This window comes from Pholcus phalangioides, unplaced genomic scaffold (assembly GCF_987345545.1).
Source record: "Pholcus phalangioides strain wild (caught in Gottingen) unplaced genomic scaffold, Ppha-v1.0 ptg000017l_1, whole genome shotgun sequence".
Lineage (NCBI taxonomy): Eukaryota > Metazoa > Arthropoda > Arachnida > Araneae > Pholcidae > Pholcus > Pholcus phalangioides.
Genome location: NW_028301610.1, coordinates 26,117,181 through 26,223,440, shown reverse-complemented (window position 1 = coordinate 26,223,440; position 106,260 = coordinate 26,117,181). Strand labels below are relative to the sequence as shown.

The window sequence follows — 106,260 nt, the reverse complement described above, 5'->3', positions numbered from 1 at the left end:
TAAATTTTTTTCCTCCTCAGGCCCTAGAACATAACTTAGCCAAGGGCCAGTGCCGTCTTAAAGCACGGGCTCACCCGGATGTGGACCGGGGGCATCGAGTAAAAGAGGGGAGGGCCTCATGACAATGAGAACTGGTTAAAATTTTCGACATTAAGCATCTAAATTGTTAACAGTTGTTGCCTGTTGTTGCAGGCACGTTCAGTCAGTTAGGGGATCCTCAGAAAAATTACTTTCTGGGGGGAGGGGGGAGCTCTTAAGAAGGTCATGCCCAGGGCTCCAAGATTTTGGGACGGTCCTGCATAGAACCCATACAACAGGAACTCACTTGATTCCAGCCGAGGGGTCCGGAATTTATTTATAAAACTTTTCACAAGAATTTATTCAAAAACTCTTTAAACTTGTGATTTAATACGTGTAGAGAGGATCTTGCTCCCGGATGAAAGTGGGGGCCACAGATATGACAAATGGGGGGTCCACGAGAAGAAAATATGGTCCAAAGGGGGACATAGGCAAAAAAGGTTAAGAAACTGCTCCAAGTCACTCAGTTGGTCATTCACGTGCTTGCTCACTGTTTTTGTCGCTCAGATACTTGTACATTGTTTTGGTTGGTTCCTTGCTCTCTAGGTCACTCTTTCGCTCATTCCCATGCTCACACACTTTTTTAGGTCGCTCTTTCGCTCATTCACATGCTTGCACACTGTCTTAATCACTCGCATACTTGCACACGCTCTATCGTAATAAATGTGTGTAATCAAAAATTGGCTGATCTCTGTCTTTTTGGCTTTGTCACGTGATTACACAAAATTATTTAATTTATTAGTAGTATTGCGTTTCCCAGACGTTTCCACACTTTTAATTCATCGTGTTTTTTTTGGTTTGTCTTTTCCTGTTGATGGAAGGAAAATTCGGCAGGGTTCAATAAGAATCTGAATTGCTTCCTTATATATTGGAACTCATTATTACATCCTTTTCCTGGTTTTACAAATAAGAGGAAAAGACAGTAACATTTAATGGATGACTAACAACAATACAGCTACTATGTGTGTGTGTGTGGTGTATATGCAAGATTATAGGCTATATGTCAGTGTTACATTATAGTATAAAAAATTTCCCGTTATAAGAGTTTAGAGAAATTTAGGGCAATTTTTTTATTGTTCTCGTGTACGAAAATACGTGTGGTCTCAAAGTCTCTAGACTCACATGAAAAGTAAGGAATCTTGTCGCTTACAAAACGAAATAAGTTAAAACGTATGAAACGGCGTAGGTTTATCTAGAAATGTCTTTTAGACACAGTCGCGCACAGAGGCGTGTTTGTGGTTTTGAAGCCTATGAGTTTTTTTCGCGAATTTTGCCACCTTTTCTCCCATTCTAGTCTAATTTTCCTGACCACTCATTCCGCGAGTTCACCGCCCTGTGCTATAACCCGCTTGCCCAGACCCCTGTAAATACACTTGTGCCTCTAAAACTCTTCTGTAGCCACTCACATGCTCAAATACTCTCAAAGTCAGTGTTTCTCAACCTGGGGTCATATGGCCCCCTTGTGGTACTGGGATATTCTGGGTAGGGGGGGGGGGTCACGAGAAAAAATCGAGTGGAAGGAGAACCGTGACAGGTGATAAAGGGACCACAGGTTCAAGTGGGGGCACCAGATATGACAAACCTTTTTTTCCCATGGCCCCCTTTCAACCATTTCTCATTCCTGTGGCCCCCTTGCGACCATGCTTAATTTCCTACCCCCTCCCTCCCGTTTTCCCGTTAAAAGACAACTATTCAAATATTGTTTGAAGTATATAAATGTGTTTGAATTTAATTAATTTTTAATTTATGAAAATAACCGAAAAGCAAAATAAACATAATACAACACAGTAATAAAAAAATATATAATAAACTGTTTTCAATCAATGTAAACTTTGCACTTGAAGACGGTATAATGTCATCATGTTACTATACAGGATGAAGTTTGAATTATTTACAAATTAGTTTTTCTTTGGTAAATTTGAATTTGGGTAAATCAGAATTTCAAACTAATTAGAAATTATAAATAATCAGATTTCGAATAAGAAAATTATTGGTTTATTGATTATAATTTTTCGATACAGTGAGACTTACATTCATCGTGATATTCTGACGTCTCGTTGGATGACAAGCTATCTCCAAGTGGCTTTTTTGGTTCATAATGTGGCCTCTGTCTCGCAGGCGAACGAAGCAACGTTATGCCAGATGTCATTCGTGTTGCAAGGGGTTGTGTGGTTTGTTTGTTTCTAGTTATTAAAATAAAAAATGTTAACTTTTTATACGAACACACTGTGCTCAAAAGCCCCGTTAGAAAGTTGTAAGCCCTGTCTCTTCTGTTGCCAACGAAAAAAAAAATTCCACGTTTCTTAGTGCAATATTCACTGAGATATTCGAATTCGAAAAATGAAGGAAATATGGGAGAGAAAAAAAACAGCTTTAAATGCGGATAAAACGGTTTATCCGCCTTTAAAGCTGTTTCCCCAACTTTCCTCCGTTTTTCGAATTGGAATATCTCAGCGAATATTGCACTAAGAAACGTAGAATTTTTTGTGTTGGCATCAAGAGAGACAGGTCAACAACTTTCTAATTGGGTTTTTGGGGCACAATTAAATGTTCTCTTGACTTCTCGGCATGGCAAGTGGACGTCAAAGAGGGGTGTATAATTGGTAGGGTTCGGATTTTAATGCTCTAAAGATGAAACATCGTTGCTGATAGGTTAAAAAACCTCAATTTACCGATCAGCAACGACTTTTCATCTTCAGGGGCATAAAAATCCGAGCCCTAATAATTAGTTACTCAAAACATTTTTCCGACTCTCGTGGGGCTTCTTGAAACAAATGCAAGACGTATTCGTTGGAATTCAAAGAAATGAAGTCCCACGGTAACCAATAACTCGACGCTGCAACGTCTTCCCAGTTTTGGATCCTCGCATTCTCCTTCGAAGGGTCTAGACATCCACTTTCGTTCTTGTTTGCGGATCTACACTGACAGTTTAATTCCGATTCAAGTGTTGGGTTTGCACTTCAAGTTCCGTACTCGCATTGCTAGCGCTACTGGTCTACTGCCGCGACAACTTCAAATCAACGCAACTCATGTGCTTTCCTGCAATCTCTTTAGTGAGATTCTGCCCCATAACTAGTTTCGAAGTTCGTATCATGGTCTATTCTGATTGCCTCTCCTTCACCCCCTTCATAGTGGCCGAGAAACAAAAATGAAAGGCATATTTGTGTAAATTTAAAGAAACGAAGCCCCACGTTAACCACTAATTCGCAGCAACAGCGGAACTCCACTTTGTTTGCGATTCGCGTTTGAAGAGTCTGAATAACTACTTGCGTTCTTTGCGAGTTTGGACAGCAATTTCCTTTCTCAGGCCTGGACGGTTACTGACTGTTGTTGTTTGTGGCCCTGGACGACCATTTTCGTTGTTATTGTGGGCCTAGACTGCCACTTTCGTTCTGAATCGTGGAATTGTTAGCATAAGTTCAACAGCGGCCTTTCATTTACTGCCCCGACAACTTCAAATCGCTTAGCGCAGATTCATGCTTTCTTGCACTCGTCTTTAGCGACATTCTGCCCAGTAATTAGTTTCGAAGTCCGTGTCATGATCCATTCTAATTCTGTCTCTCCTCCACCATCCCTCTTCCTTAGTTGCCGAAAAGACACACACACAAACTTCGGCTTCTCGAAACAAATGTAAGTCGTATTCGTTTAAGGAACCGAAGCCCCACAGTAACCAATAATTTGCTGCAAAAACAGCATGCCAGTTAGTTTATGGTCTCTGAACGCCGCATCCTAGTTTAAAGGTCCTGGACTGTTACGTGCTTTCTTGTGGACCTGAACGGCCGCGTTCGTTCCAATACTTAGAAGTATTGGCTCGCACTTCCAGTTCAGTACGCAAATTGTTAGCACAAGTCTAGGTGGCTACTAGTCTGTGATGACAACTTCAAATCAGCTGGAGCAATTTCATGTGCTCCCTCGTACTCCTTGGCATTCTGCGCCGTAACCAGTGGCGAATTGAAGTCGGTTGAGGCCCCGGGCACAAAGGAAAATATTGGGCCCCTTAAATTAGAGACAGTTTGGGTTTTTCGGGGCCACCTGCAGAAATCGGGGCCCCCGGACGCGTCCGCAGTTAAATCCGCCTTTGCCCGCAACTAGTTTCAAAGTTCGTATTATGATCCATTCTAATTCTGTCTCTCTTCCACCATGCCCTTTTTTAGTTGCCGAGTAGACTTCACATTAATCTTCATGTTGTAGGGGTCGAAACAAATTTATGGCATATTCGTTCCAAAAGCCGAAGCCCATGGTAACCCATAATTAGCAGCAACAACGCATTCCCAGTTTGCGGTTTTGGAACGCCGCATTATAGTTTAAAGGGCCTGGACTACCACTTCCTTACTTGCGGACCTCGACGGCCACTTTCGTTCCAATTCATAGAAGTATAGGCTTGCACTTAAAGTTCAGTACGCAAATTGTTAGCGCAAGTCTCGCAGCGGCTACTAGTCTACTACCATGACAACTTCAAATCGGTTAGAGCAATTTCATGTGCTCCGTTGTACTCACTGACACTCTGCCCCCGTAATTAGTTTCGAAGTTTGTATTATAATCCATTCTTAATATCAGGTCTAAGTTCATTCATCGCGGTATCACAAATTCATCGTAATATTTTAGATTTTATCTTATTAAATAATGATTTATTTTCATTTATCACGCAGCGTGTATGCAACCCTGGCTCGTACCAATCAAGGTCAAAGGTCTAAAACAGTGTTTCTCAACCGCCGGGCCGCGGTCCATACTGGGCCCTGATATCAGTCAAACCGGGCCGTGAATGATTCAGTTTCATTTTTCCGCCTTTATTTCCAAGTCGTGTGTATGATCGGGCCTTCCACTCACAAAAAAGTAATCAACCGGGCCGCGCGCTTTCAAAGGTTGAGAACCACTGGTCTCTAAAATACAGTATTTTTTTAGATTCTGCGAGAAAAAAAATATTAAATTACAATAATCTTCGGAAGATGGAGGGCACAATTATATTGTTACGGAAAATTTCGATTAATCAGTCGATTGATTATGCGTTTTTGAATTTTAACCAGTTAAAAGTTTTAATCAGTTTTCAGAACTTGATTGGGAGAACGTTCTCGTAGTCTTCTTAGACGTTTACTCTCGTGACCCCTTTCAAAGTGGTAGTCACCAAAACGTAGACTTTCTAGATATTGATTTTCGTTGTCTTGAAAAACAAATTTGTGAGCTACTCACTAGAAAATTTATTCAAATAATCACGCAACTAGATCATTGTCTTGGGGCTTGATTACCGTGGTCTTCCAGAAACTCTCCAGAACATAATCCTTTCTTCCTTTATCACGGTTCCCATGGTCTTCCTAGAACGTGATTCTCATAGCATTTTGAGGTAAAGGCCTTTCAAACTGGAATGCGTTCCAAAACCACATACTAACTGGAATTCCGATGTTGCTACTAATTATTGGTTACCGTGGGGCTTGGGTTCTTCGAACGAATATGCCTTAAATTTGTTTCGAGAAGCCATGAAGATTGATCTGAAGTTTTCTCCGCAACTAAGAGGGATGGTAGAGAAAAGGCAGGGAATGAGAATGGATCGTGGTACAAACTTTGAAACTTGTTATGAAGCTTAGTTACGAAGAAACTATGCAAAAGTCAAATAGGAAGGAATGAAAGAAACCACATTAAATTACGCTAAGCATATTTGAAGTTGTAGCTGCAGTAAATAAGTGGCTGCTGTTTTGAACTTGCGCTAACAATGTGCGTACTGAAGCGAGAGCCCAACACTTCCAAGGTTCAGAACGAAAGTAACCACCCAGACTCACAAAGAACGGAAGTGGCTGTCCAGATCCTTCTTACTAGCTTGCGGTAAATCAAAACCACCAGCAACCTAGGATTTAGCCGTTTCTGCAAATTCTTGGTTACCGTGGAGCTTCGTTTCTTTGAATTTAAACGAATATGCCTTAAATTTTTGTTTCTTGGCTACTATGGAGGGGGGATGTTGGAGGAGAGATAGAATCAAAATGAATTATTATACTAACTTCGAAAACTAGTCATGGGGCAGAATGTCGCTAAATAGAGTTTCAGAAAGCACATGAATTGTGCTAAGCGATTTGAAGTCACAGTAGCCGCTGCACATAGACGCGCTAACAACGAGAGTGCTGTACTTGAAGTGTAGACCAACTTCTATACATCGGAGCAAAAGTGGCCGTCTAGACCCGCTAACAGGAACGAGTGTGTCTAGGCCCTTCAAGCTAGCACCGCAGCCAAAACCGCAAACAAGCTGTAAGACAAGATACATACAAACTGGTAAGGCAGCTTCAAATTACTGGTTACCGTGGAGCTTCGTTTTTTGAATTTATACGAATATGCCTTGCATGTTTCAAGAAGCTCCACGTGAGTCGGAAAAACGTTTTGAGTAACTAAACTCTTCAATGTCCGCTTGACCATGCCTAGAAGGAACATTGAATTTTTATTCTGAATAAGCCCCACGGGAATCAGAATAAATAAATAGCTCACTGCTGGCTAAATACTATTTCGGTTCCCGTGGGGCTTTGTATCATCGAGTTTCAAGATATGTTCGTGTTTGGAAAAAATAAAAGGTTACCTTTAGTCGTATCAACTTGCTTAAATTAATTTTATTGCATGAAAATATGTCACGATTAGCTCTAAATTCATTCAGGAATCAAAATTTTCCACGGAAAGATCACGACGAGCACGTTCCAAACACTTCACAGACGCCCCTGTCGTTTCCAGAAAATTCTCATAGTTTTCCAATAGCGGTTTTCCCGTGGTGCGAAAGCATGATTTACGGGGTATTTACTGGAACCACTGACGTTGGAAGTTTTTGGAAATTGTGGGTGCTCGTTTTAATCTTCACTTATATATGAAATTGTGATTTCTGAATCAATTTAGGGTGCTCGGACCCATGCCATAAATTACCATGCAGCACCGACGCCGCTGATAGGAACACACACACACACACAATCTTTTGCCGATACTGTCATAAATCACTATTTTCGATTACATCAATATTTTTCTCATAGTAATAGAGAGGGACGATAGAGCTGGGCCATATTAAACAAACTTCACGCAAACACACTCCGAAATTTCATTCAAAAGTAGTCAGTGGATAAAATATACTGTGTTCAAATTATGTTCGTCTAGTGAACATAATTTGAACCAAAGTTACAAGGGCACGGTATCCCAGGTCGATAAGATACTCGCCTAAAGTACTCAAAGGATGTTTAGAGGTGTCGCGAGTTCGATACCTGGTTCGTCCTTGTCAGAAAACTTTTCTGACACAGGGGTACAACAGAAACGGCGACATGGCCGCAGGAAAAATTGCTACCGCAGGGAGTCCCCCATCTAGGGGTTAGCGCACCAATCTCTCGATGAGTATAAAAAACAAGCCTGCCGTTCGGAATCGGCAATAAATTGTAAGTCCCGGTCTAATTAGCCCTCGCGTGCAGAAAATGACCGTGGTGCGACAAAAATGATCAAAGTTACAAATTATGGTGTCCAAACAGGGGTTTTTGTGCAATACAACGAAGGATGAAAATGGTTCCGTGACCGTATTTGAGGTTGACCGTTAAGCGGGGGTTCGAAATATATTATTTAAATAGACTTTTTTGCATGGAAATTTATATTTGGCCGCGTAAAACAAGGGTGACCGTTGAGAAGGGTTTTACTGTAGGTTTTAAACAAGGGTGACCATTGAGAAGGGGTTTACTTCACATTTACGCTGAGAGAAGGCCACGCAACAATCATCAAAGTCTACGTTAGTATTATCACTTATGGGCCGCTTTTTATCGTTTTGTCGTCTCTTTATTAGTCAGTCTATGAGATTTTTTGGATCGCGTGATATTTTTTCCCCTTTGGGCAAAAGTTTGAGGGACATACAAACTGTGTCCAAGGTATAACCAACATGGCCGCGACTTCCTCGGAAGCTCGTAGAGGAAACAAATCTAGATTAAAGAAATGTAGGGACAAGGTAGATTTTTTTTTTCATGATGGGTGCTAGGTATTTCAATTTTTTTTTCAAGTCCAAGGTATCAGTCTATCCACTTTCAAGTCGAAAAGTGCTTCATTTAAACCCGCACAAAATTTCTTCAATATTATCTATGAGAGCTGTTATGAATATTAAACAATCCTAAACTATTTGCTGCCGTTCGGAATCGTCAATAAATTGTAGGTCCCGATCTAATTAGTCCTCGTGTGCAGAAAATGACCGGCGCGACACGAAAATGATCAGATTCTAGACTATGTGAATTGATGCAGTTGAATATTAACACACTGATAGAGATAAATAAATTTTCATTTTCATATTTGATAAATAAATTGTTGAAATCAATGTTAATGCATGTGTATCCAACTCAAAAGTAGGCCCGACTTATTATTTAATATTTAATTTTATCGGCCTCTATTACATCTAAACAAACTAAAGATTTCAAAAATTAAGAATTCAATTTAATTTTTAAAATTATCCAAGAGACGAAAAACCCCACTAAATTTCCACATTTCTACAGTGAAATCTGCACTTTTAACATTGATTTCTATAAGGAACATCGCGTGTCCCCGTTCCTCAAAATGATGCTTATTATGACGTGTATGTGAAAAGCATTATTGGTTAATCTGGCTACTTTTCTCACTTGTTTTTTTCTCTCGATGAACTTGAACTAAATATACATTTAGAGTCATCATTTATCTTACTACTTTTTTTTCACGCATGAATCTTACGCTCTGATTACCTATTCCGGTATTAGAAAGTGAGTTTCGTCACGTTGCTCTGGCATCATCGACTGAAACATAATCGTTTGAACCAGAAACGTAATGCGAGCGTGTTTCCTAAAAACACTTACCTTTTTTATTGATATCGTGGTCGACTGGAGTAAGCTAGTTACCACGTGGTTTCCATATAGTCAACTGAGGGGAAAAAACTGATTTTTATGGAACATTAACTTTTTTGATATTTAACTTAATCTAAATTTTATAATATCTAATGGTTTGAGAAAAAAAATGAAGAAAGTGTTTCAGAGTGTACTCAACTATACAGCATATGGCTGTGAAACGTTTTCTCTAACCTAATTGACCTGGAATTAGTATATAGGCCTATATTTACTCTTTACAATTTTATTTTTTTGGCCTTCAATACCTTTACGAGCAACGATTTTCGTCAGAGACTGAATGTGCACAGCTGCTTATTTTTGTTCGATTTCTATGTAGTCACGGCACCTTTGACATAACTACTAGATTTCATTGCTTACCGGTCTGGGATTGTGAAGTTTGCAGAGCGATAACCACGAGAATATCCCGAATGAAACATGTTATTGTTGCTGAATATTTACTATATATAGTTTCGATTGTGACACTGGCCAAAGAAATATTTTTCGAGTGTTTTGATCTGCATTAGTAACACCTACAGTTAGAGATACATTATAGAACGTTACTGTCTTTATTTTTTTTAGTAGATTTCTTTCTAAGATTTTAGACAAACATGACCCTAAACACCAAATATCACAAAGATCATTTCGTACAACTCATGCGCACAAGAGTCTAATCTGAGATAGCTATAATATATAATCTTCTATGAAGAAAAATGAGGAAACCTTGTACAAGGACATAAAAGGGCAAAATTAAATAATCCCTTCACGTTACAAATAATCAAAGCACGCCGAACAAAATGACGCTTTTGAAATATAAACAGTTGTAATGTGTGTGCGTTCTTTTATTAACAACGGCTGTAACGCGCATGCGTTTGACTAAAAGCCCGCGTCATCTCGCCTTGATGAGTATTTGCTAGTTGAGAAGCTATAAAGATCAGAAAAGATGGCGAGAAGACATAGTGAGGCGCCGCCTGTGTGCACGTATTACATATACTGCATATGAAAACACAATGAGCACAGAGCACTACAGGCATCAAACGTCTCCACAGCTACTGTACAAGATTTCAATCTAAGCTGGGTTTTTTTACTCAGCCATCCGAAATCGTAACGAAGTTGTAATCCTTGGTTCAAAAAGAGCTTTCGTGCATCGAAAATGGCCTTGGTACGACAAAGTGCGCCGGAAGGAAATTAAGTAAAAAAACACATTAATGGTGATTTAATGACTTTCCAATTGCGAAATAAAAGAAACCATCGATCTAATTTCGAGTAGAGAAGAAATTATCTGCGTACATTCTAGTTTGATTGATACCAACAATAAAATTACAATCTAGGTAAATAACAATTCTAAAAGGAATCTATGATTCTTTTCAAACGCACTTTTTTATTCAATAACAATTAATTCCGGTCATGAACGTTTTAATCAAAAGACTGATTTTAATGATTTCATATGACCCACTCCTGAACATGTCCAGACTGAAATATTTCGCACAGTCATCCAAGTATTACTGGTTCATTAAATCAGTTTTTAAAACCTTGTGCATATTTGCCTCATCAAGTACAGGGTGATTCATAAAGAAGTATAGTTTTTTCAGATGCTGTTAAAGAGTAACAGTTGCAGACACCACACAGACAACAACGGCGATCTTTTATGTAGATGTTAGCATTAAGTTAGTGTCCCGACCTTTACTGAGGGAAGTGACGTAGGTTATTAGGTATTAGTGCGTATGTCACGCGACTAGCCTGTTCTAAGACGCCTTCATATAGGGGTTCTAGCCTGTTCTATTGCTGTGTCCATAAACAAAGTGTATAGCGTTTCTTTTTTCACTTTTCACTAGAAAACTGTCTGGGGAGAGTCTTTTCTATATATGTTAAGTCTGGTCGATGCTACAATTGCAGGACGACGGTGGTAACTTTATTCTCCAACTGGATTGGAAATGTCGTCACCCAATAGTTACGGATTCTCTTTTGCTCAATTCAAGAACACAAAACGCCTTCTCAGCTCCCGACGTCAGCAATTTTCGACTGACTAGTCACGTGACATATGCACTATCAACTAGGCCACTGGTTTGCAAAGTTTGCGTCGCAACTCCTATAAGGGCGTCGCCGTGAGCTAATTATATTCGTATGGGAATGTTAGGTGCTTTGAAGTGACCTTTTTTCTGGCTATTCTGGGGAGCTATGGATGATCATTGACTAGGGCAAGGGAGCCGCTGGTGAGGGAAGTTTGGGAGTCACTGACCGCTTCGCTCAGTAGCGGGGCACAGACTTTATGAATACATCCACCTAATGGATTGCAGTTGTGTGTGTTTCGCGGCTTGAATTGTTACTGTTTTACAGTATTTGGAAACTGTATATAGCAAGGGTGCTCAACTTTTTCGAAAGTGCGGGCCACTTTTTTTGGTTTAGTAAAGTGTTGCTGGCGACTTAAGTAATCTAGGGATGTGCCGCGTGCCACTTAAGCAATCTAGATTTGTGCCACGAGGTACTTGATCGGGCCAAGTGATCTAGAAATATGCTGTGGGCAGCTTTGGTGATCTGAAAATGTACCACGGGCCACTTGACCGATTTGGAAATGTGCCACGTACAATTTGGAATAACTAATGTTTAACCAAACTCTCACTTGTATATGTTACTGCCAAAGCCCGAAATTAAGAAATTCCCGACGGGCCCTGCCACTTCGCGAATTGGCCAATTCCGTTAAACATTGAAACGGCCAACGTCCGAAATTCAGACATTGGCCGGCCAGTTAGCAAAGTGGCCGGTGATCCTGAGCCAAAGTACGATATCAAAAGTCATGATTCGGGATCATCATCAAGTTGGCGTATTTCCTCGTGATAATTACGTCCATGTTAGTTATGGCAACCCATCAAACCGCAATCACGATGCGGCAATCATTTTCTCTCCAATATTTGAAAGAAAAAAAACTATATGTTTATATAATTATTATTATATATAGTTTTTCCCCTCAAATTTCACTTTCTTTTTTTCCTCGTCACATGGAGCTAATCCAATACAAATGCTATATGTAGACATGTATCACACGTTGGCGATAAATAAAATGGATTTGGCTCATACCGGGCAGTTTTACATCAGCACATCGAGCTTTGGCTAGGTAAATTCAGAATTAACGGAAGAAATAATTCCAGAATATTAATGAAAACCCAGAGTTGATGAAAAAAATAATTACAGAATTGATGAAAATTTAGAGTTAATGAAATTAACAATTCCGCTACTGATGAAAGTTCAGAATTAACCGTATTAAAATACTCCAAAATTAATGCAAGAAATAATTTAAAAACTGGTGAAAGAAAGGCTCCAGTAATATTCTCATCGTGAGTGCGGGGTCTCACAAAGTGCGAGGCACGGTGCGACCGAACCTGTCACACACCCCTACGGGCGGCTCTGTCAGGATGTTATACAAGGTGTCCTGTAAGTGCTAATCCGGCCTTTATCTTACCAACTGTAAGTCGTAGAGGTATGACTCCGATTTAAAAAATGCTCAAAAGGCGTTCAAAAATTACCATGTACCAGTTTTGAGAGTGAAAATACAGTGTGTCACAAAAAAATAAATCTTAATTTTTATTCGGTCTCCTTGTCCTCTAACTTCCAATTAGAATGTTGTTGCCCTGTATCTCCTGAGGCCAACAGAAAAAAATTCCGTGTTTTTAAGTGCAGCATTCGCTAAGATATTTGAACTCAAAAATCGGAGAAAAGTTATGAAAGAACAGCAAAAACTAACAGACAACGCTCCTTTCCCTCATTTATTGTTGCCCCCCCCTGGATTCGCGCCTGAGTGAAGGTCGACATCTTCAGCTGCGAATGGAGTGCAGCCAGACAAATCAGATTCGAATGGAGCGAAGGCAAACATCTTCACTGCGAATAGAGTGGAGAAAAACATGTTCAACTGTGAATAGTGCGGATGCAGTCGGATAAAGAGCGATGTGTCGGAGAAGCGACTTATTCTGTAGGTGCATGAATGGGCGGAGATACGGGGAGGCATTGCTCCCCCCCCCCCCCAGCGTCAAAGGTGGAGTCGACTGATCTAATGCATATGTGTATATATGAACTAACATCATCATCATCTTGCCCCTCCCCCAGACTTTCAAGTCTATTTCCGCCTATGGGTGCATGGGATCATCCCGTATTTTACATTTTACGGGACTAACAAATTCTCCCCATATTATTCGTATCTTGGGAAGGGCGATGGTACCCCTTCTTTATCCGCGCTTGGGTTCGACCAAGAACGTCAATAATCCCAAAAGGCTTGGGAGATGTAAAAACAAGGAATACACTGTATTTAACACATTTTATGAGTAACTTCGTTATCTCAACAGTAAAGTTATTGCTCTATCTTGCATGAAGACAAAACCTCTTTAAACATCCTCGTTTTTTGCAAGACGAAAACTACATGCGGTGGAAGAGTATGATAATAATATAAGAGTATGCACTTGTTACGGTACAACTCACTAGACCTTGAGGTGTCTCCTCTTCAAACAAAAATGGGCCGAGAATGGAATTCGATTTTGAATGACTGGCATTTTCTAAAAGGCTGCCGAATTAATAGGTAAGATGAATTTTCCCTTAACTGACTTCAGATTGTTGCTATTTGAGCGCCATATCGCCTCGCGAAAAAATGCTGCCATGGTGCACTTCAGACGGCCCTGCTTTAACCCCTTTACGATCAGAGACGTAATATTGCGTTCAAACGTCAGTGGAATAAATTCAATCCCTCTGACTGTTTTTACGAATTCATTTTCCCTCATAGCGAAATTTTATTGTAACCATATGAAAAAAAGTTGTGTGTGTTTTACCTCTCTCTGTTCGCTCACCACCACCGTGATATCTAAACGAGATAACGATCAACTGAGGAAACGATGGTGTTGGTTTTGCTTAGCTTTTTCTCCCTCCTCCTTTTCCACGGCATCTTCCCACCCCACATATGTATCTTCCTCAGAACTAATCCTTCTATTTTATACTGCACATAGAAGTGAGAAATAGAACAAGTAAAAAAAAACTACAAAACAAGTTTGTAGGTGAGGGTGAAAAAGATATATAGGCTTGTACCAATACTCTCTTATACAATCGTCTCTGTACTGTTCCTCCCCACCTCTTGTTTCTTTTTTTCTTTCTTTCCTTTTCTTAATTTTTATAACGTGGAACAAGGCTACCACATTTATCGCCTATGCGTCTAATATAGATCAATCAAATTTATCTCCAGCATCTTGTAAACGAAGGGATTAAAAAAATAGCTAAATGAAATGGCTCACAGTTACCTCAGAGTTAGTTTGAGATGTTGTAAACATTTGACAGTAAATTATTCATGTTAAGCTATGGACAGAAACTAAGTTTAGGCAGTTTCACAGTTAAAAATAAATGATAAATAACTTAAAATTCAAAGTTTCATTCAGGACTGAGGAGGTTAAGGTTAATCTCAACTTGGTGATTTTCAATAAAACGAGACTATGACGCCATAGCTCAGGGGTTTCAATATATGAAACTTCTCGCGGAACCCCAACAAATTTTTGAATATTTTTCCAAAAAAAGTGTGTCCCTACTGCAGTCTTATCAGTATCATAGCCCCAGAGCTAACTGAAAGAAGGCTAAGGAACTACTCTTAATTTACATATTTACTGTCACAAATAGATCCCGGATTATATGCAAATGCATAAGTGCATATGCAATTGCATATTTTAGCACTTTTTATAGTTAGTGCACGTAAATGCATAAAATCACCAAAAGTTTAGAATAAGTGCATATTTTTAGCATTTCTTCTATTTTTTTTTAATCGTATTGTACTAATGTTTTCAAGATTATTTTCAACGTTTTATTCCTTAAATTTCTTCAATTTTTGGAAGGAAATATTTCATTATTGAGTATTGTTTATTTTTAGGCATCTTAAATACATATTTATACATTTCTAAATGCATATGCTTTTCCTTTTTCAACATATTTTTTTAGTTTAACTGCTTCTTTTTCTTCTTAGGTTAGGCCAAACTTCAGTGCATTTAATATGGATATTTTTTTCCTTTTTGTGCCTATTTTTCATTTTTAGTGAAGCTTCAGCATTTTTAAATGCATGGTTTTTTTTTTCATTTCACGTTTATTCTTCAGAAATCTTATACATGCCCTATAAGGCATATTGTAGAATTTTAAGGCATATTTTTCTATTTTATGCATATTTCGGTATTTTTAAATGAATAATGTTCGTAATTTTCATGAATTTTTATTATAATTTTTCGACACTTTCAAATGCATACTTTTTCATTTTTGCATATACTTTTAATTTTTATTGCCGCATTTCGGCATATGATATTAGATGAATTTGTTTTCATTTTTCGCACATATTTTTGATTTCATGCTATATCTTGTTAGGTTTCAGTGCATACATATTTCAGCATTTTTAGTGCATATTTCAGCGTTTTTTAAGTGCATATAATCCGGGCTCTAGTCATAAATTATTGTGATAGATCTTATCAAGTCCCTATGCCAGTGGTTCTCAAACTTCTGCCACCCGTGGCTAACTTGCCCAATTCATGTCTCATCTATGGCTCCCTAAAAAATTAATATTTCGGTGGAAAAATTCAAATATCGAAAGAAAATACCATTTATATGCTATATTAACCAATTTCTGTTAACTTAAATGGTTTTTGAAGGGTGGTAACTCAAAATTACTAGGGAAATTTTTTATGCCCCCTCCGACGGTCGGTCCTACGTACGCCCCAGAGTCAGGGCCGTAGCATGCCCTCTCGGGGCGACGGTACAGACTTTTTCTTGGGGGGGGGGGGCTTGAAAGGGTTATTATGCCAAATGAAGAAAAATTTCTTGTAGGGCGGCATTTGGCTTGGAGCCCCAGTCTAGATACAGGCCTGAAACCCATGCCATAGCGTCCGTCGGTGAACACAGACTACCATATCTGTACATTAAACGATATGTAAATGCCGAAACACACTACATACTGACGTGAATCACGTACGTCAGTGTAGTGTGTTTCAGCCTTAAGGTCTTCAAATGCTATTCCACTTGCTATAGCATTGGAAGTTATTAGAATAGTTTTTAAATATTTGGTGACGAGAGTTTATAATTCACACGCACGGTTTTCCTCTTTCTACCGAATTCAACGAAACCTCGAAAAAGGGTAAAAAGGAAAAGTTTCTTTCACAGACGCATTAAAAAAAATAAATAATTTACTTTTTTTTGTATTTTGGCGCATGTGTACGCTCCAAACAAAAGCAAAGCGGTCAGTGGAACCAAGGCCGATTGGTTTTTTCCCCCTTTGGTGACAAAAGGAACAAGGCCGGGTCATAAAATCAAAAACTTCTTTGTCTCTTATGGTTGCAAGAAAGCTTGGCTCACAACAACAACGAGTTTCGTGTTGCGAAAAAGCGCCAAAAACATTTACTTGCGTATTTTCTTCTTTTGCCGTCATTAGATACTAAATTGATGACTATCGGAGAATTACTTTCTCTTTGGAAAGTATTTTGTTAGACCTTGAAAACGTATGGAGTACCGATGACCTTGTTTGAAGTCAGTGACCATCAGATCGTTGAAGAAGCTAGTTTTGAAATTTGTAGTTTTGATGTTGTGTGTGAATGTCCTGAACCTTTTATGCTTGAGATCATGAACTTTGTACGTCTCAGTTTAAATACCTTACAGTAGCGTGATTTGTACTTCTTCAATTCACAAAAATACCTAAACATTACCTAAAATATTGAAATCTAATGGTTTCATAAATTAATCGAATTTCAATTCAATAATTTTTTCAAATCAATTCAATTTTTTCAAAGGAATTCAATTTTTTCAAATCAATTCAATTTTTTCAAATCAATTCAATTTTTTCAAATCAATTCAATTTTTTCAAATCAATTCGATTTTTTTCTATTCAATTCCTCACATAAACAAACTTTACATTATACACCTAAAGGATCGTTGTTGACCCATACTAGTGGACACAATTATTGTTGAGTTAATCTTCAAAACACGAATACAGTAAATTTAAAATTAAGGTATCCGACCACCTTTCCTGTCACTTTTCTATAGAATGGCACTGGAGTGAACTTCAATAATATTTTTTGACAGAGGGGCGCGGTAGCCCGGTCGATAAGATACTCGCCTAAAGTATCAAGGGATGTTTAGAGGTGTCGCGAGTTCGATACCCGGTTCGTCCTTGTCAGAAAACTTTCCTGACACAGGGATACAACAAAAACGGCGACTTGACCGCAGCGAAAAATTGCTACCGCAGGGGGCCCCCATCGAGGGATTAGCGTACCAACCTCTCGATGAGTATAAGAAACAAGCCTGCCGTTCGGAATCGGCAATAAATTGTAGGTCCCGGTCTAATTAGCCCTCGTGTGCAGAAAATGACCGTGGTGCGACAAAAATGATCAAATTTTTTGATAGAAAGTGTTCCAAAATGGTGAAAACAGTAATAAATTTTGGACTGCCTATGTCATTTTCTGTGAAAAAGTCATTTTCATGTCAAATTTTAAGCAAAATTCATGTAATATTCCGAACATAATTGCAAAAAAAGTCAAGGAATGGAATGTTTTGTTATTTTCACAGTACATTTAGGTAATAATGGTATAGGTTATGATCGAAAATTTAAAGGATTGTATGGTATGCTCACATAAGTTAATGTTACTTTGATAAATCGAGAAGCTATCCACACACATACTTAGATGAGACAACCATAATTTTTTACGGGCAGTATATTCATATTTTATTATAATTGTTGGTTTTTTATCGCTCTTATTGGGTTGCTGCATTTTTGATATAGTTTGGATATACATATAGTATATTCGACATCCATATTTTTTATGGGCATCTTTTCAGCTGCCTAGTTGGGCATCTTGTCTGTTGGGGCCTTTGCATTTTCATGTTGCACTTAAATCTGTTAACGTACGCATTGGCGTACGCAAAGGGAAGGGGGGTTTGGGGTTCTAACCCCCCTCAAGCCGAGATTATAGTGTTATTTTACAGGAAAAAACGTAAAACCCCCTTGAGAGGGAAAAAAATTGAACCCCCCCCCCCCCCTTGAGAAAATTCTGCTTACGCCTATGGACGTACGTATGAGTTTTTTGAAATTTCATTCCACATATCGTGTGTAATACACTGTAATTAGACAACTACATGTGATGGACCTTGGATTTTAGTTCGTACCATTAATAGTATATAGCAAAATATTATATTAAAATTTCATAATGATATAATGAATCGATTTTTATAAATCTTGTTTCAAACTCATTTAAATGACAAAAATAGCATTCTTCGTAGAACGCGTTTAAAGTTTTTATTCACCTTGTATGTGTAAAAACGAAACACTGAAGTGGACGTAACTTCAGTTCTAAGCGTCATATAAACAAAAAATCGCCTGTTTGGTAATTACAAAAAATAGGGCTTTGGGACCGTTCAAGTATTACGTCAGCAAATTTTTAGCCATTTTTGACCCCGGTCAGCAAAATTTCGTCAGCTCTGCCTCCTACCGCGTATTGGTGAGATCAGAGACGTACACATGTGTGTGTGTGTGTGTGGGGGGGGGGGAATAGGAGGACTCGTGGGCCCCCCCCCCCCAGACGATCAGAAATGTATTTTTTTTAATGCTAAAAGTATTTTAAAAAAAAATTACAATTTCAAAAGAAAATACCTTTATATATGTTATTATAATCAATTTCTGTTCATTTCAATGCTATTTGGAGGTTAAGAACTCAAAATTTCTTTTTGAGAAATTCATCGCAGCCCACCCTCTAAGTCATATATGGTAAACCTTTGTCCACTGACCAAATGTGGCCCTAGAGGTTATCTGATGTGGCCTGCCCCCTCAAACTTAATTTTGTAAAAATGAACTAAGTGGCACATTTTTACAGGTCGCTTAAATGACCCGTGGCACAATTCCAGAGCATTTAAGTAGCCCGTGGCACATTTTCAGATCAATCAAGTAGGCCCGTGGCACATTTGCAGATCACTTAAGTGACCCATGACACAGTTCCAGAACACTTAAGCGATCCGTGGCACATTTAGAGATCCCTTCAGTGACATGTGGCTCAGTTTTCATCACTTAAGCGGCCCCCCAGAGTGCGGTTCTACATCACTCAAGATACCCGCGGCACACATTCCCAGATTACTTAAGTGATCCGCGGAATAGTTACGGATAACTTGAGTAATTCGTGTCACAGTTCCAGAGCACTTTAGTGGCCCGGACACATTTCCAGATGACTTGAATCCGCAGAACATTTAGAGATCACTAAATTGGCTCTGTAGGGCACTTATCAATAGGAAGAATGTTAGTTCAGGTGCATGAAGGCGTCGTGTGAAGTTATCCCATGCATTACAGCTGTTAGGGCGGTTTTGCAAGCTGGAATAAACTTCATAGGGCTAGTTTCCGCGCCTTTTATTCTCTGGGACGCAGATTTTTTCATACGGGTTCTTCTTCTTCCCCAGGTTACATTTGCATGCATGGGGTGTTCTTTTTCTCCCGATAAATTTCAACAGGAATGCCGTTTTAACGTTTGCGGAGGGGCCGTTTCGAAACGCGCTTGCGCGTTTGCGTTTCATGTTAGACCATGCATTCTTTGATGACAATTGTTTGCATTGGGGTGCACTATCACCTCTTAAAGTTTTTCCCATCTTTTCTGAATCACCCTGTATACGTACCAAGTTTCAATGAAATACGTCCACCACAACGAGCGCTACATAGGACGGAGTAGTGTCCGTTGAATTATACTGACACCACTTCCACCTATGTAGCGCCCGTTGTGGTGGACATATTTCATTGAAACTTGGTATATACGTTATTTGGACCACGGGAAAAAGATAGTGTGATGAAAAAAAAAGAGCCACTTTTCCACCTGGTCTGGTGGCAAAAAATTTAACTATTTGTCAGGGGCAGCTTAAGCGAGCATGCAAGGGGTGCGGTGCACCCGAGAGGCAGCGCAGACTCCAAAATTCTTAAAATTTTCATATAGTGAAAATTCACTTGCGACATCACGCTTTTGAGTCATATCACGACAACGGAGATGTTGAGAAAACTTGAGGGAATACGGGGCCTACACTGGCTCCCTACGTAGGGAGACACGATCATTCTGCACTGTAAACAATGGTGCTTTCCTCTGAAAAAAAATCAGGTATATCTAGAGGTCCTCTTGACTGAAGCCCTGCCAGCCTCCCACGAGGGTCGCCTTTAGGGGCGGCAAGTAAGCTCGAGCCGCCCCTGCTATTTTTTTTATTGAATCTTTCTTCCCCCCCCCCCGGGTCCATATACAGGGTGTCGCATCAAGATCATCCAAACTCTGCACAGCCAGATTCCTCACTTGGAATACATAAAAAATGCCCAGAGAACTGTACCTGTACGACACATTGTTTTCGAGAGTATGACATTATATCGGGTGCAGGGAAAAAAAATACTTTCCACGTCATTCTACGGCACGCTCATGCATGTCTCGATACGCGCGGTGAATATATTTTGAACATCTTCCTATGTAAACATATGCAAATACCGATGTTCATGTTTCCAATAAAGTTTTTTCCCCTTGCACACCGGATATGACGTCATACTTTTCTTTCGCATTTTTCTCGAAAACTATGGGTCACACAGATACAGTTCTCTGGGCATTTTTTTTGTATTCCAAGTGAGGAATCTGGCTGTGCAGAGTTTGGGTGGTCTCACCACTGTATACTTATACCAAGTTTCATCAAAATACCTCCATTAAAATGGGCGCCACATACGTCTGAGTAGGGTCAGTTCATTTATAACCACCCTGTATAATGAGCGAGTGTGTGCAGGACCGTCTTAAGATCATCATAGGCCCCCGGGCAAAAGTGCTTTTTCTGAGGTTCCTGGTTATAAGTTTGCGCTTTCCAATTTTGCATGCTCGCAGTCGAAAATTTTAGCCAGATCTAATTCTCACTTGGCCACTCTGTACTTAGGCCACCCGAGCCATATCCTGCCCATGCGTTTAGATTGCATTGATCATGTCAACATATGTGATCATCATATCTGTTAGTTTTCACGATGAATTCGCATATTTTTACATGACGATCGTATTTTTATTGTTTTCAATTCATTCACAATGAATCAACGTAATTCCAAAAGCATTTGCGAAGTGATAACTTTTCCGAATAACTGAACTATAATCTATGAGGTGACACTTAAAAATGATAAGATAATGAACGTGTGACTACTCAAATGTTTATCTTTGTTAGTTAGCCTGAAATTACGTTTTTGTTTCTAAAATGCGCACCGACACTCATTTCAAAAAATACGTTTCTAACAGAAAACTTGATATACAGTGTAAAAATACTATTTCCGATGTCATTCTTATCGGACACAAACTTGATGGCACGAACAAACAATAGAAATCTGAAATAAAAACTATCTTTTTGATCTCTTTTCATGATTTTTTATTATCAACCTATCAGTGACCAACAATCAATTTTAAAATAAAAAATCGCCAAAAAAACACACCAATTATGCTTAAAAATTCCTATTTCCTATATCATTAAGTGAAAAAAATAGTGAATTGCTAAAATAGAGGACAATAAAAAATGAAATTAGCACATTTCAATTCACAGCTGAATGAATGAACGCCAGGGTCTCTGCCACCGGACTTATCCCGTTGCCGAGATCTCTTTCAGCCCAGCTTCGTGGCAGAGTCTGGAACAAAGTGAGTGTGTACTCCTAACAGTCTGAGTGTGTAGCTAGTGTTGTGTATGATATTTCAGTGCTGCCATCTATACTTCAAATTGTGAGTGAAGTGTAATGATTGAATATTTGTAACGTTGTAGGCCTGTTGCTCTCTGTGGCGAGACTTTTAACGGGGAGATCGGCTCGCATTCGCGCCTTGAAGTTGGGAACCACAGAAAACCAACTTCAGCCGACCACCACTGTGGGGTTCGAACCCGGATCCTCGCATCGCGAGTCCGTCACTATAACCACTCGACCACCACAGCGGCTGTGTACAAGTAACGGCTGATATAAAGTCCATGTGTTGGGGGGAGGGGTCCTCATACCTTCTACTAACGTGGGCAAAAAGCGTAAAATAAATATGCTCTAGTAGAAATTTATTTTCATTGAAAATGTTATAAAATATTGATTTATTTCAAATTTATTACACGTATTTTCGATTGTATACGTTATTTTATAACGACACCATTATCCCGGATAATCGAGCCCAAACACCACGCCTTGGGTGGCTCGTACATTTTCAAATTACTCAAGTGGCTGACGGCGCATTTCGAGATCGCGTCAGTGGCTCACAGCTTACAGATCACTTAAGCGGCCCACGACACATTTATATTTGTAGTTATCATTTTAATGGCTCTGGTCACATTTCGAGAACACTTAAGTGACTCGAAACGCATTTCCAGAGCATTTAAATTGACGGCGGCACATTACTTGAAGATCACTCAAGCCAGCCAACGGCACATTTCCAGATCACTTGAGTGACTTCCGGTACATTTCCAGATAACTTGAGTGACTCGCGATACATTTCCAGATAACTCAAGCTCCAAACCAATGAAGTAGCCCACATTCCCCAAAAGGTTGAGCACCCTTGTCTTAAGGCAGTGATTCTCAAACTTTTGTCAGTCACGACTCCCTTGCAAAATTCATGGCTCGTCTGCGGCTCCCCAGAATTGTTTAGTACATATTTTAACTTATAAAATAACCATTTCGAAGCATCAATAGGCACTCAAATCAGTATCCCCAGCTCGCTGCGTTGCTCCCGACAAAGGTAGGCGTCGCCCCTAGGAGACGCGACGCACACTTTGAGAAACACTGCCTCAAGGGGCCTCATACATTTTAACATAGTAAATAACTATACTCTAATAAAAAATATCATTAAAAATACTATTTAACCATTGATTTAGTTCAAACTTCTTGCATATGTTCTTGACCGCATGCGCTAGCCTATGCTGGTATAAAGTTTTACACATCTTCTCTACTCAATTTTTTAGCATTAAAAACAACTTGCGCACATGATAAAATACCATGACATGAATGTAACTGAATAAAAATCAATTAAAAAAAATGAAACTTTATTTTATGAAATGAAACAAAAAGAATTAGATTTCATTAGCTCAATCTAATTTAAAATTAAATTTTAAAAATGCAATTTCAAATTTAAAATTAAATTTTAAAAATGCAATTTCAAATTTAAAATTAAATTTTAAAAATGCAATTTCAAATTTAAAATTAAATTTTAAAAATGCAATTTCAAATTTAAAATTAAATTTTAAAAATGCAATTTCAAATTTAAAATTAAATTTTAAAAATGCAATTTCAAATTTAAAATTAAATTTTAAAAATGCAATTTCAAATTTAAAATTAAATTTTAAAAATGCAATTTCAAATTTAAAAAAATTTTAATTTAAAATTTAATTTAGTCAATGAAATCTCAAACTTTTGTTCCATTTCATAACGTGAACTGTTTCTTTTATATATTTTGAGCCAATTTTTATTCAATTACATTGACGTCATGGCATTTTTATCATGCGCGCAAGCTGTTTCCAATGCATTTTTTTTGAAAACTTACAAAAAATTAAGTATCCACGATAAGTAAAATTTTATACCAACATACGATAGCGCATGCAATCAAGAACATATGTAAGAACTTCGAATTAAATCAATGGTTAAATAGTATTTTTAATGATATTTTCATTAGAGCACAGTTTTTCACCATGTTAAAAGGTATGAGACCCCTTAAACCTATATTTTGAGTAAAATCTCTAAAAATTCATTTCAGATTTTTTTGACAAAAAAAGGCAAGTAAACTTTCGTAAAAATAACGAAAATAATAAAAAAAAAAATTAGCTCAGGCTGTGTCATGCCTCGAGCAAGCTTATTAGATTGAGAAACATTGTCCATCTCCAGGGGGTAAGCGACCTCTTATTACTTTCACTGATGGCATTTACCTTTTAGCGTACGCGCGTACGCGTTTTTGTTTGGCGATAACACGGAGTTTGAATTCGCGCCAAGACTAGAAATGGGGTTACTTCAGAGAACTTGTAATTACAGGTAAAAAACGAAAGAAAAGAGAGAGAAATCTAGAAGAAAAAAAAGAAAAGTGAAAGTTTTATGGCTTTCCATAAAACGGAAATGGCGTGTTTACGGGACTATCATTTCAGTGATGGGTGTTTTGCAGGAAACATCGATTGACGGGCGGCCCGATCGAGTGGACGAATTGAAGGAGGGGGACGTGGTCATCACCCCCGGAGTGGACGCATCTGTGTTGGAAACGCCACCGTGGTTGGATAAAGAAAAATTTTACAAGGCCCGTCAAGTTTATAAGAAATATTTTGGAGGGTAAGAGAGGCTTTTTTTACATTAATTTTCGTGTATTGTTGTGATATACAGTGGAACCTCCCATACCAGACACCTTCCTGATCCCCCGTCCCGTGGAATAGGGCTTTAATGTACAGTCGAATCCAGTTATAACGAACTCCAAGAGACTGGAGGAATCATTTCGTTGAAACGAAATTTCGTTGTAAAGGAATTCCAGGTTACCTAGCATTGTTCTTGTGTAAACTTATTTGGGGGGATTAAAAAAAGTGCTCGTTTTAAAACGAGATTTTTTCGCTATAACGGTATTCGACTGTATTTCATTCTCCGTTAGCGGACAGTAAAATCCGGCAAACTGTAATTTTTTTCCCAAACTCTAATTTATTAATTTTCGGTCACAAATCGAGAATTTATCATATTCAACTAATATTATGTTTAATCCCGTGTTGGTGAATGTGATAAATCGTCAATTAATTAATTTACTTAATTAATTAAACATATTTATGTCCCCGGATGGGGAATCCGAATGGTAATGTTGGTTTTGTTAGTTGATAACATATGAAGAAAGTCAACATTACAAGACTGATTGTTATGAATGTTCTTATCTTCTTCACACTTATTCTAATTTAATTTAATTTTTGTTGCAAAATATTTGTAGTAACACCTGCAGTGAACGTATCATATACAGGTAAAAATAATTAATTGGTTTAATGAAGGGAAGGAAGATTATAAATTTTTTCCACGTTTATCAGGCTTTCCAAATCTATTTGGGAATTATGCATACTCGCCGGTGAAAGTGATATATAGAGGAAATTTAATCAAACTTTCTTTATTGAGACGATTGGTGATTATGCACGGTGTATCACCTTTACTCACACAGTAATTAGTAGGAACAAATTTCGACCAAAGTTTAAACGTCGTATAAATGACAAAGTCGCATAAACGAGGCTCCACTGTATATCGTACTGCAGCTCCCATCAGCGGACACTCCCCCGTACCGGATAAAAATTTTTGGTCCCATGGGTGTCCGTTATCGAGAGGTTCTACTGTAATATTACTTTGTTTTTATTTAGTTTTTAACCCTGGGGTCTCTTCAACCTCTCAGACATTGCATGCAAAATTCAACTTCCACGAAGCCCACGAACCACACTGTCATAATACCGTGGTATTCTCGGTAATTAAACATGGTTCTCCAAATTATTGAATAGTTTCTTTTAATCTGAATTTATATCTTTCGTTAAATTTGAATTGCTATTCATTTAGAAATAACTTCCTTTAATTAATTAATTTATTATTATTTTAATCTCTCAATTATTTCTTCCATTATATATATATATATATATATAAATCCGAAAATTTCCCCGATAATTCTAAATCTGTTTTTCCATTAATTTTAAAATTTCATTAACTATCAACTTATTTCTTTCAAAAAATTTCAATTTTTTTTCATGAATTACTAATTTTAACATTTCTAAAATTACTCCCGACAATTCTGAAAATTATTCTCAATAATTATAAAATTATTTCTATATTCGTAGTTCTAAAATTATTACTTTCAATAAGGTGTTATTGAGCGTTTCTATAAATTCTGTAATTATGTATAAATTTTTGATGCCGAATTTGGCATCTCAAAATATGTTGCCTATATAAAATCGTAGGACTCAAAAACTGTTTTGACTCACGGTCCCCCGACGACCCTTTTGATGTGTCAAATGCACAGCATTACTTTTAAATCATGTTTTCACATTCATGTTTCTGTCAAAGGAAGCGGTATTAAATAGCGGATAGATGCGTGAAATGAATAGAATATATGTTTTTATAGCATCAGTTAACATTACATAGTTACAAACCATGCGTTTGCTATGAATGAAGAGCATTTTAAAATATTCGATTAATTGATTAAAATTTTTTGATTAACCAATTTGATATTTTAATCCATTTCCAGCCCTAGTAAATATACAGTCCGTCTCAAAAGTTTAGGCAGTATAGGTTTTTAACTGCACGGATACCGTTTCAAATTTTGATTTTTTTTTATCAGAATGCAAAAATCTACTTTAAGCTTCGGTCATTGTTAAGGAAAGTAAGTTATGGATTTTTTTAAATTCAAAATTTTGAAAAATAGCTGTCACAAACGTTTATTAAAAACTTCCGATTATATGTAAATTTCGAAGATTGCGGCTATATGGCGTATCAGAGACGAAATATAGTATAAAAGTGGAAAGCTATCGGATTGGTTTTCATTAAAAAAAAAATTGCCGAAGTCGTCTCATATTTTGTACGATGAGGTACATTCGAATACTTCATTTGAAAGCAGAAAGGCTTGACCCAACGTGTGTCCCAAAAACCAAAACCTAGTTGTGATAGGCAACTTAGTACCAGTGCCGTCTTAACGCATGGGCTCACCCGGGCACGGCCCGGGGGCCTAAGGAGAAGAGGGGCCTCACAAAAATGAGATCCGATTGAAATTTTCTAGAATTTGCCACTTGGCCCGGGGGGCCCATGGTGCTCTTAAGACGGCCCTGCTTAGTACATGTTTATGCGAAAATAAAACAGTTGGAAGATTGGCTTCAACGCACGCAAAAAATTACCTTGCATGAAATTATGAAAATCCTTCGGTGAAAATTTCAACACACACAGTTCGTAGACAGATCAGAGAAACTTGTATTTGATTCATAAAAGAGTGGTTAGGAAATCGCCTGTCACATGGAAGAACCAAAGAGAGGTGGAGAAGAGAGACTGTGAACTTGGCCCGAAATCATGTGTTTTATGGAGACAAATAGCTTGGTATCATATTTAGTGATACAAAAAAAAATGGAACGCGCATGTTTCAGACGGATGTTTTCAGCAGGCAGTAAGGTGGAGCTTCGATAATGGTATGAGCAGCATTTGCTTCTAATGGTCAAGCTTCCTTGACGTTTGAAATTGGTTGTCAAAACTCTGATGCTCAAAGGAGATCCTCGAGAACAATTTGCTACTGATTGAAGAAAATTTAAGAGGACCAAACTCGACATTTCAACATTATAATGTGTCTATTCAAAGATCTTCTGCCTCAAAAAAGCTCTTTAATCGCGAAAATATATCGGTTTTAGACTGGCCATCGATGAGTCCTGACTTGAATTCTATTAGGAATGTATGGGGCACGTACTTACGATAATTTTGTTTGCAAATGAAATACAGTATTCGACTTTTGATGACTTGAAGAGCTCTATCGAGGAAACATGTTACAGTCAGTGCCGTGTTAAGGCATGGGCCCACCCGGGCACGGCCCGGGGGCCTCAAGAGAAAAGGGGACTCACAAAAATGATACTTGGTTGAAATTTTCAAGAATTTGCCAGGTAGGACCTCTGAAATATCACTCGGCCCGGGGGCCCCATGATGCTCTTAAGACGGCCCTGGGTACAGTTTTGATGTTGAAACCGTACAGATTTTAATTAGATCCATGGAGGATAGTGTGTTTGAGGTTGTTAGAAAAAAATGAAAAGTCTATTAGCATAGGCGCCAGAACCTAAGGACTGAGGCCATTTTAGCCCCCCCCCCCCAATAAACTTTGTAAGGGGGCTGAGCCCTCCCAATAATTTCTAAAAAAACAACGCAATGTGCGTCGTGTGTAACTTATGGAAACAGTTCCAGGATACCGGATCCATCGAGAGAAAGCTTGGGCAAGGTCGTCCAAGAGCCACGACGGCCAGAGAAGATCGCCATTTGTCGATTATAGCGAGGCGTAACAGGAGTGCTACAGCTTCTCAGCTCTCTCGTGACTTGTATGCAGCCACAGGAACCCGTGTATCAAGGGTGACTGTTTCCAAAAGACTTCACGAGAGAGGGTTGTTTGCAAGAAGACCTGCTGTTTGCGTCCCGCTCACTTCTACGGACAGGAGAATCCGTTTATCATGGTGCAGAGAGCATAGAGATTGGAGTGTGGATCAATGGGCGACCGTTCTCTTCACTGATGAGTCCCGGTTCAGCCTAAGCACCGATTCTCGCCGTACGTTCATATGGAGAGAACCAGGGACCCGCTACCTACCCTCCAATGTCCGCGAAATCGACCATTATGGCGGAGGAGGTTTAATGGTCTGGGCAGGCATCATGTTGGATGACCGCACACCTCTCCATGTCTTTGAAAGAGGCACTGTGACTGGTGTGAGGTATAGGGATGAGGTCTTGGAGCCCTATGTTCGCCTTTTCAGGGGTGCAGTTGGCCCTGAGTTCATTTTAATGGACGATAACGCGAGGCCACATAGAGCTCTTCTGCTCGACGATTTTCTAGAGAGTGAGGGTATTCGCGCCAGATGGATTGGCCAGCCAGATCTCCAGACCTTAACCCTATGGAGCATGTCTGGGACGCTCTGGGGAGGGCAATTGCAACTCGCAACCCCCCCTCCGGGAACCAACCAGGGAATGAAAACAGCGTTGCTGAACGAGTGGGACCAATTGCCACAGGAAATGATAAACTGCCTTATTTCAAGTATGAAATCACGCTGCGAGACCTGTATATCTGTAAGAGGGGACCATACCCCCTATTAACCCATCTATTAACCCATTGTTTTGTTTATTCTGCAACCGCTGTTTCATACCTTCCGACTCCAACGAGTGTTACGCACGATCATGCGTGTGTATTACAATTATTGAATGATCATTTGTTTTGTATTGTATCAATGTATGTACATATCAAATTTCATTAAAATCGGTACAGTAGTTCTAGAGATAATCGACCAAGTCTGCAAATTCTCTTAATTTCTTACACCAGTGTATGTGCGATGAATATTTATGGTCATATTTATGCATATTAAGCATATAACACAATTTTTAAATTATGCAAACTACCTTCATTCTTGATTTTAGTAAAGATTAGAGAAATTGTGTGGGCGGGGTGCATGTGTGGTGTAGCAGTAGTAGGTAGGGCCTCCAAAAAAAATGGCTCGGGGATCCATGATGTTCTTAAGTCAGCCACCTCGTTGGGCAATTTGCCTGTTGTGGCGTTGTATTTGTATTTGTATAAAAATTTTCTAGAAGTAATAAAAACATTTTCTAGAATTAATGAAAGAAATAATATCACAGAAACAATGAAAAACCATATTTATGAAAAAAAATAATTTTAGAATATTAATGAGAGAAATGATTACACACATATATATATATACTATATTATACAATACTATATATAGTTATTAAAAAAAAATTATTCTATCCTTAAATACATGCTTTGCATATGCGCAAAGGGTTTTTAAAGCGTTCATTACTGCAGCCAGTTTGAAGACAAAAATTCAGATTTGCTTTTGCACATAAGGTGTGAGGTCATATTATTTCGATTTTATATTTTGAATTTGATGGTAGATGTCCCAGTCACCGACAAAACTTTTTGTTTGTTGCAGAGCATGTGTTACCGTGATTTCGCCAATTTATTAAAATGTTTTATTTACGTTTCTTTAACTTGAAGTTTGCAACTCGAATTTTTTTTCTTGCTGCAGGATGATTCTAAATCCATGGGACAAACTTTAAGAGGTAATATAAGACACCTAAAACCAAACATTTTTGGTCGTAGAATGAGTGGTCGAATCGCAATAGCAAAAGCAGTAGAGGGTGTTTTTAGAAAGTGCACAGTAGCGCTTCACCAAAAGCAAATAGGCCTACGTATCATATTTTTTTGACGGATTTGCTGCTACAAGTGCAAACAACCATTCGAGGGTGCAGGGTATTGTAATGTGGTAAGCAAGGTGCAACTTGCTTTACGCAAATTCTACTGCAAGTCGTTAGACCGCTTGGTCCTTCTTTGGCGCAGTATAACCTTGATGGTCCTTGCACCAATAAAAAATAAATTCCAATGCAATCCGAAGGTGCATATGCACCCTCGAATGGTTGAAAGCACATATCGCAGCAAATCCGTCGAAAAAATATTAATTTTTCTTGGTAAAGTGCTGTTGAGCACTCTAAAAACACCCTCTACCGCCTTTGCTATTGCGATTCGACCACACATTGTATGACCAAAAATCCTTGTTTAAGAATCTTATATCACCTCTTAAATTTTGCCCCATAAATTTAGAATCACCCTGCGTAATTTGAATTACAATGACGATAGCTATATGTTTGGAAAGTAATATTACTTTTCAATAAATTTATTTTAAACGCGATTTTTGAGGCTCTGTACGTCGTCTTTAAAGTGCTATATAAGCAGTACAATTCGAAATAGATTTTTTTAAATGATTTTTCCGGTTTTCTATATGTGTCATACATGAAAAAAAAATCATGCATTCAAGGGTTAACCCTTTCACCTTTCACTCCCACTGGGACATATATGTCATGTACAGGTTCTAAAATCTGTAGTTAAAAAGAATGAGGGAAAAAGTGTTTCACAATTCATATGTGAAACTCAGAATAAATCAACACGATGTTCGACGGGTTTCTATATGCGAGAAAATCATCAGATTTGAGTGCAACATGTTTTAGTAAACATCAGAGATCTTGCGGCGTATGCCATCTTTCAGCTCAGACGAGGTTTGAAGCCCATCCGCCTTGTCTGAACTGAAAGATATTCGTCGCAAGATCTCTGCTATCCACTACGACATGCTGTGTATGCAAGTGTAAATAATTTTCTCACATGATGTTTTGGAGGATTTTCCTCACATATGATAGTAGACACATCGGATATATTTAACTTGTTTTTACATTCTCAAGTAAAAACAAATGCTTTGCTGCATAATCTAGATGCATTTCATGTATTTTGTTAACGTGATAGAATTTTAATTACTCCTATTGTAGTGTCAAAAAAATTCTACTCTTTGGCATGTCTAAGAGAACAAACCGCATCCCTTTACGTCAATTTGTTGATTTTTTTAATGATTTTTTTTTAATCCTTACAAATGGGACAGCCTGTATTTAACTGTGAAACTTGTTTTTTTTTTTTTCAGCATCAATTTCAGTCATCTATGTGGACTCCTGCTATCGTTTTATTTCACAAAAAATATAGATACATTGAAGTCCACTGGCATGTCCAACACGACAAAGAATCTCTTCCATCGTTATTTAGCTACTGTTCGATACGTACAAGCGTGGTATGAAGGAGACGTCTGGAACCCTAAGGACAAAGCGCACAAGATACTCACAACGGTTCGCTCCATGCACGCTAAAGTAGCTAAGAAAATGGCTTCTAAGAAAGATGGAATCGTTTATGTATCACAGTGGGACATGGCAACTACTCAGTGGGCATTCATTGGTCCCATAATTCTCTTCCCATCTTTTGTGGGAATACATGATTGTACGGATGAAGAATTCGACTCCCTAATACATTTCTGGAGGGGAATAGGCTACCTACTTGGCATTGAAGACCGGTATAATCTTTGTCATGGAAGCTATAATGAAGTTTTTAAGACGTGCGAGGAAGTATTAAAAAGAGAATATGCAGTGAAAGTATCTGAGGCCGATCCGGCTTCTGTTTCGATGTGCAGAGAAGTTACAGAAGCCTTCTTAAAAATAGATGGTACACTTACATGGGGTTTTATGTCAAATTACATACACGAAATGATTCAAAAGCCATGCCCGATTCCGATGAGTTTTTACGACAAGTTCTGTTACTGGTTCGCAAAATTTATGATAAGCATAAGTAAATTCACTATAGTGAGGTTATTTCTGAATCAGTTGTCCAGGTGGCGCTTAGATACAGCTGAAAGTGATCAGGGTCCTTATGGAAAAGTTAAAATTTATCAATTTAATGATAGCTCAAACGCCAAAGCTGCATAATCTCACAGCCAAGTTCGTGTTCCCGTAACGGACATCAACAAAGTTTATATGGGTGCCACCGGCAAGGAATTTATGCACTTGCAGCAACCTCTGGTTCGGACTCCAAAAACATGCTTTCAATCTACTATGTATCTAATTAACAATTATGAGAGAGTCGCTTAGCTTTCGGTTAGAAATCCGTGTTGCAATAGTTATTATATGATAGAATGTCCTTGCATCATGTTCTTTTGGTTGTACACACTAATATCTTTCCACTAGAAAACTTTTCTTAGCAATTTGAAAATATTCCTGTATCGTTTATTCGATTGCATAGTTGTGTATTATGACACAAAATTTAATGTACTATTTGTAGTGGGTGGAATGAAGTATTTGTTACTCTTGACCTCTTTCCGGATCATTTGCTCATCTCAAATTGCAAGAGCTGTCAGAGCAGATACATAATATTTCTCCGTCAATGGGCATTGCAATGGAGATATTGAACTACTGTATCTTTGATAATTTCTTCGAAACATTCATGATTTGTTGTTTTATTGTTACTGCTTGTTACATTATTTTTGTTTTTTAATCGTTATACGTAATTATTTCACCGAAGTGAGTTTCTAGGACTTGGAAGATTATAATCCACTGACTTTGAAGTTACTCGCTCACACAAAGTTAACAACAGTATATTCTTAAACAGACGTACCACCAAGTGTCTTATTGCTTATTTTTCTTGGTCTATTTGAAGAAGAGGGAGGAATAGTGATACTTTATTATGAATAAGGATAAAAATAATGCACAATCTCATGCTCGTATTAAACGCTACTGATTACCGTGTTGTTTCAGTTTATACGAACTATCAACGGACGTTGTATTATTGTCTTAATACACTGAAGCGCCAAAAGTCATGGGATACCTCTTAATATTGGTTCACTTCGCCGGGTAAAAGGAGGTCCCACACTATATTAAGAGGTATCGCATGACTTTTGACACTTCAGTGTACATTCAGTTATCACATTTATTTGTAAATAAAAATTTCATCCATTGTTTTTTGTGGTTTACTTAGCATTTAAGACTCATAATTAATTTTAACCCTTACAGCGGCGAGAGATATCTCGTCAAACTTGATCTGCTTTTTTTCGGTCACTCCGAAATATCTCGGGTTCTTAACACGCTTTTATTTTGCCAATGTGACAGTTATAATGCGGATCAGGCAAATTTTAAAAACCGCTTAAAGGGTCAGATGAATCCCCAATTGTACAAAATTGTATTTCGATATTGCACGCGACTATATAAGCTTATACAACAGGCCAGGGTCATAACTTTTGATTTTTGCCACCCGGGGAAAACATGATTTTGGCACCTCCACAACTTCAAAATTCGATTTTTCTAACGGTGTTCTTTGTTCCACCTAAAACTACCGTCCCCTAAATTTTTTCCACCCGAGGCAGTCACCCTCGCCTTCTCCAGTTCCGGCCTTACAACAGATCATATACAGTAATAAAAGATTTAATTCAATTTAGGGACACATACATACTATTTTGTTGCTGGTCTCAGTACTGTTCACACCATAAACCTCAGTTTATTTGCATAAATATATTCACATCCAGGGCCGCAACTAGGGGGAGCAGGCGGTTCTGATGCCCCGGGCGTTGTACCAGGGCGGGGGGGGGGGCAAATTTCACCCTTTAACCTCTTTTCCAACATTACAAGGGGGTCGCGAAAATGCGCTCTTGACCCGGCTGATCAAGCAACTAGTTGCGGCCCTGTTCACATCCTATGAACGTTAAAAGATACGTTCTTCTCCAGCTCTGGAGCCCTGGAAAATTACCATCATTTTTTGTTTCTTCATGTTATAAATTCACTATAGAAGGGCCAGTGAAAAGTCTGGCTTTGGGGTCAGGTCAACACCAGGTCTTGAAAATGCCTCGTTGAATGAGCAGAATCAATATCCTTTCTTTCAAAATTCGAAAAAAAATTACTTCTCCCAATTGATTTTTCTTTTTTTTTAATAATATGAGCAGGTACCAGAGACTTCTCTCTCAAAAAGCCTTTTGACTTCGATTCATGTCACACCACTACCACCTTTCGTATTAGATCGGGACGTACAGTTCAGAGCCGATTTGGAATGACTGGACAAAGACTAACCATGCATCAGCTGTTATTTGAACCCACGCCAGATGAACTGAAAACAATAGGGGGGGGGGGGTTGCATGGGACAGTGCCGTGTTAACGCATGGGCCCACCCGGGCACGGTCCGGGGGGGGCCTCACAAAAATGAGATCCGGTTGAAATTTTCTAGAATTAACCAGGTAGGGCCTCAGGAAAAACCACTTGGTCCGGGAGGCCATGATGTTCTCAAGACGGTCCTGGCATGGGGGCGTATTTATAGTCGAGAGTGACAAATTTCTGTTATGGGTGGTCGATAACATTGAACTAGAATTGAAGATGGGCGACAAAACTTGCAGTGGCTTCGGAGCCGGGGGTGCTGTGGGTGCTCGAGCACCCACGGAAGTAGTAGTTTGTAGAATGGGACCGAGCATCCACAGAATCGATTCAGAAATCAAAATTTCCTACGTGAAACTCAAGACAGGCACCCATAGGTTCGAAACACTTCCAACGCCCCTGAAAATTTGTATAGCCCACAGGTGGGAAAACCGTGAATTCGCTAAACACTTTGCTCAGAAATATTTCGATTACAATTTGTCTAACCATATTTTATCGAGACGAGAAACAGATAAACCATCGGAAAATATCGCGGAACGAAGCTAATTATCGCCCAGCTGTAGTTCAAACTTTTCCCTACCATTGAAAACATTGAAAAGTCAGTTTTAACTAAAACCTATAGAGGAAAAACTATCAAATGCGAGCCGAGTATTACGTCATCATCGATGGGGGGGGGTTCCGATTTGCTGACTTTTGATGACAAGGGGGGAGGGGGGGGTTTGGATAATGCTTACGTCAGCAACCACCCTTTATGAAAATATGAGTTAGGATTCAGAGGGGCAGAGCTGATGACGAAATTTTGCTGACGGGGGGGGGGGGAAAGGGGGTCAAAAATGGCTAAAAATTTGCTTACGTAATACTTGAACGGCTCCTAATGGCAGATACACAATTTTTGGTGAAGAAACGCTAGACATAGAATGACCGTATTTCGATGAGACGAACACAGGTTATCAGGATGCATAGGCGTACGCAGGAGTTTCTGAGGAAGGGGCGTTCAAAAAATTTTTTTTCCAGAAGGGGGTACGGTTTTTCCTGCGAAATAACACTATAATTTCCGCTGGGAGGTTACAAAACTCCCTCCCTTTGCGTACGCCAATGTCGGGGTAGCAAAAAACAGGATTTGTCGATAAACAGCAATCACCAATTAATGCTGAAACTGCCGAAAATTAAAAATAGTTACTTATTGATTCCAAATCAAAGCTCAAATTCCGTTTGAATTCAAACTCTGACTATATCAGATCCCAGAGCAAATATGAAATGAAGTAAAATGTATTTCCTAGAAAAAAGATCTTGAACACTGCTCTAAGTTGAATGTTTGAGGTCATACAGTAAAAATCTTATGTAATGATACCGTTTATAACAATTATCGCCTATATAACGATATTATCCTGTGGTCCCGTTCGCCCTTTTCATAGTGCTAATGAATTCCATCTCTAATGATAACTCCTTTAGAAGAAAGAAAGAAAGAAATATATTTTTCATTGTAGTTGTAAAGTTATATATAAATTATCTATATCTATATATATATATATATATCGATAATATTATATATTTATATCGATCTATTCAAAGATAATTAACTGAAATTATTATCTGGTCACAAAATGGAACATTTTTATCAAAGCGATGGAAAAATGTTTGAAATAAAGAATAGTCCAGTCCCCCACAGCTAAGTACTGGTAACCCTAATGATACGTAATCATAACTGAACAAAATGAGCAATTTCATTAATGACCCCCTTCATCCTGGAGAAGCCCCCCCATCGCGATTATCCGGGTTCAACCCCAACCGGCGCCACAGTGGTGGTCGGCTGAAGTTGGTTTTCTGTGGTTCTGAACTTGGAGGCGCGAATGCGAGCCGATATCCTCGTAAAAAAGTCTCGCTATCGACATAAGCGGATACAGGCTCTTCAAAGGTGGATACAGGGTGGGGCGGATTTTCAACCTCCATCCTCCCGCTTATGCTAGTGACAGTGACAGTGCCGTCTTAACGCATGGGCCCAACCGGACACGGCCCAGAGCCTCAAGAGAAGAGGATCCTCAGAAAACCAAGAAGTAGTTCATAGGCTCATAATTAATTTCAAAACATCCTAAACAATATCGATTGATGCAATTGGATAATATAAGACAATACGGAGACATTAATTCTCATTCTCGTGCTTGAGAAGATATAAATAGAAAGCTGAAATTATTGCACGGATATCCACCTCAAAAGTGGATCTGGCTCATTATTTTATATTTAATTTTCTGCGCTTCGTATTTCTAAGCTAACTCAATATTTCGAAAATCAAAAATTCAATTCAATTTTTAAAATTATTGATGTGGCGGAAAACCCCCACTAAAAAAAAAATCCCTCATTTCTATGCTAAAATCGACAATTTTAACATTGATCTCTATGGGGATCGTGTTTGTTTTCACCGAGTCACGTGATCTTCCGACGGAGATGTTGGGCGACACCGTTCTCAGCCAACACCACATTAGAAATAGTTATATATTTAGTGTGGTGGCACATTCATCCACTCCTCCTTATCATCTTATTGCATCACACGTACTATGATCCGTTCAGGGTCACACCTCCTTACGAGGTGAAGCTGGATACGCCCTCAAGAGAATGAGCCGTCACTTTTCCTATCCACTTTATAATGTATAAACTCGCCATTAGATGGCGGTCAGCAATATTAATATATTGCAAAAAATAACTTTTTATACCCACCATGGCAATTTCTGCACAACTGCAAATGCAGTCAGCAGAGTAATGATGAAGAGGTTTTAATGTGCCACAAGGGCACCGGGGTACCTCGGTCAGATGAATTATGGCTTTGGCTTTATGATTCAATTGTTTTGCATAAGAGATGTGGCATCGTTGTGAGCGCGGCTTTTTAAAGTTTTAGACGTCCCGATCATGGAGGTTTCCTCCATGCGTCCCGATATTATTCATTTGTATGGTGCGACAAAAATGATCAAAAAAAAATTCATTTGTATATGGCATGAGAAGGATGTCAACAAAAGAGTTGTCCAATGTTTGAGTTTGTAGTTCATCCATAGAGAAATTTATCTATATAATCTATATACACTTTAAAAGCTCGATGTCTTCTCGACGGCTTAAGCGTCTCAAAATTGATGAAGAAATCATTCAAAGGCTAGAAAAGCACCACATATATACCTGTAAAGTGAGTGGGATGTTCATTCTCGGCTATATAATTTGCATATTCATATACTGCATAATTAGCAAATATTGTATACATTATGCGTGCGCTGTAGTCCTCAGAGGCATACATGCACCTCGTCCATATTCCTCTGCGCAACTTCTAACGAATTGGTGTATGTTGTGAACCTAACGTGAAGTTTGTGTCTTTGTAATGCTTATGTGTAGTGCTGCCATCTGCCATCAATTTTTTCTAATATGAATGAAGTGTAATGATTGAGTAATTGTAAGATTGTAGGCAAGGCCGTCTTAAGAGCATCAAGGGCCCCCGGGCCAAGTGATTTTTCTAAGTCCCTATCTGACAAACTTTCGGAAATTTCAACCGGTTCTATTTTTTCTGAGCCCCCGGGCCCATGCGTTAAGACAGCACTGATTGTAGGCCTGTTGCTCTCTATAAAGTCTCGCAACACAGTGCAACCAGGGCCGGATTAACCCATATGATGGCCCTGAGCACTCAAGTGATTTTGGTGCCCCCTTTACTATTAACCCTAATGCATGGCCCAGGGACCTCATGACAATTAGATCTGATTACAATTTTGAGAGTAAGTATGCAAATTGGTAAAGTATTTTTAGGTGATTACGAAGGGGAAAAAAATCATTCTGCCCTGGCACTATGATGCTGCAACTCAGGAGCCTGAGTTGCTGTGGAGGCCTCATGATATGTTGATCTGGTTAAAATTTTGTTGAGATTAAGTGTGCAGATTGGTAGGTCGTTATTTATAGCTAGTTAGGGGACAAAAAAATTGCTTTGAATAGAAGGGCCGTGATGCTTTTGAGACGGCTCTGGGCAGTGCTGTATTAATGCATTGCCCACCCAGGTATCTCAAGAGAAAAGGGGCCTCATAAAAATGACATTCGGTTGAAATTTTCCAATCATATAAAACTCAATATTTTTACATTTAATAATTCAAATCTACTTAATTCAGTTGTTTTAACACTTAAACTGAGGCAAGTCTATGTGTTAAATTAATAATTTTCATGAAAAAGAATCATAATTTTTTTTCTTAAAATAACAATGATAGAACTTCAAATAGGTATAGTTTTTTTATTCAACACCAAAAACACATAAATACCTTATACAAAAAAGTATGAATTACTTGGGACCAGCCATTTAAACTAATTCGGAAAAAATTGTCGGAAGTAATAGTTAATAAACATCTCAAGGAAGAAATTTTTACATTTGCAAATTCTCTCTCAAATTTTGAAACATTCATTGAAAGTATAAAATAAGTGCTGAAGACAAGCTTTGAATAAAATTAAAAAATAATAATAAAGAAAGAAAAAATCTGAAATGTATGTAGTGTTACACGTAATATAATTACTGTTGCTTTCTGATTATAGAAAAAAAATATTAAGCTCTGAGACGGACTGATTGGGTCCCTAAGAGCTCCAGACTATGTTTTGTTTTATTTTGTATATTATTTTGCAATTAAAAAAATAGTTTAGAATTTACCAGGTAGGGCCTGAGAAAAATCACGTGGCCCTGAGGCCTATTATGCTCTTGAGACGGCCCTGGCTTACTTTATAGAAATTGAGTGAAATCTTGATTAAAAAACTAAGCATTAACGCAAGTTCTTGTTCAAAATTAGTTTCTCTGGTTTTGTGTCGCACTCAGGGTCACAATTAGAAAGACAAGAATTTACTCTGTCACTTGGGGTCTGATTCATTTGGGCTCTCCCACCCCGTAATTTTTAATGGAGAAAGCGTAAAGTTTCTGGTCGTACGCTCTGAGCTTTGGACCCCCCCCTCCCCCGCCCTTCCTTAGTTGCGGCCATGGCCAAACTTTCAATTAAGATCAAGATCTTCAACTCTACAGTCAAATGCACTTAAAATTTTAAGGTTTTCTACCGGATGGTTGATGCTGGGAAAAATAAATTTTACATTTAAAAAAAAATGAATTTTTTTTTTTTTTTTGTAGTGCCCCCTTTTCCTCCTGATGCTCTAAGCATGTGCTTATTTTGTTTAATGGTTAATCTGGCCCTGGATGGGACAATCCAGACACATGTTTCAGTAAACTAGATGAATGTTTGAAGAGAATGCAAGAATTTTTAAAGAAAAAAAAGAAAAACTATACTAGGTTCGTATCTCCCCAGACACTTTGCCTTGCCATCCTCCTTCTGAAGAAAAAAAAATTCCGTACTGATCATTAGGAAACACCACTTTACGCCAGTGCTGTCTATTCATGGGCCTCAAGCGTGGCCCCCACATCCTGGAGCAGGGCCTCCAGGCTACTTCACCAAACACCAACTTTGGCCATATCACTATATTGCAATTTAATGCCATTAATGAGTTGGGTTGGAAATTAAGGAAACTATCTCTTGGTGGTTGCCTCAAGCTTGTTAGGAAAATATCTATATTCTCCTCTGGGTTTGAACCTGGGATCATGACTGCAACCTTCACAGTGGTAGATGAGCATTTTACCACCACACCCCTAATTCACTTAAGGGCCTCTAGGCTGGGACCTTTGGCAGGGTGCCCGAGGCAAGACTTTTCATGGGCCCCTGTATGGTTAATTTTTATTGTGAAAAACAAAAAATAATGAATATTCTTTCAGGCCCCGGGGCTAGAGCCATGTCAGTCCCACTCTTGTGGGAGCCTTGCAAAAATGAAATATGGAAATTTTCAAGAGTAAGCATGTAAATTCGCCAGGTAGAGCCTCTGGAAAATCTCTTGGCTCGGCAGCTCATGGTACTCTTAACTAGGAGTCTCGCTGTAGACTAATTAAGGTATTTTATATTTTTTTGTCCTTAGTATATGTATACATATTATATATATTATAGTAGTCCATATAATATGTATAACTTGAAATTCAAAAAATTATTTTCAAGGATTTATTATGTTTGACAAAAATGGATTTGCTTGGAGCCTTGGGAATAAGTGAGAAAAAATGCCAGTTATTGATGGAGGAGGTTAGTCAGGCATGTGCCACAACTCCAAAAACGGTAAGTGCAAAAGATATTTTTGAAACAAACATTTGAGCTTTTTTTTAACCCCTTCGCTTACAAGGAGTTGGCAAGAAATTTGGATGATCTTTGTTTGATGAATGGGAGATAAATATAGTAACCTTGTCCTAACCTAACCGCACGTTAAAAAAAAAAGGAAAAAAGTGGAATGAAAAAAGTAAAAGAAAGGGGAAAAAACAAATGTAAGGAAAACAGTATAATAGACAAGTACAGATAAAAGAGAGGATAGAGATAAGAGAGAGAATAAGTATACGAAGTAGATTTCTCTTTTCACCCTCACCCTGCCTGTTCTCTCTTTTGCTCTATTTATATAGTAGAGGGATACATCATATGTGGGGAAAAACCACTAATAATTATTTGTGGTTTTACCATTAACCACCAATGCTATGTAATGTACATGTATATAGATCAGTGTTCCTCCAACTTTGTGTGCCTAACACCCTTCCCTTCCAATATTATATTGATATTTTTTAATTTTGGAAATTATTGTACAAACATTTTTATGTGGTTTTAAAGTTGTTGGCATAATTTTTATGTTATAGGCTTGTAATATGCTAAAGGAGAAGAATGCAAAGTTTTCTAAAGGCTTCTTTCCAACGTCTTTGTCAGTTCTGGATTTTACTCTCTTAGGAGGACTTCTCGTTGGTAGTATAACAGAGGTAAATTTTGAAATATAGTAAAATAAGGAATAATTAAAAATGGGATTGAATTAAAGTATATGAGAGGGATCTGAAGCAGAAAAACATATAATGCCAGTTTGACTTGCTAGATAAATTTGTTTATTGAGGTTAATAACTTCTTGAAAAATAGATGTCACAAAGCAAATTTTTAATTGTAAAAAACAAATGCAAATATAAAATTACGGAGATCCCATTAATTTTTTTCGTACTGCAAAAATAGTTAGCATAGCCCTCGGTTCTTGTTCATGGACGACAACACTTGTACACATCAGGCTCAACTGGTCAATGGTTATCTGTAAAGTAAGAATATTCGGTATACCGATTGGCCAGCCAGATCTCCTGACCTAAACCCTATAGAACATATCGGACACTCTTGGGAGGGCAATTGCATCTCACCATCCCCCTCCGAGAACCATTCCGGAGCTGAAAACTGCATTGCTGCAGGAGTGGGACTGATTGCCACAGGGACTCTTCAACCGTCTCGTGTCCAGTATGACGTCGCTCTGTGCGACCTGTCTGACTGTGGGAAGGGCCATACCCCATATTAGACTCATTTTCTGTTCAATCTCGCAATGTGGATTTTGGACATTCTTGCAATGATGAGCTTTACTGACAATCATGCGTGTGTACTATGACTTTTGTATGGTATATCTCTTTCTTTGTTATAACTGTGCATTCGTAGCGAATTTCATCGAAATCTGTCCATTAGTTTTTCAGAAATTCAACATTATGTGCTGATTCTCTTAATTTTGCACACAAGTGTATTATACAACATTAAATATTTTTCTGGTGTGAGAAAATTTAACTTTTTTAAAATGGATTTAAGCATTCAAAACGAAAATATACATATATATATATACATTAAAATAGGCAGCAGCTGTGAATTAGCTGCAAGAGCAGAAAATATGCCACAACTTTACAGGAAATTAGAGTACATTTTTTAAACAAATTTGCATTATTTATGTATGCGAATGAATCCCCCATTTTTAATGTGATGTGTGAATGTGTTAAAATGATTATACTTCACTTCAAAGTTCATCAATAGTGCAATAATTCTTTAAATAATAAAATGAAATTCTGTTTATAGATTGCTGGTCCTCCATCAGTTGGTAAAACACAGTTTTGTTTCATGCTCAGTGTTTTAGCTTCTATGCCACTGGAGTATGGTGGACTTGATGCAACCGTCTTATATGTCGATACAGAATCTACATTTTGTGCTAGAAGGTATATCTCTAAGTATTGTTCTTTTAGTTACAATTAAAATAGGCCAGGGAGAAAAATGTTTTTCAAGGTTGTATATTTCTGTGAACATTTCCAAAATTTAATTACCCTCAAAATACTTTATTTTTAAATTAATATACTTCTCTGCCACCACTTTTCCTATTTTTCAACAGCTCTGGAAATCGTGCAAAAGAATAGAATTTAGTACCTCTCTGTTGTTTTTCTTCCTGACCTCCTATTTATTATAAAAATGCTTCCTATTAAGGTTTGTTTCTTTTTTCCTTCATTCTCAGAAATAAGTAAAATTACAGGACACACCAATTTCATACAGTAAGAGGGTGTGTAATTGTTGTCATCCCGTTTTCTGAGAAACTGGTTCACACTCAATGCTGTATGTTTAGCATTATGTATGAGCATGTCATGATGCAGAAATCACTTAACTGACTTCTACAATTCTGGGTCTTTCATTCCCTGAAAAAAAAGTCTGATCTTGTAGTATAAATTTAAAGTGGATGAGCCCTTTGATGTCAAAGAAATATCAATTTCACATTTAATTTGAGTTCATCAACATGGGCTTCAGGGAAACTCCAGTCATTGCTTCAAACTCTTCAATTGTTGGAATACAATCAAACATGATCACATTGTGAATTTGTTGAATAATGCTCAAGACTTGCCACCATGTTTGAATTGAAAAAACTATTCATAAACCCTTGCTTGGCTTAAAATTTCTTTAAAAGTCTCTCAATGAGAGGCCTTACAGAATAAAATGACCTTAAAAAAAATAACATGGTCTTTCTAAAAGAATGCTTCTCAACCAACTGATGCAAAAGATAGTATCTGCATGAGGTAAAAGCATATTGGAAGTAATACCCTATTATTGTACATAAAATAAGTATTATAGAGAAAATTTTAAAATATGTGCAATAAACAAATATGGTAGATATATTTTTATCCATTACGTGCATTGGAATTCAGGGGGGGGGGGGTGTCTGCCAATTGATTAATCTATTTTCCCATAGGCTTGTATGAAAAATGTTTTCCTCCAAGTTTTATATTAGTAGGATAATGCATTAGTGTCAGATTGTGAGGACCACTGTATAATTTAATGTTTTTTTTATTCTTCATGGTAAGACTAAAAGTACATCATTACACTTATAATAAATATTGTCTTTGATGTTTCATATAATGTATGTTTTTAGGGTGATAGAAATAGCTAAATCTCGTCTGCATTTAAATGATGAAGATTTTTTACCCTTTTCATTAATGGATAGAATTTTTGTCTGTCCAGTGACAACTTCTAAAGCATTGAAAGAAATGTAAGTTCATGTTTACGCAATGTGTTTGCTTGAGTAAAAAAAAAATTATTGAAATTCTTATTCTCTCATATTTTGTGCATGCTGATGTATGATTTTGTTATATTTTTTGCTTAAGATAAGATATTTATTTTTTCACACTATATATAATTTCACATACAGTAGAATTTCATTTATGCAGAACTCTCTCTCTGTTTACATCTATCAATTTTTCTAACAAGGAAAGGGTCCAAAGGTGTCATCCTCAAAAAACTATGAAAAAAATCAAGTACATTCATCTCACCCAGAAACACATAAAGACAAAAAATTAGCGGCGGAATGCAATTATTAAAGCCACAAAAAATTATTAAAAATGACAACAGTTGGCTACTCATCTCTCGCGTTTCTTGGTGATATCTATTAAAAAAAATTTCCCCTCTTTCCTCAGAAGCCGATGAATGAGTCTTTAATAAGTTACTCTTTTGCAGTTTATTGCAAGCACACTGTGCAAATTTCCTGACATATCAGCCATTCATGCTATCAATATATCTAATAAGGATGGCAACCGGTTCTGGTGCAGTAGGTAGAGCGTTGGATTGGCAATTTGAAGGTTACGAGTTCAATTACAGCTCATCACATTTTTTTTTCAATTTCTTTATTTATGATCTCTGATTTATTTTTCTTGGCTATTACCCAGTAATCAGGTCGTCCCCCAACCATGAACATGTCGAGACGTCTTATGCAACCGCAAGTTGTGGCCCCAGTTCTTACTGATGGTCGTTCACATGTATAATATAGATTTTGTTTTTTATATTTTTTATGTAGCACAAGAAAAATTAATTAATTTTCCTTATTTTACAGACTATATGAAATAGAGTGTGAGGTAATACAAAAAAAAGTTAAATTGATCATTATAGATTCCATTGCTTCTTTACTGCGCAAAGAGTTTTGTTCTTCAACTGAGCGTCAACAGATGCTTTTGGAAATATCATCAATTTTAAAAGATATTTCTGAGAAATTTGATATTGTGGTAAGTTTTATTCAAAATCAAAATAAAGAATAAAAGTATCGAAATATTTAGGATGTAAAGTTATGCTATTTATCCTTTATAAAGTTACCTAAACATAATAATTTAGGATAAAGGTTGAGTTTCATTAGTTAATTTTTTATAGTGTATGTACCAATAGATTTTCCTTTCCAACAAGAAATTTCTTTTAATTATAGCGGAGGATTCTCTCTCGTATCTATTGAAGTGGGAAATAACTATTTGATGCTTTGTAAGAGAAAATGAAATTTTATTAACAGAAAGAAAAAGATTAGATACTTATAAATACATGTATGCTTGATAATAATGACATTTACTAAAATTTTTGCCTTGGATAAGCACTTTCATAAAATATCAATTTATTCATGAGCACTAGTTGCGGTTTTGTGAAACTATCATTAAAATATCACTATTTGTGTCAAATAGGTGTTTGTAACAAATCAAATATCAACATATTTTACAAACTTTGTCAACTCAACAGAGGATGAAAATGTCACAGGTACTTTATTCCTGTTTATTTTAGTTCTGCCTTTAAAATGTTATTTTATTGAGTGTGTAGAAAAGATCATCCCAACCTGAAAATTAAATGTCTTGTATTAGGCACCTTTAACTGTGGACAAAATGCAAGCCTCATTTGAGATTTTAATGAGGCCAGTGGGCCACTATGCTATAAATATAAAATCAGAAGCCACAAATTAAGAAAAAATTCAAAAATAATCAATATGAAAAAATACAAAAATAATCAATATGAAAAAATACAAAAATAATCAATATGAAAAAATACAAAAATAATCAATATGAAAAAATACAAAAATAATCAATATGAAAAAATACAAAAATAATCAATATAAATGAAAGAAACAACATTGTTGTCCAATGTTGTTTCTTTCATTTATCACAAAGCCCATAAAAATATGGTTGCCTTATCCTAAATACAGCAACCCAATAGAAATAAAAAAAAAACTAAAATACACTGCCCATAAAAATATTATTCTCATTCATTTAAGTATGGATAGCTTCTCGATTACTTCCGTCAAGTTTTCAAATTTCCTTATAAAAGTGCAGGAATATTGTGAGAGAATTTAGAACAATAGAAGGTAAGCTATTCCATGTATTTACAACCCTATTAGAGAAGAGTTCCCTTGCAATAAAACAATCAAATTTTCCCTAACCAACCAAAACTGCTGTCCCAGAGTCAGAGCATGTGAATGATGCCGTAACAATATTTTGTGATCCATCATATCGATCCCATTAAAAATCTTAAATATTTCAATCGTATATCTCCACGATGCCGATGTTTTGCCGAAGAAAACATATTCAATGAATCATGTCTCTCTTCATATCTCAAGCCCTGCTGCCCACTAATATTCTAATGACTCTTCTCTGCACTTCTTCAACCAAGTCCATACCTTTCTGAAGATGGTCTCCAAACACACATACTCTAGCCCAGAAGCTGTCAGTAGGTACTGATGGCCAATGTCAGTAGTGTACTGACATTGGCCACCAGATTGACTGCCTAACAAGTGCCGCTAGGCAGTCAAATTTTCTCTCCGGAATTCATCTTCGCATACTTTAAACTCTTGTGATTAGTTGCATGTTCCCCACTGCTTGGTTTCTACATTCTAGAAACCAAAATCTGTTGTCTTGTATTGTGTTATAACTAAATGATGTAGTGGATCACTTGAAACACTTACGAAATTCCAGAACTAAAAGACACTGCATGAAACATCCCAGGCAATCAGTGATTACCTTTAGTCAGCGGCTGAGCATCTATTTCATAATTTTCACAAATGACAAAATTATAGTAGAGAATATACATTTATATATATTATTCAATATCACACCCACACTAAAAAAATCTGACATGAAAGAAAATATGAAGTGAATATATTTTTCAATATTTATATAAATTTTTTTTTTCTGTGCATCTAGCTGTAAAGCTAAAAATCTAGGACAATTTTGTAGTTATTTTTGTAAATATTTTAATGAGTCTAACGTGAATTTTTCACTGTTCTGTCATTTCAAACTTTTATAAATTATTTAGGTTTTACTGTCATACCAGATGACAATAATCTAGTTCAAAACATTAGGGATATGAACAAGAGCAATACATCTGTCGTTCCTGCTCTGGGATTGGCATGGTCTCATTGTGTGAACACAAGATTAGTTGCCCAGTTTATTGATAAAAAAAACCGAGAGGTAAATATATATTTTTATTTATGTGAAAACCTATCATTTATGTATAAGATGAATTTGTTTATTCAATGTTTAATTTATTTTTACTTTTTTAGTTGCTATATTTATGGCATCTTTTGTATATTAAGACATCTTTGAATCTACTTCAGTATATTTTTTAATTAAATTATCGAGAAAATATTCTTTATATGATAGTTTCAAAAGTAATTGCAAAAAATAGTTTATAGGATAATGAATCCAATCATAGCATTACTTTAATTACCATAACTTAAGCATGATTAAGTTGCTAAAGTGTGCAGAAAATGTGAGATGTATTTATGTGTGTGTAATTTATTTTTATTGTAAATACTTTTAGAAGACATAGCATCATAATTTAAAGATGTGCCTTGAATTACATCAGTTTATTTTGGATGTAAATTATGTTCAATTTATGCAATGTTTATCTTAGAAATGCTTTCTAAATACAACTGTGAAGTTCTTCTTTTGTTGGCGGGGTATATTGAACAAACTTTTTTGTATAGTAGGTCCTAAGATATTAAAGATGTACTTGCTGGAACGCTTAAATTTTTCCAAAATGTTTGGTTGTTTTATATTCCAGTTTTATTAATTTTTGGTCATTGCTAAGGCCATTGACACTTCTTTCTCTGAGCCACTTGCTTTTAGGCATGAAACCCTGATATAAGGGTATGTATGTACACTGCTCAAAACAATTAGGGGAGCACATGGTTTTAACAAAATTACGTGAAGATGTATACCGATAAGTAACATAAAATGAATCATCCATAATTTAAAGCCTAGCAGGAAACGGAAGAAGAAAACTTCATATGCAAATCAAAGTTCATGACGTCAAAAACCAGAAAAAGCAGATAAGGGCAGAAATCGGGATGTTGCAGAAACGTCTGTTTTACTGCCGTAACTGTGAAATTCGATTGCACAGTATTTTTTTTTTGAGACAAGGTGACTTGAGGATGTCTCAACAACATGATTTACCGGAATCCATGGCATGGCGTGTTATAGGCAGACTGGAATCCGGGCAAACACAACGTAGTGTCACGGACGCTGTTGGAGTCGCCAGAAGTGTTGTTGCAAGGCTGTGGAATCGATTCCAAGAAACAGGAAATGTTAGACGTCGACCAGGGCAAGGTCGGCCACGCACCACTACAGCAACTGATGACCGGTATATACGGTTAACAGCCCGTCGAAACAGAACAGAGAATGCTACGCAGCTGCAAAGACGGTTGCTCTTGGCAACAGGACGAAGGGTGTCCAGCCAAACAGTACGTAATTGGCTTCATGAGGGAGGGCTCTATGCACGTAGGCCAACGGTCTGCATTCCGTTGACCCCACGCCACCGTGCAGCTCGAAGAAGATGGGCTGCTGAACATTGAGATTGGGAGCAACATGATTGGAGCCAAGTGCTGTTTACAGACGAGTCCCGATTCAGTCTGGAGTGTGACACCCTACGTGTTCTGGTATGGAGGGACAGGGGCACTCGAAATAACCCCGCATTCGTTCGGGAAAGGTCACAATACAGACGAGCTGGTTGGATGGTATGGGGTGGAATCAGCATAGGCGGACGTACGGACCTGTATATCGTTCGGAATGGCACTTTGACGGCCCGAAGGTATGCAGTCGAGATACTGCGACCTCATGTCATCCCTTACGCTGGAGCCATTGGAGATTCCTTTGTTTTCCAGGATGATAATGTCCGACCGCATAGAGCTCGTCTGGTGGAGACCATGCTTGAAGCTGAAACAATGCAGCGTATGGAATGGCCAGCGTGCTCTCCTGACCTGAATGCAATCGAGCATGTTTGGGACATGCTCGGACGACGCATTGCTGTGCGACCAAGGCTGCCTGTTACTGTCCGAGACTTGCAGATTGCACTTCTTGAGGAGTGGAACAGTATTCCCCAAAATCTGATCGATAACCTCATCGCATCCATGGCAAACAGGTGTGCAGCAGTCTTAGCTGTTCGAGGAGACCACACGCCCTATTAAAACTCATGCATCATGTCTAAACAGTACTTTTTTTTATCGTTTACATGTAACATCGTTTACAACCAAATTGTTGCCCTAAATCATCTTTTCATGTTTTTTCCATATTTTCAAAGAATTAAAGCTTAATTCCAAATTTTTTTACGTCTTTTTTCTGTATTGCGCATTGATACGTGTGTAGATTATAGTGCCGGACTCGTGATGCGAGGATCTGGGTTCGAACCCCACAGTGGTGGTCGGCTGAAGTTGGTTTTCTGTGGTTCCCAACTTCAAGGCGCAAATGCGAGCCGATCTCCCCGTTAAAAAGTCTCGCCACAGAGAGCAACAGTCCTACAACGATAAATCATTCAACCATAACACTTCACTCATAGTTAGTAAAACTGGGGGCAGATGACAGCACTGCACATAACAAGCATTACACAGAAACAAACTTTACATCAGGTTGCACTACACGTACACGCACATTCCCGCATGTACCGATTCGTTGGGGGGTTCCACGGGGGGGGGGTGCATGTGTGGTGTAGCAGTAGTAGGTAGGGGCTCGGGGATCCATGATGTTCTCAAGTCAGCCACCTCGTTGGGCAATTTGCCTGTTGTGGCGTTGTATTTTGTCCTATCCATTGTATGCCAATACGTGGCTGTCTCGCATAGTTTTCTTCACTTTTTTCCTTGCTCCCCTAATTGTTTTGAGCAGTGTATGTAGAGAGAGAAAATTACAAACCAAGGATTCCTCATGTCAACAGGACACAGTACAGGCTATTGCTCTGTGATAGTAAAGGGTACATTCAGTCAGTATCATTGATGTAACATCATCCAATTTTGTTAACATCTTCGGATTATAAAAGCTATAAGCATACCTTTTTTTTTTTTTGATGAGTTGCATACGTCATGCTGGTCACGGTTTAAAGGATACTCATTTGCATTTGATTGCAAGCTCGACCACCAAAGTTATTAGATCTAAACTATATCGAGCAGATTTAGGATATCATGCAATGCTCTCAGAAATGCAGCACCTCAAAATAACACAGTGCTGTGGGCCACTCTAAAAAATTCATGGAGTGGAGAAAAAAACCACATATGGGCATACACATATAATCCAATTTTTAAATTGTAACATTACATTGTTACCATAAAATGCAAAACTCTTTCCAGCAAAATTATCCAGCTGATATGGATTAGATTACTATTTGTTTTTATAAAAATGTGTTTAACATTGGACAACTTCATACCAATTTTTTTGTAAAATATATTACAATTATATATTTTTTTTAGATTGCCTTAATAAAATCACCTGTTGCACCTTGTGTTGCCATACATTATACTATTGATTGCACAGGTATAGTGCTCAGTGGTGAGTGCTGTTTTTTTTGTTTTTTTTTGACAAAATTTTGTGATTTTAGATTACAAATTCATTTTAATTTACTTAAAGTTTAACCCTTAACTGCTCCCATCATCTATAGATGATTGACAAATGAAAAGATCAATACAAAAAAGGATGGGTACCAAATAACTCGTGAGCATCAGTGTTATGTTAAACAACAATAGTTAGAAAAATCTCCAGTATTGCTGCTAAATTACTGAAAAAAGTTATAATTCTGTATTCAATCAGGCCTGAATTGTACAAAAGTGAAAACTCTCTAGTGTTGTTAGATTATTATGTAAGAATTTATACATTAATGTTTATAAAAAAGAATTGGTAAATGATAATAAATATACACCAGCTATTCCAACACCATGGCACCAATGCATTTCAAAGGACAATCTCTAAAATGTTTGAAATTACCTAACCAACCAATCATTGTGCTATTGCACCAGCTCTTGACTAATAATACCCCAACAACAACAGCCAATCAGGAAATGAGCTAGTTAACAAAATTGCAAGTATAAGAGTTCAACTTCATTGCAACCTTAGCATCTGAATTTATCAAATGTATTATCATGCTGTTTGCTAAGCAACCTATGAAGAAGTGTCAAACCAGTATTTATGAGGATCCTACGACAGCGAGATCATATAGTAGATTTTTAGCTCTTTCCTTCGAAGATTGCACCCATTATGTGTCAACACCTGCATAAGAAATCTAAACCTTTTTATTTGCTATTCCTATTGATAATAGCATCTAAGAGATCATAATAGTTAGTATCCTTTCCCTGTCATTTTGATCACATTAAATTTCTTAGAAATTTTTAGTCAACCAAGTTTGATGGGTTTTTTTTTCATGTATAATTGTAAGTTGGTAAAATACAGTGTATCCTGATTAAGAAATTGTCCTCAAGGCCATACAATTTGTTTAGAGAGAGATAGCTTTTTCTCATCTCGAGATATCAAGGAAACAGTTATTTTCCGGATATTATGCTGAGGTGAACTCCGAAAGAAGAGTCATCACGTCTCCACCGGAACTCGAACCCAGGCCCTCTTGCATACCGGGCAAGCATGCTACCATCTACACCACTGAATGAATGAACGCCAGAACTTTGCCACTGGACTTATCCTGTTGCCGAGATCTCTTCCAGCCCAGCTTCGTGGCAGAGTCTGGACAAACCATCTACACCACTGGAGACATGACCCTGTCTTCCTTATTTCACGCACTGTGGCGTGAGGCGCTGAAGTAGAGGCATTAGTAGCCTCTCTTAACTTCAGGAAATGGCCCCGGGGTGGGACGGTTTAGAGAGAGAGAGCTTTTTCTCAGCCCGAGATATCAAGGAAACAGTTATTATGCTGAGGTGAACTCGAAAATCAATTTCTTTAAATAAGAAATTTTTGAGGTAACAAGTGTATACCAAACTTCGGTTGACTAAATTCTTAGACCCTATAAACAACAAAAATGACAAATAAAAGGTGTTTAATCCTTAGTTATATTTTGTCACATGAGTTCCGCCTTTGGAGGAACAATTACTAGATATCAAGGAAACAATAATTTTCTGATATGTTGAGCTGAACTCAGAAAGAAAAGTCATCACGTCTCCACTGGGACTTGAACCCAGGCCCTCTTGCATACCGGGCGAGCATGCTACCATCTACACCACTGGAGACATGACCCTGCCTTCTTTATTTCACGCACTGTGGCGTGAGGCGCTGAAGTAGAGGCATTAGTAGCCTCTCTTAACTTCAGGAAATGGCCCCGGGGTGGGACGGTTTAGAGAGAGAGAGCTTTTTCTCAGCCCGAGATATCAAGGAAACAGTTATTATGCTGAGGTGAACTCGAAAATCAATTTCTTTAAATAAGAAATTTTTGAGGTAACAAGTGTATACCAAACTTCGGTTGACTAAATTCTTAGACCCTATAAACAACAAAAATGACAAATAAAAGGTGTTTAATCCTTAGTTATATTTTGTCACATGAGTTCCGCCTTTGGAGGAACAATTACTAGATATCAAGGAAACAATAATTTTCTGATATGTTGAGCTGAACTCAGAAAGAAAAGTCATCACGTCTCCACTGGGACTTGAACCCAGGCCCTCTTGCATACCGGGCGAGCATGCTACCATCTACACCACTGGAGACATGACCCTGCCTTCTTTATTTCACGCACTGTGGCGTGAGACGCTGAAGTAGAGGCATTGAGCCTGGGGTCGAGTCTCGGTGGAGACTGATGACTTTTCTTTCCGAGTTCACCTCATTATAATATCCGGAAAATAACTGTTTCCTTCATACAGTTTGTGTTCACTGAACCAGAAATGTTTCTATATGGCAATGTTTTTCAAAGTGTGTGTTGCCAACCTTTGTCAGAGGTGTCACTACAAGCTGAAGATATTGATTGGTGTGCCTATTTATGCTTTGAAGTGGCTGCTTTTATAAGTCAAAATATCTACTAAACTATTCTAGGGAGCTGCAAATGAATCATGCATTGGGCAAGGAATCCACGGGTGGCAAAAGTTTGAGAACCACTGCTTATATGAGGAAAAAACAGGACTCTGGAAATGAGACTTCTTAAGCTGAAGTGGGGAAAAAGTCTTGAGTGGGAACTATTCAAGTTCCCACTCAAGACTTGTGAACTATAATATACAATCCATGAAAAGCTTGCATCTGAAATTCTCTACAAACAATCCAATTATTTTTACAAATGAACAGATATTTATATATTAAATAACAGATATTTTATAAAAGAGATATTTTTTGGAACTGGCACAATTGTGTTCATAAAGTTTTAGACAGTTCATGGTAATTTTATTTTCTTTTTAGATGACCTCACTGTCGAGACAATTGGTGTAAATCCATACCTAAAAAACATTGTTACAAAAAACGATTGCTTGCAAGAAGAAGACTGTTATTGAATAATTTACTCAAAATTTGATAATCTTGGATTGAGAAAGAATATGGTCAAGGTTTTGTAAATATGAAGCAAATGATGTGTGAATTCAGCTGTATTGTCATATTGTTGAGTGTTTTGTCTGGGTGCTTGAAGGATACATACATCTCTATTACATAATCCTTGTGTACAAAATGATGACAGTCTTCTAGCAAACATTTGTGCTTACTAGAATACTGCCATCATATCGCACCCTGCTTCTAAAGAGACAAAAATTAAAATGTTTTTTAAACTGGTAATATGTTATTGCTCATGTTTTTAATACACATTTCCACTCCAACAAAAAACAGCACTAGCTATAATGATTTTTTACAATAAATGCAAAAACTATAGCTACTGCGATTTTGAACAATTTCACATCACCAGTTGAAAACTGTTTTGCATTGTTTCACTTCAGAAACAGGGGTGAAATATCTGTGTAGCAGTATGTACAGCAGCTCTTCAACTCTGTTCACATCCACCTTTTTTTGTTTAGTTTTTGATATAAAATTTTGTGTATAGTTTCCTACACACTGATAAATTTATAATTTTTATTAACTGCTGTATTTGAAAAGTGTCATAAATAATTTTTATTGCAACTAGATTTTATATGTCAAACACCATTAAAGTATTTTCTCAGAATGAAATTGTGATAGTGATAAGGCAGTGCAATAAAGAGTTGATTTGCTGTCATTTACTGACTATTTCTGAAAAGCTTTTATAGAGGTATCCTCAAAGAAATTTGTACAGAAGCTCTATACTAAAATTTTTTGAGTGTATATTATGTGTACTGAGGTCTCTTATAGTATGTTACTAATATTCTTGGATTAAAAAAAACACTAGAGCAGATTAAACTGTCTAGATCAGTGTTTCTCAACCTGTGCATCATGGATCGTAGAAGCATCACAAATTTCTGTCAAGCATATCAGGACAAGTTGAGAATATTAATGTTTGCTAGGTTTCCATGCCATATTTTGGCACTTTCAGATTTTTTGATCAATTTTGGCCTTAATGAGGAATTTAATCATGTATGTGATATTGACATTGAAGGAAAATTTATTGGTTTTCATGTCATATTTTGGATAAGACAGTAAAAAAAATCATGGATTTTTGTGTATAGAATTGAACACCACTTTTTGTAGTTTCTTTATCATCGGAACTCATCCATTCGATTCACAAATTCCTCAATCTTTGAGAGGCTTGTTGATGCTCACATCTAAAGGCTGTACAACCGATGTTAGCCCACCTGGTATCAAAGCCAATGATGTTTTCCATTTCTTTGCCTCGGCTTTGACATTATCAGTTCTGTGGGGTTTGAACATATCACATACCAATAATGCCAGTTTCTTGACCACTGCTACAAAAATGACTACTGATTGCGGGGGTCGATAATTTATCAAAAACTGACCCGAGTATAAACTCCCCCCCCCCCCCACTTGAACACATTTTTCCATAAAAAAACTCAGCTTATACACGAGTATATACGGTGAATATATTCTTCTACATAATTATTTTCTCATCTGTAGACTGATTCAAGTCTAATTGAAGGGTTTGCTGCAAAAAGGAGGCATTCAATTTTTTGGTTAATTTAGTTATACATATTATCATAGGTAAAAAAAACGGTCTTTTGATTGGTGTAAGAATCAAGTTTCATACTTTAGTTCAGAGGTCTTCAGCCTTTTTCTAGTTGCAAGCACAGCCTGTACCCATCATCAAAAGAAGAGCACCCTTACGGCAAGTTTGACATATGAAATTAGGATTTCAATCCTTGAATACAATTTGTACAAGGTGTTTAATTGGAAGGTTGACCAAATGCTCGTGAGCACAAAATCGGACATGAGTATCGAGCACTATGGATGCTTCAGGGAGCACCATGGTGCTCGTGAGCAATGGGTTGAAGATGCCTGCTTTAGTTTATAAATTCCTCAGCAATTGAACTGGATGTCTTGTTTATCTCGATCAAGGAGGAGGCAAGTTCAGGAGCTGTTTCCTTGACAGGCAAAATACAGTCCATTCCTTACTCTTAGGCTGGGTGCACACATTAGGCAAGCTTAGTTATTGTTGTTCATGTTGATTTGTATGATGCAATGTTTCAATTTGTATATATATGACTAACTGGTGTGCATTGGGTCATACAAATCAACATGAACAACAATGACTAGGCTTGTCTAAAGCTGTCTTGTCAAACTGGTGTGCGCCCAGCCTGAACCATGAGTATGTGTTGGGACTTGTCCAAAAATATGATGGACAGAATGAAATATGGTTTTATCAAGGGCTGAAAGCAGACAATTTGACTTATGAGCCAGTTTTCATGCAAAATTAATTTCCCAGAAAGTGATTAATCATGATTTTGTAGGCATAAAGAGATAGCTCAAAAATTTGCTCTGTGTCCCCAAGAAGTTTTTTCCTTGCTAATGGAGCTAAATCATATGAAAAACAATGCACAGTGACTGAAAAAAAAAGATTTGTTAGAACAACTTTAAAATTTAAATTTTAAAACTAGTTTACCCATAATTGATAGTGGAGCTATACCTCTTTTCCCAGCAAATCCTTCAATTGCATGAGAGGTGTAAAAAAAAAAATCTAATTATATATATATATATATATACTCTTTGTAGTTTACAGCTGTACTCCATCAGATAAGTTCAAAAGTGCTGATGCTCTAGGTTAATCTGTAAGACTTAAGACTAGTCAGAAAATTCATATTTTGGAAACATTGAGACTTCACTGCATTTTTATTGTGTGTGCATATTATCACATCTTAAGCACATCACTGTGCCAAAATATTTATTTTTAACGATCATAGGCTACCAAATTTATTGATGTAAATGATCTGAGTATTTTTATCCAGTAACATATCTCAGTAAAAATAAGAGATGGAGCCTTATCCTCACTTTTCATAAAACAAGATTTTACTTGCCAGTAAAAAAAAATAATGAACTAGCATGTTTAAACATCAACACAACATACCATGAAATGCTTTAGGAAGAAAAAACTGTAACAATTGTATGATAATTTACCAGGAGATAAATATTCATACGCCAGATTTCATATAAAAACTTTTTATATACTAACAAAAAAAAAGTACTAACATTACATAGACTATGTCTTTCAATTCAATTATATATGTTGAAGCTACACAACAACAGATAGGCGGGTATCATTCTCAGTCATTAGCATTATAACATGACTCTTATTATCTCGTTCATTAGCATTATAACATCACTCTTATACTTCACTCATTAGCATTATAACATCACTCTTATTATCTCACTCATTAGCATTATAACATCACTCTCATCATCTCATTCATTTTCAAATAAAAAATGTTACATACAGTGGAAACCACGCTACACATTGGTCAACTCATGGTTATTTTCCAAACACGATTACAGTCACAAAAATTGACATTTTTATCGAAATTAATGCATTTTTATAAACAGCATTTACACTTTAAAATTGGTATGGAAATAATTTTAAAAAATGTAATTGACATAAAAATCTGCTACATGTACAAAGTCAAAAGGAAAGACAATATCCATCACCTTTTTCATTAATAAAAGAATGGTTCCTTCTCTCCGAACTATAAATGTTGGATCTATCTCTGGTAAAGTAACATGTCTAATTAATAAAAAGCAATTGTGGTGTATCAGGTGGCAAACATAGAAATTAGCAAATCTAACTTGGTAGTGAAACGAGATTAAAGAGAAACATAAATCACAAATTTGTTAAGCATTGTTTGAGTTAGAAAGATTTGGCACGAAGAAACAGAAATTAATTATACATTCAAATTATCAGATATGAAGGGTTATACAGATGCTTAATATAAATATGTCATTACTAATTCCTTTTTCTTCACTTGACAGAAAAATTTTTACTAGCAGTCTTTCGACAGTTACAACGTAGGAATTTGCTGCAATGTTTAAACAGTACTCATACATTATATGAAATGTCCTCTATGTGATTTGCCACTAAATGCAAGACAATATATTATTGCATACTCAAATTAGTATTTTGAATACATTGTGTAAAGGTAGATGACACTAAGCCTCAAAATTCTTTTAAACTTATATGCAAGTCAACAAATAATTTTGTAACAGTTTATTTAATGATTGAAAAAATCAATAATTGAATAAATTTTAAGAATCTGTAACCATTCATATCTCATTAGACCAACTAATTATAATAACACATTTGCTCTTTTTCTTGGTACTTATACTTTCAAATTTTATGGTCTACATCAGAGGGTTGAAAAATTCCAATTATACCGCCCCTTTCTTTATAGAATTTTTTTTAATCGTCACCCCCAACTTAAGTCAACCCAAACTCATAGGATCCTATCCAGAGCATCTACTGTCCCCCCCCCCCGGAGTACTTCATCACCCCAGAGGCAATATTGCCCACTTTGAGAAACACTGGTCTAAATTTTTATTATTGATGTTTTTTTTTTATACCTTGCATCGAGAATCAGGTTAGATTTAATTTCCACTCTTGCCACCAGGGTTGCTTTGAATCAATGAAGCATGTTCACTTTACTGAAGATTAACCCAATAGTAATGTTCAGGGACCTTACCTATTAGCAATAAAACAGGGAGGGAAATAGACTTTTTCTTTAAACCTTGTATAGCAGGGGTCGGCAACCAAATTATGCAGAAGAAATAATTAATGGGTTTTATGTTTATCAAATATTGACTCTGATGAAATCATTACATACTTGATTTACTACATGCTATCACTGTCAACCCCAGAAACTGTCTTTTATGACATTATTATCTTTTGATTATAATTTAATGGCAAATATTTTTTTAAATTTCTGTATAAGAAGTTACTAGGCCCAAAGTCCCAATTGACTGGTTGATTCAGATCAATATGCCGACCTCTGCTATTATCGTACTGGCTTAATTACTGTGGGCTTCACAACAAAAAAATGATATTAATAAAAATGAGGTAAGTTGAATCTTAATGGATTGTATATAATGAGGTTATAAATAAGATTGTAAAGTAAATTTAATTTTTTATAATTTAAAAATAAATAGCCAGGGCTTATCAACGTTGAATATATTTTTTAATCTTTTCAACAGAACCATTGATGAGTCATCTTAATTGAACTCTCTTTCAACACTTTTGTACTGTATCCATATAACACTCATTCTCTTAAGATAATTATGCATAGAAACATGCACAAAACACTAAAAATAGTATTTGCAAAAACTGAATTGGTTCTTCAAGTTTACATTCCAACGTGAATAGTCAACAGTTAATACTTACAATATATTATTTTACTACGTAACCACTCTGAAGATTTTTCGCACTCAAAAAGATGAATTTTGTTAAGTTTTTAATATAGTTTTTAGAAAATATGATATGCAAAATTTCTCAGCAATGATCAGAGAAAGATCCAACTGAATTTCGGAAATTCAAAATAGTTCTGTTTAATTAAGCAAATGTATGTAAAATGCAAAATGAAGCAGTGAAAAAGTTGCAAAAAGTCAACGAAACCGAAAATTGCTAAATCAATTTTAATAATAATTTGTTAATTATATAGAGATATTCTATTTCTGTATAAAATATCTGCAATATGACAAAGATATTCTTTTATGTATAAATGGAGTGGTTAGCAGGTTCCCTTTCACATCCAGATTTAGTCCTGCTGGGGATGAGAATGAAACCTTTTAGCTTCTTTTTTTTTCTCAAACCTGACCACATCCCATGTAATCGAAACACATATTAGAAAAAACATAGTTCAAACATGTATTTTTTGTCAACCCCTAAGGGTGCATGGAACACACTCTGCACTGATAATTTGATGCAGATGGTAAACTATAAAATTTAAGGCATAAGCATTTTTACTGCAATAAAGATGAAACTAATGATAAAAGCAAACACACACACAACAATGAAAACTAACAGAATTCATGGTCATCCTTTTGCCTTATGTTGTTCTTTTACAGTTATTTCCCTATAATGATTTTCCTGGTCTATTTTGAGTATTTATTGATATCTTATCCTGCAGTCAGTAATGCAAAGGATAATACTTCCATCAAAACTATTATGTAAACTTTGATAAAAAAAATAATTTGATAACTTGAAACCTATTTCTTTTATTTTAGCCTAGTAATTGCACTTATATTAAATAGAATATTCTTCTAGTCCGAAAAATTCTACACTTTTTTAAGAAGTCATTTATATAAAAATTCAAGAACTTTTTTTCGTATAAAAAAAGCACTGTCTAAATATTTGGACACACATTTTGATGCTTAACAAAAGAAATCTTCATAATACATTTTGAGATGGATAAGATCATATATTCAATTTTATCATAAAACTTTTCAGACATCTGCCATATAAGCACCCTGGTAGTTCTCTTGTAAATTTGCAACAACCAGGTACATAACAGCACAATGTTTACAGTCACATGAAAGTATGATGCATGAAAAATATATATATGCCTGGAATGTGTGAACTATCAAAAATGATAGCATTACATGTCACAAAACATTGATAATATACGAAATTAATTGGATTGAAATTAGACACATTTTTACATGAATAGTTTTTATTCATTTCTGAATGAATATATGTATACTGTATAATACAGTATCAAAAACATATCCTACAGGAAATTCAAAAACTGGACAAAAATGTACTAAACTTACCATTTTTGACTCCCTCACATGCATTCTTAGTTTCTCAATTGACAAGTATTTGTTTGCAAAATCAATGTGCTAAAGTGCCTTAAAAATCATACACAAAATACTCTTGTACTTTTTTCAATAAAATAATTTTTTTCCTCTCATTTAAACATTTTAATCCTCTCTTTATTTGTGATATAACTTGTCATTTCACTTTTTGCAAGATGATTAAAAAATTTTGATTAAGATTAGAAAATGCTATATGATTACAGAAAATGAGACTATACTGTATAGGTATGTGCATTATGAATTTCATAATAAATATTTCAAGTGAAGCAAACTATTCAAATAAATTTCACTTCAGAGAATTTTTTTATGATAATGGTACATATGAAACAAATGTATGTTAGAAAAATTTAAATTTAAAAGTATTTTGATTTTTTTTTTTTTTTGGTTTAGTGATAATTTTTTTTTTCATTCATGGATTTTTCACGCCTTCTATTATAAAATCTAATTTGACCGAGTATCTTTGCATAACTTCTCTAATTGATTCTGTATTCTAGAAATACGACATAAGCTTTCTTCTGGCTGCATATTTTGGTTCTCTGATTGGACAACATCTTGAAGTGGTGTTTCCATAAGATTATTGGCACTGTCAAATAAGCTGGTGGACAAATTTTCCGCCAGATTAAGATTGAAATCAGTCAAATCGTTGGGATCAATATCTAGACTATCAAGTTTTTCAATGATAGCTTCATCAAGAATATTGGAACAACCGCCAACAGTTTGAGCAGGGCTTTGTTCAGCAAGTTCTCCCAAAGGACTGCTTGCTGTTGAGGACAGAGTTTTTGGAATCGCCCCTGTCATGACTGCAGACATCTGTGCTGGAGGTGAAACTGAAGATGCATAACTCATCGAATTATCTGGAGACATGGTCATACCTGGTGAAGGTACAGGTGTCAAATGTGGAGCCTCAGGAGAAAGTGGAAGAGGCATGGTGACAGCAGAATATCTGACAGGCATCATGTTCTGGATAGTAAAAGATTCTCCAGCAGCAGTTCCTTGAAAAATTTATAAATAAGTATTGATTAACCAAATTCAGTAAAGATCTAAGTTACCATGCAGTAATATTTTGATTGAAATAATATAAAATTCTATGAATGGTACAAACTTTTGACTGAACCAATATTAATTATGGTTAACCTGATTAAAGTCATGTTTCTTAAAGAATTAGTATTTTTCTGTCATTTGCAATATATATAGGCTATATCATAGCATGAAAAATCCCAGGCGACAGATCACCATGGCAACTAGAAAATTAATATTGGCTTCTGAAATTTTCTATGTGATTGCTAAATTAGTCTAAAAGGATGACAAAACTTTCCGATTTCATGACTTGTATCTTTTGACATGGGAAGAGGCAGGGCCGTAACTATGGGGGAGGGGTAACAAAAGGGAGGGTGCAACTGCCCCAGCCGAGGGCACAAATTTTAGGTGGGATCAAAAATACCTTTATAAATCAATGGAATTGAACTCCCCCTCCCTCCCACAAAAATCCTAGTTTTTGTCCTGGGAAGAGGATAAGTCCTGGATAGGTTTAAAAAAAAAACCCATTATTTAGAATAGTTTTTCTTGAGCAGAAACCATGCCTAGCTTCTAAGAAATCTGATTGGTACCAAACAAGAAAAGGGTCTCAAGGCGACATCTTCAAAAAGTTTTGAAAAAATTACCACTTATTCTACTCATTTAAATATGCACAAAAATATAAAAAAATATGATGGGAAATTATTATGGGTCACTCAAAAAAATAGTAAATATTAATATTTTAGATGCCAAGAAAGGCCAAGAATGAATTTAAAATTCTGCAACTCCAGAGTGTTAGAGTGATATAATTCAAACAACACATGATCAACTGCAGCACAGACAAAGAAAGAGAAATAACTAGCTTCAGAAAAATAACTTATCAAATTTATCACATTTATCGCAATGTATACAATATCTCTACTTGTCTTTTCTCACTGATCTGTGATTAACGTATTGGTAGTTTAAACAAAATTAACTGCAGTCAATCCTTGTTAAGGTGGTTAAAAAAACCTGTATGACAGAGCCCAAGAAAATATAATGGACAGAGTTGCCAACTGCTACGAACTGTTCATTGTTTCTGCGGACGGCGGCAATAAACTATGGAGCTACTGAAGACACTCTAAATACTATGGAAATCAGTTTAAAAAAATTGGGTCTTTGAGTTTCTTGCAGTGTTTTACTTTTTAGTTTTTCAAAGTTGCATCTCAATCTTTACCATAGCAATGAATTCATACACGAATGTGAGAGAGTTCAAGAAAAGGCAAACTTGGATCCAACCTCTTTTGTCTATGTATAGAAAACAATTTGTAACCCATAAATCATCTAAACCCATCGCTCTACTTGATGACCACACGCGCAAAAACCTGTTTTCCTTCAAAATCACCACATACTGTGGGCTAAAACTAGATATTTAAGTGGTTCTCTCAACGTGGCGGGTTCTGGATCCACCTTTATTTACATAGTACATGGTCGAGCTCCCAGAACTTGTGTCTGAAAGAATGTTTCGTTGAAGGTGCTGTAGGAGCTCTGATACAAAGCCAATGAGCGGCCCACAAGGGCATATGCAGGTTGGGATTATATTGAATATTCATTAATTATTAAGGGACTCTGCAATCTCGACAAGTTGCTTCGGGAGATGGGGCTCATGTAGCCTGATCCTTCTAGGTTCCAGTGCCAATGAGGTGCTGTATTTAATGAACTTTCAATTAAAAAAATTAAACTTTTGAGTGATTTTTTTATTGTACTATGATTATATTGTCCTAAGAGGTGCCCCCCCCCCCATGGCAAAGCTGAACATTCGTCACTACTGACAAGCTTTAAGCCAATGTTGGCATGTCTAATAATGGATAAAATAATACCTTTGAAGAGAAACTATGACATATGGTGGAAAATTGAATATAATACCATCATGTTCCCAGTAATTTTATGAAAAATTCACTTTCGTATACCTCATTAGGTATATGGTACATGATTTATAATCTAACTGTTGTTAGTTTATAAACTATATATTCCAATATTTGCTGTATTACAGGGTTCCAATGTGAAAATATATTTGTTACAAATTTACAAAAATGAAGTTGTCATCTATAAGAATGAATTAATTTTTTTACCTCTCTCTCGCTTATGTTATTAAATATTCTCACCTGTAGCAGGATCTGCTTTTATTCTCTGTCGGATAGGTTGTCTCATAACTCTTGGTACTGCAATTGGTGTTTTCCTCTCTAAACATAATAATCAGAAAAATGACAGAACAAAACTTAATATTTAAAAAATAAGAGGGATCCTCTAATTCAAATGACAAGATCTTGACTGAAAGTATGCTTGATATTCTTGATCATAAATACCTTGAAACATGCTTGTGCTTGCTACTGTTTAATTTCTTCATTGTGTATATTTTTCTTGGTGTTTATTTTATACTATAGAGCAAGGGTTCTCAAACTGCATGGCACCCTGGTGCGCCTTCAACCTTCGTCAGGGACGCCACGAAGAGGCAGCCTGACAAAGGTTTTCCAAAGAAATTCTTTGTTAAACTGCTGTGTGGGGAGCCGCGGATAAGCGTTGATTAGGGTAAGGGGTGCTGCTAGTGGAAAAAGTTTGAGAACCCCCTGCTTCTTTAATGCATGTCCCACTGTTATGGCCCACCAGCCATTTTGAAAATTTAATGATTAACCCTGTCAGTGGTATTTACGAGAATAAACCTTGTTGTTGAAGCATCTTGTTTGCTGAGAAGTGGAGGTCATGCACAAAATTATTTCAGTGAATCAGACTTGTGACCACTTTAATTGATTCATAAAGAACACCCTAACAACTCCTAATGTTACGTCATTGAATGATAAGAAAATGAGTGGACATTTTTTCTCTTTACTGGTGAGCCAAAAACCCTATCAGTCAGGGGCGTAGCCAGAAATTTCGTTCGGGGGGGGGACCACTTTCATTTCGGAGGGGGACCAAAGTGACAGAACAATGGATTTGGCCATCTTTTTCCCTTTTTTCGGTCATTTTCTCACATTTCGGGGGGGGGGGACCAGACCCCCCCAAGTCCCCCCCCCCCTCGCTACGCCCTTGCTATCAGTTGACATGTTTAAAAAAAAGAATGAATTGAAAGTTTTGTTTTGGAAACCAAAAATAACATGTCTTTCTCAAGCATTACACAACATTGTAAATAAATAAATATCTAGGACTATATTATTTTGATTTTTACACCATAAATTTACTGAGAACAACCATGGCAACTTATTTTAGATATGGCAAGAATCGTCTCCAGAATTCGAGAGATCTTTCAAATTAATAGACCAGACAGAATACAAAGATTAACATTTGAAAATTTTGTGAAATATGTTATTACAGAAATATGTTTTGTGAAATTATTCCACAAAAAATGTTACAGTTCTGATACAATTATCATTCTTTAATTTTAGCTAGCATTATTTTTCATGTCAGCTAATTTTTAGTGCCTTTTTGACTGCCTATTTTGACTATTTTTGGTGCCTAAACTCAGGGCCGTCTTAAGAGCATCATGGGCCCCTGGGCCTAGTGATTTTTCTGAGGCCCTACAAGGCTAATTCTTAAAAACTTCAACCAGATCTCATTTTTGTGAGGCCCCTTCTTCGCTTGAGGCCCCCGGGCCGTGCCCGGGTGGGCCCATGCCTTAAGACGGCACTGCCTAAACTTACGGGCTTTAGTTATAAAGCTATATATATATATATAACAAACATTCTAAAAGAAATACTGAATTTAAAATTAAATGTGTTGAAACAAAATTAAAACATTTCACAAGCCAGAGTATAGCGCCCAAGGCAGCTGTATGTATTCACATAACTAAAAATTATAAAATTAGAAGAAAATGAAAAAAAAATTACAATAAAATAAATGAAACAATAAGGAGGTCGTTCTCAAGGGGGAACCTCCACATTGTCCCAAGAAACAAAAATGTTTCTGATGATGGTAAGCCAAAGAAAGGCATAGAATTACCATCAGTTCCCCTGACATTTTTGCGAAAATAAGCTTTGGAAGTCAAAAAAACAAAAATAAAATACAAAAATTGAGAAAAACTAGAAAGACACGAAAAATACATTAGTAACACAATATTAAATGGACACCTCCACAAAAATGTGTTCAAAAAGTTGGTAACAATAGGAAATTAAAAATGTAAAATCCTACCTGTAATTCAACTCTTTAATGTAATGTCACAAATTGTGAGCCAAAATAATTTATTTACCCTACGGACTTGACACTCAAGAGAACCAATCATGACCCCCCTTTCTGCAGATTTCCTTGATCTTAAAATTTGTTTGTCTAATAGCATTGCTTTTATTGGAATTTTTGATAAAAGAAAAGAATTTAAATTTAATTTTCTAATTTCAATTCTAATATTAGTATTAGAATTCTGAAAAATATATTTTTTGGGCAACTATCAAGAATTAAAAAAACATGCAATAATGTAAATGATTTTCTTAAAGCATTTTCTGACTTTTTAAATGTCTTAAGTGGCAACGGTTATCCATCTTCCTTTAATGGGTTTCAAACTTCACCCACGTTTTTGACTTGCTAGTTGACACCATGTGGTTCACAATTTGACATTACCATTAAAGAGTTGAATTTCAGGTAGGGTTTTACATTTTTAATTTCCTATTATTACCAACTTTTTGAACACATTTTTGTGGAGGTGTCCATTTAATATTGTGCTACTAATGTATTTTTTGTGTCTTTCTAGTTTTTTCAATTTTTTGTATTTTCTCATTTTTTACTTCCAAAGCTTGTTTTCGCAAAAATGTCGTGGGAACTAATGGTAATTCTATGCCTTTCTTTGGCTTACCATCATCAGATGCATTTTTGCTTCTTGGGACAATATGGGAGGGAGGTTCCCCCTTGAGAACGACCTCCTCATTGTTCCATTTATTTTATTGTATTGTTTTCATTTTCTTCATATATATATATACAGTCAACCCCTATATTCGCTGGGGTTACGTTCAGGGGGTGACCACAAATACGGGAAATCTGAGAATAACCAAAACCATAGTTTTTTTTATTGTATATCTTGTTTATTGAACAGCATGAGAAGAGCAGGGAAACGCAGAGGTATAAGGGAATGTAAAAGAGGGTGCAGCGATTGTTGGCGTTGGCGATGTTTTCTGAAAGAACGTTGTGATTTCTGTTTGCCGCTTCTTCATATCATCAAGTATGTTGGAATATGATGACAAGGCTTCCTCTACTAATTTTTCTACATGTGAAGAGCGTACCATAGAAGGATCTATGTCATGAAAACAATCTAATGCCAATTTGAACTTGCAAAGCCCTTCCACTATGTTATAAACATAGTGAACTTGTCTTTCACTTCTTTATCTCAATCTTCTTCATCTGGTACCGCTTCAGTTTCAGGAGCAGTCAACTGCATTAATTCCTCCTCGGTCAATACCTCTGAATTGCTATTAGCTGTTAGACTTCTATATCCCATATCACTAAAGCCTTCTCCACCCACCTGTTTTGCTAACGTGACAATGTCTTTTATAGTCTCTTCAGTTGGCTCTGTCCTTTAACGCACAATGTGCCCAAAGGTTAATCCAACCAGAGGTGATTTCTCTCCTGGAAGTTGTCATGGCTCTAGTGATGACAGTAATGTCATTAGCTAGCCATCTTAAACATGCACAACTCAAATTTTGTAAACAAATCACATGAATGATGATTTCTGAGTGTTGCAAAAAAAAATTCCCATAAAGGAAGAAAAACCTGCGAATACGGAAACTGCAAATATGGGGAGCCGACTATATATAGCTTTAGTTTGCTTATAAGATAGATTCAGCAAATTTCAACAACACGGTCTGCTTCAACTTGTTTGAAGCACTTGAGCTTTACTATGTTGAATGAGTTGATTAATTGAGTTAGTTGAATATTTGCTTGCAAAAAGCAACAATTATTTTTCTCTTGTAACCTAGATTACAAACAAGAGGGAGGGATAACGCTCTTTAAGACCTATGACAGTCGAACTACAATCCATCCATTTCAAAGAATTTTGGTGCTACAGTCAATATTTTCGTTATAACACCCCTGTTCCATGGAAAAGGGACATCATAATAGTTGTTGTATTGACTGTTTGGAAAAAAAATGAGCTTGATTCATATTTAAATGGAATAAAAAAATATATAAATATATTATCAATTTTGTTATGGAAGCAGTTGTAGTGAAAATCCATCAGGTTAGAGAATAAATGATAACAAAATTGCAATAATTAATTACATACACTTGTATAATATATACATTTTATAATGTAATATATACAGTGGAACTTTGGTTAAAGAGTGATTTGGTTAATGAGCAAAAAATTTTTATTCGATATGCGAGCCATGATTCTCTTTACAAGCTAAAATTCTGCACTTTGTTTATTTATATAGTTTCACTTTATCATAACTAAGCTGATGGCTTTTGGTTTTCGCCCACACGTACTGTGGAATTTTGGGTAATATTCCTCCTCCTGTCACCGATTCTGAAATAATTGAATGTTTTTATCAGGGCTCAAACTAGAGGGTGTGCAAAGGGGACAACTGCCCCGATCGGTAAACTTAAGGGGGGCAGCAAAATTTACGCAGAACAAAGAAGCTTATACAATTATCAAATTTTACAGTGGAGGAGTGGCAAAATCATGTTTGCCCCCCCCCCCCTGCACACACAAATATCCTAGTTATATCTCTTTCTTTAATTTTATTTTCATTCCTGTCTCTAATTCTGAAATAACTGAATGTTTCAATCATTAATTTTGGAAACATTCCTTTCAAAAATTCTGAAACCATTTTTCATTAAGTGGTTTTTAAGCATTTCTGTAAACTGTGTAATTATGTCCTCTTTTAAAATAATAACTGTCATGACTTTTTATTCAATGCGTTCAATCGGTTTTTCATCTTTAAAATTTAATAAAATAAAAAAAATCTTTGATTAAAAATAGGATAAAATTTGAATTATTCATTCTAAAAAAATTTAGAACTCAAAAGCACACTGGGATTTTTAGGAAGACAGTTGAACAATATTTTGCAGGAACGTTGAGAATGCTCATGTCCCGTAAAAACAGGACGTATGGTCTGAGTGTTAAAATTCGTAAAGTAACACGAGCGTTGTAAATAATCATGATTGTGGTACAGCTTGGAAAAAGGTTGGCCATCCCTGCTCTTAGATAATAAAACTGAGGTCCCCAAAACGTGTTAAGGCCCCTGCCAATTTGTTAAGACAGCCCTGATAATGATGTATCAGATACACAGCATTGATGGTAGTGAAATGCAGGATTCATCAAATCATTTATTATTTAATCATCATTCAATGTTTTCAGTTATTTTATAAAAATGGTTATGAACCATGTCAAAAAGCTTCTAGGGCCATATTTGGCCCACAGGCCATGTGTCAAAGATCACTGCCTTCACTAAATATTAATCATGTGAAAATATAGAATCAGGTATACAAAACTAAAAAATATGCCACATTCAACCTCTGGTGAGATGTTTCTGCTGTATAAAGAAATAAACCATGTATGAATTTATGTGCATCACCCTTTTGCACTATGGAGACAAAAAAAAAGAAGGCATAATATAAAATTACCAGCAGCCAACTTAGTTCCAACCAATGATGCACTGGCCTGCAAATAATGATCATAACAACTATCTTCCATTTTCAATCTCTTCCGTGCTAAACCTTCTGGATCTGGAATAAAGATATTGTGCAAACAATAAGATTAAGATATTGTGCAAACAATATTGAAATATTTTTTAGTAGCACAAATTTTCTTAATTAAAACTATTAATAATTGTCACTGTGTTCACTGAATCTAATTTTCAGATTTATTGTTTGAATGACAAAATACAGTAGTCTTTTTCTTTGTTCCCTTGCATCGAGAAGGCGGTGGAAGTTTGAAAAAGAAGTTTGAAAAAGAAGGAAAAAGAAGTTTTTAAAAGAAAAAAGAAAAAGTTTTTATAAAAGAAAGGAAAAAAAAAAGACATAAGTGAAAAATAGCATTATTTACTTATATCTTTAACTGGGAGTGCAGAAAATTATATTACAACTGAAAGAAATGACAAGTGAGAGATCACTAACATTTTTTTGTTCATTAAATTAATGTAAACATTAAAAATACCAAACTCTTGATACACACATTAGATTTTGAACTAATTTTTAATAAGTATTAACAACATTTATTTGGAATTAGGAAGGAGAATCGCCCGATATACCAGCAGTCAACAAGCAATCAGTATCAGTGACTATCACGAAATGAAAAGCCCCAAATTATAAGACTAAAAATTAAAATGACAAAGATGATGATATAATTCAAAAAACACCAGGAATAAAATAATTTGGAAATTAACACTTAAAATAACAAGATGAATCAAATTTCAAAGAAAGATACTGGATCAGGAAATCACAGATGCCAGAAAGAGATCAAAAGAATAGAAAATAATTAATTTGGAAGCTGAGACAGCATTAAAAAGCTTTCTACCACATTGAAAAAAAAAATATATTGTAAACACATTGTGTCCGATAGCTACATATATACAGTAAAACCTCGATAAGTCGTCACCTCAAGTTATCGAAAAATTACGACAGCTTAAGCGGAGTGATGACTTAACCGGAGTTCCGTCAGTTTTAATGTGCAATGTTATGAAAATCGTATAAATTTAAAGTAATATGACATTTATTAAAGTATGAATCAAAATAACAATATATTAATAAAATTTATAGATTGCGAAAGAAAAAATAATAGCAATTTTTTATCTTTTTTATCTCTTATTATTTAAATTATTGTGTTGAAATGCACTGTACACTTTGATTTATACTAGTAATTTTTAATTTAGACTGACAGAGCAACTGTTTGAATAAGCAGCTTTTCTTTGTAACAGAACTCTCTATTGCACATTAATTTTACATATAGTACATCAAACTTAATTTTAGTGTTTGAATTCTTCATCAGTAGTTCATGATGCAACTACAAAGTAATCTCGAACACTTTTGACTTGGTGGAGGGGTCCTGTGCAGGGAAAAGTGAACAGAAGACCTCAGCTTGGGAAAGAATGTCTAATTTTTTTCAACAAAGATATTTTGTTTAAATTTCAAGCCCTAAATTAGTAGAGCCCATGCTTTCTATGATTATTTATTATCCTTGACTATATAATTTATTAATTTAACTTGATTAATTTGATTCTTCGATTTACATAATTTTTGATTTCCTTGCACTATATGTAATCTTTGACATATCAATAAATTTTGGTTTTGCCGGAGATTCCCTGCCCCCCCCCCCCCGGGGGCGAAGCGCTTACGTTGCTTCTTGCGACAGAGCTTGGGTGTATCGCGGTTTGTCCAGTTTCTCCAGTGAAATGAGGCAGGAATGAGATCTAGCTTGAACAGTCCTCAACGTTCCAAAAACCTTAGTTGGCAAATGAACTTCCCCAACGTAACTTTCGTTACTTAAACTGTTCCGTTTGGGTATATAGGATTTTATGGTGACTTTTAAGCATATGGCAATGCTGTTAACAAGCTCTTTTTTTAATGGGAGCCATAAAAATAGTCTGTTCCTCTTTCTCAAACTTTTTCATAGTGACGAGTTAACTGAAATTAGCGACGAGTAAACGAGGGTTTAATAACATTGTTGTCTATGAGAGGTGGAAGGGCCTGAAGAAAAATGACAACTTAACCGGAGTGACGACTTATCAGGGTGACGACTTAACGAGGTTTTACTGTATATATCAAACTGGCTGGTCAAAGAAGCTACACTGCTGGCCACCGTAAATGCAACACCCTGAAGGAAGCATGCAAATAATATGAAATTTACAACATGCATTAGCGGAGGTGAGATATGCAAATGATTAGAATTTCAGCGCAGACGCACATCACGCGCGCCTGTGGCGCCACTTCAAAGCGCTATTTAAGGCTTGGAGATTTCGACGAATTGAAGTACGGCAATTGTGTTTTTCTTGTGGTTTTTTCAAAAAAACGATCAATTATGCCTCGTAGAAAACAGCGATCATCTTTTGATCAACTATCCGAGTTCGACAGAGGAAGGATAGTGGCCTACCGAGATTGTGTATTATCTTTCAGGGAAATCGGTAGCCGTGTTGGACGAAACCAAACAACTGTAATGCGGATATGTGATCGTTGGATGCAGGAGGGTACGACGGACCGACGTGTTCGATCGCATCCACCTCAGTGCACCACTTCACGTGATGACAGGCGTATTGTGCGTATGGCAGTGACGGATCCCTCAGCCACATCACGAACCATAGCACAGCACATTCAGTCTGTACCGCATCATCCAGTGTCTGCGCGTACCATTCGACGCCGTTTACAGCAGAGTGGTCTGTCCGCAAGACGTCCATTGCTTCGTCTACCCTTGACGCAGAACCACAGACGTCTCCGCCGCCAATGGTGCGATGAAAGAAGGATGTGGACGGCACAATGGAATGAAATTGTCTTTACTAACGAGTCACGCTTCTGTCTGCAACACCACGATGGTCGGATTCGAGTCTGGAGACACCGTGGAGAGAGGATGCTGAACAGCTGCGTTATGCACCGCCACACTGGTCCTGCACCGGGTATTATGGTATGGGACGGTATTGGATATCACTCTCGCACTCCTCTAGTACGCATTGCCGGTACTTTAAAAAGCCAGCGCTACATCTCCGAGGTGTTGGAGCCAGTTGTCCTTCCTTACCTTCAGGGCTTGCCCACAGCCATATTTCAACAGGATAATGCGCGACCACACGTGGCACGCATTGTCCAAAGGTTCTTCGTCAATCGCCAGATTGAATTGCTTCCCTGGCCAGCTCGCTCTCCGGATCTTTCGCCGATAGAAAACATGCGGTCCATGGTTGCTCAACGATTGACCCAGATTACATCCCCAGCTGCCACACCAGATCAACTTTGGCAACGCGTGGAAGCTGCTTGGTCTGCTGTACCCCAAGAACACATCCAAAGTCTCTTTGAATCAATGCCGAGGCGTGTGGCAGCGGTGATCTCCAACAATGGCGGCTACTCTGGCTACTGATTTTGGCAGGAACCACACTTCACAGAAGTCTATAAATTTAATCATTTGATGCTTGGTCAACATGTTATCTAAAAAATAAATATTGTTGCGATATCTCTTGTCTTTCTTGGTGTTGCAATTTGGGTGGCCAGCAGTGTAGTTTTGAATCTTAACCAAATTATAGATGCATCATGTAGTCATTCATAATAAAATGACTATAATAATTGTTTAATAATCACTTCATGTACAATTCTTTGGTGAGAAATTTGGATTGTCTGTATTTAATGACTCAGCAATACATCTGGTAACCTTGTTTTAACCTAATTGCATGTTAGAAAAAGGAAGGGGGAAAAAATAATATAAGAGGGGAAAAAGTATATAATAAGAGTTTTTTAGAGGCGTCTTTTCACCCTCACCCTACGTATTCTCTTTCACTCTTAGTTATATAGTAGAAAGATACATGATAAAGAAAGGAGAGAAAGAAAAAGTAACTTCCATAGATAATAGGGTTGCTATAAAGCTTCACAATGGTGAACAGAGAGGAAAGAAAATACAGAGAACTTGTTTGAATTTATTCCACTTATTAAGCCAGTGATCATAAAGAGGCCAAATATCTGAAGATATTTAATCTCAATTATTTTTACAATTAAGCTTGTAAGTAAATTAAACCTAACAAATTGATTCACAAATAACTTTTATTTTGATCATTTTTTAAAACCATTTTTCATCAAGTGAAACTCATTTTTTTCAAGTATATTCTATTTTGTTTACCTCTCTCAATCGGTAGGAACTGAAAAGGCCGTGGCTCTCCTCTAACATTATCACTTGGTCTACGAAGCTCAACAAAAACTGGTACAGGTTGTTGAACACTCTCATTATAATAGCGTGGTGTTCTAAATGCGATAGCAACTTGCTTGTGTACATCACTGGGTTGGAATTCTGCTTGGCTTTCCCATACTACCCTATTAGCTTGTTCTTCATAGAACCAAACTTGGATATCTTCTTCAAAAACAACATCCAAAATATAAATGAAAATCAATTTAGTTTCAGAAGAAACACAAGGAAAAAAGTTTATTCCTATTTATAAATATTGTTTACATTGAAGAAAATAGAAAATATATGCATTGTAACAACTGGAAGAAAAAATTTCTGTCATTAATCCATATATATATATTTTTAGGCACATCTGGGCTTGACAAATGGAGGAGATATTTTGGCACCAGCCCAAATCTCTCAGGACCAAAAAATATTCCTTTTCAAGAAAATGGTAAAAAATACTCTTTTTTTTTGTTTTTTGTTTTTTTTGTTCCAAAAAATAGTCGCATAGGACAAAATCACACAAAGAGTGAGTTGAATTTAACATGGGAAAGATAAGTGATAGGCGATTGGTTTTCTTTAGAAGGATTAAAGAAATTGACCCAACAGCAATGGAACTTTTTTTAATGAATTAATTATTCAAACTAATGAATAAATTCCGTGAACTTAGGTAATATGAATGAATTGAATGTCATCATTACTTCTGTCTTCATTACTTCTGATTGATTCTAGTGAGTGTGGATGTTTTCTTTACTGAACAGCCTAGTATGATGGGTGATAACTCTAGTTAATGAAACAGTCACGATTCGACTGACAAGCAGCATTTTCTGTCTTTTTATAAAAACTTTAATAGCAAAACCAGACAAATATATATCCACATATTTCTCATAAATATGGAAATTCAAGTTTCACTGGAACTGCTTTTTTTATTAAATTCCTCAGAATTGTCAATGTGTTACGAAATGTTGTTCATCAGTGAGATCTGGTGAGTTGTATCTGAGAATTTCTTTTATATGTTTGTCTCAGCTACATCATCAAATCCAATTTGTTCTCAAAGGATTTATCTGTTATATACAGAGTGCATAGCAAACAGGGGGTATGGCATTTTACTGGCAAACAGTTGATCCTAGAGGTATACTTCCAATTAGAAAAAGTTTTCAAATAACGTATAGTACTCAGATATGTTATTCATGTTTCAAGGGGTTGTATACTTATTAAAATAAAAAATTTAACTTTTTTATACAGTCCCCATGTGTCCAAAAACCCAATTAGAAAGTTGTTGCCCTATCTCTCCTGATGCTGACAAAACAATTCAATGTTTCTAAATATTTACTGAGATATTCAAATTCGAAAAACAGTTTAAATGCTAAAAAAACGGTTTTTTCACATTTACAGCTGTTTTTCCCCTACCTTTTCTCCGTTTTTTAAATTTGAATATCTCAGTGAATGTTGTACTTGAAAACATTGAATTTTTTTGTCAGCATCAGGAGAGACAGGGCAACAACTTTCTAATTGGATTTCTGGGCTCATGGAGACTATAAAACGTTAATTTTTTTATTTTAATAACTATGCAACCCTTTGAAACATGAATGATATATCTGAATGACACACGTTATTTGGAAACTTTTGCAAATTGGAAGTTATCTCTAGGATCAATGGTTCGCCAGGATCAAAGTTAAACTTCAAGGCAAATTTTGCATGTTGGAATTCCTAAAATCAACTTTTAAAAATTGTGTAAAGCAATTTGTACTTGTGAATTGCAAATACCTGTACTTTCTGGGACATGATGACCCCTTTCTATGTTTTTACACATGCATTATAAATTCTGAAATTTTTGTGCAGTTCTTGCACTCCAGTTTAGTAATCACACATATAAGGTGCCAATACCAATACCAATTTTTAGTCACTCCGGGGATGTAGGATTTGTTAATCATAAAATTTACACACACAAAATATTATTATGTATATAATCTCAAGGCTTCAATTTTTTTTCAGTTTGTATTAATTTTATTCAGTACAGTTATGATTTAAAAATTTTATGATCACACTCATAATAATTTTTTATGGGCAGTGTATATATATTTCATCATAATTATTTGTTTTTTATTGTTCTTATTGGGTTGCTGTATTTTTGATATAGTTTAGATATCTTGTATATAGTCGACAGCCATATTTTTTATGGGCATCTTTTCTCAGCCACCTCGTTGGGCATTTTGTCTGTTGTGGCACTTGTGTATTTGCATTTGTAATAATTATATTTACGCATATTTTACAGTAGAATCATATATAGCAAGGAGCTCAGAACCAAGAAAAATTGTCAACTCCTGTCACTTACTAAATCCATTTTCAAATGTTATAAAAAAATGAAATTTGAGAAAAAATAAGTGCTAATGAAAAAAATACTGTGTGTTGATGCTTGTTTCTGAGGAATTCTGAATCCTACTGAACTACTACAAGTAATGCACAATATACCTTTTGCAACTCTATCACATAGAAGAATTACTTCAGTTCCACCACAAACAGATGCAGAATAATGACTTAGTTTCATAATGGTAAGGTCTGACATTGCCTCTGCAAAAAAAATTATTTTGTAAAAACTGTAATATACAGTAATAAAATTTTAAATATTTATGTCATATTTAGATAACAAAACAGTTGATATTTTTTTTTTGGTTTTGTTGCTGCATTTATTGCACTTAACTGAATCAATACTATAAAATATAGTGTTTTTTTTAATAAATAAATTCATACTTTTGTCATAGATGGGATCACTCACTACTGGAGGTAAAGGCTGTGAGAATGCATTTTCAGGGCCTTTGATAAAGACCTGAAAACACAAACGGACGACATTCAAGTCAATGCTTCCAGGCTGAGAACGATGACTAAATCCAGCTGAAAATGAGGAAAAGGTCTCTTATCACTTTTTTTTAATAAAGAAATACAGACATACAAGTAGACAAGTTTATGTCAGAAGGAAATACATTCATTTTTCGATTTTCTATAAAATTCCCTATATAGTTAGAAGATATAAATTGATCATTTTTTATATTGAACAGACATGCCAACGTTAGCTTGAAGCTTGTCAGTAGTGATGAATGTTTAGCTTTGCTACCAGGACAACATACAAATACAAAGGTCACAACAGACAAAATGACCAATGAAGTGGCTGAAAAAAGCAAACATGCTTTTTTATGCCCATAAAAAAATATGAAAGTCGGATAAACTATATAAAAAATACAGCAACCCAATAGGTAATAAGCCGCTGTGGTGGTCGAGTGGTCATAGTGACTGACTCGTGTCGCAAGGTCCCGGGTTCGAACCCTACCATCACCACAGTGGTGGTCGGCTGAAGTTGGTTTTCTGTGGTTCTCAACTTCAAGGCGCGAATGCGAGCCGATCTCCCCTTTAAAAAGTTTCGCCAAGAGAGCAACAGACCTACAACCAGTACAAATGTAATTCAATCATAACACATCACTCACTTCACTTCTGAAATATAGATGGTAGCACTGAAAAATCAAACACAACACTACATAGGCATTCAGACTGTTAGGTACACACACAGTTACACTTCCAGCACAGCTCACTAGGTAGTAAATCGCCCATAGATGGTGATAGACCTGAGTTGTGCTCAGTTTGAAAGAAAGAAGCAACCCAATAGGAGCAATAAAAAACAAATAATTATGAAAAAATATAAATATACTCCCCATAAAACTGAATCATAATTGTAGCACAATAAAAAAAAACTCAATTTAATTTTTTTCAATTTTCATATGTATAATTGAATGTTCATTTAAATACAGCACCTCATACATACTGGAACTTAGAGAACTCAGGTCACATGAGCCCTCCCTTTTCCGAAGAACTTATTGAGATCACCAAGTCCCTTAGTAATTCATGAATATTCAATGCAATTCCAACCTGCATATGCCCTTGTGGGCCATATATACAGATGTCTAGCAACCCTAGACACACACACGCCTCACCCTTGTTTTCTTCGTATCAAAGCTTCTATAGCGAAACATTCTTTCCAACACAAGTTCCACGAACTCAACCATGCACATGGAAAATGAAGCCGGGTCCATATCCACCATGCTGAACCATCCAAAAAGGTGTTTTCAGCCCCCAGCGCAGGGAAATTCTGACAAAAAACAGGTTTTGGCTTTCTGGAATGGAGTAGAATACGGGTTTGGACCTGGCTGCCTTCCATGCACGGACAAAATAGATCGGCTCCACGTTTGTATCCTCCCAAACTCTCTCACGTGCTTATGTGATTAAAAAAAAAGGAAAATACCACAAGAAACTCCAAAACCCATTTTTTTAAACCAATTTCCGTAGTATTGAGAGTATCTCCCGTAGCTCTGTAGTTTATTGGGGCCATCTGTAGAAACTATGGACAATCCGTAGCAGTTCGCAACTCTGTGTTAAAAATAAAATTTTTCTTTATTTTTATCCTTTTTCTTTCAGGCCAGTGAAATTTTCTAGTTACTTCTATTAATTATACAACTGAGCTTTATTAAAAATGAGAATTTTCATGCAAAAGGAAGTTCTACCTGGTGTAATATAATTAGTGATTTTATCATAACTTTTTGTTTACTTTGATATTTAAAAAAATTATCATTAATTTTCCAAGTTTCATTCAGTATTTAAAAGATGAAGACAGCAGATAAAAATAAGAAATTTGTACTTCTTGCCTTTTCAAAGAAAGAAAATTCCAAAATATTTATTAGCACATCTGGAAAAAAACCATATATATAGTGAAACCTGTCTAAGGCGTGCATTTTATGAGATGACTACCTATCTTAAAACAGAAAATATAGTGATGTTGATTAACCCCAGGCACATCACAAACTCATTTTACATCGTACATTCTATATTGTGAATGACAGAGGATTAAAATTAGTGCTTTGATGTTCACCTTTATAAAGCAGAAACCTGTTTAAAATGTAAAACTATTTTGGTCCCTTGATGTTCCACTTAATACAGGCTTCACTGTATAAATGATATCACATACATTCGTTCATTATCCAACTTACTCCCAAATGGGTCAACTTTATGTCGCTCTCTCAATTCAAGGGATTTTTCAATATCTTTTTTCTTAACACATTGTATGCCCAAGCTTGTGAAACTATTGAGAAAAATGAATACAAAAAAATTTGATGTTATCAAAAGATCTCATGCCATCATAAAAATATCAAAGTGTATAAAGTTATGAAAAAAAAGATGTCACATTAAAGATCAAAAAGATATATCCAAGATATTGGTAGAAAGAACATAACTTTAAAAACTTTCAGAAATATGTCTTCTAGAAATTTCATTTCAATAGCTCTCAAAATACTTCTCTTATTTTGCCATTACTCTTAGTGGCTCTACATCAAAATTATTAAGGGTGTCGAAAAAAATTAAATTGCATCCTAAAGTGCCATTGTGAATATTAACCCCTTAACGACAACGAAATATCTCGGCCCTACATAAATGGAAGAAATACTTTCGAGTTCTCTCTCCCCCCTCTCTTCCTTTATCCCTCTTCATTGGTAACAATGTAAAAGAAAATTGTCTTTTTTTTTTCCTTGCCTCAACATTATCTTTTTATCTTTTTTCTCTCTCTACAGTTTAATTATTTAAAAAAATATAGTATAACATATAAACATAGGAGAAGGGTAGTTGGGAGAGGAAGAAAGACGGGAAATCTGCTCTTCCCTCATATTTTTTCGTCTATTTCCTATGTGTAAACAGTGATGCCAGTTTTTGAGATTCATCTCTACTAGTTCAACTGTAAGTCATCAAATTTGTTGCCAAAAGCCTGTATGTAAAAGGTTTAGTTTTTAAAAAAATTAATGTGACTTTTCTTGAAAAGTTATATATTGCAACTCACCTTCCGATAATAATTCTTTTATAAACACATTTTAATTCTCTTTACACTTCACTCAGGGATAAAAAAAGAACGACAAAATTTACCTGACAATTTAATTTATGACTTTTGCTTACTAGAGATTGTATGGAGCAAGTCCCTGCTGTAATTTCTTATAGGCATTGATTGCAATAATATTGCAAAAAATATACCAAAATAAACTTTGTTTTGTTTTTATGGGATTGCAACCAATATTTTTCTAGTACAACTTCAAATATCTTCACAATTCCTAATCCCATGAATTTTTGATATGATGATTTTCAAAGAAATATCATTAGCAACATGATTGACCGAAATAAGACTCACTATGGTCTAATGATTGATTTATATTTATGTTCAGTCTTTAGTCCATGAAAAAATTATGCTCAACATATCAATGCAGGCATGAGTAATTAAAGCAGTGTGCCTATCCAAAATTTATTGAAGTCGAAAAGTGTTCTGGTTCTACACTTATCATTGGTTATGATTTTATAATTATATTTAAAAAAAAAAAACAACCTTTATCTCAACATTGCATTAGTCACTTCTAATCTGGAGAGAAAGATGGCATCACCAATAGCATTTTAGCTGCACACACATGCACACTGAGGAGAAGTATAACAACCTTCAGAAGCTCCCTCCACCCTCTCATCTGCTATATCGATGCTTCCAGGGCGCAAGCTCAACACCTTACATGACAAGACAAATTTTTTAAGAATGTGCAAAAAGATTTTCTTCAATCCTTTTGAAACCCATTTCCATAAAAAATAATTTTAAAAAACATTTCCATTAAAACATAATGCAAAGAGCTTCTCATACAAAAAGCTTTTATTTTAATGATTTAGCACATAAAAACATAAATTATAAATATTTTCCTCATCATGAGAAGAGCCTCTTCCGCTGACAAAACAATATTTACAGATACACATTCCCTACTATATTCAAAAGCATACTGAATCAATAGACACGGATATAAAGTGTAGCTAAGCCAAACCATAATCCCACAACATTCAAGCACTTTCTGCTACACAGATGAAAAATTTTAATTTGGGCCTGTAGGGCTATGTTCCAGAGGGTTAAGACTTTTTGTGAAAAAGACCATTTTAACTTTGCCATTACATTCATAAATGTTTTGTTCAAAAGAAAAAAAGAGGGAGAGAGACATGCAGAACATTACAAAAATAACAATGATGAAAACTGATGCAAATAATTTTTAATTTACCTATAGGTCATATCTGGATTATTTACAGCCAATGTGCAAACCCCTCGTTTGCATCCCTCTCTCCCAACAAGATTATGTGGATGAGGCCTGTAAGGGGGACCTTCCTTGGTAACAGCAGATACAACAACAGCAAAAGGACCTTGGTGATTCATTACCTAAAGTATAAAAACAGATTTCATGAATACAAAACTATTTTTTAACCAAGAAGTACAAAATGAGTATTCCTTCCTACTGATTATATTCTATTACTTGAAAAATGCCTCTTGGCTTTTTTTCAATTAGGTTCAGAGGTTCATGATTATGATTCAGTTGGAATAATTTAACTGCCAAATGTTATACTAATGAATACATATATGGTGTGTGCTGTGAAATCAGTGTGAGGTTATAAATAAATTCAAACTTTTCTAATTTTTCACAGGCTATTTGTGAAGTAAACTTGTCAGTAAGAATATCCCCACTTTTGTTCTCATAAGTCCTTTACAATTACTGATTTCTCATTTATAAAAATGAGTGTTAGAAAACTTTAAACAAAAAAGAAACCAACTCTCTGAATCTCATATGGGGCCGTTCAAGTATTACGTAAGCAAATTTTTAGCCGTTTCTGACCCCCTCCCCCCCCCCTGTCAGCAAAATTTCGTCATCAGCTCTGCCCCTCTGAATCCTAACGCATATTGGTGGGATCAGAGACGTACACGGGGGGGGGGGGGTATAGGCGTGCTCGTGCCCTCCCCTCCCACGAGCAAAAATTTATTTTTTCAATGCAAAAAAAATATTTTTTTTAATTGAAATTTTGAAGAAAATACTTTCATATGTTATTATAATTAATCAATTTCTGTTAATTTTAATGTTATTTGAAGGCCATGAACTCAAAATCTATCTTTATTAAATTCATTGCGACCCACCCTTTAAGCCATATAATGATAAATCGTATAAAGGCCCTTGGCTCGCGGACCACGATATCTGATGCGGCCTGCATTATATCTGATTGCATAATTTGATGGTGATATCTGATGCGGTTTGCCCTCTTCAAACCTAATTTTGTAAAAATGAACTAAGCGGCACATTTACAGATCCCTTAAGGGTCCTGCGTTACAATTCCAGAACATTTAAGCGGTCTGTGGCATATCTTCAGATCACTTAAATGACCCGGGACACAGACCCAGGGCACTTAAGCAATCCATGACACATTTAGATATCTCTTGAGTGACATGTGACGTAGTTTTAGAGCATTTAAGTGGCCCCCAGTGCGGTTTTACATCACTCAAGTTACCCGCCGCACATTCTCAGATTATTTAAGTGATGCGTGGCACAGTTTCAGAGCACTTAAGCGGCCCAGACACATTTCCAGAGCAATTAAGCGGTCTGGACACATTTCAAAGCATTTGAGCAACCCGAACACATTTCCATAGCACTTAAGCGGTCCGGATACATTTCCAGATCACTTGGATCCGTGAAACATTCAGAGATCACTAAAGTGGCTCTGTAGGGCACTTATCAATAGGGGAGCATGTTACACAAACTATCGAAAGGTTTTTCTTGTTTTTGGCGCACCGAATAAGGTGCCATTAAAAATATTTCATATTTTCAGAAAAGGGTGGTTAATGACGTAAGCATTATCCAAACCCCCCCCCCTTGTCATCAAAAGTCAGCAAATCGGAACCCCCCCCCCCCCATCGATGATGACGTAATACTTGAACGGCCCCTATGACAATAAGCATATTTGAAAAAAGAAGCAAAATGTGTCCTAAAATCCCCATGTTTCGATTCTGTGAATCATCAAACCATAAACAACAACACTGGCAGACATAAATTTCCCTGAGTAAATTTCGCATTCTATAATTATAAACTGAATAACTGATTTAATCTGATAATTAAAAACTATATACTCACTTGAATGGTTGGATGTGTCCGATTTTCAGGTGTGCTGTTAGCCCCAACAATACTCCCAGCTGACCTTCCTTCGCATTCATAACGAAATCTTAGATTACGTGATGCCGGCTGTTCTATAATTCTCACATGTGGATTATTGCTGTGGCATGGTAGCTGTAGAATACTGGGCATGGTAGCTTGATCAGCTTGATCCATTAAATGAGCTTGTATAACTTCATCTATCAACATGTAAACATTCACAGCTGAGCTAAGTGAAGATTACAATGAAAGGCTTTTCATATGAATAAGAATTAAATATTTTCATCTGCTGTCAATATTTTTCTGATTTTATAAATTTATTTGTTTATTAAATTTACTTATTTTCATTTATTCATATTTTTTTATGTATGAAAAGTTTTTTTTTATGTGGAAAGAAATTAGTAAGCATAAATATATTGGTACCTCGAGTTACAAGTGTCTTGACTAACACGTTATCAAAGTTACAAGCAAAACATATTGCATAAAAATGCTTTCACTTGTAAGCAAATATTCACCTTACTAGCTTGAAGCTCAAAGAAAAGAACTTCTTCAATACATGAAATCTTAGATGCTTTAACAAATTGAAGTGGGCAGGGATTGTACACTGCAGGGCTTGGCAAATTGAAAAGAAGTATTTTGGTACCAGCCATAAACAGTTCACCAATAAAATGCCATACCCACTGTTCGCTATGCATCCTGTATATAACTCCTTTAAGATAAGATAAATCCTTTGATGACAAATTGGATTTGATAAATGTAGCTGAGACAAATATGAGAGAAATTCTCAGATACAACTCACCAGATCTGATGAACAACATTTTACCCCCATGTAATGTTTTTCCCAATTTTCCTCTTTTTTATAAATTTGAATATCTCAGTGAATATTGCACTTGGAAACAAGGAATTTTTTTTTGTTGGCATCAGGAGAGACAGGGCAACAACTTTCTAATTGTGTTTTGGGGCACACTGGGATGGTATAAAAAGTTAATTTTTTATTTTAATAACTATACAACCTGTTCAAACATGAATGACATATATCTGAGTACAATACGCTATTTGGATACTTTTTCTAATTGGAAGTTTGTCTCTAGGATCAATGGTTCACCAGTAAAATGACATATGTCCTGTTACTTATGCACCCTGTATATATATATATATGTGTGTGTGTGTATTAAATGGGAAATTTGCTTTGAAGTGTCAAATTTTCATGATATCAGTAACTTTTAAAAACAAATTAAACTTGTGACTCAGGTACCATACAGTGTTTTAAAAAATTATAATGCCAGAGGAAAAATTATGATTAAAAATGGGGGATATGAGAAAAGGGAGAGTAGCCTTATAGTTTTTACCAACTTTATTACACAGGTAGGTCTAAAAAAAAATGACTGAATAAGTATTGCAAATTTTTGGATGGGTTTTATTGAGATGGTATTTCTCATCATATTCATCATTTGTGAAAAAAAAAAATTCCGAAAATAATTACTTGTATTCTTTCTTTATCACAATTTTTCATCTGGCCTTATAGTTTTTTCCACCGCTGTACTCGTAAAAGACATAGCATAAGCTAGAATATACCATATCATGTATCATAAAAATCATATGCTTAATTAAGAAAATTGAATTTTTGACACTTTTGTAAAAAAAATTACACACAAATTATTAAAATAAATTTATGGATAATACTTAATCATACCCATAGTATTTTTTTAGAGTAAACTTGTAATTTCTCATTCCTCTCAACATTCCTTTCAGATGATATGCATTCATATCATAGCATGCATACAATTATGATGTTAAACAATTAATTTCGAATATTTGTAACTGTAAACAGCATAATAATGGATTATATTGATACATCATTTGTACATTTCAAATCATATACTGTAATAGCCCCTTCCACTTACATTTTTTTTTTAACTTTCCATCTCACCAAGAACATACACAGTCAAACCTCACTATAGTAAACCCAGATTATAAAAAAAAAAAACTTTTGTCCCATTAATATTTCTTATACACATCATGCTATTTTATGTAGTTGTAGTAAACCTGACAAATATGAAAATCTAATACAGTAACACCCTGAAGTTAGGCAATAGGTGGGACCTATGGTAAATGAATAAGTCGCAGGTACAATTTTGCATACAAATAAATATAAATATTAGTTGATTGTGTGTGTGTGGGACCAAAATTTAGGAAAAATTGATTTTTTTCTTATTATTACTTGGTACTTTCCCATGACTTTATAAAATTTAAATTGCCTTGTGACTGCAATCCACTACCTAAAAAAGACAGTGTTCCCTAAGTTCTACACAAATGACAGTCATGTGTTAAACACTTTTGAACATTGTGATGATACATTGTTTCATCAAAAGAAATGATTAGCCCATCCATGTTTATGAATATGAACACTTTTAAATTACTGCTTAGATACTGTCACAGTATCTTTCTACCACTCATTTTACAGCAATTTTACTCTTAAAAGCAAAGTTCATGGAAGATAGATATTATTTCCAAGACACAAGTAAACTTAATTTGGATTTAATCATGATTTTTTTTTCAGGATAAATTAGTATGCAAAAAATAAAGTGAATTTAATCGTATGATTTTACATACACCTTAAACCTTAAAATTTTCTCATATTTTAGGGAAAATATGATATAAAGGTCTTCTTTCTTTATTTCTTTCAAACCGAGCACTACTCAGGTCTATCACCACCTAGAGGCCGTTCAAGTATTATGTAAGCAAATTTTTAGCCATTTTTGACCCCCCTTGTCAGCAAAATTTCGTCATCAGCTCTGCTCCTCTGAATTCAACTCATATTTTCATAAAGGGTGGTTGATGACATAAGCATTATCCAAACCCCCCCCCTTGTCATCAAAAGTCAGCAAATTGGAAACCCTCCCCCCCCAATCGATGATGACGTAATACTTGAACGGCCCCCTATGGGCGATTTACTACCTAGTGAGTTGTGCAGGAAGTGTAACTGTGTGTGTACCTAACAGTCTGAATGCGTACGTAGTGTTGTGTTTGATTTTTCAGTGCTGCCATCTATATTTCAGAAGTGAAGTGAGTGATGTGTTATGATTGAATTACATTTGTACTGGTTGTAGGTCTGTTGCTCTCTGTGGCGAGACTTTTTAAAGGGGAGATCGGCTCGCATTCGCGCCTTGAAGTTGAGAACCACAGAAAACCAACTTCAGCCGACCACCACTGTGGCGACAGTGGGGTTCGAACCCGGGACCTCTCGGCGCGAGTTTGTCACTATGACCACTCGACCACAAGATCACCTCTTAAAGGACATAGCTTTTTCAGAGATCAGAAATGCTTGATCCATTAATCAAAACTGCAAACTAAGAGATCGTGGTCCCACGTGGATGGCACTGACAGAGCTCCAACCTGGGGCAATCCTTAAAAATGTTTGTTTTTTTCACACTGTATATTCACTTTCAGGGACTCGAAAAAGATCCCAGCTCCAAGGCCCTACTGTAGGATTTAGGTAGCATGTAAGAGATAATAATATGCAAAAACTAAAACTTAACTACATCCATGCACCTTGTAAATGTTCTTTCTGAGGAATTTCTAACACAGTGGTGCATGCTGAAAAGTGCTGTTAGTGTACAGTTGGATCACGATATAATGAACTCTGATTCAAAAAATTCCTCGATTTAACAATTTTTTTTTGTAAACTTCTGACGAAAATAAAGGTCAGACCCACCCACCCCCCATTTAACGAATAAAAATCCCAGATATAACTTTTTTTTAACTAACCCTAATTTTTTTTTTAAATTTCTTATCACACTATATTACACTATGCGAATACTATTATTTAAAAATGAGGCAAATAAATTACAATCAGAAATAATGAGATGTATTCTACAGAGACAATAGGAACCTGCATAATATAAATTACTGTACATATATATTATAATAACATAATACAATCACATCAATTAAGGAACATTATTTTATAAGAAAAGAACCAGTTTTCAAAGAGGACTAGAAAAAAAACAGTTTTACTGCATTGACTTTTTTTGGCATGTGGTCTATGCTAATAGTTTTATTTGTCTGAGATGATAACACATTTTTTTTCTATCAGATTGGATGCAGCCAATTACCAGATGTAACTGGACCAAATAATTGATGTTCACTATAGTTGGGTTTGACAGTATTTATTCCTTAATTTAAAATGTTCTTTTGAGTTTTGTTAGTCAGAAAAACTTAGTGCAAAGTAGTTCCGAAAAAATGCAAAGGATGTTGAGAGAAGTTCTGGAGGAAAACTGAGAAACACTTACCAATGTCAGAAATGTTGTAAGAGTCAGTGGGCCATGAATGCAACATATTAAGAATATAGCAACATTACTAGAATGGAAAGGAATTAGAACGTTTATGTTACTGCAATCAAATATGAGCAACAGACAAAAGGAGTGAAAAATCTGGCAAACATGAAAATATTGAAAAAAAGCTATGCGCAATATACCAATATTTCCATATGAGCAGCAAGAAAGCGTAGCAAGTGTTTTACTTAGCACAGTTTTTAAAAGCGTCAATAATGCTGCATGCTGATATGTGTTATTATATAAGAAAATTATATAGTTTATGATTCCCTGTTAAAAAAAACGATGAAAATTATCAATAAACCTAAATCATCTTAACACTTCAAACAAAAGTATGAAGAACACATGATAAAAACATTGATGAGTTTAATAATCTGATGCTACCCCGTGTGTGTGTGTGTGTGGGGTCAGGGTTGTCTTAACGCGGAGATACACTGATGCCCCCCCCCCCCCAACATCAATGACACAGCCAACTGATCTAATATATATGCGCATGTATGAGTTGGCATCATTGTCATCATGCCCCCAGCCTTTTATGTCTAGCTCTGCCTATGTCTTAACAGCACCAGCCCCCCTAACTAAAAGGGCCTGGCTATAATTCACATACACACTCTCGAAAATCATTGTACCAAATCTAATTATCATGAGACCTTCAGACCGTGCTCAAGTGCGTCCAAGCTTCAATACATTCGCATCTGGAAACAAAAAAATTCTTGTTTTACACATATTTTTAAATGTCTTCACATCACTTCTTCTTCTATCTCATTGATGAGATATTAAGTAGTAATGATATTATTATTATTAGAGAGATAGATGGCTTTTTCTCAGCTCAAGATATCAAGGAAACATTTTATCTCCAGCATACACGGCCTGAAACTTGCCCGGTATACAAGAGGGCCTGGGTTCGAGTCCCGGTGGAGACAAGATGACTTTTCTTTCAGAGTTCACCTCAGGAGAATATCCAGAAAATAAAATGTTTCCTTAATAATATTATTATTGATATAATACAGGCTGTCTCAAACTGTTTGCACAGCGGATATCTCTGTAACCATTGACTTTCGAAACTCCTGACACAGGGGTTCAACAAAAATGGTGACATGACCACAGAAAAAAATTTCTACCGCAGGGAGTCCCACACCGAGGGTTAGTGCACCAACCTCTTGAGTATAAAAAAAAGGCTGCCGTTCGGAATCGGCAATAAATTGTAGGTCATGGTCTAATTAGCCCTCGTGTGCAGAAAATGACTGTGGTGCTACAAGAATGATCAAATGACTTTCAAAGCATACTTTCGATTACAAAAAGTTTTCAAATGGCATTGAGTTACTTAAAACCACAAAATTTGTCTGAGGGGTCATATACATGAAAAAATAAAGAAATTTACTTTTTATGCAGTCCCCATGTGCTCAAAAACTGAATTAGAAAGTTATTGCCCTGTTTCTTGTGTGTGTGTGAGGAAGGGGGAGAGAGAGAGAGTTGTTGCCCTGTCTCTTCTAAAGCCAACAAAAAACAACTCTCTCTCTCCCCCTCCCTCACACACACACAAGAAACAGGGCAACAACTTTCTAATTCAGTTTTTGAGCACACATGGGGACTGTATAAAAAGTAAATTTCTTTATTTTCTCATGTATATGACCCCTCAAACAAATTTTGCGGTTTTAAGTAACTGCACGTCATTTGAAAATTTTTTGTAACTGAAAGTATGTTTCGAAAGTCAATGGTTACAGAGATATCTGCTGTGCAAACAATTTGGGACAGTGTGTATAATAATTATTAATAATATTAAGTATAAAACTTGTATAAGAGTTTTAGGAAAAATAGCCCAATGTGAATGTGTTAAGATGGCCCTGTGTGTGTGTGTGCCTGGAGTACAAACATACCCATTAAGCATAGAATGCAATTCAAAAGTGCATCTAGGATGGACAGCACTCCAGTGTTTAAATAAACTCCAGAGACTCCGGAAGTTGAAAATGGCAATTCTTATAATCACTTCAACATTTTGTCATATTTTCGTTGACCAAATCATTAATCCTCTCAGCAGCAATAAAAATGTGTCTCACTTGATACTTTATATTTCTGGAATTACAAGATCTCTTGCCTAATTTAATGTTTTATATTTCTGCAATTATGAGATAGCTCACCTAGCTTGATTCTTTTAAATTTCTGTCATTACGAGATTAACACTAGAAGGACCACACTGGTGATTTTGACTGTTTTCAATCTTCTCGCTCAATTTTGATGATGAACCAGATTGTTTAGAATGTTGAAATTTCATGACTTTTCCTAAAAATGCTTAAATATTATGCTGTCCAACTTTCATAAATTAAAAAAAGATGGGATATTTTTAGTTATAATTAGAAGGACCATCACCATTCAATTTGACTGGTAAAGTTATATAGGCAGCGTTAGAATTGAAAAAATTAAAAGTCACTTGCCCCATGGACCAGTGAATACGGGAATCTACTGGTCTGCAGCCATCATGAGTGGTCCGCTAAATCAAAAATCTCTTCTGAATAATAATTCATTTTCCTAAATATATTGTCATTTAGAAGAGTGATATACTACCAAGGGGTGCTAAAAACACATAAAAAGCAATTAAAATTGTAGTCAAATCTCATGAAGCCACCACTGTTGATTCTGTAGCTTTATCAATAAACAAGTGTAGAGATTTGAAGAGGTATTCCTTTTTAAATTAAACTTTCAGAAAACCATTTATATAAGATATTTGCTACTAAGAAAGTATAATATACTGAATAGTTTTTGCTCAGATTAAAACAGCAATATTGATTAAAAAATAATTAAAACAATATCTTGCACGTGTTTTTTTGTTTTAGCATATTCAGCAAAAAATAAGACATTTTCAGCAGGGTTGGCAGGTTTTTGATGCATGGTAGTTTTGATGGTTCAAACCGTGGTTTAAACTGTCACGTCAAAAAACTTTTGTCAAAAACTGTGAAAACCCTTAAATATTGATTTTAAATTTAAAAATTCCCATTAAAAATACATTATTGCATGTAATGTTTAAAATGACTACATTATACAAATAATAAATACTTAATATGATTGTAAAATAATATTCTGCTGTCTACAGAATTATTTTGGACAAGATGTGTATTTTTTCTTGTAAAATATACAATTTGAATAGAGCATAGCAGAAATGCTGAAGGGAAAAACTATGAAATGATTTGATATTCTTCAATTCAAGATAAGATTTTCAACCTTCCAAAATTTCTTCAACTGCTTATATATGTGTATTAATATAAGCCATCTGCTGTACTCTTTTCATAGCATATCAGTCTTTTACGCCAAAATATAACATTGATTTTTGTTATTATTAAATTATCTAGATCAGTGTTACCCAAAGTGGACAATATCACCCCCCTGGTGGGCAATGGAATAGTCCAGGGGGGCGAAAGAAGCTACAAGTATAACACAAGATCCTATGGGTTTGCTTGAGTTGGAGGCGATGAGAGAAACATTTTCTGAAGAAGGGGGCGATGGAACAAAAAGTTTGGGAAACTGATCTAAATAATCACAGATACTTGAAACAATACCTTTATTGTGCGTAACATGAGAATGTATCTAGTAATCAAAATACTAAATTTTTGGACCATTATGATGTTTAAAAAACTCCTATAACTTATCCTAAGCACAATAGTAAGAATGACTAAGTTTGACTATTATATGGTATATTTACTATCATTTATAATGCAATGGTTTTCCAATTGAAGATGTATCTAAACGTGCAAAACAATGCTTTGGATATCAAGTGCAGCCAGCTCTGCTTTGATTGAAAATACTCTTTGAAACTCTGTATTTATACAACCTAAGCCAATAAAATTTTTAGGTAGTAATAAATGAGTGTAATTAGTGCATTAACAGATGCTGCTCGAGAACTTTCAATATGGAATAAAATTCTGAGCAGATCAGAAAATTTTAAATATCAACATAGATATTTTATTATTCAGTAACTATACGATAATTAGAAATATGAAACACTTAAATCTGCATAAAAGTAAGTTATTTTTTGTTATTTAACATATCTATCAGGTTAAAAAAAGACCTATTTGACAACAAATTTTTGACTATTTTAATATGTAAGTAAATAAGTTTTTGTTGGTTTCTAAAGCGAAAAACCAAATGCAGGTAATCACACATATTTTGAATAAAAATACTAAAATGGCCAAAAATGTAGTGATGAAAATCATTGAATCTTATCTAAAAGCAATTTGAAATTCCAGCACACTATGATTGTTTTTCTTCATCAATACTTGCTGAAATATAGAAGTAGAATAATACTACTTTGATAGATATAATAATAAAAGATTGAAAAGAAATTTCACCATTTGACATGTTTATGCATAAAGAAGTTGCGCTTTGTGTTTCACGGGTAAGAAAAAGAAAAATAATTTTCTATTAAAACGTTCAATGCATTGAAATATATATTTTCCAAGTGTTACACAACCAAACAATGTATATTGTTGATCAGATAGCTGGAAAGCATTCTGTGCGCATATCATTCATTTGCCAGGGTGCATTTTCCACAACATTTGACATAGCCTCAATAAATGCTAGATTGCTTCAGATTTGTAGGGAAAAAATAAACTGGGTAAGTTATATAATTGCATCCTGGTTGAAATTAGCTAAAAAGCTTAGAGACCCTTATTTGTTTGGGAATCAAAATTTTGTTAATAATAACAAGGTGCTACTATACTAGGGAAAAAAACAGTGATGTCAGGTCCCACTTTGCAATAACAGAACAAACGATAAATTTTCAATGCATAAAACATCTGTATGCAGAAAATGTGTTATGAATGTAATGAAGTTATTAAAAGTGTAGAAAGAGTGTCATGTGTGCAAATACGATTGCAATTAAAATGTTTTGAATGTAAATATTTTTTATCAGTTATGCAAGAAGGAACTTTTGAGTAGGTATTTATACTCTTCAAACCTGAGCCAAAATTGACCATTAAAATTTTTTTCCAATTGATTTGTGTTCATTGTACATCAAAATGGTCTTTAAAAAAATTAAAATTGGAAAAAATAATTAACTTAATTGATAAATTATTTATTTAATTAGATACCTTTATGCATACCTGAAAAAAAGAATAATTAAAAACTGTTGAAAAATAGGTACACGTGTGTGCATCTGGAGTGAAGAGGTTAAAAATACAACTTATTTTGAAAACTCTTTCTATATTTTATTGCTTACCTACACTCATATCTACATTTAAACATGGATAAAACTTATGAAAATCAAGATTTTATAGTGAAAATCAACCTCTGGTCATTTTGACAGTTACTGGTCCTAGGTGGACCAAAATGCCTGTCCCAGTATTAAAACCCTCTTATTTTGGCAACAGCACAAGCCCAGAGAGTTTTTATTGTTGGCTTCATCTTCAAGCGTGTTTTCCACCCCAACCTGTTGTTCAACAGCCAGTGGGAGGAGTCAGCTATTGCTCACTTTAAAAAAAACGAGACGTGTTTGAAATATACCCTTTTTCTCCTTTGGGTAGCATAGGAATGCATGCAGTATAAATAATAGAGGTTGAGAACAATAAACCAAGGAAGAGAAATACTTTGAGTCATAGGTGCTGAAACCCTTTGAACTCCCCCCCCCCCCCAATAAATTTTGTGAGGCTGCCGAGCCCTCCAATAATTTCTGAAAAAAACAATAAAAAATCCATGTTCTCTCTCTTGAGTAAGCGCTTAAGTCCCGTATACACGAAACGACCAGCAACTTCTGGCCCCCACTCCTATATTTTCTTCATGTCAGCACCTCTGCTCTGAGTTATGGGTTGGAAGCACTATCAACTGCACAAAATCGGGAAAAAGTCTTCTTCAAAGTTGTGGTTTCGCAGGGAATGTTTCTCTGATGGGGTTGTCAATAAATGAAATAGCTTACCCGTGGGGTGGGGGGGGGGAGTAAATTCTAGCACAATTGACATGTTTAAAAAGAAATATGATAAACATGTTGGGGTAAATGGAGAAGCTATCCGCATACTTAGAATAAGACAACCATAAATATTTTTTATGGGCATTGTATTATATTTTATCATGTATATGTAATCTTTAGTTTTTATGATTACATTTTTAATTGGGGGTTGCTATATTTTAGAAATATATGACATACATATTCATAATGGCCACCTTTTTCTCAGCCACCTTGTTGGGCATTTTGCCTGTTGTGGCCTTGTATTTGTATAAAAGATATGAAATTTTACAGAGGGTTTGGTTATTTCCACAGTGGTGGATCAGTGAAATGTATAAAGCTGCTTAAAGGGTTAAGATAAGGAAAAGACACACATGACATATACAGTATATCAAACATCTCAAGCCTATGTTGATTCATTGGATGAGCAACATGTAAATTGATAGATAGTACTTCCACCCAAGTAGGGGGTCTTAGAACATCACTTTGCCAGAGGGGTAGGCTCATGATGCTGTTAAGACAGCCCTGCTACTGCCTTCATTTTGTTGGCACAATGGGTCTATGTAGGGTTACCAGATTTGAAAACTGAAAAAGGAGGATGCCCACCCAAGCACCCTTTTTAACGTCACATTTCCCAATTTCCAGAACAGATGGCGCCCCTAAGAGTCAGCATTGAGTGGTTTTTTTTTGTTTCTGGAAGAGATGAAACTAGGGTTACCAGATTCGAAAACTGAGAAAAGAGGGCGCCTGCACGTGTGCCCTCAGTAACATCACTTTTCCCAATTCACACAACAGATGGTGCTACTATACTGACCAAATAAAAAAAAAGAGAATGTGAGAATTTTCAACCAAGTGGAAAAAGGAGTAGGATGAATAGCTTGAAATAGTCTTGGAATTGAAATATTGTAACATTTTGACAGTGCTAGACACTATGAGTTTAAGCGAAGAAAAAAAAAAACAATGATCCCTCGAGAGATCATTCATTATAAGCGAGAGGAGATCTCCTCTCGCTTATAATGAATAATTGTTCCCACCATCAGGTCAGCTTTATTACTTTGCCTGAAGCATGGCGAGAGGTTCTCTTTCTCTACCCTCAGAATGTTTTCTTCTTTTGGGAGCATTGCTTTTTTGCCAAAGGAATAGCAATCAGCGTTAAATGTTGTTTGCATTAGAACAGCATTTGGCCTGCTTGGAGGCAAATTGGATTCTTGTATTCTACGAATTTCGACAGCGATCGGTCAAAGCATGTAAACATGTGGGGGGGGGGGGACACACTCAAACACCCATTTCAATGAAGAGATATGCAAGGTGGGCAAAAGTCTGTAGAAACTCTAAAAATGAATAAAAATAAGAAAAATAACAGAAATAAAAACCGGTTTACAGGTTTAGCATCGCTAGGTCACAGATTTTTTTAAGACAAGAAAAAAACATAACTCGGAAAAAAAAAAAACTGTTCTGAAATAAAAAACTGTTCACTAGGGCACAGGAATTTTTTTAAGACAAGAAAAAAACAACTCCGAAATAAAACAGCCAATATGTGGCGCTGGTATGAGCGACTTCGGTGGAAATATGTTAATCAGAGAGAGGCGGTTATAAAAACTTGCGCTCCTAATCCACAACCAGTTCACCATTGTAAACCATGTATGTGGACCTGTTGCACTCTGCTGTTGCTGGATTTGTGACTCACCTGCAATGTGTTATCCCCTGTGGTGGTGGTTATGTGGAACACATACTGCTGTAATAAACAATTTCTAGGCATTTTGTTTGTTATTTGCATATCTTTTCTTTAACTTGTGTTCATCAGTGCCACCTATTGGCTATTTTTCCTGTCTTAAAAAAATTCCAGTGACCTAGCGATGCTAACCCTGCAAACCGTTTCCAAAGCGTGTAAACATGTGTGGAAAAAAAACACACTAATGTCAATGAAAAGTTGTATGTTTCAGAGTAAAAAAAAATTTACCAGAAAAAATAATTATTATGGAAACATGAGAAGAAGGACAAAAGAGAGTGAATTTTCTAAAACTTAAAATACTTGAAATGACAAAAAAGAGGATGTCTGGTAGCCCTAGCATTGAGTGTTTTTTGCATCCTAATTTTCTTTATTTCTGAATGGAAGAAATAACACCCCCTCCCTTCACATGTCCCAACCTCAGTACTGTACATGGCATATTAGATGGCGAGCAAAAAATGGTATTCTCAAAATGGATGTCGTGGTTTTCTTCTTCCGAGCTGTTTTTGAATTAGTTTTCCATATTATCCTGGAGCAATCTCTGCCGTAGTTAGATAGCATCTGCCCTGCTTGGAGGCAACTTGGGTTCTTGTATTCTGGAAATTTTGACAGCAATCGATCAAAGCGTGTAAAAATGTGGGGGAAAAACACACACAAACACTCATGTCAACAAAGTACATTGTGTGTGAATATGTTTCAGAGTGAAAAGAAAATTTTTTCCCAGAAAAAGAAAATAATTTCGGAAACCTAAAAATGTGAGGATGTCTCGTAACCCTAATCCATGGAACATAAAAGGTTAAGATCTCCTGGTGTAATGCATGTTATTAGTTTACAGGGCTCCCACTCAAAAAATTAGAAAAAGTAGTAAAACGCAGGACTAAAAAGTAGGATGGGGGAGGGTAACCCCCTTAGACAACATAATCATAGCATAATGGAAAAAAATTCATAAAAAAAAAATTTAAATAATTAAAAAAAAAAAAAATTTAATTAACTTTTTTTTCCCCAGCACTATTTCAGTCAAGCCAAAACAAAATGACAAATGGCTTGGTTGCAAAACCAATTTTCGGCCAAAACAGTGCACTAGCAGCCACAGATAATTCTTTGCTGTCTCTCCTCATATATATTACTTTTTTTTTTTGGAGTCTTCCAAAGTGAAGAACTTGTCAACTCTTTTCGACAAGGCACAGCAAATTTCGAAAACGTAAGTTTTTTAAGAATGACGCACCTTCGAGACCACTTTCAAAAGCACAATGCAAAATGTGTAAATTACAAGATCCGACGTAAATAAGGCAAGGTGAACCAGATAGTTTTACTGTGTTGTTCATCATTTTTTAAATTTTACTGTTTTGTTCACATTTTACTGTTCAATGCCAGTGTAATAATTTTTGACAAATGAAGCACTTCCATTTCTAGCTCTTTGCTGAGCATTGTAAATATTGTTTATGCCTCTTCATGCCTTAAAAATACAGAAGACAACTGAATGCTATTGGGTAGCATCAGAATCACCAAACCTAGAATAGGCCTATGTATGCAACTGCTTTGAAATGCAAACTGTTGTTTCACCTATTTGCACCATAATTTTGAATGATGAAAGTTACTGTCCAAGACCATGAAGTAATAAATACAAAATTATTTTTCCATCCAGACAGAAGTTTTTAATGACTACTATACTTGAACCCTCAAACTAAGCAAATGAAAAATTTATCAATCAAATGGTCCACATACACCCCCACCCCCCTTTCCAAATTACCTTAAAAATTATACAATTTCTGCTTTGGCAGAATCATTAATTGCATTCTCCAACATTTGTAATATTTGGAAATATATCAATAATTTCCTGCTCAATTAAAATCAATTACACAAATTTTGTCAATAGAATTTGGTAAAAAAGTAGGAAAAGTAGGACAAAAACTAGAAAGTAGGACAAAACCGAGAAAGTAGGACAAAAGTAGGAAAAGTAGGACGAGTGGGAGCCCTGAGTTTAAAAAAACAAAAAATTGATTATCAAACCATATACATTCAGCTGGGAATAAACATTTCTTTGTGAAATTTCTAACGACTTATTGCACGCCAGAATGTGTTGTGCGTGTGTATATGTGTCGCACAAACAAATTTATGACCTCATATATACATATGTGTATTGCATTTTAGTGAAGTACTACCATTTATCTCTCCCATTGAACTGGAAGTGAAAGTAACTGAGCCTAAGTTGTTGTGTTTATTTTTATTTATTTTTTTTGTAAATATTGTGTGATTTCTTGAATGTTAGACTGCCTCGTATTCGAGCATCGAAGTTGAAAAACAACGGTAAACGAACTTCAGCGACAACCACTGTGCCACCAGCGGGAATGTTCAAGTGCTGCCACCTGTTTTCAAAATCGAAAGTTAGAAACTAGAAACTGACTAAATATCTTTCTGAGTAGTTCAATGCTACTGCTCGCTGTAGAAAGACATTTTTGTACTCAGCGACTAGCTGATGTTGGGAAAGCTGACATTAGCCCACCACCAGTGTGCTGATCACTCCGCGTCAGACATCGTGAAGTGATCAGGACCGTGGTGCTGGCAGAGGTGGATAAAGGTCGATAGAGGCCCGGGCGCAGAAGAAAATATTGGGCCCCTTAAATTAGAAAAGTGAACAATTGGGGTTTTGCGGGGCCCTGGGCACACACGCCGTTAAATCCGCCTCTGGGAGCTGGCTGTTCGCGACGTCTAACGATACACGAACAAATGGCGGACGCAATCAGACACTTGATCACCCGGGCCAAGCTTTAATTTTGGTGCTTCCTGATTAAGGTCGGTTCAGACTCCGGGCGCAGAAGAAAATATTGAGCCCCTTAAATTAGAAAAAAAAAAGAGTAAAACTGAAGTTTTCGGGCTCTCTCCAGAAGTCGGAGTCCAGGGCGCGTGCCAGGTACACCTGGCTTTGTGTTAAGCCAAATTAGGTCATTTTTGTCGCACCACGGTAATTTTCTGCACACGAACGCTAATTAGACCGGGACCTATAATTTATTGCCGAATCCGAACGGCAGGCTTGTTTTATATTCATCGAGAGGTTGGTGCGCTAACCCCTCGATGGGGAACTCCCTGAGGTAACAATTTTTTCAAAACACTTAGTTCCTTTGTGTCAGGAAATTTTTCTGACAAGGACGAACCGGGCATCGAACTCGCGAAACCTCTAAACATCCTGTGGTACTTTAGACGAGCATCTTATCGACCTGGGCTACCGCGCCTCCAGATTAGGAATGTCTAAAATCGGAGGAGGGCAGTAAAACCGAAAATCTACCTCTAATTTCTGGCAGAGGTGTCGGAAGTGTGTAAAGGCGCGTATACACTAGCGCGCGGATCATGCAATGAAAGCATTCGCAATTGGTTGTTCAGTAATTTGTACGGTGTTGCGAACGATTCTTGAACTGTTTTCACCGGATTCACCTGGAATCGGTTTTTTCAACGAACACAAAGGAAAGAAAGGAACACAAAGGAAGTTCATGTACCCACGAGCGGATTAGAACCGCTGCAGAGGTCGTGCGTTGCAAGATCTGCGCGCTAGTGTATACGCGCCTTTAGACAAGTGGGTACTCATTCTAATTTTTATTTAATTGGGAATTTCAATTTCTATATTAATTCTGGGAGCACTCGGGCCCATATTGCAAAATAACGTGGGTGCTAGAACACCTCTCTCTCTCTCTCTCTCTCTCTCTCTCAGACTTCGACGCCACTAGTTCCAGGCCCATGGAATGAACCAGTGACGGCTAGTCCCAAAAAATGCGAGTAAAAATTTTCAAAGGGTAAAAAAATTTAATTTTTGAACTTGATTTTTTCCGGAACATCTGGTGACCGTTAATGAGCACGCGTGGAAGACTAGGTGGTACAGGCTACAAACAGTGCCATCCCACCCGGGCACGGCCCGGTGGCCTGAAGAGAATAGGAGCCTCTCACAAAAATGAGAACTAATTGAAATTTTTGAGAACTTTCCAGGTAGGGCCTCAGAAAAACCAATTGGCCCAGGGGCCCACGACGGCCCTGCCCGGGACCTCAAGAGAAGAGGAGGGCCTTACAAAATTAGATATCGTTGAAATTTCGGAGGAGAATGCATGTAAATTTGCCTACATCTAAATGGGTGAAAGAGTGCTCATGCGCTGAAATACGCAAATGGATAAAACACAGGCCCGTCATTTAGGGGGGGCGTTGACACCCCCTGGCTTTTGAAAATGCACTAAAAATGGTACATATATACAAATATATATATATATATACATAAAGTGTGAATACATGTGCTTTGCACCCGCCTTAAAAACATTTGCCCCCCTCCCCCTGGAAAAAGTTGAAATGACGTCCCTGAGATAAAACATGTGTTTTTGTTTTGCTTTTTTTGGTTAAATTAAATAAGGCAGTTAAAATTTGCACTCACAGATGGCGCTGTATCACAAAAAACGACGTGACACGTGAAATCAGAGGCGAATTTAACGGCGAGCTCACCAGGTGCCCCGACTTCTAAAGGGCCCCAAAAAACACAAACTTCACATTACTTCTTAATTTAAGGGGCCTCGACCGACTTTAATCCGCCGTATATTGCATGAAATGCAACACAAACACATAATTAATGTTTTATTACGATTTGCGTTGCATGAAACTACATATTTCAATATGAGCGTCCGTCGTAGCTCTGGCTACATCCAAGGATATTCCATTTCGACCAACGAGTCTGCTAACATCGATTGCGGAAGAATCCATTCACTTCCGTAACTTGTCTTCAGTTCCTTGATGTTGGTTACATGTGTGGCATAAACTTTGTTTTTGATATATCCCCAGGGCCACAACTAGAAAAAAGCATTTGCTCTGCCGCCCGGAGCAAGTGTCCATTTTCTCGCCCCTTTCCTTTAATTTTTAAAAAACAAAAAACAAAGCCCCGCCCCGGCGCCTTTCATGCCCGTGGCAACAGACCCCTGCCCTTCCCTAGCTGCGGCCCTCATATCCTCTACAAGAACAAGTCAACGAGGGTAAAATTTGGAGACCGAGGGGGCCGCCAGGGTCGTCTTATGAGTATCGTGTGCCCCCGGAGAAAGTGATTTTTTTTAAACACCTACCCCTGGCTAGAAATGCATGTCTACCAATTGCATGCTTCGAGGCAGCGGTTCTCAAACGTTTGTTTCCCACAGCTCCCTTGCCCTGGTCAACATATATCTGCGACTCTCAAGAATAGTTTAACAACGAACAGCTTCAAAGATCGAACAAGCACACATCAATATCGCCAAGTTTCCACGACGCCCCTGACATAAGTTGGCATCCTTAAGAGCATCCTAAGCCCCCGGGCCGAATAATTTTTCTGAGGTGCTAACTGCCCAGAAATACCTGCTATCCAATTTGCATGCTAAATATCGAAAATCTTAACCAGATCCCACTATCATGAGGCCACGCCCGGGTAGGCCCGATCGTTGAGACGGCACTGACAGCATGTTTTTCGATTCCGCAAGTCGGCGCCGCCACGGACTGCAAAACCTGAAATTCAGGTATTTAATCAACCAGCGGGGCCGTCTTAACAGCACCATGGCCCCACGGGCAAAATGATATCCTGGGGCCCTAATTAGCCGAAAGTACCTGCTTATAAATGTCTATGCTTTCTCTCGAAAGTCATAGCATCAAATCTCATTATCACGAGGCCCCTCATGCACTTGAGCCCGCGGGCTCATGCATTAAGACGGCACAGCAGCGGGCCTGGTCAACACCTACTAGAGAATTTTCAGCTAAGTTCTGCTAGTTGTTTTCTAGTGGGTGTTGGCCTGGAGCCCCAGCGCCGGACCAGAGGGGGCACAAATTTCCTCCTTCAACCTCTTCAACATTACAAGGGGGCGCCCAAATGCGAGATTGACCCGGCTGACCAAGCATCTAGTCCATTCGTAACGGCACCGACTTGCAGAATCGGAAAACTTGCCACACTATGTTCTTACCCTTTCTCTGGAAAATATTAACCATGTCTCATTTTCCTAAGGCCATTTTTTGCACTTCAGGTCCGCGAGCCGTGCTCGGTTGGGCCCAGACGGCACATGCCATAACAGTCATCATTGCCATACAACGTCATCTGTGAGTGAAAGAGAGAAATTTTGTGTGAATTTTTTTTAATTCAAATTTATCCGGGGGGGGGGGGGAACTGTAGGCCATGATAAGTATTTTTGTGTAAACTGCACGTTTTCATGTCAATTGGCTGATTTTTTTTAATTTTTAAAATATGCCCAGGACTTTATCTACCCTGTATACACGGTGCATAGCTAACACACACGCACAGCCACCACCACCCTATACATAGATAAGATATCTAATATCTAAGATATTTCAAGATCTTATCTATAGGGGGTGTTGTAACAGCACGCACTGTTACAACAAATTACTGGCGTACCGTTGACTCTAGAAACTTCCAATTAGAAAAAGTATCCAAATAATGAGTGTGGACCTCATGTAATTCATTCATATTGCAAGGGAGTTATTAGAATAAAAAAAACATAACTTTTCATATGGACAATTCGTGCTCAAAATCCCAATTAGGAAGTTGCAGGACCGTCTTGATAGCATCATGAGCCTCCGGGCCAAGTTAATGTTGTACGGCCCTACCTAGCAAGTATACATGCTTACTCTCGAAAATTTCAACCAGATTTCATTTTTATGAGGCCCTTCTTCTCTTGAGGCTCCCGGATGAGCCCGTGCGGTAAGACGGCACTGGGAAGTTGTTGCTATGTCTCTCTCTCTCCTGAGGCCAACGAAAAAAAATTCCACGTTTCTAAGGGCAATATTCGCTGAGGTATCTGAATTGAGAAATCGTAGAAAAGTAAGTGCGATATTCGCTGAGATATTTGAATTCAAAAACTATCCCCCCCCCCCAACAACTTCCTAATTGGGTTTTTGAGCACTGGGTGTCCGTATAAAAAGTAACTTTTGTTTTATTTTAATAACTATACAACCCCTTGCAATATGAATGAATTATCTGAATTCCACACGTTATTTGGATACTTCTTCTAATTGGAAGTATTCCTCTAGGATCAACGGTTCGCCAGTAATTCGCGGCGCGAGCTGTCAACTGCGCACCCCGTATATAACGTGGTTTTTCACGTAAAAAAACGCAAAACAAACTGCGCAAAAGTGCCAGATTTTCAACCTAGCGGAACTATCTGTATATCACATCACCCAGAGAAGAGAAAAAAAAATCAATGATTTGGCTTCCTATCGGAAACGGGTCTGAAACAAAAAGCACCACACAGCGCCCATCGCTATACACGATCGAGTATATACAACTCATAACATGTTAATTATATTTTCTATTAGATAACCTGATGTCGCTGGGGAACATCGTCGATTCCGCGGTTCTTTTTTTTTCTTCTACAATATTATAATATCAGATCCTTCGAAGATTCGACCGATCCTAAAAAACGATGCCATTCTCATTTTTGTTATTATTTTTGCGTGCGACGTGCCAATCATGTCGTGGGGCCGATAATCTATTCCAACCTCCACCGACCCCCCCCCCCCCGGTCCAAACCCTCAAAGTTTGCAACACGTCATGCCGGGAGTAAAAAAAAAAAATTGGTGCCAGACTGTTTGGTGCTGGAACGCCTCATAGACGAGGCGCGACTTCCCAACACAAGAGAAAGTGGCCACCCTTCGACTGATGGTCGCCACTCGCCACAGCAGTAAGATTGACCCCTCTAAAGAATATTAATGTATTACATAGACCATCTAGACCTCTAGACCGCAGGAAAAGACTTTTCTCTTGATCCAGCCACTATGTCTATCCTAATTTTTACCGCAAAACATGATAAATTTAACCCTCCAATGCATGAAATCTTATTTTGCAATTCAAATTTTACCATTAGACAAAGTTAAAACATGATAATAATGAGCATAAATAATTTTGAATTTTTTTAGTATTATCAATTATATGATCCAGTTGAAGGGTTAGTATAAATTGAAAAAAAATTTATCACAAAACATGATCAATATAACCATACAACAAATGTTTATTTCAATATTTTCTATTAGATTCTGCAAAATAAACAAGAAAGTCATTTAAATATTATTTTTAGTATTATCAATTACATGATGCATTAAATAGCTGATATGAAATTAAGGCATTGAAAATCATAATTTATCACAAAACTTGAATTTAACCCTTCCATGAATGTTTATTTTAGTATTTACAATTAGTTTTTGTAAAATAAACAAGAAAATATAATTTAAAATTTTTTATTAATATCAACTACATTATACATTGAGGAATTAATATAAAATTAAGGAATAAAAAATGATAATTTATCACAAAATGATGTGTGTGAATTTCATCTAATATTACACTATAAATTTCTACAAAACTACAATAAAAAAATAATTTTTAATTTTTTTTTTCTAATACAAATTATATGATACATTGAAGGGCTAATATAAAATTAAGGCATTAAAAGCATGTTTATTCATTACATTATGAATTCAACCCTTTGATGCTTAAAATTCAATAATTTTATAACTGTGTTCTTTATTCCCACTTAAAACTGGGCAGTTACTCCCCACCCCAGTTGTGGTCCTGCTTTGATGCATAAAATTTTATTTTATAATTTAAAATTTATCCCGTTTGACAATTAAGTTTTTTACCAACATAAATTATATGATGCATCGAAGTGTTAATAGAAAATTAAGGCATTAAAAGTCATAATTTATCACAGAACATGACAAATTCTAACTCTCGATGCATGAATTTTATTTTATACTTAAATATTCATTATTAGTTTTTACAAAATAAAACAATAAAATAATTTTTCAATTTTTTTTAAAATACAAATTATATGATACATTGAAGGACTAATATAAAATTAAGGCATTAAAAGCATAGTGTTTATAACAAAACACATTGAATCAACCCTTTCAATGCAAAAAATTTCATTTTATAATTTAAAAAAAATTATGATTAGAAATTAAATTTTTAGTAATATAAATCATATGATGCATGAAGGGTTGATATAAAATAAAGGCATTAAAAATCAAAATTTATCATAAAACATAATTAACCCTTCCATAAATTTTCATTTTATAATTTAATATTTACTATATTAGTAAAAACTAAATCTATAAAATATAGAACAAAAAATAATCTGATTTTTTCCTAATATAAGTTATACAGTGCATTGAAGAGTTAATATAAAGTTAGGGCACTGAAAAGTTTTCCCATATGAACCAAAATACGCTTTACAGCAGAGGACTATTATAAAAAAAAAAGAGCACCCTTATGGCAAGTTTGATATATGAATGCATGAAATCAGAATGGTTTCAATCCTTTAATACCATTTGTACAAGGTGTTTAATTGAAGCTTTGATCAAGTGCTCGTGAGCATGAAATCTCACATGAGTATCAAGCACTCTTGGTACTTAAGGGAGCACCGTGGTGCTCGCGAGCAACAGGTTGAAGATGCCTGCTTTACAGAAAGCAGTTATCATAATTAGAAACAAAAACTTACACTTGGAAAGAGAAGTTTTTACAACTCAGGATTAAGAAAAACTATAGCCTAATATATTGTAATTGAAATATCAACACATGCAAAAAAATCAACTTAATCACAAGAAAAATTCTTGAAATTACATTATAGATTAAGATTAGAATAGCATTTTTATTGTTTTATTTTAATAACATTTATCAAATATTATGGATAAAAATTTACAAACTAACATTTTTCCCCATTCTTTTTAGATAAGGATAATAAAGATAGAGAAAAACATAATGCTATATAAACCTTGATATTTATTTGGTATATTTTTTTTCATTCACGTTTATAGCTAAATCTAATATATTTTTGTTTGAGTGAAATTATACATGTAGATAAGAACTCTATTGCTCTCTATAAATGTTTAATACTGTATAAATGCCTTATAAAGAGATGAAGAAAAAGTGTAACAACTCAAAAAATTGTGTTTTTAATGAAATAAATAGGATTATAATTAATAAAATAATGAAAAAATTTGATGATATATTGACTGTCAACCCTTTAATACATCAATCACCTGATAAGCTAAAATCAATCAATAATAAATTATTCTAATTAATTGATATCGGGAAATTTTTTAAACTCATTTTCCTATGTTGTAGTTATAGAAAACAAATGAACTTATGACACAAATGAAAATTTTAAATTAATAATGTGGTAAATTTTTGATTAGAGAAAACTAAAACTCATGCATCGAAGAATTCAATTAGAATCATCGTAATATATGAACGAATATCTACACAAAAAGAGAGAAGTTCACGCACTCGACACATTTTTTTAATATCTTAATTTTAATTTAAAAAAGTTGTTTTATGTATTATATGGGATGACCCTACAGCATCAATTAACATCATCTCCTACAAGACTCTCAAAATTCTGGGGCCCCTCTATCCACCCAATTACCTGGTTGGGCTCATGCATTAAGACAGCCTTAATTATATAACTTCAAATTTTTAATTATGGTATTATTATACCTGATATCAATAGAAAATTTTTTGAGTGTGAACTATTCATATAAGCAAATGTGTGGATATAAATATTATGATCAATTATAATATGTAATTTTACTTGATAACTTGCCAAATACATAAATGTGATACTAAAAAACATATTTCAATGTTTGATCAAGTTGTGACAATGAATCTGATCAGTAAATAACAGGACTTGACAGTAAAGAAAAATTTAGGCGCCAGATATAGGTGCCAAGCATAGTTTCTTCCCAGAAAAAGAGTCCTAAATAATGTTTTTTCAGCTTTTCAGATACTTAATGACCCCTTTTCACGATGAAAGACTGATTTAGTAATCATGTATAGAAAATCTTAGGCACCAATACCAATTTTATAGTCGCCATGGTGACCTGACACCTGGGATTTGTCAAGCCCTGGACAAAAATACATAGAAACAGTTTTGATTTGGATTATAATACCTATAATTAAACTCCACACACAAATACGATGAAATAAAATTGACATTTTCATTCATAACATCGCATAAAAACAAAAAATTCAAGCATTATAGTCATGCACAATTTTCTGTTGACAACACTAAATGTGTTAAATGTGCAAAAATAGTTTTTGTATTTTTTAAAATATTTAGCAAAAAAATTTAGAAAATTATCAAACATAATCACATAATTTATTTTTTTAATTAATTATTTTCAAACATTTGTTTGACATAAAATTATAGTGTTGTCAATGAAAATTTTTAAAGTTTCATCCATTGAAATTGCCCCATTATTTTTAATCATAAAAATTTAATAATAATGAGTTTTGTCTTTTTCCAAATATTTAATGTGAAATTTTAGCATAATTATTAAACATAATCATAAAACTTATTTTTTTAATTAATTATTTTTAGACATTTAGTATTATCAGCAAAAATTTTGTAAAGTTCATTATAAAATAACCACATCACTGATTCCACAAGCTGTAAAACATTCACAACACATTTTTGAACCAAAAAGATTTAATAATAATGAGTTTGTCTTTTTTTAGATATTTAATGCAAAATTTTAGAATAATTATCAAATACAATCATAGAAATTATCATTTATTTTAATTAATTATTTATACACATTTAGTTCACAAAAACTTTGAAGCTGTCAACAGAAATGTTTAAATCTCATAATAAAATAACCACACTATTCAATTTTACTAGTTGGTAAAAAGACTAAAAAGTTATAATAAAAACACCAATAACACTGATTATTTTTAATCTGATTTAATAACAGTGAGCTTTATCTTTTTTTTAGATATTTAATGCAAAATTTTATAATAATTATCAAACATAATCATTATTTTTACACATTTAGTGTTGTCAACAAAAAATTTTGAAGTTCATAATCAAATAACCACACCACTGATTTTACAAGCTTCTCACTAGCAAAAAAAACTAAAAATCGTAATAAAAACACCGATAACACTGATTATTTCTAATCATAAAGATTTAAAATAATGATTAATTATTTTTATATTTCCCTCTTATATTTCTCATATAATAAATAATTATTATGCATCCTATCCCAAAGGAAGCCTGATTAGCATAGGCTGGCGTTGTACAATTTTGCGTTGAAAAAGAAAAATAAATATCAAAACATATCATGATAAGACCGTTACTTACCAAAACCAAAATGAGAGGTTCTTTATCCCGAAACCGAAAAAAAAAAAGAGAGCAACTATCTCGCACTGATAACAAATAAACCCTGATCCGATAACGAACGAAAGCTCTCTGGTCAACACACACGATTGAAGCGGAGTAGTGAGTCAGACATTTAATTTTAGATAGAGGCCCGTTTTCCAAGAAAATTCCGAGCGTCCATCGTTTTCTTTCTACACCAAACCACCATCCAGGAGCCAAATATTCTATTGGACCAAAGTTGATTCGTCACTGATGACGAACGTCGTCCTTTTTTCGCTATCCACACCCACCTGTTTTTAGTATTAAAAAAAAAACCGTAGTTTTCTACGCTCGTAAGAGAGGGCGCTGCTATCGTTCCCGCGCTTTTTATTTATAGTTAACAATGACGTGACGTCATCGTTATTGATAAATATCGTTTGAGTTACCTGCCCTGTCGTCTGGAAAAATTGCTTTTCTTAGTTGTTGTTGTTGTTTTTAATGAAATTTTTAAAATTAATTTAAATGATTTAGGAAGGAATTTGCTTTTATTTTATTTACTTGTTTATTTTTTGAGAGAGAGAGAATTCAAAAA

At 36.0% G+C, this 106,260-nt stretch overlaps 3 protein-coding genes across 14 annotated transcripts; 2 read left to right on the top strand and 1 right to left on the bottom strand.

The window, feature by feature from the left end:
- Positions 1-23,936: 23,936 nt before the first annotated feature.
- LOC149072612 (uncharacterized) lies at positions 23,937-32,954 on the top strand. Its single transcript, XM_089246543.1, has 2 exons — positions 23,937-24,204; positions 31,086-32,954. Exons 1-2 carry the CDS (start codon positions 24,029-24,031, stop codon positions 31,912-31,914), a joined length of 1,005 nt encoding a protein of 334 aa, XP_089102669.1. The 5' UTR covers positions 23,937-24,028; the 3' UTR covers positions 31,915-32,954.
- Positions 32,955-36,844: 3,890 nt separating this feature from the next.
- LOC149072611 (DNA repair protein RAD51 homolog 2-like) lies at positions 36,845-53,852 on the top strand. Of its 4 annotated transcripts, none has more exons than XM_089246558.1 (10): positions 36,845-37,288; positions 40,152-40,265; positions 40,829-40,945; positions 42,054-42,190; positions 43,387-43,503; positions 44,341-44,509; positions 44,951-45,023; positions 46,569-46,723; positions 49,990-50,068; positions 52,899-53,852. In XM_089246558.1, the coding sequence occupies exons 1-10, from the start codon at positions 37,205-37,207 to the stop codon at positions 52,988-52,990; spliced, it is 1,137 nt and encodes a 378-aa protein (XP_089102684.1). In that variant the 5' UTR covers positions 36,845-37,204; the 3' UTR covers positions 52,991-53,852. The 4 variants fall into 4 exon arrangements, with proteins under 4 accessions (XP_089102684.1, XP_089102687.1, XP_089102686.1 ...); XM_089246560.1 differs by lacking the exon at positions 36,845-37,288 and adding an exon at positions 37,788-37,865 and having other exon boundaries at positions 52,899-53,087; XM_089246559.1 differs by lacking the exon at positions 36,845-37,288 and adding an exon at positions 39,962-40,049 and having other exon boundaries at positions 52,899-53,087.
- A 6,209-nt stretch (positions 53,853-60,061) lies between these two features.
- On the bottom strand, positions 60,062-105,981 carry LOC149072610 (embryonic polarity protein dorsal-like). Of its 9 annotated transcripts, none has more exons than XM_089247165.1 (12): positions 105,672-105,981; positions 85,838-85,904; positions 83,029-83,109; positions 81,528-81,774; positions 79,638-79,792; positions 77,562-77,653; positions 75,280-75,420; positions 75,001-75,099; positions 72,484-72,714; positions 68,301-68,402; positions 62,864-62,941; positions 60,062-60,697 (listed from the first exon to the last, which is right to left on the bottom strand). In XM_089247165.1, the coding sequence occupies exons 4-12, from the start codon at positions 81,753-81,755 to the stop codon at positions 60,147-60,149; spliced, it is 1,677 nt and encodes a 558-aa protein (XP_089103291.1). In that variant the 5' UTR covers positions 81,756-81,774; positions 83,029-83,109; positions 85,838-85,904; positions 105,672-105,981; the 3' UTR covers positions 60,062-60,146. The 9 variants fall into 9 exon arrangements, with proteins under 9 accessions (XP_089103291.1, XP_089103295.1, XP_089103296.1 ...); XM_089247169.1 differs by having other exon boundaries at positions 81,528-81,745; positions 105,672-105,950; XM_089247170.1 differs by lacking the exon at positions 85,838-85,904 and having other exon boundaries at positions 81,528-81,745; positions 105,672-105,950.
- Between the last annotated feature and the right edge of the window lie 279 nt (positions 105,982-106,260).

Coding starts and splice junctions, on each gene's coding strand:
- LOC149072612 (XM_089246543.1), top strand. CDS start 24,029: ATGGGTGTTTTGCAGGAAACATCGATTGACGGGCGGCCCGATCGAGTG. Junction 24,205..31,085: donor TATAAGAAATATTTTGGAGG/GTAAGAGAGGCT, acceptor TTTTTTTTTCAG/CATCAATTTCAGTCATCTAT.
- LOC149072611 (XM_089246558.1), top strand. CDS start 37,205: ATGTCTTCTCGACGGCTTAAGCGTCTCAAAATTGATGAAGAAATCATT. Junction 43,504..44,340: donor TCTAAAGCATTGAAAGAAAT/GTAAGTTCATGT, acceptor CTTATTTTACAG/ACTATATGAAATAGAGTGTG. Junction 46,724..49,989: donor TTGATAAAAAAAACCGAGAG/GTAAATATATAT, acceptor TATTTTTTTTAG/ATTGCCTTAATAAAATCACC.
- LOC149072610 (XM_089247161.1), bottom strand. CDS start 85,883: ATGTTGCATTCATGGCCCACTGACTCTTACAACATTTCTGACATTG. Junction 79,793..81,527: donor GGACACATCCAACCATTCAA/GTGAGTATATAG, acceptor TTTATACTTTAG/GTAATGAATCACCAAGGTCC. Junction 75,100..75,279: donor TGATCCCATCTATGACAAAA/GTATGAATTTAT, acceptor TTTTTTTTGCAG/AGGCAATGTCAGACCTTACC.